Source organism: Cavia porcellus, unplaced genomic scaffold (genome assembly GCF_034190915.1).
Source record: "Cavia porcellus strain 051 isolate PalLab524CR breed Dunkin Hartley unplaced genomic scaffold, mCavPor4.1 scaffold_1, whole genome shotgun sequence".
In the NCBI taxonomy this organism is placed as follows: domain Eukaryota; kingdom Metazoa; phylum Chordata; class Mammalia; order Rodentia; family Caviidae; genus Cavia; species Cavia porcellus.
Window position 1 is genome coordinate 134,319,223 of NW_026947484.1, and position 131,259 is coordinate 134,450,481.

The 131,259-nt window shown below is 43.6% G+C and overlaps 1 protein-coding gene and 1 long non-coding RNA gene across 5 annotated transcripts; both read right to left on the bottom strand.

The window, feature by feature from the left end:
• Positions 1 to 49,731: 49,731 nt before the first annotated feature.
• Syt6 (synaptotagmin 6) lies at positions 49,732 to 105,893 on the bottom strand. Of its 4 annotated transcripts, none has more exons than XR_002788962.2 (8): positions 105,622 to 105,891; positions 94,968 to 95,316; positions 92,920 to 93,478; positions 63,901 to 64,021; positions 59,032 to 59,203; positions 57,795 to 57,924; positions 54,258 to 54,326; positions 49,732 to 52,650 (listed from the first exon to the last, which is right to left on the bottom strand). XR_002788962.2 is itself a non-coding variant. In XM_023561279.2 (7 exons), exons 1-7 carry the CDS (start codon positions 105,782 to 105,784, stop codon positions 52,579 to 52,581), a joined length of 1,566 nt encoding a protein of 521 aa, XP_023417047.1. In that variant the 5' UTR covers positions 105,785 to 105,893; the 3' UTR covers positions 49,732 to 52,578. The 4 variants fall into 4 exon arrangements, 2 of the variants coding, with proteins under 2 accessions (XP_023417047.1, XP_003479298.2); XR_001199164.3 differs by having other exon boundaries at positions 57,774 to 57,924; positions 105,622 to 105,889; XM_023561279.2 differs by lacking the exon at positions 54,258 to 54,326 and having other exon boundaries at positions 105,622 to 105,893.
• Positions 99,094 to 104,930, bottom strand: LOC134477612 (uncharacterized). The gene is made up of 2 exons (XR_010049647.1): positions 104,796 to 104,930; positions 99,094 to 101,051 (listed from the first exon to the last, which is right to left on the bottom strand). It is a non-coding gene; the product is annotated as an uncharacterized LOC134477612 (long non-coding RNA).
• Positions 105,894 to 131,259: the final 25,366 nt, after the last annotated feature.

Below are 131,259 nucleotides of genomic sequence, written 5' to 3' on the forward strand. Positions count from 1 at the left end.
CTGACAAAGGGCCTTGGTGGCAACATACTTGGGACTCATCCTGTCTTTCAGGAGCTATTCCTATTCCTCAATAAAACTTTCCTTCTCTTAACTTCCTTTGTCCTTTGGAATTCATTCTTCAATTTCAGAGGACACAAACTCAGCCCATCTGATATCTAGCAGGTTGGGAGTTATATTTCTCCTGTATCAGTGCCTTCTATCTGGATCTCCTACCCTGGGTCTACACATGGTCATCTTCCTGCTGGAACTCCAGGAAGGTTCTAGAATCAACAGATTCTCATAAAAGTGAGACCCTCCTCTTGCTTGAAAAGTCTAGTTGATCCTCATATCTACACGTCATGGGAAGCCTGTACATCTTTGATGTATTTTATTTTCTCACTATTTCAGAAGCTTGGCTTCAAAAGTATGGGTGTGCTAAGTGGTTTCTGGTTGTGTGCATGGCATGGTATGTGTGGTGTGTGCATATGCGATAGGCGGCACATACGTATGTGCATGGTGTGGCATGTATATGGTATATAGCGTGTGTGGCATATGATATGTGCGGTATTGTGTGAGGTGGGTGGTATATGTGGTGTGTATGTGACATGTGATGGAGCAAATTTTCTCCTTTCCCTCTCCTTTTTTTACTGTCTCTCCTCACAGTTCCTCAGTACTGAAAGGAAAGGCTTTCCTCACTTTAGTTGAACCCCCTTCTACTACGGAGACAGCATCCTTGCTCTAAAAGCTGGTTCTTCTTTTCTACACTGGTGATTAAATCCAGGAGCTCACATATTCTAGGCAATATTCTACCACTGAACTACATTCCCATCCCAAAAGGAGGCTCTCAACACACTAAAGGAAAGATACAGGAGATTGTAAGTTGATTTCCTGGAGGGATGGGAAAGAAGGGAAGGGAAAGAGGATGGGAAAAGGAATTAAATGCAGCCTGTTTAGCTGCCGTGCCTGGCCACAGGTCTGCAGAGGAGGAGCTGGGCAGATCTGGGGTGCCCTCACTGGCCTCTCTGCGTGTCTGGAGGACTCTGGATTTCTGCGCCCAGACTGCTGGAGTTCCCTCAGGCTTCCAGGTGCAGTGAAGGAGAGAGGTGGGTTTAAGGCTTCCACATCAGCCTCCCCATTCCAGGCTTCATTTGGAGACCTGCTGAGCTCCCGATAGGTGGACTGGCCCACACAACCAGCCTAGCCCAGCCTGTTTAGCAGCCGCGCCTGGCCACAGGTCTGCAGAGGAGGAGCTGGGCAGATCTGGGGTGCCCTCACTGGCCTCTCTGCGTGTCTGGAGGACTCTGGATTTCTGCGCCCAGACTGCTGGAGTTCCCTCAGGCTTCCAGGTGCAGTGAAGGAGAGAGGTGGGTTTAAGGCTTCCACATCAGCCTCCCCATTCCCGGCTTCATTTGGAGACCTGCTGAGCTCCCAATAGGTGGGCTGGCCCACACTACCAGCCTAGCCCAGCCTGTTTAGCTGCCGCGCCTGGCCACAGGTCTGCAGAGGAGGAGCTGGGCAGATCTGGGGTGCCCTCACTGGCCTCTCTGCGTGTCTGGAGGACTCTGGATTTCTGCGCCCAGACTGCTGGAGTTCCCTCAGGCTTCCAGGTGCAGTGAAGGAGAGAGGTGGGTTTAAGGCTTCCACATCAGCCTCCCCATTCCCGGCTTCATTTGGAGACCTGCTGAGCTCCCAATAGGTGGGCTGGCCCACACTACCAGCCTAGCCCAGCCTATTTAGCTGCCGCGCCTGGCCACAGGTCTGCAGAGGAGGAGCTGGGCAGATCTGGGGTGCCCTCACTGGCCTCTCTGCGTGTCTGGAGGACTCTGGATTTCTGCGCCCAGACTGCTGGAGTTCCCTCAGGCTTCCAGGTGCAGTGAAGGAGAGAGGTGGGTTTGAGGCTTCCACATTAGCCTCCCCATTCCAGGCTTCATTTGGAGACCTGCTGAGCTCCCAATAGGTGGACTGGCCCACACAACCAGCCTAGCCCAGCCTGTTTAGCAGCCGCGCCTGGCCATAGGTCTGCAGAGGAGGAGCTGGGCAGATCTGGGGTGCCCTCACTGGCCTCTCTGCGTGTCTGGAGGACTCTGGATTTCTGCGCCCAGACTGCTGGAGTTCCCTCAGGCTTCCAGGTGCAGTGAAGGAGAGAGGTGGGTTTAAGGCTTCCACATCAGCCTCCCCATTCCCTGCTTCATTTGGAGACCTGCTGAGCTCCCAATAGGTGGGCTGGCCCACACTACCAGCCTAGCCCAGCCTGTTTAGCAGCCGCGCCTGGCCACAGGTCTGCAGAGGAGGAGCTGGGCAGATCTGGGGTGCCCTCACTGGCCTCTCTGCGTGTCTGGAGGACTCTGGATTTCTGCGCCCAGACTGCTGGAGTTCCCTCAGGCTTCCAGGTGCAGTGAAGGCGAGAGGTGGGTTTGAGGCTTCCACATTAGCCTCCCCATTCCAGGCTTCATTTGGAGACCTGCTGAGCTCCCGATAGGTGGACTGGCCCACACAACCAGCCTAGCCCAGCCTGTTTAGCAGCCGCGCCTGGCCATAGGTCTGCAGAGGAGGAGCTGGGCAGATCTGGGGTGCCCTCACTGGCCTCTCTGCGTGTCTGGAGGACTCTGGATTTCTGCGCCCAGACTGCTGGAGTTCCCTCAGGCTTCCAGGTGCAGTGAAGGAGAGAGGTGGGTTTAAGGCTTCCACATCAGCCTCCCCATTCCCTGCTTCATTTGGAGACCTGCTGAGCTCCCAATAGGTGGGCTGGCCCACACTACCAGCCTAGCCCAGCCTGTTTAGCTGCCGCGCCTGGCCACAGGTCTGCAGAGGAGGAGCTGGGCAGATCTGGGGTGCCCTCACTGGCCTCTCTGCGTGTCTGGAGGACTCTGGATTTCTGCGCCCAGACTGCTGGAGTTCCCTCAGGCTTCCAGGTGCAGTGAAGGAGAGAGGTGGGTTTAAGGCTTCCACATCAGCCTCCCCATTCCCGGCTTCATTTGGAGACCTGCTGAGCTCCCAATAGGTGGGCTGGCACACACTACCAGCCTAGCCCAGCCTGTTTAGCTGCCGCGCCTGGCCACAGGTCTGCAGAGGAGGAGCTGGGCAGATCTGGGGTGCCCTCACTGGCCTCTCTGCGTGTCTGGAGGACTGTGGATATCTCTGCAACCAGGGAGGGTCCACAGGTTCCTGAAGCACTGCGGCCTGTGGTGAGTACCCTAACCCGGCTGCGATTGAAGAACTGTGGAGCTTCCAAGGGGCAGGTGGGCGCACAGTGTCCCTGAGGCCCAGCTTGTCTGGAAGTGCGGAGTTCTGAGCAGGCAGAGGAGGGCCACTGGTTCTGTAGGCCTAATGGCTTGGAGTAGCGTGGCGCCAGAGTCCCAGTAGCTCCAAACATAGAAGGGGATTTTCAACAGATCCTGAGGAAGCTTTCAAGTAACACTTGAAACACAGAAATATAGGAAAATGACAAAACGAAAGACCAAATTACAACCTCAAACCTCCAGCCCATCTCAAGAAACCCTAGGAGCGATGTATATAGAAGAAAGTATATCCCATCCACCTCATATATCGGACACAATAGCCACTGAAATTGACAAGCAACTCCAGGAAGCTTTAAAGAAATTCAAACTTGAAATAATCTCCCAGATAAAAGAAGAAATGATAAAAGAAATGAAAGAGATTCTAAATATATCTAAAGAAAACACAGATAAAAAATTGGAGGAACTAAACAAAAAGATAGAATCCCTAGACGAGCAATATAAGAAACAAACAGAATACATAATGCAGATGCACAGAGATATACAGGAAATAAAAAACTCCACTGAAAGTTGTAAAAACCGCCTTAATGAAAGTGAAGATAGAATTTCAGACCTTGAAGACAGGATTGCAGCTAGTGAACAGGAAAGGAAAGATCTTTTGAAAATAACAAGGAACCAGGAAACAACAATTCAACAACTGCAAGACGATGCAAAGAAGAATAACATAAGAATGATAGGGATTAATGAAAGAGAGGGAGACAACATGAAGGATGTCAGGAGGATATTTAGAGAAGTAATAGCTGAAAATTTCCCAAGCATGAGATCAGAAACTGACATCAGGATCAGTGAAGCATATAGAACTCCAAACAGTCATAACCAAAATAAAACTACACCCAGACATATAATAGTCACCATCCCAGAAATCCAACACAAGAATAGATTATTAAAAGCTGTCAGAGAGAAAAGACAAATCACTTATAAAGGAAAACCTATCAGAATCACAGCAGACTTCTCAGCACAAACGATAAAGTCAAGAAGAGCATGGAGTGAAGTATTCCAGATCCTAAAGCAAAATGATTTCCAACCAAGACTGATATATCCTGCAAAACTATCATTCAAAATAGATGGTGCAATACGATACTTCCATGACAAAGAACAGCTGAAGAACTTCATGAACACCAAACCAACCCTGCAAAAAATATTGAAAGACAGTTTAGATACACAAAGGAAAAAACCACTAAGCAAAGCAAATAATTAAACAGAACCGAAAGATAAAGATGCAACAGCAGAGAGATAACATTCCTACAATTAACCAGCATTTAACAGTAATAACCATTAATGTAAATGGTCTCAATGCACCAATCAAAAGAAACAGACTAGCAGAATGGATCAAGAAACAAAATCCAACCATATGCTGTTTACAGGAAACCCATCTAACCCAGAAAGATACTCACAGACTGAAAGTCAAAGGATGGAAAACAATTCTTCATGCAGCAGGAATCCAAAAAAAGGCAGGAGTAGCCATTCTGTTTGCAGACAACGTGAACTTTAAACCAACAATGACCATAAAGGACAAAGAAGGTCACTACATACTCGTAAGGGGAAAACTCCAAGAGGAAGAGATAACTATCTTAAATATATACGCACCAAACTCCAGAGCACCCAGTTATATAAAACAATTATTAACAGAAATGAAAACTCAAATTATCAGTAACACAATTGTAACAGGAGACCTTAATACACCACTGACACCAAGGGACAGATCAACCAGACAGAAAATGAGCAAAGAAATAACAGAACTGAATCACACCTGTGAACAAATGGGTTTGATAGACATATACAGAATGTTCCACCCAACAACATCAGAATACACATTCTTCTCAGCAGTACATGGATCATTTTCTAAAATAGACCATATATTAGCTCACAGAACATATTTAAGCAAATGCAAAAGAGTTGAAATCATCCCTTGCATATTATCGGATCATAGCGCTCTGAAATTAGAAATTAATGACAAAGGATACTGCAAAAATTCCGCAAACACATGGAAACTAAATAACACACTCTTGAGTAATCAGTGGGTCACAGAAGAAATTAAAGAAGAAATTAAACAATACCTAAAAGAAAATGAAAATGCAGATACAACTTACCGGAATCTGTGGGATGCAATGAAAGCCGTTCTGAGAGGAAAATTTATTGCACTGAGTTCCCACATCAGGAAAACAGAACGAATACAAGTAAACAACTTGATGCTACACCTCAAACAGCTAGAAAAAGAAGAGCAAGTCAAGCCCAAAGCCAAAAGAAGAGAGGAAATTATAAGAATCAGAGCAGAAATCAATGCAATAGAGACTAAGAAAACAATCCAAAGAATCAACGAATCAAAGAGTTGGTTCTTTGAAAGAATAAATAAAATCGATAAGCCCCTAGCCAACCTTATTAAAAAAAGGAAAGAAAAAGCTCAAATTCATGCAATAAGAAATGAAAAAGGAGAAATCACTACAGACCCAATAGAAATACAGAGGATCATCAACACCTATTTTGAAAACCTCTACTCTCAAAAGTTTGATAACACAGAAGAAATAGACAGATTCTTAGAAGCATATGAAGTACCAAAGCTAGATCAAGAGGATATAAAACTGTTGAATAACCCAATCTCTGCTAATGAAATTGAGAATGTAATTGGGTCCTTGCCCACCAAGAAGAGCCCAGGCCCAGATGGATTCACTGCAGAATTCTACAAGAAATATAAAGAAGACCTAATGCCGACACTCCTCAAACTATTCAATGAAATTGAAAGGGAAGCAATCCTTCCTAAGTCATTCCTGGAAGCAAATATTACTCTAGTACCAAAACCTGAGAAAGACCCAACTATAAAAGAGAACTATAGACCGATCTCCCTAATGAACACAGATGCAAAAATCCTCAATAAAATATTGGCAAATAGGATCCAGCAAATCATCAAGAAGATTATACACCATGACCAGGTGGGATTCATCCCAGGAATGCAAGGATGGTTCAACATACGCAAATCAATAAATGTAATCCACCATATCAATAAAGCCAAAAATAAGAATCACATGATCATCTCTATAGATGCAGAAAAAGCCTTCGATAAGGTCCAACACTTATTCATGATAAGAACTTTACAGAAAATTGGAATAAATGGTCTTTACCTCAATATAATAAAGGCCATTTATGACAAACCAACAGCCAGCATCATACTAAATGGCCAAAAATTGAAAGCCTTTACTTTAAAATCGGGTACAAGACAAGGATGTCCTTTATCACCACTCCTATTTAATATAGTACTGGAAGTACTAGCCAGAGCAATTAGGCAAGAAAGAGAAATAAAAGGGGTAAAGATAGGAAAAGAAGAAGTTAAATTATCATTGTTTGCAGATGACATGATACTCTACATAGAAGACCCCCTAAACTCCATTGAAATACTCTTAGATACAATAAATAAATTCAGTAATGTGGCTGGATACAAAATCAATACTCAGAAATCAATAGCATTCCTATACACGAACAACAAAATTACAGAGAGGGAAATAAGAGAAACTGGACTATTCACATTAGCAAGCAAAAAAATGAAATATTTAGGAATTACTCTTACGAAAGAAGTGAAAGACTTATACAGTGAAAATTATAATACACTGAAAAAGGAAATTGAAGATGATCTCAGAAAATGGAAAGACATCCCTTGCTCATGGATAGGAAGAACAAACATTGTGAAAATGGCCATTCTCCCAAAACTGTTATACAGATTCAATGCAATCCCAATAGAAATACCATCAACATACCTTATAGATCTAGAGAAATCACTCCTAAATTTCATCTGGAACCAGAAGAGACCTAGAATCGCAAAGGCAATTCTAAGCAGCAAAGACAAAGCAGGAGGCATCACAATCCCTGACTTGAAGTTATGCTACAAAGCAACAGTAGTAAAATCAACATGGTATTGGAATCAAAACAGAGCTGAAGATCAGTGGAATAGATTAGAAGATACAACCACAACTACGAACACACTCAACCACCTTATTTTTGATAAAGGAGCCAAGCAGGTTCACTGGAAGAACGACAGTCTCTTTAATAAATGGTGCTGGAAAAACTGGCTCTGCATTTGCCGAAAACTAAAGCTAGACCCATGTCTATCACCATGTACTAAATTAAAATGTAAATGGGTCAAAGATCTGAATATTAAAACAGAAACACTAAATCTATTGGAAGACAAAATAGGTAGAAACCTTGGAGACATAGGAGTAGGTAAAGAATTCATGAACAGGACTCAAACCGCACGGGAAATACTTCCCAGAATCAATAACTGGGACCACTTCTTATTAAAAAGTTTCTGCATGTCAAAAGAAATCTCCAGCATAGTGAAAAGAAAACCCACAAACTGGGAAAAGATTTTAGTGAACTCTCTCTCAGACAAGGGCCTCTTGTCTAAAACATATAAAGAATTAAAGAAACTCAGACCTCCGAAATTCAAAGATCCAATCCAAAAATGGGCATCTGAGATGAATATGCAATTCTCAGATGAAGAAATGCAAATGGCAAATAAATACATGAAAAAATGCTCATCATCATTGGTCATTAGAGAAATGCAAATTAAAACCACACTGAGATACCATCTCACTCCTGAAAGAATGGCCAGGATCAAGAAAACCAACAACAAATGCTGGAGAGGCTGTGGGGAAAAAGGAACTCTCCTGCACTGCTGGTGGGAGTGTAGACTGGTACAGCCTTTGTGGAGATCTGTCTGGAGATTTCTCAAAAAGTTGGGACTGGAAATCCCATTTATTCCAGCTATTCCACTTCTAGGCATATTCCCAGAAGAACTGAAAGCATCACACCACAGTGATATATGTGCACCTATGTTTATAGCAGCACAATTTGTAATCGCCAGATCTTGGAAACAACCCAAGTGCCCATCAACTGAGGAATGGATAAAAAAGTTGTGGTATTTCTATACAATAGAGTATTATTCAGCTATAAAGAAGGATCACATTGAGATATTTATCAATAAATGGGCACAGCTTGAGACCATACTCATAAGTGAAATAAATCAATCTCGCATGTGTGAATACCGAATAGTTTCCCTAATGTAAGTAATGATTCAAATATATAAAAATATGTGGTAATCATGATTCCCCATTAGGTGGCCTTGAAGCCTTATAAAGTTTTCACTCATTAATTAGAAAGGCTTTATTCTGGGCTTCTTGATATGAAAATATTTGAAGCTAGAGTATATGAAGTTTTACCCAAATATTTCAAGGAAAAAGACACTATGGTAACTACTATTAAGTCAGGTTATAAGGTGGTGAAGTACTAGGTTATTGAAACAGTCATGCTGTGACCTCTATTGTTATATTGTTATGTCCTGTTTTATCTCAATCTCCCCCTTATTGTTTCAAAAAAAAATTATTTAGTCATTTCTTATGTTTGTCTTAATTAAAGAAAAAACTCAAAAAAATTAGGATATATAAATAGTAACTCTTTTCGATTTCCTATTAACTTGTTTTGAAGTCCTGTAGTACTCCCACGATCTTGTTTTGACTGATTAGACTCTGTTCCATTCTATATGATAGTATCAAGTTTGAAGACATAGGCAACTACTTTGAAGACAATAAGATTCACTAAGATACCCATTCTGGTTTGACTATTGTCTTCTTTGGAAGTCCTGTAATGTTTACAACGCCTAAGTTTTATTGGTCTTGTTCTCTACTGTTTTGTCCAACTTTATAATATCTAATAAGATAGACAATTCTTTTTAAGGAAACAAGGGACAACGTTGATAACCATTGTTGATAAACTTGTACTCTGTTCTACACCATGTGCTACGTCTATCCTTGGTATTGACTGACAGCTTTGTTTTGCCATATTTGACTGTATTCTTCCCCCCCCCAAAGAAAGTAATAAGCACTAAGGAGTAATAAAATCCAAGATGTGTAAATTTTGTTGTAAAAAAGAGAGAGGAAAAAAAAAAAAAGAAAAGGAGCTCTAACGGATATAACAGCAAGTGTGTTTGGGGGTGTTAAATAGCTGACTTTATCAATGTTTTTGGAACATTGAACACAGCTGTTTGCAGTCTCCCTGTTTGAATGTCCACCTTGTGTTCTTTGATACTGTGATTTGAGGAACTATTTTCAAGAAAATAGTGTGTAATCTACTAGCAGGTAATTTCTTACTGTTATGGTTTTTTGTTTTGTTTTGTTTTGTTTTGTTTTGTAGTTCTGTATTGCGTGTATCCTTACGCCGCTTTGGTTTGTTTTGTGTTTTTCTCTTTTTCCTCTTAAATAAAAAAAAAAAAAAAAAAGAAAAGGAATTAAAATGAGTATGTATATATACCAACACTACATGAGGAATGTAGACATTATGTACTGCAAACATATAAAAACCAAAAAAAACAGAAAGGAGATCAAGAGATGGGGAAAGAGAAGGAAAGGAGGAAAAGGGGATAAAAAAGGAATTAATATGTATTACGCACAGGTACCAACTTTCTGCAAGAAATATAAACATTTGATTAGTTCTATAATATGCAATATGTATTCAATGTGTGTGAAGATGGAGACAACTATTTGTAAGAAACTAGAGACAGTCAGGTAGACAGTGAAGATCTGCAGTGGACTTGCTTTGAAATCTGTATTTCTTTAAATTGTTTTTTTAAGTATTTTGTTCTGTTTTGATATGTTTAATCTTACCCTCTCTGAGATGTAAAACAAGTGTGTAGAACTGATAACCATATTACTGAGTTTTTGTTTGATCATTGAGCAGAACTGTTTGTAGTGTCACTTTTTGAATATCATTTTAAATACATTAATTTTGTAACCTGAACAGCTATTTCTAAGATGACAATATGTAACTTATCAACCAGCAATTTCTTATCGTTTATTTTTCTGTAATTTTGTATTATTTCTACCCTTTTTTTATCTCCATGTATTTTTTGTTTCCTTTTCTTTAAATAAAAAAAAGAAATATAAACATTGTATACTACAAAATGCACTAATGAAAAAAGATGATGGTCTGTAGTATTAAATATTCACAATGTTGTAGACACTTCCTAACTGTTTCTAAGTGTTAATAGTGGTTGGCATTTAGAGAAACTCAATAAATGCTTGTTGAATGTATACATTATGTGGATTAACTTGTTAAATTCTCATAATAACCCCCTGAGGCAGGTACTCTTATTGCCCATATTTTACTGATAAGGAGACTAAGCCATACAGAAATTCAGTAACTTGCCCAAGGTCACACAATTGGTAAATGGCAGAACTTGGATTAGGAACAGATATTGTGCCTCTGAATCTGTCATTTTAGCCAGCTGACAATTGCATCTCTCTCAAGATAATAGCCTGGATCTAACGATTTAGTGCCTTGCTGAGAAATCTAATTTTAAATGTCAATAGCAGAATATTAACTTCTAACTTCTTTTTTTACATTATTCTGTAACAATTTAATCTCTCCCCAGGCAGCTGAATGCTCAGGACCCACCACGAGAAAAGTTCAGATTCTTTGAAAGCAAGAGAAAGACGCATTAATCATGTTCCTAAATATTACATTCTTTACAATAATAATATCAATTAAAACAATAATAATAATAACAATGTAGAAGCATAAAAATAGGAATGCAACAGAGAAAATATGCATGGTACCCATCTGAGCGCAGTATTGGAAGAGTTCTTGGCCATGCTGATTTGCCACTATAGTGTGCTTGATAAGGCTACTTCTGATGCCTTGAGAGATTCTTAAGCTGTGTAACCAAGAGGTAAATGTGTCACAGGATCTGGAGAATCCTCCAAAACTGCTAACAATCCTCTCTCCCTGAGGGACTTGCTGTCCACATGTCCTCCTAAGTTTCTCAGCTACTAGATAGAGATGATCTAGTGAGGAGCGCTCAGCTCCTACCTGTCTGACAGTTATATTTTCTGAGGTAACTGAACAAGCCGGTTTCCTCTTGTGTGGGCAACATGAGTTACCTCCCTGAGTAGGATCCTCTCTTGGTTTAGAAAAAGTGAAATTTCTGAACCAGGGAGGAAAGCTGAGGGAAGTCATGAGTTAAAAGAGCCCTTTCATGGGCTGCACCTGGGGAGCCAGGCATTCCCAGGGGCAGGTGCTCTGTGTCTGTCTGAATCTGGGTCCTGAGCAGAAGAGCCTGTGACAAAGGCTTCCACGTGAGGATCCTGTTGGAGTGAAGAACTAGAGGAGATAAGCCAGAGCCAGAGTGTGCAGCAGAGCGGAGAGGCGCCTCACCGAGTAGGCTGCCTGTTTGCTTGGTTGTGTGCAGTGGCTTGAGAAGCCGTCCGACATGCATTCCAAAACTGTGTCTGGAGGAAAGAGGTTTGTGTCTCCACAATTTTTTTTCAAGATAGGGATTTTCTGTATAGCCCAGGCCAGTCTTGAACTTCCAATATTCCTGCCTCAACTCCCCAGAGTTATACACCACATCCAGCTTATCCCTCCACAAACTAGCCAAAACCAACTTTTTAGTATTTTCAGGTTATCCTCCCTAGAGCCAGGAAACCCTGGCTAGAAGCAAGCAATGCTGAGATAAGGGTAACTGGTGTGCCAGTGAAGATGGTCTCTGGCCACGAAAGACTGCCTGCTGTTTAAAAAGAGAGGTAAAGTCATGTGTGGTGGTGTATACCAGTGATCCCATCACCCTGGGAGGCAGGAGGATCACAAGTTTAAATTTTGCCTGGGTAAATTTAGTGAGATTCTGTCTCCAAACAAAAAATAAAAAAAGAACTTGCTATATAACTCAGTGCAAGGCCCTATGTTTAGTGTTTAGCCCTAAAAAAAAAAAAAAAAAAAAAAAAAAAGACCAGCTGAAGAGATGCAAAATATTGTGTGTTTAAACATCTGCCTTCTACAAACAGCCCAATAAGCCAGCCTTGGGAACTGGCAGCTCATTTAAACTTTCAGGAATTCATGACTTCTCCCTAAAGGTGGGAGCCTGGGAAGATAGGACCAAAAACGTCCTTTTGTGTGTGTGTGCCACTGAGGAGGGAACCCAGGACTTTTGCACTGGTCTATATCCTCATTTTTTTTTTATTTTTTGAGACAGAATCTCTTAAGTTGCTTAGGTCCTCCTTGAAGGTTCCTCTGTATCCCAACAGTACCCTGCCCTGAGTATAAAGTCTTCAACACATGGACTTTTGGGAACATTCAAGATCCAAGCAACCACAAAAGACAACTGGAAGAAATCACTTCCCATTAAGAATTGTAGTTCTTGATCTTCAGGTTAAATTCCCAGTTTATTAGCTCCCAGAAATAATTGCTTTTTCCATAATAGACCATACCATGATATATTTCAACAGTAAAGCCCAGAAATACAGACTTTAAATTTACTCTTGGTTCAATCAATTATGCTAACACATATTTAGTTGTTGAAACACTATGTCAGCACTTAAGGAGCTTCATTCAGCTACAAGTACTAGACCCAGCAAAGGAATTCCTGCCTGTCTGAGATGTGCCCACAGGCAAAGCTATTTGTTGGTAGCTATTTGTTTTCATTCTTTTTCTTTCAGTACAACTTGTGAACAAATTGAAGATGTACATCTGTCACTATGGATCTGTCAATGCCTTGGGTTTCCCAGGGATAATCTTATTGAATAGAGTCAACTCTTTTTTGCCTAAGTTTTCTTTCTGTGTGTGAAACCTTTTTGTTGTTGTTGCTTGCATATTATGATCTCTGGACTCTATAATAATAATAAAAGCAACAACAATGACAACGGTGCTCTTACTGATCACCAGGAGAGAAAGCTCTGAGTAGTACTTGGGGTAGAGCTGAGAGGTACTGTGTGGGATGAGCAGATCTTACCCCCCACAGGTGGCAGCTGTATTGATTCATTTGTGTTTATTCTATCATCCTTCCTGACCCTTGATTTCTTCCTTTTGCTTGGCCTACCTTGTCATGCTGTTCTTTAGAAAATCAGGTCACCCTGTACTTAACTTTTCCCCAGTCAATGATTTTTAGTCACTCACTGAGCTTACTGTGTTGTGTCTAACCCTTGCTCAGCCCAGGGAGGTGCATTCCTATTAGAGACATCACTTAAGGATTATAATATCCACTCTGATGATTTAAACACAAAGTCATCTGCTCCCTTGTGTCCAAATAGCATCTACAAGCTCCTGGAACAGGTTCCTGATTGTCTTCCTAGTATCTTTAGAATCTCCTGAGTTAGGATCTCAAATCTCACTATTCACAGCATATTTTTGTTTAGAACATTCTCATTCTTGTGTTTTTACTGCTCGCATATATTGTTACCTGCTCTCTAGCCATGGAATTTCCCCATCAGGATCCAATCCTAGCCACTGACCATCAGGTAACTCTGGATATTTAAACCATGTTTCCTTTATAGGTAAATTTTCTTCTTTCTTGCCATTGTGTCAGGGTCAGGAAGAGTTTATGTGGCTTGCGTGGATATTCCAATGAAATATGCTTTGTGGATATCCTTCACAAAATAGAAGGCCCTTCCAGGTATGGTGGCAGACACCTATAATCCTAGCAATCAAGAGGCTGAGGCAAAAGGACTGCCATGAGTTTGAGGCCAGCCCAGGTTACATAAGTGAGTTCAAGGCAAGCCTGCACTACATGCCTCAAACAAACAAACAAAATAAAATCAACTGATCAAACAACAAACAACAAAAAACCAAATAGAAGGTCCTGTTAAAAAAAGCTAGCAATCATTGAAACAATGAAGTCCCTACCTGGGGTAGGAGGTATATAGTGATCATACCTCAAGAGTCAATAAGTCTTATTCACATTGAGTATGTGTCAAGTACAGTGATAAAAAAAGATTCTACCTTTAAAAAATTTAAAGCCCTGTACTTTAGACAGATAAGGAAAGAGGCATGTATAATACAGGTGATAAGAACTATGATAATGCTAACTCTCTTATGAGACTATTAGAGAAAGGACAAATAACAGAGGCTAAAATAGGTCAAGCAAGGTTTGTTGGAATGATGTTGGACAAAGCTATACCCAAAGGGAGACTGGTAAACATAGTTTGTAGGAACTGTAAACTGCTCAGTAAGGATCTAAGCATGAAGTTAAGCAGAAGCTATATGATGGGTGATTTTGACCACTGGAACACTACTGTCCAGTTTTAAGCAGAGAATAATATGATCAAATTTGTCCAATGCCATATAGGAAACGTTTTGGTATGAGGAAGAGCAGAATAATAAAGGACAAAATGAAGGAGAACAGTTAAAAGGGGTGATCTAGTGAAGAGATTATAATAGCTTAACCTAAGTGGGGTGAATTCAAGAGCTATTTGGAAAATAAATCAATAAAACTTGATATTTACTTAGATAGAGGGAATGGAGTAGGGAGAAAACCCTGAAGGATAGTACCCTCATTTACCCTCATTTCTATTTAGAGAACTATGTGCATGGTGGTGCCATTTGCTGAGATCAGAATCATCAAGGGAAAGAAGGAAGGGATATGAAAAGATGATAATTTCAATATAGTTGTGATTTGTTTTCAGGGGTTATGGATTTCAACATATGGTGGAGGGTTGGCTGCTTACAACTCTGGGAAGGAATAGAATTATGAACTACATGACTATTGTTGTTGACTAGACATAAGATCAATAGATGACAGAGCAAGTGTGCCCAATACATTGAGTACACTGGTTAACCAGTAGTTTTTCATGCGTGGTCAGGTTCAAACAAAAAGTTAGACCAATCAGTTTCTGTCTCTGGACTGTTTCAATCAACAATCAACAAAGCCACTGAGTAATTAGTTCTGGTCAATAGTAGATTGTGTAGGATGGTCTTACAGACTCAGGTTTTGCTAACCATTGGATTCATGTGTCAGTTTTTGACAGGATTTTGAGCAGGCCCCATACTATCTTCCTAAAAGATCTGAAAGGAAAAGATGATGAAACAGACACAGATTAATGAAAACATAGGAAGTCACATCACCATTCTAAGAGAGAAATATGTACTCACAGAGACAGAAAAAAATATTGTGTTCTGACTTTCCATGAGCCTAGATGACCTTGTGTGTGCAGTCTCTATTTTAACTTAAATTTAACAATTTTTAAATCTTAATTCTTTTGAGTGTATGATCAGAAAAGTTAGAATAGAAATTGGTACCAGGAGTGGGGTTTTAAGTGATAGACAGTGTTGGAGGATATTTTAGAGCTTTCAGTGGTACAAACAGCTTGCTGCAGCACATGTGTCATAGTTTTACTACAAGTGGGATGCAGTCTTAGCATATGTGATCAGCCATGATATCACTGGGATAAGACACAATTTAAAAAAATTGGGGCTGGGGATCTAGCTCAGCGGCATAAGCGCCTGCCTTGCAAGCAGGCAGTCCTGAGTTCGATTCCCGGTACCGATGAAAAGGAAAAAAACCAAAAAAAAAAAAAAAAAAAAAAGATATAAAAAAAAAATTATAACAGGATGGGAAATTTACAATCTGTGATTTTTAGGGGAATAACAAATAACTGTCACCTGCAATCCCTTGGGACCCAAATCACATGCATAGCAAAGGGTGAAACTTTAGGAGAATTGATGGTTAAATGCAAAGAGGAAGAAGATTATTTATGGCTTATGGTTGTAGCTAAAGGTCAGCAAGAAAGAGATAGTTTTCTACCCAGAATGTCTGTTTATCAGCAAATAAAAAAAAATCAGGGTGATTATGTAATTTTGGTGCAGGAAGCCCATTTTGCTTACAGCTGAAGCTCACTGATTACTTAGCACTAAGTTCAGAAACTAATGGTCTTTGACAAACAGTGGTCTAGTCCTAATTTTCTGTCTCATTGAGTTTCTAGTGCCCACATTTAATCTTTTATTGACAAAGACGGATATTCATGCAATTGAGAAAGGACTGTTAGGGAAAAGGAGGAGTTTCTGGGGACATGACACCCCCGTAAGCTCCTCCAGTGTGTTTTTCACTCCACTTTCCACATAAAACAAGTGATCCTTTCCCACTGAGAAGGAGGCCTCAGAGCTAGGGCTGAGACATGGGTAATGAAAGACAGATTAAAAAAGGGATACCCAGAGTTTATTGTCTATATTCCTTTTATATAATGTGGTATCAGTCATTAACAGCAGGAAAGTCATATTGAAGAAGCCTATCCTAGATTGTAAACAACAGAAAATTTATGAGCCTGGTTTCCATAACTCATTTCAACATTAAGAACAGGCAACATTAAGAACAGCATCCCAAGGACAATGACCTCATAGTGATACCAGAGTCCTTTGTACCTTCAGCGTTTGATATATACTTGGGGAGACTATACTATAGATTTTATCCTAGAGATCTCTTTCTGTCTTCTATTTTTTTTTTAAGCAAATGATCCTATTCTCTTTTGTCTCCTAGTGTTTGCTACACTGTTAGATGGTAGAGGTGTGGCCAAGGTTAAATTTAGCATGCAGTGCATAGATTATATGTAGATGAGAAGTCATCTTTGTGTCACTGGCCAGTTAGTATGGGTACCTGTTTTAAGTGATAATGGAAATGAAAACTAAAGTGACAATGTAAATTTATAAGCAAAGCTTTAATTGGAAAGTTAGAAAGGAGACAGGAAAAGTATTACAGCTTGAGTAGTAGTTGGGGGGCACACTGTGATGAAGGGGAATAGATGGACTCATTTACAAAAGAACAGAGACTCATTTATGGCATACTGTATGGGCTGGAGTTCAGAAGATCATTAATTCAGTCTTGGTTTGGTAGCTCTGGAGGAATCCTCATGGCCTAAAATGTAGTTCTGTTCCTATTAGATGACTGTTTTTGTGACTGTTTCAGTTATGTGAGGTTTTGCTTTTTCTGGAACTGGGGTGAGTTCAGAACAATGGCTGAGATTTTAAGGCATTGCTCTGAGTGTTGTAAAGACTGTTACTTGGACATTCCTCTGAATCCTGAAAATTACTTTAGTTATTCTTATCTTGATTCCTTCCTCTTGAAGGAAGATGAGATAGGCTAGTCAGTGATGGTGAACCTTTTAGGTATTTTAATGATACAAACAGGCCACTGTGGCACATATGCCATAGGTTTACCACTACTAGGTAAATTCAGGGCTTTAAACTTTGTTCCGTTGACTTTTCTTAAATGAGTAACTTTCCTTTATCCAAAACTTTAAAGTAATAAAGAACACAAAAATGAAGGCCAAATTGCACTGCTCTTGGTTACCTACTGAATATCTGTAAGCCCAAGCAAATAATCACAGATTTTAGCAAAAACCACTTATAAGTCTCTATTTGCTCAGAAGAAAACAAAAATCATGCTTTTAATGAATAATAGGCTAAGGGCCCAGGAGTTTGTCTTGTATTTCTATAATATTCCCCGACTATATCATTTGAATAGGATCTCATAGAATTAAAAGAGGAATAGACGTAATTTGAACACTGGTTTCTAGGGCAGGCAAGCAACATTTGAGGTGACCTCATGACACCTGCTGTCTTTGAAAGAGATGTGAAATATGAGTTCAGGTTTCCTGTGAGGAGATGTGTGATTTGTAGTTGCAAATGTGATCAAGTTAAATGGAAGTGTCTTTGAAAATTCTGAATAGGAAAAAGGTTACACAGTAATGCCCTGATTCACAAAGGCTCCTGTTTGCAAACAATTTGGTTCACAAACAAAAACACTTGGCAAAATTTTTCTTTTGTTTGCAGATACTCACATTGGATGGCAAACACAACTATGCCCATCCTCCCCACACAAACACAAATGTGGCCTTCTTCCCCAGAATCATAAAATGAATTAAGTTTGTAAACCGAGGTACCATGGTGAGACAGGCAAGCAGTAGAATGAAACTGACAGGCTTCCATTATTGTCCAGTTCAGTGATGTTGGAGGGATAACTTTATATATCACATTGTCCTTTCCCTCTATAGTGCCACAGCTATAGGACCTGGGATGGAGAGCTGTCAGTCATTTGGAAAGTCATTCAAGGAGTGTGTAGAAGGAAAGAGAATCATGTTCATATTCTGATCATTATAAATACATTTGAAGGTATTAAACACTTGTAAATACTATTTTATTGACCCTTCTAAGCAACTCTGGGAGATAGTCATTATTAATGTTTTTCTTTCTTTCTTTCTTTTTTCTTTTGGTACCAAGAATCAAACTTAGGACCTTATGCTTACCAGGCAGGCTCTTGTTTTTATTTTTCAAAAGAGATGAAATTCCTTTCCCAGCTCTCACAACCTGTAGCAGTGTCTATGAAACACTGGGGCTTCTGAGTGAACTCATTTTCCAGTTCATTAGGAATAAAAAAGGTCTCAGAATTCACAGTGTAGAACTAGGAGTACATGTGCTGGACCAGAATCTGAGAGAGCAGTTCTCTTGGAGTGGGTACCACTTCTAAATCATAAGGACAAGGATGTCTGATTTTTGCAAGAAGTTGGTAAGACAGTAAGGGAAAGAAAGAGTCTGTTTCTGGGGTCTTTTGCATACATGGTTTTCCTCCTCCCACCCCATGCCCTAATTAGCTCTGCCACACTTTATCCCCTCTAACCTTCCCCAACCATGGAGCCAGGGGAGGCCCGTGTTCTAGAGTTATCCCTCCCCAGACCAATTCCTGGTCACCTGGGCTATGGGGAGTGCTCCCAGATTTTATTAGTTAGAGGTGGGCAGTGGGTAGAGATAGTAGATGGTATTTTGTGGAAAGTGTTACACTGTCAATCATTTAGAAACTGCTAAGTTAAACAAAAACGTTTCTTAACCAGTTATTCTCAGATTGTTAAATGTGTTAATGTTCATCTCTTAGAGGAGCATATTATGAAAAGAATTTCCCAATTGTACTTAACCACAGAACAGCTTCCTAACATGGAAGCTTTATACAGTAAATGAAAAGAGGTGCGTTCAGGGTGGTATGGCCGTAGACTACTGCATGTATATTTAAGTGTGTAAGATAGAAAATGATATCACAGAGTTTTATTGGATCAATGAACAGAACTGTTTGCAGTATCATTGATGGAATGTCCACTTTACAAGCTTTAATTTTGTGACTTGAACAATTATTTCTAAGATGACAATATGTAATCCATTAACTAGTGATTTCCTACTGTTCATTTTTTTTCTGTAAATCTGTATAACTTGTACCCTTTCCCTGCTTTTTTTTTTCTTTTCTCCTTAAATAAAATAAAATTAAAAAAAAAAAAAGAAAAGAGGTGAAAAATGCGGTTGAGGTGGGAGGTGGAAGACTGCAGAATGTCTCAGATCCACCTAAAGTGTTAACAATTACTTGCTCTCCACTCATAAGCAACCACTTTCGCTAGACATCTCAACAGCAAAGTGGGGTGTTGTTTGTGATTGCTGAGTGTGTAGTGCAAGAAGCTATGTGTGTGGCCATGTTTTCAGGCATGTGAGCTGCTATCAGCTCAAGGGAGCCAGGTTGATTTTTATTATTTAGTACTTAAGGTTTCTCATCTCCTAATATTTTTTTGGTCTCTCTGGGCACAGCTGGACTCACAGTGGCTTGTTGTGGGTGGCGGGCGTTGTGAGCCCATTCTTTAAGGCAAGTTAACAGGATGTGTGTATCTGGTTTCTTGGGGGACTGTCTCTAGTTGCCCTACCTCTGAGGACATGTTGGAGGAGCCTTTGCAGAGAACTTCTTTCAACTTGACACTGTTTATTTTTGCACCCCTAATTACCCTTTTAACTTGCCCTGGTTTATTTTTAGAGGTTTCTCATCCACCTCATTAACAGCTCGTAAAAGCTCCTGTCTCATATTTCTACCATTTATACCCTTAATTAAACACAGTGGCCTTTGTTATCTCAGAATACGGGCCTTGTTAGAATTTAAATGGGATGACTGGAAGCTGTTGCCTAACTGATTTCCAACCCTTTTGTCTGCCTGGGTTGTCTAGAGCTCTGTCTCCCCAGGATTCTCTCTGTTCCCCTTTGGTTGTTCTTTTCACAATCAAGGGCTCGGAACACAGAAGGGTTAGACTTCTGGCTGCTGATTTGTCTTGTTTCCTTGATGTGGGTGGGAGAGCACTGCATTCTTGGCCTCCTATCAGGAGTAATAAGGAAAGAGTTTGGCTGGGATTTTTCCCAAGTTTTGGCATCGAGTGTGTGAACAGAACAGTGATACTTAATTAAGCGCACACCAGGAACAAGATCCCTGAGCTTACACCTGTTCATCCTCCCACCTCATCAGGAGAGTACTGCCTAATTACTCTTTCCTGCTGGCCCAGTTTATATTCAAACCACCCTAGTGGGACCAACCAACATATTGAAAGCATTCATGAACATCAGATATACCTGATCCCAGGGACCACTCTGCAGTGAAAGGATGCTTGGTAGGGGGCAGAAGATGCACTTTCAGTCTGTTGATGTTCAGAGGCCTGGGCCCATGTTTCTGGGGCAGAAAGGAGAATTTCAGGTCAGGGTTGCAGGCCTATGGAGGAATCTGTGCTTTGGTCAGGGCAGGGTCAGCCCGGTTGGTGGTCTGTCCTTTGTGTGTAGGCCCCCTCTGCCTTGTGGGGCTCATAGTGTCCCTGGCAAGAGATGAACTTCTCATCTGTGCTGTTGGCCCAGTAAAGACCAGTGGGGCAAAGGCTGAGGTGGTGCCCACAGCCCCCAGGCACAGTAGAATAGTTGGGGTCAGAGTCTTCCTTGGCCTTGGGCAAGTTACCCTACCTCTCTTAGTGTGTTTCTTCATTCATCTAATAAAATGATACCCACAGCACTTACCTTGTAGGGTTGGTGGCAGAACTCAATGAGATAATATATGTAAATACAACGGCTTGTATCTAGATGTCCTCTCAAAGCCTCATGCCATTATTGAGGGGCTTTACGAAGGTGGCTGGATCTAGAGTGGGTGATACTGGGACTGAAGATGTGATGTTCAGATTGATTCATGGTATAATACTAAAATTAAGGGTGCCCCACCATAGGTGTGAACGTTATCTGGCCTAAGGCAGGGAGCCTGGATAAAATATAAGGGACAGAGAAGTTTGTTGTGGTTGTTCACTACTTCACTGCTTTACTGCCCCCTTGCCTTCTGCCTATCTTGAATTGTTCCTCTTCTGTGATGCCCCTCTGCCATGCCATGCTGCTTTGGAGCCAGCCAACTATGGACCAAAACATCTACAAACTGTGAACTACATAAACCTTTACCCCTTTAACTTTGAGTGTCAGGTATTTTGTTTCAGCAACACAAAAAGTAACTAAGATGGTAAAGGACTTGGCACAATGGTGGACACATCATAATTATTTAACAGATGGTGGCTGCTATGATTAATGCTAGTATTAACTGGAACTTAGTGGTCATTTTGGTCCTGAGTGGCCACTTGAGACCACAGGGCCAGTGGGTGGTACACAATGATTTTGGGTCATTGTTATTATGTTGATTTTAGCTTGTAGAACTCATCTGCTCATTCATTCACATTTCTATTTATCCAACAAGCATTCAATAAGCACCTACTGTATACCAGGATTTATTCATAGTACCATGAGACAATCAGCTCTCAAACAGCCTCTGCTCTGATGGAAGAGACCCTACCTGGAACGTGTACTAGAAGAAGATAAAACTGCTAGACTTGCAGGACATAGGAAAAAGAGCTATGAATTTTGACGTAGGAGGTGTAGAACTCAGGGAAAATAGAAGAGAGACATGTGAGTAAGAATGTTGTCTTAGTCTCTTTTTTGTCACTGTACCAAAGTAACCAAGACTGGGTCAATTATAAGGAAAAGAAGTTTATGTAGCCCATGATTATGGGGGCTGAAGGTCAAAGATTGGGTAGCTGTCTCTACGTAGAGCCTTGTATTGTATAACATGGGGGAAAAACAGAAAGGTAAGTGAGTACTTACAGAAGAGACAAAACATAGGGGTGGGCCTTGCTTTGCAAAAAACAACTTGAAAGAATTAATCCCCTCTGTGAGAATGAACTAACTCTTTTTATTTTTTATTTTTTATTTATTTTTTATTTTTTTGTCTTTTTTTCGTTTTTATCGGTACCAGGGATCGAACTCACGACTGCCTGCTTGCAAGGCAGGCGCTTATGCCGCTGAGCTAAATCCCCAGCCCCAAGAATGAACTAACTCTTATGAAAAAGGGATTAGTCCCTTTTAATGACTTAATCTTTTCTCAAAAGTCCTATTTACCTAGCCACCATAATACCAATCCAATTTCAACCTGAGTTTTGCAGGAGACAAATGTGAAGCATGAGAAGGTTTTCAGGGGCAAAGGAGATTTGGAAAAACATTCTAAGATTTGAGGGGAACAATTTTATCACGGACATGGAAAAGTAAAAATGTACAAGTGTTTGGCAAATACAGCCTGAGTTGAGGGTGAAGTGAATATGGAGGGGCCAGTGGTCCGGCATGCAAATGCCGTAGTGAGGAGTCTGAAGGAATGGGGCCTTGAGAGAGGACCCCAGATCTCTGTTTCAGAGAGCTCACCAATCAGAACTATGCAAACCCAGATCAGCTCTGGATCCCACTCTTTCACTACTTGGACACAGTTTCATTAATTTAACTCCATAGAGCTAACAATTTAATTTCAAACATTGCTAGTATTTCTTTGCTAATTTCAAACATTGCTGTATTTCTTTGATGTAACTTAGATATTAAATATTAAAGACCCTTAGGTACCAGAGTGTCAGGCTGGGAACCAAAGGTGTAGGGAAGGAGACGAGCAGAGATCTGAAGTCTCCTCAGTAAATGCCTGCATCACCTGGAGCAGATGGGTAGAAGGCCTGAGCTAAAGCTCAGTACAGTCTCAAAAGTGGGGACAGGTAGAAAACATTGTGTAGGTCGAATGGACGGGATATGGTGAAGGCTGGCACTGAGGAGAGGGAAGAATGGGAAGAGGAAGATTCAGAGTCTGGGCATGGGAGTGAAAATGTGAACGGTACCACACCAAGAGAGAGGACACAGAAACCGGTGGCCAGGAGTGAGAAGAGTCTCAGAAGGTGGATGCACTGAGTGAGTTCTTGATGCATTTACCTGGAGTAGATGGCTTGTGAAAGAGGAGGGAAGTTTGGGGGAGAGGTCATTGCTTTGGGGCAGCTCAAAATATTTTCTGATGGGTAGAAAAATAGGCTCAGTTATGTCTCTCATTCTCAGGCTCAGTGGTTAAAACTTGTGTCCTCCTAGCCTTAAGCTTCTTTTTACTCTTTGTCCTGATCAGTCCTCTATCATCTAGAGTCTGCTTCTTAAAGTGCATCTGTATCTGTCCCTGGGAGCCTATTGCCTATGGGAAAGGAAAGACTGATGTAAGGAGAGGTCAAGTGGAGGGAATCTGGAAGAGCTGCCAGGCCAGGGCAACCCCCCCTGCCCCTGCCTCCTATCCCTGCCTGTGCGGTCAACCTGTTATAACAGATGTTCTCAGTCATGATCAGTTGTCTGCCTCTGCTTTTGTTCTGGAGACAGAAGCAGGGCTGTGGTCACAGAAAGCAGATGGCTCGCCCTGCTGTAGTCAGGGCTGTGCTGCATTAGTAGCAATGGCAGGGGGTGGGGGCCTTCAGGGCCCTGGACAGAGCTTCCAGAGTGGTGCCTTTCTGTTAAGACATTTTTTGGGGGCTGGGGATTTAGCTCAGCGGCATAAGCGCCTGCCTGGCAAGCGCGAGGTCGTGATTTCCATCCCTGGTACCAAACAAACAAACAAAAAAACAACAACAACAATCAAACAAACCAAAAAACCTTTTTCTGTCCAAATTGGCACTGTGCTGCATAGGGTGCTGACAGACAGATGCCCAGGGCAGGGGAAATAATCACACCCCAAGACTACCCCTGAATAGCTGGCGTAAACCAAGCTTCTGTGACTGCCCTGTTACCTGGGATTCAGAGCACTACCTGCAGCTGAGTCTGGGCCAGTATTTTCTCAGGAACAACTGTCCCACACCAAGCCAAATTGCTAATTCTTTTGTTTTCATTTTAAAAAGCAAAACAGAAAAAGAAAGGATAGAAATGATACAGAATTTTTTAAAAAGAGAATTAACACTAGTTAATATATTGCATATTGTTATCTTAGAAGTAGTTCAAGTTATAAAACCAGGCACAAAAGTGATCAATTAAACAATCACAGCACAAACTGTTCTTTATGATGAACTAAGAGAGATTAGTAATATAGTTATCTATCTAGTATACATACACATATGTATATTTATATATGTTTGCCAACATACATATAATCCTTCCTTTCTTCCTTTATTTTTCCTTCCCTCATCCTAGTTGTTCTGTCCTTTGGAGCACTTTCTTTTTCATTATTACAATATCTATTGTATATTTTGGATTGTATTACTTTTTCAGATTTTTATTTTTTTATACTAGGGAGACGCTACAATATTTATAAATATGAGTTTGATTTATTTTACTTATGTGTATGGTCTCAAGTTGCCTCCATTTACCTAGAAAAGCCTCAAGATTATCTTTTTTATAGCTAAGTAATATTTCATTGTATAAAACTACATCTTTTTTATCCATTCTGTGGTTGATGGCCATTGTGATTGTTTCCAAGATTTAGCTATTACAAATTGTGCTGCTATAAACATGGGTGCACCTATATCATTATGGCATTACATTTTCAATTTTTCTGGGAAAATAACATGAAGGAGAATAGCTGGATTAAATGGGACTTTTAATCCTAGTTTTTTGAGGACTCTCCACACTAATTTCCACAGTGGTTGCACCAGTGTATACTCCCACCAGTAGTGGAGAAGTGTTCCTTTTTCCCCACAACCCTGCCAACATTTGGTATCCATTGATTTCTTGATGGTAGCCATTCTTTCTGGAGTGAGATGAAATCTCAATGCTGTTTTAATTTGCATTTCTCGAATGACCAGTGATGTTAGCATGTCTTCACGTATTTATTTGCCACTTGTATTTCTTCTTCTGAGAAGTGCATGTTCATTTCAGATGCCCATTTTTGGATTGAGTCTTGAATTTGGGTGGCCTAATGTTTTAAAATTCTCTATCTGTTCTAGATATAAGTCCTTTGTCTGAGGGACAGCTGGCTAAAATTCTTTTGCATTCTGTGGGTTTTCTCTTCACTCCATTGGTGATTTCTCTTGAAGTACAGAAACTTTTAACAAGAAAACATCCCAATTGTTGATTCTTTGAAGTACTTCTCGTGTAGTTTGCATTTGGTTCATGAACTCGTTGCTTACCCTTATGTTCCAAGACTTCTACCTACCTTATCTTCCAGTAGATTTAGTGTTTCTGCTTTTATATTTAGATCGTTGGTCCATTTTGACATTAGTTTAGTGCCTGGTGATAAACGTGGGTCTAGTTTCAGTCTTTGGCATGCAGAAAGCCAATTTTTCAGCACCATTTATTAAAGAGGCTATCTTTCTTCCAGTGAACATGTTTAGCCCCTTTGTCAAAGATAAGGTGGCTAAATGGCTTTGTAATTGTGCCTGTATCTTCTAATCTGTTCCACTGATCCTCAGGTTTGTCTTTTTGGCCAGTACCATGCTGATTTTAATCACTGTAGCTTTGTAGTATAATTTCAAGTTAGGGATTGTTATATCTCCTGCCTTGCCTTTGTTGTTTAGGATTGCCTTTGCTATTCTAGGCCTCTTAGACTTCCTAGGAATGTTTTCTCTAGACCTGTAAGGTATGTTAATGGTATTTTGATCAGAATTGCATTAAATCTGTATAACAGTTTTGGGAGTGTGGGCATTTTTACAAAGTTGGTTCTTCCTAACCAATAGCAAGGGATATCTTTCCATTTTCTGATATCCTCTTCATTCTCATTTTTAAGAGTACTATAGTTTTCAACATATAGGTCTTTTACATTCTTTGTTAGGCTGATTCTTAAGTATTTCATTGTTTAAGTGCTTTTGTGAAATGTGTCATTTCCATAATTTCTCTCTCAGTGAGTTTGTTTTTGTGTACAGGAATGCTATTGATTTTTGAGTGTTGAGTTTGTATCCAGCTACTCTGCTGAATTTGCTTATTAACTCTAGTAGCCTTTTGGTAGAGTTTCTGGGATCTTCTATGTAGACCATCATGTCATCAGCAAATAGTGATAATTTAACTTCTTTCTTTTCTATCCTTACTCACTTTATTTCTCTCTCTTATCTAATTACTCAGTCTAATATTTCTAGAGCTATATTAAATAGGAGTGGTTATACTGGACATCCTTATCTTGTTCCTGATTTTAGAGTGAAAGTTTTCAGTTTTTGTTCATTCCATGTAATGTTGGCTGTTGGCTTGTCATAGATGGCTTTTATCAGATTGAAGTAGATATCATCTATTCCAAGTTTCTGTAGGGTTTTTATCAGAACAAGTATTTGACTTTATCAAAAGATTTTCCTGCATCTATTGAGATGATCATGTGATTTTTGTCTTTGGCTCTGTTGTTGTGATGTATTACATTTATTGATTTACATATGATAAACCATCCCTGCATTCCTGGAATAAATCCCACTTGGTCATGATGTATAATCTTCTTGATGATTTGCTGCATCCTATTTGCCAGTATTTTATTGAGAATTTTTGCATCTTTATTCATTAGTGAGACTGGCCTATAGTTCTCCTTTTTGGTTGGGTCTTTCTCTGGTTTTGGTATCAGAGTAATACTTGCCTCCAGGAATAGTTAGGGAGGACTGCTTCCCTTTCAATTTCATTGAAGAGTTTGAAGAGTATTGGCATTAAATCTTATCTAAATTTCTTACAGCATTCAGTCATGAATTGATCAGGACATGGGCTTTTCATTGTTAGTAAGGTTTTAATCACATTTTCACTTTTAGTAACTGATATTGGGTTATTCAAAATTGTTATATCTTCTTGATTCAGTTTTGGTTATTCATATGTTTCTAGAAATATGTCCATTTCTTCTGTGTTTTCCATTCTTAGTGAGTAAAGATTTTCAAAGCAGGTATTCATGATCTCCTGAATTTTCATGGAATCTATAGTAATTTCACCCTTTTCATTCCTTATTGCATGAGTTTGAATTTTTTCTCTTTTTTTTTTCTTGGTAAGGTTGGCTAGAAGCTTATTAGTTTTGTTTATTCTCTCAAAGAACCAGCTCTTTGATTCATTAATTTTTTGTAATGTTTTCTTTGTCCCAATTGCATTAATTTTTGCTCTGATCTTTATAATTCCCTCTCTTCTTTGAGCTTTGGGCTTGACTTACTCATCTTTTTCTAGAAGTTTGAGGTGTAGCATTAGTTTGTTTAGTTGTGCTCCCTCTGTTTTCCTGATGTGACAATTCATTGCTATATATTTCCCTCTTAGGACTGCTTTCATTCCATTCTACAGGTTTTGATATGTTGTATCTGCACTTTCATTGAATTGTAGGCATTGTTTAATTTCTTCTTTAATTTCACCTGTAACCCATTGGTTGTTCAAGAAGTTGTTACTTAATTTCCATGTGTTTATGTAGGTTTTACAGGTTTTTTGTCATTAATTTCCAATTTTAGTGCACTATGGTCAGATAATATGCATGTGATAAGTTCAATCCGTTTTCATTTACGTAAGAATGTTCTATGAGCTAATACATGGTCTATTTTAGAGAATGTACCATGCACAGCTGAGAAGAATGTGTATTCTGTTGTGGTTGGCTGGAACACTCTGTAAATGCCTACTAAGTCCATTTGTCCACAGATTTGATTCAGTTCTGTTATTTCTTTGCCAACTTTTGTCTAGTTGATCTATCTTTTTGTGACAATGGGGTATTAAGGTTCCCTGTTACAATTGTGGTATTGTATATTTGGTTTTTCATGTTCATTAGTGTCTGTCTTATATAGTTGGGTGCTCCTGTATTTGGTGCATATATATTTATAATTGCTATAGTTCTTCTTCTTGAATTTTTCCACTAACAAGTATGTAGTGACCTTCTTTAGCTCTTTTAATCATTTTAGGTTTGAAGTTCACATTGTCTGCAAAAAGAATAGCTACCCTTGCTTTTTTTGGGGGGGGGGTCCTGTTGCATGGAATATTGTTTTCCATCTTTAGACTTTTACTCTATGAGTTTCCCTTTGAGTCAGATGTATTTACTGTATACAGCATATGATTGAATCCTGCTTTTTGATCCATTCTGTCAACCTATTTCTTTTAGTTGGTGAATTGAGGTCTTTTACATTCATGAATATTACTGATATGTTCTAGCTCAACTTTGTTATATTATTTTTCCTGTTGTTGGTTTCCTGCTTTTCCCTCTTGTTTAGCTGCTTGCCCTATCTGGTGATTTCTTTCTGTTGTTCTGGAAGTTGTATTCATTTCTATCTCTATCTAGTATGTCTTTAAGTACTCTTTCTAGGGTTGGTTTGGTGGACATGAATGTCTTCTGTTGTTCTTTGTCATGGAAGGATCTTATTTCTCCATTAATTTTCAAAGAGAGTTTTTCAGGGTACATCAATCTGGGTTGAAAGTTGTTTTCTTTCAGATCTTGAAATACTTCACTCCAAGCTCATTTTAACTTGAGAGTTTGTGCTGAGAAGTCTGCCATGATTCTAATGGGTTTTCTTGATAGATGAGTTGTGTGTTTTCTCTAATAGTTTTTAATATTCTGTTTCTATGGTGGATTTCTGGGATCTTAATTATTATGTGTCTGGGTGTAGATTTATTTTAGTTATGACTGGCATTCTATCTGCCTCATTTGTCTGCACATCTGATTCTTTTCTCATGTTTGGGAAATTTTCTGCTATTACTTCTGCAAATAGTTTACTGATGTCATTTGAGTTGACGCCTGAATTTTCATTGATGCCTATTAGTCTTATATTATTTCTCTTGCATCAGCTTGAAGCTGTTGAATTGTCATTTCATGATGCCTTGTTATTTTTTAAAGTTCTTTCCTTTCATGTTTGCTAGCTGTGATCCTGTCCTCAAGGTCCAAAATTCTATCCTCAGCTTCATTGAAATGGTTTTGCCAGCTTTCAATAGAATTTTTATTTCCTGGGTATCTCTTTGAATTTGTTTCATGTATTCTACTTTTTTTCTATATTGTTCATTCAAGGTTTTCATCATTTTCCCATCCTCCATACTTTTTAAAAATCTATATCTTCTCTAGCTATGCTGAACAACTGCTTTATTAAGGTTGTCATTTCTTTCTTTACATGAGAGATTATTTCTAATCTGATTTCCTCTATAGCCTCATGGATTTGTTTCTTTATTTTGCTTCCCATCTTTTCAGAAATTTCAGGTGTATGACTTCTAATGTACTCTTATTTCAATGTCTCTTGCACTTGTTTCAGATGGGCTGGATGTTTGAGATTACATTTTGCTTTTTCATTTTGTCATTTTCACCTCTTAGGTTGATATTTTGGTCTTTTCAATCCAACTAGTCTCAACTGTCCATTGTGTGAGTCTTAGGGTCCTATTATGTAACTGATGTTTGTCTGATAGCTGGGTCCCACAATGAAGAGGAGGGGCCAGTCACCTGAATTCCTCCTGCAGGGCCTGTTGGATGAGTCCTATATTCTTCTAGGCTGACTAGCCTAGGAGTATTGATATAAGTCAATCTTTAGTTCTTATTGTTACTATGCTTTCAGGCTGTTCCAGGGAGTCAGTTCTACCTGACTATGTTCTACCATAGTTCTACCATACTATGCATCTCAGCTAGGACCCTACTGTGTTACTGGATGTCTTGTAAGCCCTTTTGATTTCCCCCAGGTTTGGGGAGGCCTCATATCACTCTTCTCAACCCATCTGGTGTTCTTTGTATGGAAGAAGGATTCATCCACACTCTTGCCAGATTCTTCGAGATCTACAGCTCAGGATAGGAGGATTCACTTCTGATCCTGTTTACCCACTGAGGCACTCTATTTGAAGGGGAAATTCACCACACTGTCACAAGCTTGTTGAGGTCCTCTGTGTGGGTGAGGGATTACTGAGGCTCCTATCAGCCTATTAAGGTTTTGCAGGCGGTGGAAGAGATTGCTATTTGTCCATGGACTACTGCAATCTATTGGGTGTGGGGGTCTATGAGGTCCTGGGGCAAGGAGGAGGGGAGACCAGCAATCCTGCTGGTCCCTAGGTCTGTAGGGCAAGGAGAAGGGTGAGACCGACAATCCAGCCTGCCCCTAGGTCTGTAGAGTGAGGAGGGGGGTGAGGCCAATGATCCAGTCTGCACTTAGGTCCTTGGATGGGGTGGGGGGGAGATCAAAGCCAATGATCCTCTATGTCAGTAGGGTGAGAGGGATGAGGCTGACAACCCCAGAGGCCTCTTCACTTTCCACACTTCTCTGGCTTTCAGCTGGGCTCCCCAGTGTCTTCTGGAAATCAAAGTAGTTCATCCAGGTGCTTCTTCTGGGCAGAGCATGAGGTAGTAGGAGAGAGAGCAGACCATTGGACCCTGGGTCCTGCAGCATCAACTTCTCCCAAATCACTAATTCTGAGGCCTAGTGTTCCTCATTGGTGTACCTGGACTAACCATGCATCAGAATCTCTGGCCAATTTGTTGAAATACAGTTTTCAAGGCTCCAGCACAGGCTTAATCTCTGTAGGTAGCAATTTGCATTTTACCAAGCTTTCCAAGTGGGAAAGATGCACAATGAAGTTTTTGGGTTACGTTAGAGCCAGCCCTCAGTTACTGTTAAGCTTGATGTTATGGTTTGTGTCTAGATGTCTCTGCAAAGCAGTCATGCAGTCATAAGGTTTTTTCAAAGGAGGCTAAATCTAGAGCGCACAATTGATTTTTTTAGTGCAATGCTGGGATTAAGTGTGCTGGGATTAAGGTTGAGTGATTGCTGGAACAGTGCACTGATTGGATTGGCACCACCCTAATCCTGGTAGACTGGATATAATATAAGAGACAGAAGGAGACTTTTCTCACTCTTCTGTTGCTTTTGCAACCTTTTTCTGCCACAAACTTTTGCCTCTCTGCCATGCACCACCCTGCTTTGGAGCCAACCAACTATGGACTGAAACCTCTACAAACTCTCAGATAAATAAACATTTTCCCCTTTAACTTTGGGTGTCAGATATTTTGTGTCAGCAAGGAGAAAAGTAACTAAGGCTGCAGAGGCCCCGTCCTTTGTCTGGAGGAGGAAGGGTCCCGGGTTCCGGGGGCACCTCGGCCCGTACCCAGCAGCGCCTGGCCGTCGGTGAGCGGAGGAGGAGCTGCGCGGACCCGGAGCCGCCTGCAGAGGCCCCGTCCTTTGTCTGGAGGAGGAGGGGTCCCGGGTTCCTGGGGCACCTCGGCCCGTACCCAGCCGCGCCTGGCCTTCGGTGAGCGGAGGAGGAGCTGCGCGGACCCGGAGCCGCCTGCAGAGGCCCCGTCCTTTGTCTGGAGGAGGAAGGGTCCCGGGTTCCGGGGGCACCTCGGCCCGTACCCAGCAGCGCCTGGCCGTCGGTGAGCGGAGGAGGAGCTGCGCGGACCCGGAGCCGCCTGCAGAGGCCCCGTCCTTTGTCTGGAGGAGGAGGGGTCCCGGGTTCCTGGGGCACCTCGGCCCGTACCCAGCCGCGCCTGGCCTTCGGTGAGCGGAGGAGGAGCTGCGCGGACCCGGAGCCGCCTGCAGAGGCCCCGTCCTTTGTCTGGAGGAGGAGGGGTCCCGGGTTCCTGGGGCACCTCGGCCCGTACCCAGCAGCGCCTGGCCGTCGGTGTGCGGAGGAGGAGCTGCGCGGACCCGGAGCCGCCTGCAGAGGCCCCGTCCTTTGTCTGGAGGAGGAGGGGTCCCGGGTTCCTGGGGCACCTCGGCCGGTACCCAGCCGCGCCTGGCCGTCGGTGTGCGGAGGAGGAGCTGCGCGGACCCGGAGCCGCCTGCAGAGGCCCCTTCCTTTGTCTGGAGGAGGAGGGGTCCCGGGTTCCTGAGGCACCTCGGCCTGAGCCCAGCCGCGCATAGCCATCTGCGTGCAGAGGAGGAGCGGGGTAGATCCGGAGTGCCCGCAGGAGGCCCTTCCTTTGTCTGGAGGTTTGTGGATATCTCTGCCAGCAGGGAGGGATCACAGGCTCCTGAGGCACTGCGGTCTGTGGTGAGTACCCTAACCCGGCTGCGATCCAAGAGCTGTGGATCTACCAAGGGGCAGGTGGGTGCACAGTGTCCCTGAGGCCCAGCTTGTCTGGAACCGCGGAGTTCTGATCAAGCAGAGAAGGGCCATTGGTTCTGCAGGCCCAATGGCCTGGGGTAGAGGGGTGCCAGAGTCTCAGTAGCTGCAAACATAGAAGGGGATTTTCAACAGATCCTGAGGAGGCTTTCAAATAACACTTGAAACACAGAAATATAGGAAAATGACAAAACAAAAGACCAAATTACAACCTCAAACCTCCAGCCCAACTCAGGAAACCCTAGGAGAAGTGTATTTAGAAGAAAATATATCCCATCCTCCTCATATATTAGACACAATAGCTACTGAAGTTGACAAGCAACTCCAGGAAGCTTTAAAGAAATTCAAACTCGAAATAATTTCTCAGATAAAAGAAGAAATGATAAAAGAAATGAAAGAGATTCTAAATATATCTAAAGAAAACACAGATAAAAAATTGGAGGAATTAAACAAAAAGATAGAATCCCTAGACGAGCAATATAAGAAACAAACAGAATACATAATGCAGATGCACAGAGATATACAGGAAATAAAAAACTCCACTGAAAGTTGTAAAAACCGCCTTAATGAAAGTGAAGACAGAATTTCAGACCTTGAAGACAGGATTACAGCAAGTGAACAGGAAAGGAAAGATCTTTTAAAAATAACAAGGAATCAGGAAATAACAATTCAACAACTGCAAGATGATGCAAAGAAGAATAACATAAGAATGATAGGGATTAATGAAAAAGAAGGAGACAACATAAAGGATATCAAGAGGATATTTAGAGAAGCAATAGCTGAAAACTTCCCAAGCATGAGATCAGAAACTGACATCAGGATCAGTGAAGCATATAGAACTCCAAATAGTCATAACCAAAATAAAACTACACCCAGACATATAATAATCACCATCCCAGAAATCCAACACAAGAATAGATTATTAAAAGCTGTCAGAGAGAAAAGACAGATCACTTATAAAGGAAAACCTATCAGAATCACAGCAGACTTCTCAGCACAAACAATAAAGTCAAGAAGAGCATGGAGTGAAGTATTCCAGATCCTAAAGCAAAATGATTTCCAACCTAGACTGATATATCCTGCAACACTATCATTTAAAATAGATGGTGAAATACGAAACTTCCATGACAAAGAACAGCTGAAGAACTTCATGAACACCAAACCAACCCTGCAAAAAATATTGAAAGACAGTTTAGATACACAAAGGAAAAAACCACTAAGCAAAGCAAATAATTAAACAGAACAGAAAGATAAAGATGCAACAACAGAGAGATAAGAATCCTACAATTAAACAACATTTAACAGTAATAACCATTAATGTAAATGGTCTCAATGCACCAATCAAAAGAAACAGACTAGCAGAATGGATCAAGAAACAAAATCCAACCATATGCTGTTTACAGGAAACCCATCTAACCCAGAAGGATACTCACAGACTGAAAGTCAAAGGATGGAAAACAATTCTTCATGCAGCAGGAATCCAAAAAAAGGCAGGAGTAGCCATTCTGTTTGCAGACAACGTGAACTTTAAACCAACAATGACCATAAAGGACAAAGAAGGTCACTACATACTCGTAAGGGGAAAACTCCAAGAGGAAGAGATAACTATCTTAAATATATACGCACCAAACTCCAGAGCGCCCAGTTATATAAAACAATTATTAACAGAAATGAAAACTCAAATTATCAGTAACACAATTGTAACGGGAGACCTTAATACGCCATTGACACCAAGGGACAGATCGACCAGACAGAAAATGAGTAAAGAAATAACAGAACTGAATCATACCTGTGAACAAATGGGTTTGATAGACATATACAGAATGTTCCACCCAACAACATCAGAATACACATTCTTCTCAGCAGTACATGGATCATTTTCTAAAATAGACCATATATTAGCTCATAAAACATATTTAAACAAGTGCAAAAGAGCTGAAATCATCCCTTGCATGTTATCGGATCACAGCGCTCTGAAATTAGAAATTAATGATAAAAGATACCGCAAAAATCCCACAAACACATGGAAACTGAATAACACACTCTTGAGTAATCAGTGGGTCACAGAAGAAATTAAAGAAGAAATCAAACAATACCTAAAAGAAAATGAAAATGCAGATACAACTTACCGGAATCTGTGGGATACAATGAAAGCCGTTCTGAGAGGAAAATTTATTGCACTGAGTTCCCACATCAGGAAAACAGAACGAATACAAATAAATAACTTGATGCTACACCTCAAACAGCTAGAAAAGGAAGAGCAAGTCAAGCCCAAAGCCAAAAGAAGAGAGGAAATTATAAAAATCAGAGCAGAAATCAATGCAATAGAGACTAAGAAAACAATCCAAAGGATCAACAAATCAAAGAGTTGGTTCTTTGAAAGAATAAATAAAATCGATAAGCCCCTAGCCAACCTTATTAAAAAAAGGAAAGAAAAAGCTCAAATTCATGCAATAAGAAATGAAAAAGGAGAAGTCACTACAGACCCAATAGAAATACAGAAGATCATCAACACCTATTTTGAAAACCTCTACTCTCAAAATTTTGATAACACAGAAGAAATAGACAGTTTCTTAGAAGCATATGAAGTGCCAAAGCTAGATCAAGAGGATGTAAAACTGTTGAATAACCCAATCTCGGTTACTGAAATTGAAAATGTAATTAAGTCCTTACCCACCAAGAAGAGCCCAGGCCCAGATGGATTCACTGCAGAATTCTACAAGAAATACAAAGAAGACCTAATGCCGACACTCCTCAAACTATTCAATGAAATTGAAAGGGAAGCAATCCTGCCTAAGTCATTCCTGGAAGCAAATATCACTCTAGTACCAAAACCTGAGAAAGACCCAACTAAAAAAGAGAACTATAGACCGATCTCCCTAATGAACACAGATGCAAAAATCCTCAATAAAATATTGGCAAATAGGATCCAGCAAATCATCAAGAAGATTATACACCATGACCAAGTGGGATTCATCCCAGGAATGCAAGGATGGTTCAACATACGCAAATCAATAAATGTAATTCACCATATCAATAAAGCCAAAAATAAGAATCACATGATCATTTCTATAGATGCAGAAAAAGCCTTCGATAAGGTCCAACATTTATTCATGATAAAAACTCTACAGAAAATTGGAATAGATGGTCTTTACCTCAATATAATAAAGGCCATTTATGACAAACCAACAGCCAGCATCATACTAAATGGCCAAAAATTGAAAGCCTTTACTTTAAAATCAGGCACAAGACAAGGATGTCCTTTATCACCACTCCTATTTAATATAGTACTGGAAGTACTAGCCAGAGCAATTAGGCAAGAAAGAGAAATAAAAGGGGTAAAGATAGGAAAAGAAGAAGTTAAGTTGTCATTGTTTGCAGATGACATGATACTCTACATAGAAGACCCCCTAAGCTCCATTGAAAGACTCTTAGATACAATAAATAAATTCAGTAATGTGGCTGGATACAAAATCAATACTCAGAAATCAATAGCATTCCTATACACAAACAACAAAACCACAGAGAGGGAAATAAGGGAAACTGGTCTATTCACATTAGCAAGCAAAAAAATGAAATATTTAGGAATTACTCTTACAAAAGAAGTGAAAGACTTATACAGTGAAAACTATATTACACTGAAAAAGGAAATTGAAGATGATCTCAGAAAATGGAAAGACATCCCTTGCTCATGGATAGGAAGAACAAACATTGTGAAGATGGCCATTCTCCCAAAACTCTTATACAGATTCAATGCAATCCCAATAGAAATACCATCAACATACCTTATAGATCTAGAGAAATCACTCCTAAATTTCATCTGGAACCAGAAGAGACCTAGAATCGCAAAAGCAATTCTAAGCAGCAAAGACAAAGCAGGAGGCATCACAATCCCTGACTTGAAATTATACTACAAAGCAACAGTAGTAAAATCAACATGGTATTGGAATCAAAACAGAGCTGAAGATCAATGGAATAGATTAGAAGATACAACCACAACTACAAACACACTCAACCACCTTATCTTCGATAAAGGAGCCAAGCAGGTTCACTGGAAGAACGACAGTCTCTTTAATAAATGGTGCTGGAAAAACTGGCTCTCCATTTGCCGAAAACTAAAGCTAGACCCATGTCTATCACCATGTACTAAATTAAAATCTAAATGGGTCAAAGATCTGAATATTAAAACAGAAACGCTAAATCTATTGGAAGACAAATTGGGTAGAAACCTTGGAGGCATAGGAGTAGGTAGAGAATTCATGAATAGGACTCAAACTGCACGGGAAATACTTCCCAGAATCAATAACTGGGACCTCTTCTTATTAAAAAGTTTTTGCATGTCAAAAGAAATCTCCAGCATAGTGAAAAGAAAACCCACAAACTGGGAAAAGATTTTAGTGAACTCTCTCTCAGACAAGGGCCTCTTGTCTAAAACATATAAAGAATTAAAAAAACTCAGACCTTCAAAATTCAAAGATCCAATCCAAAAATGGGCATCTGAGATGAATACGCAATTCTCAGATGAAGAAATGCAAATGGCAAATAAATACATGAAAAAATGCTCATCATCATTGGCCATTAGAGAAATGCAAATTAAAACCACACTGAGATACCATCTCACTCCTGAAAGAATGGCCAGGATCAAGAAAACCAACAACAACAAATGCTGGAGAGGCTGTGGGGAAAAAGGAACTCTCCTGCACTGTTGGTGGGAGTGTAGACTGGTACAGCCTTTGTGGAGATCTGTCTGGAGGTTTCTCAAAAAGTTGGGATTGGAAATCCCATTTATTCCAGCTATTCCACTTCTAGGCATATTCCCAGAAGAACTGAAAGCATCATACCACAGGGATATATGTGCACCTATGTTTATAGCAGCACAATTTGTAATCGCCAGATCTTGGAAACAACCCAAGTGTCCATCAACTGAGGAATGGATAAAAAAGTTGTGGTATTTCTATACAATGGAGTATTATTCAGCTATAAAGAAGGATTGCATTGAGATATTTATCAATAAATGGGCGCAGCTTGAGACCATACTCATAAGTGAAATAAATCAATCTCGCATGTATGAATACCGAATAGTTTCCCTAATGTAAGTAATGATTCAAATATATAAAAATATGTGATAATCATGATTCCCCATTATGTGGCCTTGAAGCCTTATAAAATTTTCACTTATTAATTAGAAAGGCTTTACTCTGGGCTTTTTGATATGGAAATATTTGAAGCTATAGTATATGAAGTTTTATCCAAATATTTTAAGGAAAAAGACAGACACTATGGTAACTACTATTCTTTAAAAAAAATTATTTAGCTATTTCTTATGTTTATTTTAATTAAGGGAAAAACTTAAAAAATTAGGATATATAGTAGTAACTCTTTTTGATCTCCTATTAACTTGTTTTGAAGTCCTGTAATACTCCCAAGATCTTGTTTTGACTGATTAGACTCTGTTCCATTCTGTGCGACAGTAGCAAGTTTGAAGGTATAGGCAACTAATTTGAAGGCAATAAGATTCACAAAGATGCCCATTCTGGTTTGACTATTGTCTCCTTTGGAAGTCCTGCAATGTTCACAATGCCTAAGTTTTATTGGTCTTGTTCTCCACTGTTTTGTCCGGCTTTATAATATCTAATGAGATGGACAATTCCTTTTAAGGAAACAAGAGACAATGTTGATAACCATTGTTGATGACCTTGTACTCTGTTCTACATCATGTGCTATGTCTATCCTTGGTTTGGACTTACAGCTTTGTTTTGCCATATTTGACTTTATTATCTCCCCCCCAAGAGAGTAATGAGAACTGAGGAGTAATAAAATCCAAAATGTGTAAATTTTGTTATAAAAAAGAGAGGGAGGGAAAAAAAAAAAGAGCTCTAACGGATATAACAACAAGTGTGTTTAGGGATGTTAAATAGCTGACTATATTAATGTTTTTGGATCATTGAACACAGCTGTTTGCAGTCTCTCCGTTTGAATGTCTACTTTGTATTCTTTGATACTGTGATTTGAGCAACTATTTCCAAGATGATATTATGTAATCTATTAACAGGTGATTTCTTACTATTATGTTTATTTTTTTTTTTTTGTAGTTCTGTATTATGTGTAACCTTACACTGCTTTGTCTTGTTTTGTGTTTTTCTCTTTTTCCTCTTAAATAAAAAAAAAAAAAAAAAAAAAAAAAAAAGAAAAGTAACTAAGGCACTTATTAGTTTCCTGTTCTGTGGATTCCAAATTTAGTATTCTGAGTCTGGGTGCTTGACCCTGGTCTCAGCTCATGTCCCCCATTTGACAGTGGACAACTCATAATGATGGGTCACCTGCCATCAGGTACAGCAGAAGAGAATTAAGTGACTTCCATGCATGGTGGAGGATAGGAATGTAGGCCTAAATATAATTCACCTAACAGTGTTTGTTAAATTAAATTTTAATTTGGATGTCTCATGCTGGAGTTTTCACCCTCTAGGGACCACAGCATGCCACTGTACCTTTGTTCTGTGGCCTCACACATCTGTGCTACCTGTTTAAACCCGGAAGATTCTAGAGTCCTCAATCCCTGTATTGAAACAGAGGAAGGTGAGCAGTGGAAATTCTGAAGAAAAATTGCAGAAGCCACCCAGAAAGTCTAGAGGCATAGCAGGACAGCAAGAGACGAGAGAGAGAGTCAGACAGACAGAGAGAGACAGATAGAGAAACAGAGTGATAGACACAGAGAGTGAAGGGAGATAGAGAACAAATAAACATAATACATGACAGATGAGAGAGAGGAGTCAAACGTTAAACCAATAGGACAATGCTGCTGTCATTCCCAGCCCTGAATGAAGGGCTTTTGGGGGTCCATTAGATCTAAGTCACAGCAGGATATCTAAAGGCCTTGTTCAAGAGGAGCTGGTAGTCTGGTGCACAGAAGGGAAGGGCATCAGCCCCCATGGAAGTGGTAGATGATGTAAAGGTGGGTCATATCCTGGGACAGGGGAGAACTAGGGAAAGGCCATGGGTGCTTGCCACTTCTAGGAATGTTGTATAAGAGTTGAAGTAAGAGCAAAACTGGACCCCGTCAAGGGACAGCAGAGTCAGAGAAGGAGCGAACTTTGGAAAAATGGATTGAGAATGTTTCCTTTAATAAACAATTGGTGCATCTGTGGCTTAGCTCCACTTCTGGAGCGAGGTATGCTAAAGCAGCAGAGCTCCTGGGTACCTGACTTTTCTGAGGGGCTGGCATGGGATCCTTGCACACCTGACTCAAAGTACACTTGTGGCCTCTTCTCTACATGGCAGTATGTACTCCCTGAGCAGCTGTGCTTGACCGGGACTGAGCTGTCAATGGCCTGGAGCACCGTGGCCCTTCTGTGCTCTTTGAACCAGAAGCTGTGTTCAGGAAAATGAACCCGAGTTACTAGAAATTTTAAGGCTGCATCTCTTTAACTCTCAGGCTGGCTGACTACCAGCCGCTTTTCTGTCTGGGATTTAGCTATTTTTCCTTCTTAAGGCACAGTAGTTTGTAAAGTTGGGGAACCTGGCCACTACCTGACTGTGTCTGAGAATGGTGAGGCTCACTTTAGGCCATAGGGATTGGAGTTTGGGATGAAAAATGTTTCATACTACGTGGCTTCATATTTTCCCCAAAAGTGAAAATCCAGCTGGTTTGTTGCTCTGGTTTGTCTCTGCAGCAGTATGTGGTATTTATAGAGGGCCAAACCAAGGGCCAGTCAGCTGGGAATGGAAATTCCTCAGACTGGAGTTCTGGAGCAACAATGGCTTGGCCTTGCATCCTCTTGGAGTTCAGCTAAGGTTTTCTCTTGGAAATTCTCAAATCTCAAGAAGTTGGTAGAGATGCACATGGCAGGGGATTGACAAGAAAACACACTTTCTTTTTGGGCAGACAGCTTGTGTGTTTTTTATAGTTGATGGCAAGAAGGTAAGTGAAGGGCCAAGAGAATAAATGGTGGGGATGGAGCATCCAAGCTCCCTGGAGTGCTGGGCATTGTCCCTTGTTCCTGCAACTGGTAGGACCTCCTGCTTTGGAAATCATAGCCCACGGCAGCCCACTGAAGAGAAGCCAAGGCTGGTTGTTGTTAGCACATGTCTTCTAGCTGCAAGGAAAAAGAACTGTGAGATATTTGACATTTAAACAGACAGCTGCAATGAGTGAGATATCAACGGACACATTCATTAAATGTCACCCCCTTTGTTTCCTTTTAGTGCTCAGTACTTAAGTTATTCTAAATTAATTACACAGCCACTTGATTTATTCCTTACATCCCCCTTGCTGCTCTGTTCCTCCCACCCTTTCTCAGCCTAGGAGCAGCACAGTGGCTTCTTCCTTTTGTTTTCCAGTTACCCCATTAGGAAAGGTGCATGAGCAGAGGCCTTCAGAGAAGTAGGTGGCTTCCCAGGCAGTGTTTCCCCAGGATGCAGGTCAGAAGCTGAGCTGGCCATTGCTATCACTGCGGCTGGTCCTTGCTTCATAGTTGTGGGAAATGAGGCTTGTAGAGGTTAAGTGATCCGTCCAGGTAAGCTTCTGTCTGGTCTGTTTTCTGCTGCTATAGGGAAATGGGTACTTTATAAAGAAAGGTTTGTTTGGTTCACAATGCTGGAGGGTCAGGAACTTCAAGAGCATGGTAGCAGCTTCTGACGAGGGCCTTTGTGCTGTGTTTCAGCACGGTGGTAGGGCACGTGAGTATGCACACTCAAGACAAAGAGAAAATTGGGTGAAGTCATCCTTTTTTAAAATCAGAATCCCACTTCCCCAGTAACTTATATATACCGTTAGTAGCAGTATTAATCCTCATGTGAGGACAGAGTTTTCATGGCATAATTATTTCTTATGGATTCTTTCTTTGTTGTCATTACAATGACAGTTGAATTTCAGTATGAGTTTTGGAAAGGATGTTTGACTGGAAAACATGACTGGAAGTCATGTAGTGTAGTAACTGGAAAAACTAAAAAATCCAGGATTTAATCCAGATTTTCTGACTGAGGGCCACTTGGATGACACTCCTTCAATAAAGAATAATTATTTTTGTTTTGGTTAAACCTCGCCCTATCTCCATTCAGATATGAGCTTCCTTTAATTCCAATAAATTTCTTTTCAAAGAATACAAATAATTTCACTTACTATGCAGAGAAGTTGACATTCCATCTGAATGTCATGGACAGAGCTGACTAGGCAATTTCTTAATACCTTCGATTGGCTTTAAGCAGTATAAACAGGGCTAATTGAAGTGTTGATGTGTAGTCTTTGAAGCTAGGCAACAGTCCCTGTTTTCCTGCCCTGTGGCTCCCCAAAAATATGGTTGAGCAGGGCAGGATGAAGAGCTACTGCTCAATGCTCCATGCTGTCCCAGGGCAGAGAAGTTTACATAACAGAACTGAAGCAGCAGCCTTAAAACATTAAATGCTATCTCAATTGTGATATGCAGATTACTCTATTTGCATCTACTTCTCTTTGCATATTGTAGAGGTGATCTCAGGCCACTTAGCTGGAACAGCTAGCTCATAGCACTCACATGCTTCCTGCTTTTCTCACAGTTACTCATCCTCAAGCCAGTCCCTTCTTCAAGGGTTAATAAAATCTGGGTTGGGCCCTTGGTCAAGGCCTTTGTTCTGGTGAATCACTATCTTGGCTGGATTTAGGACCTCCTTGGTTCCCCATAACTATAAATATGCCTTTAGTGTCTTTATTCTGACCATGGATTGCACTGGAAGTGACAGATTAGTATTAACTCACTAGAATTCCAGTAACTTTTCCATGGGATTAGAAATATAAATTTCTCAGACTGTGATGAGGACTAGAAAAATCTCTCCATAGTTTAAGGCTCTTGAATTTACCAGACACATTGGTAAATCCTCACCTAGCAATTCTGGCAGCAAATAGCACTACATGACAGGTAACTGTTGGGATCCATTAGCTGGAGAATATAGTTCCACCTTCCAGCTTCATTGGCAGGGAGACAGAGAGCTAGAAGCAGGAGAATGGCTACAGGTCAGAGTCCAGGAGGCCCCAGAGCATTTCTCTGCATAGTAAGTGAAGTTATTTGTATTCTTTGAAAATAAATTTATTGGAATTAAAGGAAGCTCATATCTGAAGCTTGTCTGGTTCTTTGATTTCACAATCTATTTTAACTGCTGTGTCATTGTCAGTAATTTTTCCAGGGAGATGAAAGACCTGGGTACAAAGAGCCATGGCCCACCTCTATCTCTCAGTCACATACGTCTAAAACTCCTAGAATTTCTAGCTACAGGTTTTTATTCCTTATTGACCCAGCCTGAAAAGTCCTCACAAACTGACTCAGGCACAGACTGTAGGATGAAGCTACTGAAAAAAGAAATGTTACATGTCTCAGAAAAGCCTAAGGCACCAGCCCACATCTGTGCTCTGTGTCTCTCTAGATAATCCCAGATGTGTCACCAAACTTTCCCAATCTGCAGAGAAAGAGCCACCTCAGAGAATACAGTCACATATCCACCCCCAGCAGTAATTTACTGAGTTAGTTGTTCTCAGCTGAAAGCCCTACAGAAGGGTCACAGCTCTGCTACTGTAGGTACAGAGATGCAACAAGGTGGGGGAACCAGCCAGTCTGGGGGAGTGTCTGGGTGTCCTCAGGAACCTCAGAATTTGATCTGTTCTCTCTCATGGCAACTCACCATCAGACTACCCTCAGGTCTGATAATTCAGGTTTGGTTTGGAGCTGCATGTTGCAGTGATGAGCCCTCCTGTCTTTACAGTGCTCACATGGCTTTCCAGTAGTTTGGCTAGGTTCCATCAAGACTTCTCCCTTCCTTGGATTGTCCATCATAGAACACATTTGTGGGGTGACTGGCTGGGATTAAGTGTGATAGGTGGGTCTTGTGACTCTTTAGTGGTCCCTAGAGGAATAATTGATGTGGAAGATCTAATTAATATGGATGGTAGATGGTTCTCCAAAAAGCCATGGCAGGGCCTATCTGGGAAAGGATGAGGCTGGGGTTTCAGAGGGTTCATTTAAAGATATAATGTGAAGAGTATCTGTGTGGCTATCTGGGTTAGGTAATCTTTCTCTGGGATGCCTTGCATCCCTGATGCATCTTTAGCACTGCCTTGGCTTATTACAGAGTAGTTTTTTTTATTATGTAGCTGTTACCACCTCTGGATTATGAGCCTCTTGACAAGCTGTGTTTCATCAGATGATGGCTTAGTATCATGTTTGAACATATGAGTTCAGATTTTTAATTATCTGGGTTCAGTTGTGTGACCTTCTGCAAGTTTCTTAACCTTTTAGAATGGGAGGGAGAATTTAATTCCATTACACATGTGAAGCAATTAGAATAGAGCTTGACATATAGTAAATACTCAAGTGTATATTAGTTGTTCTTGTTATTAACTTGCATTTCCTTAGCCCTAGTATGTTACCTGATAAATATTAGATGCTCAACACACATTTGTTGAGTGAATGAATAAGCGGATACCTCTATGTGCATGAGAAGAAAAGACAAAGTTGCTGTAATGGAAGTAAGTCCAATTATGGGCATTCTAGGGCTGAGACAGGGCAGGAGAGAAAATTTAGGGTGCAGAGTTGAGTTTTATTGACATGTTGGGGATCTGGTTAGCACATTTGAAGTTGTGTGTGATAATTTTTACAAAGAATTTGCAAGAGTTGAACTTAAATGTATAAGACCTGGTTAGCTGGTTGGCTCTGCACTAATGGCCAGGATTTGTAGGTCCCCAGTATGGCCCAGGAGGTGAGGTGACCATGTGGGCAGAATGTGAGCAATAGCACTTTGTGGGAGTGACTACAGGTGTCCTTGAGAGTTAGATTCCTGACAATACTACCCAAAATGATCCACAGATTTGATACAATCTCTATAAAAATTCCAATGACTTTTTGTTGTTTGCTTTTTGAGACAGGTCTTACTATATAGTCCAGGCTGGCTTTCAAACTTGTGATCTTGCTGCCTTATCCTTCTGAGTCCTGGGACTATAGGCATGCACCACCAGTGCAGTGCTGTTTTTGTTTTTATTTTAAGAAATAGAAAAATTCTTTCTAAAATGCATTGTAATTTCAAGATAACCTGAAAAGCCAAAACATTTGGGAAGAGTTGTGCTGGGGATTGAATCAAAGACCTTATGCAGGGTAGGCAAGCATTCTGCCAATGAACTATATCCCAGCCTTCAAAATAATTTTGAAAAAGAATAAAATTGGAGGACTTACAGTTTCTGATTTCAAAACTTAGTATAAAGCTTAGTATAAAGTTGGTAACCAAAACAGTGTGGTAGTGACATGAAGATAGATATGTGGACCAATGAAAGAACAGAGGCGCTGAAATAAATAATAGCATATATGGTCTGTCTTAATTATTTTTCACTCATCGCTGAGACAAAATACCTGATGACCAAAGTTGGGAAAGAAAAGGTTTATTTCATACAGCTTTTGGAGGTTTCAGGCCATACTCAGTTGGCTCCAAGGCAGAGTGGCATGGCGGGGCCACAGTTCATGGTGGCTGCAAACAGCAAGGCAGAAACTGGCAACAGAGCAAGACACACCTTTTTCCTGCCATTACATCACATCCTGGCTCCACCTCTATGTGGGTGTAGCACTGACACCATCAATCAAAGCACTATACAATGAAGCAATCACAGATGCATAATGTAAACACATGAGGCCTGGGGCCCACCGACATATACATGACATGGTCAAATGATTTTCAACAAGGGTACCAAGATGATTCAATGAGCGGAAGATAGTCTTCAACAAATGATGGTGGGAAAACTGAATACCCACACGAAAGGAATGAAAGTGAACCCTTCTGTTACATTATGTACAAAAATTCACTCAAAATGGATCAAAGAGCTATGTGTAATGAGCTAGAACTATACTTAGAAGAAACTATAGAAGAAAGCTTCATGATTTTGGATTTGGTATTGCTTCCTTGGATATGATATTGAAGGCACAAGCCATAAAATAAAAAAGAGACAATTAGACTTCATCAAAATTAAAAAATTTGGGGCCAGGTATATAGTTCAGTGGCACAGTGCCTTCCTGGTGAGTGTAAGGTTCTGAGTTCAATTCTAGGCACCAAAGTAAATAAATACATAAAAAAACTTTCATGCATCAAAGGACATGAACCAACAGCCTTAAAAAGTGATACATGGAGTTTTGCAAATCACTTATCTGATAAGGAATTAGTATCTAGGATATGTACAGAACTCCTACCTCTCACCAACAGCATCACCAACAGCAACAATAACCAGTCTAATAGGCAAAGGGCTTGAATAACATTTTTCTAAATAAGATAAACAGACGGTGAATTGTCACATAAAAATATGCTCAGTGATAGAAAACTAAAAATAGAAATTTTATTCAATCCAACTATTCTCCTTCAGAGATTTTCCTGAAAGTTAAAAACATCATTTCATAATGATACACTAATCCATAATATGATAGTTAAATCTTATAAGTGATTTATCTGTCTATAAGTGAGTGGATAAAGGAAGTGTTGTATTTGTCTAGCCTCCATGGAGTACTACTCTGCCACAAAGAAGGATAAACATGACTTATTGGTAAGAAAATGGATGGATGTACCTTGAGACCAAAATGTTAAGTGAAATAAATCAGACCCACATGCTCAAATATTGCATGGTTACTCTTACCTAAGAAACCCATAGAACAAAAAGCAAAATAAAGATAGATATTAGGTAATAGAGAAGTAGATCTTTTGCAAAGAGAAAAGGGCCCAAGTGACGGAAGAAGGGGAGTGGAAAGGGATTAAAAATGAGTGAAGATGTGTTATGTACATGTACCAACTCTCCACAAGGAATGTAATCATTATCTACTGCAAACATGCAGTAATAAGAAATAAAAATTGAAAAAATGCTGTTTTTTATTAGTAAAAAAAAAAATTGAAAAAAGATATTCCAAATCACAATAAGATACCATTTTACATTCACCAGCATACTACCATAAAAATGTTGGTGGAGACATAGAGATAGCAGAATTCTTTGTGCACTACTGAAAGGAATGTAAAGTAGTGTGTAGCTGCTATAGAAAACAGTAGGATGGGTCCTCGAAACATGAAGCATAGAATTATATGATACAGAAATTCCACTTGTAGGTATTGAGAAGGATTGAGAGCAGGAATTCAAGTGCCTTTTTGTATACCAGTGTTCAGATTAACAATATTGACAGTAGACAAGAGCTGGAAGTAATACAAGTGTTCACTAACAGATGAATCGATTTTTAAAACGTGGATTCATATAATGTGATATCATTCTGCATTAAGGAGGAAGGAAATGATGAGCTCTAACACGAATGAATCTTTAAGATATTGCACTGAGTGAAATAAGCCGGCTAGACAAAGGGGTTAACGCTGTGATTCTACTCAGGTAAGGCATCCAGTAATCATCAAGCTCACAGGGAGAGAGAGTAAAAGGGTGGTTGACAGGGGCTGGGGATGGAAAGGGACGAGGAGTTACTTTTTGGCTTTTTGGCTTAGCTTTATAAAATGAAAAGTCCTGGAATAGAGAATGGTAATGGTTACACACCAATGTGACTGTACATACTGCAACTACATTATACTGTAAAAATGATTAAAATAAAAAAGGAAAAAATGATTAAAATAGTCAATTCTGGTATGTAGAGGAACACAATTTTTACAAGGCAAGGGCAGAGCTGAGAGGAGAAAATCAGAGCATTGCAAATGCAGGTGAAAACAAGACTTAGTGAACAGGGTTATATTTAAACAACCTGGATGTTATGGAGAATCGTTTTATGCAGCACTTGATTGATCTGTTTTTGTTCAGCATTTTCATTTGATCAGCTTTGCTTGGATACTTCTCCATTAGTATTCACCTCACTTCCTTTTTCCCTAACCTCTAAATGTTGATGGTTCCTGGAGAACCTCTTTTTGAGGCTCTCCTTGCCTACTTAATCCACTTAGCAGTGTTAGCCTCCTGTCTTCATATGTGAGCTTTCTGTAAATTAACATCTCACACCTGACCTCTCTGCCCAGCTGTATCTTAAACTGCACCTGTCTGCACACATCCATCTTTCTAGTCTCTCAAACTTGGTTCAGCCCCAACTGAGCTCATCATTTGTCCTTGTTCCCCTTATTCCCCTGGCTTCTGTGGAAGACATAGAACACTCAGTTCCCAAGTTTAAAAACATATAACACTTAGCTGGACATAGTGACATACGCCTCCTCCTCTTCTGGAAATTCAAGTAGCATTTTATTAAAGGTACTAAAGTTCAACAACAGGAAGCCAGGCATGATGGCAAATTCCTGTTAACCCTTGTACACTTTGGGACTGAAGATTGCATGTTCAAACCCAGCATGGGAATTTAGTGACAGCAATACCTTGTCTCAAGAAACAGAAATTCTGGGAATGGAGGTTGGTGTGAAGATACTGGGTTCAATCCCTAGCAAAACACACACACACACACACACACACACACACACGCCCTAATGAGTTCCCGTCTTTCCCTGTAGTTAGGTTCAGCTCAGCTGCTGGCCTTGTGGTATTTTCCCACTGGAACCATTACATCTTGTACAAGTGCCCTTATTTCTCCATTTGTGCCTGACTCAACCTTTGTCCCTTCCTGAGTGGACTTCTGCTGCCACTCTCTGAGCCTCTAGTATCCTCTCATGGACTTGCCACCAAAAGAAAACCAGGGGAGGTGTTTCTTCTGCTAAGGAATCAGATTCATGGACAGGGCCTCACCGTGAAGAGGAGTAACACACATCGCAAATCCTAAAGTGGCAAGTGGCACACACAGCAGCTGAGGCGGGAGGGGGTTAAGTGGATGATTCTCAAGATCAGACAGGTGCTGCCATTCCCAGGGACTGGTTCATTTGGGAGCAGCCACCAAGTCACAGAAGGAGGGGGACAGCAGAATCACTTACAATGAAGGTGACTGGCAAGAATGAGACGGGTGCTAGGGCTAGAATCTGGTGGAATGGGGCTCAGGATGGGCGTCAAGACAACTGCTTGGGTGGAAATCCTGTGTTTTGCATGGGCTGACCCACAGCAGAATTTGGGGGTTCCCTGTCTTCTTTAGAGTGTTTGGCAGCCCTCTGCTCTGGGTTTTCACTTGTGTGAATGCCTAAGCCTAGGCCAGTGATGGTACCCAAACTGCAACCCCAAACCCACTTATCACAAATTGCCAACACTACAAAAATTAAATCTGAATACTGAGGCTTTAGTTTAGAAAAAATAATTTATACATTAACATCTTTTGTCTTAAAAACAAATAACATATGTGCCATAGGTTCGCCACCACTGGCCTAGACTATTCCTCCTCTTCACAGTTTTCATGAGTTTAAACCCAACTCATGCTTGAAGGCTGTGACTGGATGCCACTTACTGCCGAGGCCATCACTGTCTGCTGAACTGTGTAGTCTTTCTTTGACTTCTTTAGCCTCTACTTCAACTTTTTTCTGTATCACCCTTTTCTACCATGAGCTATCGTCACTCACTTCCATTTTACTAAACTAAGAGATTTTTGTGGGCAAGATTCATTCAACAATGAATAGAATATATTATTCCCCATTCCCTGTCACCTTCCCCAGGCCTGTTAAATTCACTGTGGTCTTCCCAAGGGCTACTTGCTAGATATTTCTACTCTTGTTCCCTTGAACCCCTTGTGCTTTCAGAGTTCATATGAATAATTTGGGCAATGGACTGTGAAAGAAATAGCACATAGGCCTGTTTGGAGAGCTTATCAGTGTTCTTTTCCTTTGGGGATGGCAATAGCAATGTTTGAGATGCTGGCTGCTTACTCATCCCGAGACCTCTAAATAAATACAAAGATCAGGTCCACATTTAGTACCCATGTGATGGGCATGTAGAGTACGAAATAAGCCTTTGCTGTTTTCAGTCACCGAGAGCTGAAGGTTGGTCTTATGGCATAACCCACCCTGACTGACACTGTTATCTGACTGGTTTTTTATCTCTAGACATGGCCAGTCCATCACCAAATCCTGCTAGCCGATGTGATGGGAAGCCTCCGATGAAGGAAAGGGTCTCTTTAGGCAGCCTGATGCCTCTTTCAGCAGTTCAGTTCCCTGTAGAGCACCAGTAATTTGGATGCAGAAGTGCATAAGCAGATATACCTTCCACTCTCCTCTCTGCAGGCTGCCTTCTAAATTAATTAAAAGCTGGGGGTGAGCAGAGAAGCAGAGAGAATATTCGATTAATTTCTAATGTTCTTTTTACATTTTTGAGTCTGCAACAGAATTTTCCCACAGCTTTACCAAGTTGTGTTTTACAAAAGTTAGCAGGATTCCTTTCTTGTTGGGTGAGATCATTGTACTTTCCAGATATTAGTGTTACCCCTTTCCCCAGAGAGGCTCCAGCATCTGGAGGGGCTGCTTGTGCAGCTAAACAGCTAGGGAACAGCCAAACCTCATGTCCCAAGTGCTCTCTGGGCCACAAGTCTGACACAACCCAGATGAATTCCAGCCTTCTGTGATGCACAGTTATTCCTCGGGCAGAATGACAACTGACAAGCCGTTTTTTCTACCTCTGACTGAGTGGAAGTGGCTATCCATGTGAAACAAAGATTCTAAACAAGAGTTTTATGATGTTCTGTGTGTGTGCCACCTGCTGAACCTCAGGAACATACAATGACAAGAGAAATGGGCAAGAGACAAAGATTTAATTGAATAAAAACTCCAGGCTGTGACAGTGTTGGGAAGACACAAAGCAGTAATTAACAACATAAGTTTTTAAATGATGATACAATTAATTAACATCCTGGGTAAGTGCAGAGAGGGAGGGGGGCATCATTCAGTCCAGAAACACTGCTAAATGAAGAAGGGAACTTTGTGTTTTAAGAAACATCTATGTGCAAATGGCCCTGGTTATCACAACTTCAGCAAAGCTCACAACAATCCCCAAAGAGGTTTCTTATGCCCAGGAAGCTGACAAAAGAATCAATTTTGAATTTCAGTTTATTCTGAAACCTGTATTTCAATTTATTCTTATATGTGAGGGAAAGATACTGGGCTAGATAATGAAATTGGCAGCCATTACGTTATCATTCTGGATTCAGGTTGAAGATTGGGCTGGGGTGTGTGTGGGGAGAATTAGGGAGCCAGGAGCTTGGGGGGTACAATGGAATAGGAGGTTAGGGGGTCCAGGAGCTAAAAGCCTTCCTAGGGTGTGTTCCCATGCCTGTAGGAATTTATCAAGGCTGTTGGAGCTGGAGTGGTAGCTGTTGGTTGAGGTGGTATGGAGGCTGGCCATAATCTGTTCAGGAAATGATCTTCTGAAACAGTTGGAGTGTTCCTTAACAGGAAAGAGCCACTTGGTATAAGAAAAATCTCTCAGATGGGAAATATTTTCCATGATTCACACTGATCACACTTTCTTCTCCAAAATGTTAGGATGGGTCATCCTCACCTGCCTAAGAGTGTGCACAGAAGACACCAAGAGATGCATTTTGAGCTCGCTTTTGGAAGCTCCCACACTAATTTCCAGGCTCCTTATGGCCCAAGAAACTAAATTGCTCCCTTCCTAGTTGCAAGGTCAATAGCATCTGTTCAATTATTGAAATGTCTATCTCCATAGGGTTAATCTAGAGTCAAGAGACAATGGAGTCTGTTGCCTCCTGGGAGTCTTGTCACGATCATGGAGTTTTTCTAACTCTCAAGAGAATATCCAAACACAGGACTGCCTGACCAGTGAAGCCTATCAAACAGAAGACATTTAGGGAGATAAGCTATCTACGTATTAGTCCCTAGCCTAAGGTTCAGTACAGAACAGAGTTTAGATTTATCTACATTTAATTTGCTTGGTGGGAAACATCTTTTGCACAGTATCCTGTTAGCTGATGCTCAATCTAGTCATTTTTAGGGCTATAAGACACTACTTACTGTTATATCAGCAGAAAAATATGATAACCTGGCTTAAAATGAACATTACTTTAGTTAAAGTTGTGGCTTTTATAGCATGTAATGTATATAAAGAGTAAGACAAGGGCCAGGGATATAGCTCAGCAGCATAAGTGCCTGCCTAGCAAGCACATAAGTTTGATCCCCGGTACAAAAAAAAAAGTAAGACATGTCCTTGATCTTCCATTGTTGAAAGAAGGGGCTCATCACCTGACTCGCTTCTTGCAAATCCTATACACAAGTGGAAATTGGCACTAAGCAGTCACAAATTGGAGTGAAAAGTCATCTCCACGTACTTACCAGGGCTGTACAGATTGAGGGTGAGCAAATTAACCTAGTGATAGGGGTCCTTGGGAAGGTTACTGTTCATTCAATAGGAATGTGTTATTATAATACAGGATAGAGAATAGCTCAAACTTTTTTCCTAAACTGAATTTGGACTAAGCTAGAAATCTGAAGGAAAAACAAAAACAAAACCCCTCACAATCACTGAAACAAATGACACTGTATGCCTAAGTGATATAGAACAAAAGTATAAAATGAATGTTAACCCCAAAGTCCATGGGGTTAAAATAGGTTCAGATTGCCTGGGTTTGAAAAGATCTTCTAAGAGAGATCAACTCAAACTGTGGCTCAGATTTCAAAACTCTTCATTCACAAAGGAAAATTTTATCCAAGTTTTTCTTTGATCTGTTTAGGCTTTTAAAACATGTGATTGACACTTTGTGGAGTGGTAAAGGCATATAAAATGCAGAAATCATTGTGGAACATATGTGCCTCTCTTTCACTACAATGAAGCTTATTTTTGAGAACAAAGACCTTGTTTTCAAACAAATGTACTCATTCATTGTGGCACATCAGAAACATATGGTGTGGTTAGTTTCAGCAGAATCATTCCTAAAGAAAGTGACTAAGTCCCCTTGAGGAATCAAGACATTTCTAGTCCATGAGGCAAGCCAACAAGGAAGGGAAGCAAGGGCCTCTGTATATCTGCGGGAGGTTCACAAACACTGCATAGGTCCTGTGACTTTGACATGGGACCAGGAGTCCACATCTTGGCTTATGCCACACCAGTGAAGAGCTTCAAAGAGTAATAGTCTTGTACCAGCTCTTGGGTTGATTTGTACCATTCCTGCAGGGCCCTGTAAATACAGCCTTAGCTCCAACCCACTACTGCCTGCAGGGCTGCGGAGCTTGGTGGAGACAAAAAATTTCAGAAACTCAATCGCTTTTCCCCCAAAGACTACTATTTTACAACACTGTTTTATACAACCAACTTCTGGGCTATCTACCTTTTATTTCTTACTCATTGTGTTCTGTTTTTGTTCCTCATGTTGCTTTTTCTTTTCTTGACAGTAGACCTATACAAAGTGAGAACCACAAAAACATCATCTTGAAAGACAGAGAAGACTAAGACAGATCTGACCACACAACAAGTGTCTTGGCCTTGACCTACACAGGAGCAGTTAAGACTCTGGAGTGGCAGACGGACAGCTGCTGCCTCGGTGACTGCACAACACTGCATTTAGATGGCTGAACAAGTGCAAAAAGAACATCACTGAGTCCTGTTTGTGTGGCACAGCCGTGCAGCTCACGGTGTTGGAGGTGGTTTCGGAGAAGGGCACGAGCTCTCACTGTCGAAGCTGGCAGCTCGTCCCTGCCACTGTAGGAAAGAGAAATAACTGGTTATTGATTACCAAGGGAATTGACATTTCAACTTCCAAAACTGAATTAGCCCATGCACTGAATTCACCTTCCCAGCTTCTTGAATTTTGCTGTTAGCCATGCAAAAAAACATAATGAAAATAGCTTAGAGCATCTAGTGTGAAATACTTGATTTTTGAAAAAGATCTATTGCAGAGATAATTTTAGCTTTCTTCACAATGTGGAGAGCGCATGTGCATGTGTGTTTTAATGAGGTGCTATGGCTGAACCATTTCTGAGTGCTTCAGCCATTTTTCACACTGAAAATCAGATTATGCGAGCAGCAAAAGAGGCATTCTGCAGAGTATGATCTTACTGCCAAGAAACCACGATCATGAATTATTAGCAATTTGTCTGGGAGCTGTTAGTACAGAAAGAAACCTGATATTGCTTTGGTTTGGGGCTCTCTTTTTCAGGCTTAATATGTCCTATGGGTATTTGCACCTGGCCTGTGAGGAGGTAAGGGTGTCAGGAGAGGAAGCCGTTTCTCAGTTTGGGCTCCTCTAAACTTTTTTCCTGCCTACCTCTCCTGTCTCATGAATTGCCTCCTCTCAGCCTGACTCTAACCCCTCCAGGAAATGGGTGATGCAATGAGGCGTCATGGGGTGAAGGAGAGGGTTGACGATCAATGGGCCTGTGCCTTGAACCATTCAACCCTTATTTAATTGAAAAAGTTGGTCAGAGACACAGCGATGTTTCCTGGCAAGTCTGACCCCATGAATAATCTGGACCTATCTAGGAGTGGTAAAACTTTAAAGTGAGTTTGTGCCCATGGCTCGCTCATCTTTTTGTGGGCCAGAAGGAAGACCCAATTTTCCCTTAGTGCCTGCAGGACAGATTTCCAGAGAAAGAGCTTAGGTCAGTAGTCAAGAAAGCCTCCTGAACTACAAGGGCAGCTCTTTCCTCTTCTGCTTCTCACGAGCAGTAGGAGTCTCCATTGTGGGTAATGGGGCTCAGTGGGATCTGCAACCATGCATGTGGGGACATCCGAGGGTGAGGGGGAGAGGACATAGTTCCCACCAGCAACACAGCCTTCTCTAGACAGAGCTGAACCACTATAGAAACAGATTACCTATCACCCAGGAAATCCTGAGGAGTAAACAGAGAGCCCCCGAAGCTGAGGATGAGCCCAAACCTGAGGACTGCCTTAAGGCTCTCAGTCCTAAGACAGCCCTTGTCGTCACTCTTGAGGCTCAGCTCTTCATGGCTCCTTAGAGCAGGCCAAACTAAAGGTCTCTACAGGTAACCAAGGTATTGAGGAGCTGACAATCAAGTATCGATGCATTGTGTGATCTAGACCTGAGCACATGTCAGAACTGGAGGCAAGCTTGTGAAATCACCCAGTTTGCAAGAACCTTCTTGTTCTTGCAAATAAGAAAACAAGGACAGGGAAGTCAAGACACAGCCAGTTAGAGGTGCAGGTGAGACCCTAAACCAGGTCTCCTGATGCCTGACTCAGAGCTCTTTCCACGCCATCCTGCCACTCTTGGCACATGGACACACCAGGGAAAGAGACACAGAATGTAGTAAGAACCCTAATCTCTTGGGATCCACACCAGTACTTACTCCTAACTCCCGGTGGCAGCTTCTCTGCGAGCAGTGTCCACGTGAATGAAATCACAATCGAGGGGTTCCCTGGTAAAATATTTTAGATAAATAAATGCCTGGTTGTTGAGTCCACTGTGACTTTTGACTCAAGTATTTCTTAACCAGAAGGTGACATAAAACAATTACTGATGCTTTCATTTGGCCAACCATCATTTTAGGAGTTGGACGTTTTCTGTTACAACCTCTAATGTCAGTGAAAGGTACATTGTAATCTCTGGCTTCTCCCAAGGTAAGCATGCCACTTAAACAGCATGATTGATAGGCTAGGTCAGAGGAGAAAAACATGAAATGGCTACACAGAGTACCTGTTTTCCTTTATATAATAGCCCAAAGAGCAGTCACACAGCGCATAATTGTTTATCTGGAACAAATGAAGAAGGAACACTGGTTCTCTTGCTAGTCCCTGATTTTTTCCTATGAAGATAAACAAAGGGAGGAGATGGGGTTCATGGACAATGGAAAGGTGAATGATTCCAGGAGGTTTATCAAGGTGGCTTTAAAATAGCAGAGACCCTGTTATCATAAGGCAGAGTGTATTATTCCAGGGTGGCTGCATTCCAGTAAGGTCTTTTGTTGTTCTGAAATAGGTCACGTTCCAGCAGAGATCTAAAATCTCTGGCAGATGATCTGAACTTGGCCCTTTGTAATAAAGCACCTTGGAGAAAGGCACTAGTCAACCAGGACCTCTATGTGGGGACAAAAGTGACATGCAGCACTGGGCAGGAGTGCTGCGCGGGAAAGGGGCTGGTGCTGAACCTGGCGAAAGCCACTTGCTGTGGCTTAAGGAATTCTTATTCATGAGAGATCCCAGCAGGGAAAAAATATTTTTTCAGTTAATTTGTTTCCTTCAACCTTATTTTAAACTCCAAATAGGCAAGCAAGTATGGTGCCCTCTGTTCTCATTAATAAAAAGGAAACGATCACAGCACTTGAAACTCAGCTAAGAAAGATGCAAGATAAATACAGAATGCTTTACAGATATGATGCCATTTATCTTCCCAGGAGCTAGAGAGGAGTTCTTTATGGATTATACAAATGGGAGATTCAAGTTTCAGGAGCAAAGCTGTTGCTCTGTGACTAGAACTGAACCAAAAAGAAGGCAGGATGTGAGCTCTAAGGACGGCTGGGATGATGTGTGTTTCAGCACAAGGGATCACATGAGCACAAGAAATTTTATTTAATATTAGTCTGGTGGGGTTTAGATGTGCTTTTATAAAGAGATTTAAACTGTGGGTGCTAAAAGTATCAGTAAAAATTCCACACAAATGCATACTGTTGAAATCCTAAGTTGCCAAGACAAATTTCATTTTCAGCTCCTTCATACAAAGAAATGATCATCTGAGCAGAAAATGGTGGAGTAGTGGATGGGGGAGGAACAGTCAGGCTCAAGAAAAAAGTAAACCTAAAGAGTATGAATCCATTTAATCTTTTTGTTTTCCACACACTGTTACTTTCCCTTTACTGTTTCATTAAATATTCATTTTCAAGGGCTTGATTCTACGTTATCTTTCTATTGTAGTCTGGACTAGTGATTCAGAATTCTCAAAGAAACAGGACTCCGAATCAATTATTTGGTTTAATGAGGTGGCATTCATCAGGATTCTGGGCCTGGATCTGGCACCCCTGGTACTGTACTCCCGCTCTGGCCAGGTCTGGCCACTGAAATGGATTATTGCAGCTCAAGTTTAGAAGGACAGTCACAGTGAAGCATGTGGCCTCCTAAGCCCAGCTGTCATTTTAGGGCCAGCGTTTCCTAGAAAAGCAGAGATGGGAAGGCTCTCTCCCCTCATTTACCAACCAGGAAACCAAAGACCAGGGTAGGGCAGTGGGCTGCCTGGGGCTCCACAGCCTTCTTGGTTCACATTCATGCCCTGCCCCAAACTGGCCTAAACAGTTTGGTATGCTTAGTCTATTCTTAAGTATCTTCACAGGATTAAAGGTGGGGGCTGTCCTGAACTCTCTCTGGGCTGAACCCACACTGTATTTATTCAGTGAGATGCTAGGTTGTCCCCAGATGACCCAGCATTCTGCCTCATAGCTCCACCTATGGCTGGCACTGGGTATCTCACTCACACCCTGCAGAGGCCCTGCTGGAAGAAATAGGATGGCAAAAGAGAACTAGAAAGCAGGGGGAACGGTCTCACTCATTAAAGCTCATCAGCTATGGTAAGATAAAGGTGACCACAAGACAGAGATGCGCGCTCTCAACTGACAAGAACTTTGGTCTATGTCTGACTCCTTAAAGCTGACTGAAAGGCTACAGGCAGGAGTGCTACTAAATCCACCCCTACTTGGGAGGTAAGTCAATTATCCTGGCTCCCTAATGGCTACTATGTCCACATGTCCCATCCTGTCATCTCCCAGTCTCTATCAGGATGCCTCACTCTGCTAGAAGCAGGTGGAAATGCCTTGTCCACCCTGAGGAGGAAAGGGAGCTGCTGGTCCTCTGGGTTTATACCTGCATTTTCTCTGCATCAGAATAGGAGGGATTGCTCTGTTTTTAAGGTGACTCCACTTTTAGGCTCAGTGGTGGTGGGGATAAAGCTTTATTTTCTGTGTTAGAAAAATTTCTAATCTTACATAGTTCTCTAGGCTTAGTAGGTGTGTAGCCTGGGAAGATGAGGTCACAATCACCCTCCTTTCTAGGATGGACCAGGGTATGAGCTGTTGAAAATACAGTTCAAAACTTTCCTGGCTGCTTCTGTGTTCCAGTTCACTTGAGAAAGAGCAAGCCCAGAGACTACCAATGTAATAAATCACAGGATCTTAAGTTGGTGAGGTTTGGTACAGATAGGAGCAGACTAAATATCACTCAAAGGGACATTTTCTTTGCAGCTGAGAGAGCTGTGGCGGGTTTCAGGTTATGCAGCAAATCAGGAAGGGCCAAGTTTACAACCTAAGTCTTGGGACTCCCAGTCCACTGCTCTCTATTAGAACCTAGCCCCTCAGCCTTAGCAGAAAGTGTGACAACTAGAGATGATGCTCTCTTCTGCAACAGTGGTGAGAATCAAGTTCCTAGGAGGAGGAATCTGTGCTTCAACCGTCTCCATCCAAGCAGTGAATACTGCCAAGTGGCTGCCTGGCTTAAGCCTTAGAGAACCTACTGTTCTGACAGGCATAGAGTTTCTTGCCAAGCACTGATCTCACCCCCTTGGGACTATCTTCTAAAGGACTAACTTGGCCCGGGGACATTGTGAAAGCTTTTCAGGCCTCGCATAGTGGCCCTCTAGGAAGACTTCTTCAAAGTTCTTATCTCCCAATAAGAACTTAATGTTGTTTGCAAAACACACACCAGGGGCTTTTTGCCAGGCAGCCTTCATCTTCCCCCATCTGCCTGTTATACACTGGTGAAAAGCGTGTGGCCCCGGAACTCCTTTCCCACGGAAGGCGGAGGAACTTGCAGCAGCCGCCTGCCATTCTCCAGCCCACGTCACCATGCAGCAAACATGCCAAGGGCCAGGCAACCTCACCCACCTCTTTGAAGGATTTCTTTACCTCCACCAAGGAGTGCCAGTGTGCAATGGGCTTCCGAGGGTATGCCAGCATCTCATTCCAGTGGTCCCTGCCCAGGCCTTCAGCATTGATGCCCACACGACAGACACCTATGATCTCATTGTGGCCCACTCTGAGGGAGAAACAAAGGATTCTGCCAGACATCCTCCCAGAAAGGGAGATTCTGGGGTGCAGTCTGAGTCAGAAGTGTGACTGGCATGGCCTCAAGGTGTCAATGGTTGTAAGGCTTTGCCTGTCCTCCTTAGGTGGACATTTGACACAGAGAGATGAGCAAAATAATAATAATAATAACAATAATAACAACAACAATAATAAATTTGTTCAGCATCTCAAGAAATGGTGGCAGATGATTTAACTCTGGGGATTGGGAAAGTTTGTCTTTTCTCTAATAAAACTTGAGAAACACATTACAACTTTCCTGGAGATATTAGCATCTGGAAATAAATCACTCTGCTCTGAGTACCATTTCTCCATACCCTCAGTGGCTGGGATGTGATTTATCCACTTAGCAAGAACATAAATCATCATTCAAGTTTGTTTGTCAAGCACCTACTATGCCTGAGAACCTGAGCTAAAAATCCAGGATTGAATTTTTAATGCATAGATTTCATCCCCTTCAAATGAAATGACAACCGGATAGAAGGAGTCAAGGGGTTGGAGTATATGAAAATGTTTTTGAGTCAGTCTTGATGGCAATGCAAGGTTAGCAAAAGAGAAGAACTATATCTGAGAAAGGGGAAATAAGGTTGGATAGATCTGCTGGGTCCAGATTATGAAACGTCTTGAGAGTTCATAGGAAGAGCTGAGAAAATAGGAGTCACTGATAGTTACTGAAAAGGGCAGTTCCAGAAGAAAGTACCCAGGAAGGTGTGTCCTTAGTCTGCTGGCTGAATCAGGGCAGCCACTATGGAATGAGTAGCAGCAGCCACAGAAATGGACAAGATAAGCATTTTAAAGGACAGATGCTAGGACTTGGTGCCAGTGGTGAATCTGGGGAAAATTATGGTGAAATTACTCCAGATAGAAATAGCTAGAAAGAGAAGATGAAGCCCTTGGCTAAAGGGGAGTCCAGGTTTTTCCTCAAACTCCTATGCCCTCCTTAGGTAGAGCCAGATTTGAGTCCAGAAACCATCTGAGCCCAAAACCACAGGTCAAGGAGTCCTACACTGAATTGGAGTGGAGTGGGATAGCAAATCACGTCCTCTGGGACCGTACCTACCGGTCATAATCCATAACTGAGATGAGCAGACTGACTTGATCCATATTCTCTGGGGGAATGTCAAAGATGATGGCCTCATTGTACACAGGATTGAGAGTGTTCTTCTTTATGGTTGTTTTCTTCTTCTTCAGCCTCCGCCCATCACAAAGCAGGGACACTTTGACATAGGGATCTGTGCCAATAGGGGCAGTGCAAAGGGAAGGGCGCATGTTAGACAGATGTCCTCGAGCATTTGCAGGAGAGGGATAGAAGCTCTAGACTCACTGCTGCTCATCAGATGGTAGCAGTGGGTTGTTAAATTAATTAAACCACCTTGTATTTATGTAGCACACCTGTCTCTGACGATGCTCCATGCTTAATGAACACAGTCTTTAGCAACCTCAGTATTCTTGGGAGAGTGCCTAATGGACTCTCACTAATAGGGCAGCTAGTTCGAATTCAGATAGGACTCTTGCTCATGGATACAGTTCCCAGTCCTAAATCTCAGCCCCACAATGACTGATTGGCTGGTTCATGAGGACTTTCACCTATATGGAGTCCTTTTCTCTTGGATATTTAATTAACAGATAAAAGGGGTAAAAATAGAACTCAGTGATGCTCAAAGAATAACCGGATGTCAGAAGAAAATGAACAGCAACAATCACATTGCTGTTCGTGTCCTCCCCACCTGACAACATGATTTTGAGTCTTATTGTCCCAATATCTCATTTCCATTCAGCATCAAGAAGGGGAGAAGAGGCCCTGCTCTTTGCCTCATTGAAGCTGTGCCTGCTCATTTCTGAATAGGAGAGGAGGAAGGAGCTGTGGGCTGAGAGAGTGAGTGGGGCGGTCTCCTGAGACTCAGGGCAGCTGGTTGACATTTCATTTCTCAGTGGGATCTTGGATGCTCTCCATCCTGCAAAGCAAAGTCTTTTTATTAAACTTCTGTTGTGCCTCCCAATCTTGTCTCTTTTTTAGATTTCTGAATACGTATTTCATGGTCATCTTTCTACCCTGAAATTTTCTACTCATCCAAATGAAGTGACACATATTGTATCACAAAGCACAGGTGTCTTGGTCACCATCATAATTAGTATTTGTGCCACACAGCTCAAGAAACAAGAGAGCAGCTCACCAATAATAGCTTTTGAGATGCTGGTATGTTGAGACACTTTCTTGCCCAGAAGCCAGGGCTCATGCGATCTGTTTTGAGGTGTGGGCCAAGGCAGCGTTCCTCGCTCTGCTGTTCCTAGGGGTACAGCTATACCTCCTGGACATCTGAGCACCCACTCAGGCCTCACATTCCTGGCATTTTACACAAATCTGGGGAGTGCACAACTATGGTAGGAACCAAGAAACCGCAGCAGCACCCGATCAGAAGCTCTAAGCCTTAAAGGCATTTCCACAGGCATCTAAATGAGCTGCTGACTAACCAATGTGACAGTGGCAGCTGTACTTTAACCATGGGGACTCTAAGGTTTATGGAGAAACTGGGGAAACCAGGAGGAATTTAATCAGCCTGCTGTCTCTGACTACCCATTTGTAAGTGCCCCCTCTCAGGAGGGTTTTCAGTAAAACAGGCAAAAGGCATTTTCAGAACTTATCTGAGACAGCTTTCCAGTTTCTATAGGCTCCATTTCCTTTGGATATACCTCAGGGCATTGTCCAGTACAAGCAGACAAGGTAGGAAGAACTGGCCCCAGGACCTCTCTTTGACATTGAACTCTAAGGGTGCACATTGCTTTGAAAAGTGTCTTCAGGCGCGAGTTTGCTGTGTGATTCTTATTTCCATACACTCTCACTCAGAGCAAATTCCCACTTCATGAGGGTTAGAAAAATATAGGCAGAGCTACTTGTCTCATGGGCCACTGGGCAAATGCCTCTTTCTGCAGCTCTTCATCCCTACCAGGCATATGCTATTTATTTATAAAATTCAGCGGGTACATTTTCCTTGTAGGAACCTGTGCTCTCACCAGCACCTAAAATAAGTAGAGATGACTATACCCTGGGGTTCTCTGGTGCAAAAGCTTGTGGTGTCTAATAGAATGATGGCCCCAGAGGACCTTTGAGGTCTCTCTATGATGCTTTATGTAGCTGACTGAGGTGGCATGAAACCCAGTAGTGTATTTCAGCCTCATTGCCATAGGAACCTTAGGAACTGAGCATTTATTATGTACTATGCACCTAATAAGAAATGTACTTACATAAGAATGTCTAAACTTCACATTGAAACTTCACTTCATATTTATCATCAATATTTCTATGTCATAAAGACAGGTGAGAAATCTAAAGCTTAGCAGGATTAGACATGTGTCTATGATTTGAACCCAGATCTGACTCTTAAGCTCATATTCTTGATTAATTAGATTAAAGGCAGTATTGGGGCAGATAGGGCAGAGATGAAAGGGTTAACTCGCCATTCTTTTGTTTATTGTTTATCATGGTTCTAGCAGGCAGGCTTGGAGAACAGATTCTGAGGTAGTGCAGATCAAAGAGAGTAAGAAGATCCTCACTTTTAGAACTCAATGCCATGTAAAGCTAAACAGGTGATTAATAAGCTCCATTCACTCCCCAGGTTCCAACTTTAAATCAGTCAGGGCTGAAAGCAACCTTAAATTCACTCCCAAAAACAAGCGCAATAGCATGAGAGAGCTCTGGCTTGTACCCATCAATTGCATCATCCTTAGGCTGAGTTCCTCATGCTATAAACTCATTCATTTACTTATTCATTCATTCATTCATTCATTAATCCATATTTAATGAATGCTTATGTGTTCCAGGCATTGAGCCATATACTTACTTACACCAGTGAGCAAAACAGACAATCATCTTTGAAACAAAGAGGACCCCTGGATTTTCAAAATGTAACTAAGATTTAAGAGCACATCCCACCCCCAGGTAGAAAAGAGGGGGCAATTGTGAACAGATTAGGATTTACATAGAGAAAAGTCTCTCACCCAAAACTTTCTGAATTTGGAAAGGGCTTTGCAATTACCTAAGGCTTTACTGTTAGCTCTCTCTCCCTAGCACATCAATTTAATTACACCAGAGAAGATAGTGTGGAGACTAGGGCAGCAAAATTCTATTTCCCTCACAGCCTGGAGAGTCCTCAATGAATTTCTGTCCCTAGCACATGCTTATTTTGGTCTTAAAATGAAATCCACATTGGCTATATTTTGGGGGAGTTTGATTTGCTGCTCTGAGAAATTTTTGCATGTCAGCAGAGATTCTTTAAGCTCTTTACTATGTCCTGATACGTGTCAGCAGCTTCCACAGAGCAAAGAGCTTAAAGGGGGGCCCTCTGAGGGGCTTGCAGCCTGGAAGGCCAGGTACTACTGAGACAGCTGGATGCTGGAGTCAAGGCTCTGATGCAGTCAAGGCTGCAGTCAGTACACATCACTGAACCTCAGTGTTTCCCAGTCACCTTTCCCTGAAATCCCAGTTTCCAAGGTCTCATGCTTTGTCTTCTTCCACCCACATGACATTATACTTGAGCTCAGATGTTTTCAGTTGCACTGTTGCCTCGTTATGGCAACTGTGATTATTCTAAGGGAGTTTTCCAGGATGTAAATAAATAATAAATACAAGGGAAATATAGGGAAAACTCTTCAATGTATTTCCAGTCAAGTTCAGAGGCGCCTCTGAGTGCCTTTCATTGGCTCAGGAATCAGCAGAAGGGTCCCTTGGGTCTGGAGAAACAAACGGAGTCTTTTCTCATATGCACTGTCCTAAGTGCAGCCCAGAATGCTCTGCCAGCCATTCTTTGTGCTCTTTGACTTTAGTCATGCCTCAGGGCAGTTTGAGTAGACTACAGGGGATGGAGCCTTGAAGGTCTCAAATTACTCTCTTATCTCCAAACTCAAATATCTTCTAAGCTGACTGCTACCCCCAAACAAACATTTCCTGCATTGCTGGAATTGCACTGGATTTCTATTTTGCTGTAGCTCAATTCTGCTAGTGCTGAGATTGAGGCTGGGGCCCCTGAAGGAAAATTCAAATGCAAAGGCACATTGCTTTTCCACGGATTTGCTCCTTTGACTTAGTTTGCAAGGTTGCTGACTTGCGTTTGTGTGGACCTGCAAACATTTATGCACTGAAACTTGATATAACTGTGCTGCAAATCCTAGGGCCCTGTACAAATTGGAAAAATTGTTCTTAGTTTTTTTTCCTCTGATATACATCCCTCTCATTCTTTTCCTTATCTAAGAGGATAATAGCTAATACTTATCAAATGCTTATATGTCAGGCACAATGCTGAACATTTATTGGATTAATACACTTATCCTCAGTGAAATCAGTATAAGAGATGATCATTCCAACTGTCAGATTAGGAAACTGGTGTAGTTTGGATCTTACTTAAATAGGACCATGTATTAAAGGCTCAGTCCCCAGTCTGTGGTGCTACTGTATTCCTGGAACCTTTGGAAGGTGTGGTCTATTGGAAGGAAGTTAGGTCTTTGGGGGTGTGCTCTTGAAGGAGAATTTAGGACCATGGCTCTTCCTCTTCTTCACTCTTCACTTCCTAACCATCATGAGGCCTCCTCTATCACACATTTCTCACATGATGTACCATGCTGCCACAGGCCCAAAGCAACAGTGATCATGAACTGAAACCTCTGAATCTATGAACCAAAATAAACTTTTCTTTCTTTCAGTTGATTATCTCAGGTATTTTGTCACAGCAATGAAAGCTGACTAACATAGAAACCGCAGCCTTTACAAAGGAAGGAAGTGGCAGAAGTTGAATATAGATGTAGGCAATTGTCTCCAGAGCGGGTGCTCCTATTTTAAGAACAATGGCAGTTCTTGTCCCTTCTTCCTAGACACTCTTCCAAATTCTAACTGAATTAGAGAGGGCCTTGTGGCAGGCCACATGGGTGACAGAGGTACCTGAATAGCCTGTGATGTCCATTGCCTTGAGGTTGCGACATTTGATCACTGTGAGGGTGAGCCTGCCTGCTGTGGGCAGGTAGCATAGAGAGAACATGATCTCCCCCAAGTCCACACTTTCCTGTAAAGAAGCAGACAAGAAAACAGGTGAGGGGCATACAGGCTAGTGTCCTGGCTCCCTGTGCAGTGGCAATAGGGGTACCATGAGGTTCAAGAAAAGGTGCTTGGAGCCTCGGTGTCATGCATCCCAAGAGACTTGCCTCTAATCATAACAGTATTACCTCTGCAGTGAAATTTGCCCCTTTCAGTGTTCTCTGTCACTTTGATCGCATTCAGGTCCTAGTCCTTGCCATGCTTATTCTGTCCTGACTTGTCCTATGTATGTCCCTTGACCACAGCCCCATAGTAGCTCAGTCCTATACTCTCCAACTTACCTGTCCTTGACTCCTCCAGACTTCCTGCCTGTCAAGCATGTTGTTATGACAGTGTCTGAGTAAGACACACACTCGAGCCGTTAGGCCCCTCTCCTAGCAGCTCCGTGACTCCTTTCTGCTACTATTCTTTACATCAGTTGTTCCTTGTCAACCCCTCTTCTGCCTTGGCAGCCTTCTTGCCTCTCCCAAGCCACCTCCAACACGCTAGCTTCCAGCCTCAGTGTGGACATGCAAGGAACTGATTCACTGCTTGGGACATGCTACCAACCAATGAGACATACATCTGCTATCCCACACTTGTTCTTGAATCTTCTTTGTCCCTTTTTCTTAAAGTGATCATCCTAAAAAATTAGCCCAGCAAGGAACACACATCCCACTGTCTCTCCTACTGCCATGGTCATCGTGGTCAGAGATCCCTGAAGTCTGAGAGAACACGAGAACTTTCAGAAAGTTTTGCGGTTGTCCTAGAAAAATGGCAAGCATGTCCATCTGTTGTATTAAATAGGTTCTTAGCAGAATGTTTCCTCTTCCCTACCCACTGGATAGGGGTACAGTTGTTTTAGGAATGCAAGTATGGGGATGTTTCCTCTCTTAGAACTCTTAGAGCAAGGTTTGAGGAGGAGACCATCAGGATTTGGGGTGGCTCTGATTTCAGATGGTATCCTCTAATCATTCATTCATTCATTTATTCAAGATACAATTATTGACCACCAGCTATGTGCTGGGTGTTGAACTGGGTGTTGGAGATATAAGAGAGAACAACAGAGACAAAAATTCCTTCCAGCACGGAGCTTATGTATTATTAGGGCCAAGGACAATAAAAAGGCAGAGAAGAGGGATAAAATGACTATGGGAAAGCTGTGATTGTTGAAATTTTAGCCAGGGAGATCTCCCTGAGGATACAACTTCTGAGAAAGAGGAGTTGGGAGTGACACTAAGAGTTTTGTCCATTTTCCTCTGCTGGAGACTCCTAGCCTCTTGGCGCAGCTTTGAGAATTAGTCAAAACCCCCTGCTCAGTCTTCCATAGCATGTGGTCCCAATGTTCTCCTCGAGGTGGCGCTGATACCTGCCCTTCCATAGCCCCACTTGTGTCTTTTCACCCACCTACCTGGTCACCCCAGTCTAATTCCAGGAGGTGTGCAGAAGGCTGCTACCCCCAGCTTCCCAGAAGGGGATCTGCCTGGGGCTAGAGCTGGACACCCATAGTCATCACCTCCTCCAGCACACACAAACCCTCACGCTTCCACAGAGGACAACCAAGGAGCTTGCACATAGACGCGTCTCTGTTACTTTTCCACAATAGTAGAAGGCTCACAGCAGTTCCATGAGGAGGGCTTGCTGCCACCATTCCCTGAATTTATTCAGATTGAAAAGCCTTGCCTGGCTATCTGGACCGTTGAGAGAGTGCTTCTCATACTCATCTTAGGCAGAGGCCTACCAGCTCACCTTGGGACTATCCCAAGGCAACCTTGACTCTTTCATACTTTAGAGCACACAGCTTTGTGTGTGAGGCATGTAGTCCCCAGCCCCTATAGACAGCTTAGGGTATAACAGGTCAGAGAAGGTATAGGAGCCCCATCCTCTTCAGGGATGTCTCCTGTCTTCCCAGGCCCCTCTTCAATAGAGGAGACACAGCAGCTGCCCCATGTCCTGGTATTGTGGAAGAGTAACTTTCCTTTCCTGTGGCAGTGATCTAATCAATAGCACATTTAGCAGAATTCTCTGTCTCTGACAGATGCACTGAGGTACAAGGAAAAACCCAACTCCCTTTATTTCCCTCCCTTTTGTCTTTGATAGGAGCATCAGCAACTCCAGGACCAACCAATCCTGGCCAAAGTTACACAAACTCTTTCAGACTCTCTCAGCATAGCAAAAGGAACTGACACTTTCTAAACACGTGCAAAGCACTTTGCTAAGTTCTTTGTTAGATCCTCTCAGTGATTTCAACACAGCCCTTCAGGGTAGGTGTCTTGCCTGTCTACACTGCACACAGCAGAAGACAAATGTTTAATGAAATTAATGACCTTGCCCCAGGCTGCACGAATAGTGAGCGCTTTAGTGCCCAAAGGTCCTATATTAGTCCCTGCTCATCTGCTCTCAGTGGCTCCCTTGTTTGACTTTTTATCTTGCATCTGGAGTTCTCAACAACTGGGTCCTATTTACTTCCTCACTTGATTTTCTCTCTCTCCCTTCCTCCTCCTCTTTATCTCTGCCTCTGCTCTACATGACTGGCATATATGTCCAAATGCCTTTCTCTTTCCTGTTGGCTAGACAATCCTATGACTGCTATAGGATCCAAGTTGTATCCTCCCAAGGACCCTGACTTGAGGCCTGTCCCACAGTTACCAAGTCCCCTGACACCCTGCAGGACTTCCTGACCCTGAGTAGCTCCCAGGAGTCACACAGTCTCATAGCTGTGCCCTGCAGGAGCTTGTAGTGATGGAGGTCTTTCTGAGCAGCATCCTTATCTTACACTGACTTGTGCTTTAGAGGTGCCCAATAGTATACAAGAAAGCTGTAGAAAGGGGTGGTTACATTTTAGCCAGAAGGACCCTGGCAGGGATGGTTCTCTAAACTGGTATGATGATTAAGTTAGAGCCCAGGAGGAATACAATCCAATGGTCCCTCTGAAAGAAGGTAAATGAATGCTGTGGTTGCCAGGCCCCCACTACTGCTACCCTATAGGCTGTCTCCTCTGGGGGAGTCTGAGTGGTTTGTTTACAGACTTTGGATATTTGCTTAGGGATCCTCAGGGGGAAGAGGATCTCTAAGGACTCTAAGAACTGCTCTCAAGGCTTGGTCCCTTCAGGGGAGTGCTGGCCCACAAGACCCTCTCTTTTTGCATGGCTGCTCTGTCTCATAGGATTATAGCAGCTAGGGGGATGTGGGTGCTGGATCTGCAGTGTAGGGTGCAGGCCTAAGCTCCTGCACCCAATAGTGACCTCCATCTTCCATCGATTTGCCCCTACAGGCAAAGGGACTGGACTCAGGATATCCCTATGTCATGGGGGCCGAGAGAAAAGGGAATCAGGAGACCTGAAGCCCACTCTGGCAGCTTCCACTGCGGGTAAATGAGCCTTATCAGGCCTTGGAAGCTGACGTCTCTTGGCTGAGGGGCTAGAGGGGAACATTTTTCCCCTCATAGGCAGACAGCAGAGGACTAAGTTATTTAACAAAGGAAAATAACTAGGTTAATTTTGATTAGAGAGATAAGAGCTAAGCAAATAGAGGCAGTTAGCATCTCCTGGTAGCCATCTTTCCTCTCTGGGAAGCCGAGGCTCAGCTCAGTCCTCAGGGACAGCCCTTTCTCAATCCTGTTCTCCACCTACCAAGTTTCAGCTTCTGTTTCTATGCACCTTACTAGCCTTTTATCCTTATTAGGAATGTAATAAAACAAGGGAGACAGTGCTGCAGAACAGCCTGTGCCGTGTTGCTTTTACCTCTACCTGCTATTGGAGAGGCTGCCCTAGGGCCCTGGCTGGTAATGAGCTCTGAGGTGCAGGAGAGATCATTGCTGTTGGAAAGTAGCGGAAACTAGCTTGGCCTTGTTGGCTTTCAACCTATGGGTTGATAAAAGAGATCTGAGCTCAACAGCAGCTCACTCAAAGCTTCAGCCTGTGCTAGGAAGGGTGGGCCTATTGCCAGGGGAGGGAGAGCCTGGAAGTTGCCTCCTGGGGAAATTTGTCCATCTGACATTGCTGCCCATAACAGTAGCATGCTCCCTGGCAGCAGTGCCCAACGTGCTTGAGCAGCGAAGTTCTGAAGGGCCCCATCCCATGGCAGCATAGCTCTCTCTGGCTTCCCAGCAGCCCACCTGCCACCGCTGGTCGGAGCATTTCTCCTGGATGCACTCACATATTCTGAGGCAGAGAAAAATCTTATCTGTGGGCTGCTCAGGAAAGAGCAGTGAACCACAAGTCAAGGGACCTGAAGCTGTAGTCCTGCCGCTAATTAGGTGTGTGAGACACTGAACTTTCATGTGTAAAATGAAGGGGTTCCATTAGACAACCTATCCTGTCAGCCATGAAAACTAAGTATTCAAACTGAAAATTTATCATCAACCATCGCCAATGGAGATGCCCAAGGATGCTTAAGTGGTATCCATTGTGTGCTCAAGGAATCTAGCAATTCCATTTTGAAGTCCAAATGCTCAGTCCTTCAACCTCCCCCACAAAATGCTCTGCTTTTCTCTGGGGTTTATCCTGCTCCCCACTTCCTAAATAGGCAATGAGTGGCATCAATGCCTCCCGGTCCACCCAGGAAATTCAGGTGGAGAAAGCAAAAACGATGCTTCTCCACCTCTTAGAGAACACTTCTAGTCTCTTAATTATTAAGTGGCTTGTCTGAATCTCTCATTAGCAGCAGAGAATCATCTGCTACACTTTCAGGAAAGTCACAGGAGACCTAAAAAGGAGCTTGGAAGCACTGGGCAGGAAGTGCTGTTGTTTCTCTGGGGCAGAAGAGTTTGGAACAGAGATGGGGTAGAAGCCAATTTGGCTCCAGTGGGTAAAGAAGCATCCAATAGGCAACCCCTCTGCGTAGACCTAAGGCTCAGTTCTGGGGGTAGGAGATGAGTCGGAGGTGGAGGCCAGACACCGAGCCAGGCCATCTCCCTCAGAATCCGCTCCCGGGGACCCCAACCTCCTCTTCATAGAAAAGGCTGAAACCAGATCTTTTGCATTAACTGGGGGAGTCCATGAGGATGTTTCTGTTCCTTACTAGGTTGTAGGCCCTTTGAAGGTGAGGAGAGGGGTCTGGATTTAGTCATCATTTTATCTCGCATGTCTAGCCTGGTGCTTGATTATAGAAAGTATAAATGTCAATATGGATCAGGGTCAGGTGTCTGGGTCCAAGTTCCAGTTTTGACTTTTATGTTTAGTATGACTTAACCTTTCATAGTCTTGTTTTTTGAACCATTAAAATGGGAATAGTACAGGACCTACTTTTGAGAGTTCTTGCAAAAATTAAATGAGGTAATTTCTGCAGTGTTTAACACAGTGTCTAGTGTAGAGGAAATGTTCAGTCTATACTAGTTGCTGTTACAATTATTATTACTATCACAAATCTTGTGGTCTTGTGGCAGAGACAGGAGAGAAAGGCATAAAAGTAAATGGTACTATTTGGTTTGATCAGTGGTGTGACAGGTGTGGACCAGACATAGGAGAGTAGAGGAAGGAACAATAAACTCTGACAGGGATTTCAGGGTGGGATTCCCAGAAGGGCGATTTGATAGGCTCTAGAAAGGTGAGTGAAAGGTGTTTGCTAACCAAGCAGGACATTTCAGGTAGTGGATCAGAGGATAAAGACACAGTTGAGTAGAGTGTGGAGAAGGCAGCCCATGTGTCTAGGGGGTGTGGTAGGGATGGGATAGGGGCAAAGAGCAGTCCAGATGAGCTGGGAACAAGTGTGTGCCTGGTGGCCACACTGAAGGTGCTTGTTCTTGATCCTACAGGTGATGGAGGCAGTCTTTTATGCCTGCTCTCCATTTCCTGCTCAGTCCACGCTGTCACTCTCCACCCAGATACCCACACTAGAGACCACGCTAGTGTGTGTTATTCATTCATTATGCACTTACTGTTTGTGAAGCTGGAGAGAGATGAGACCCCAGTCTTTCAGGAGCTCATATTCTAGGAGTGGTAGACAGAACAAAGCAGCATCTGAGGAAGTGAGGGAATCAGTAATGTGATGGAGGTAACAACATCAGATGAGCGGTCACTGGAGACAGAGTGGGTTCAAAAAATAAAGGAGAAGACAGGGGTCAGAGTGGAAGGAGGGTGTTTCCTAGAGAAGCCAGCAAGGAGGGCCATCAGCTCAGCCCCAAAGGAAAGAGATGTGGCTTGGTCTAGGGTGCAGCAGGGAAAGAGGCACAGGGTGAGCAGAATAGACAAGGGAGAAGACATTTTTGGATTTCATTCTCTGTGAAAAGCAGAGTCTTGGAGGAGGGGAAACAGTCTGACAGGCAGGCGTAGCACGGATGGCAGGAAAGAGTGGGCGTGAGAATGATCTAGAGTCCCTACCTCCTGAAGGGCCCACATTTAGTCACTTTTGGAGCTCTGCTCACTCTCCCTTCAAAGTGTCCTGGACCCTGAGGCCCTCTTCTCCCCACTCAGCTCCCTTAGCTCTGACCTACCCAGTCTCTCCCCAGACCTCTGACATTTTTCAACTCCTTTCCGCTGGTTCCCTCCAATCCATCCTGTTTGTTGTAACCAGAGGGTTGCTCTTCTGCTCAAAATTTTTGGTAGAAGGCAGTGGCTCCCTATTTCACATTTGTTTTGTGCTTGGACAACCTCTTCACCAATTGAAACATTATTCAAAAGCTCAAATATATACAACAAATGAAAAGTGACTCAGAGACAGAGCACCTGGCACGCTATCTTTTAACCTTGGGCTACCCCTAGGAGTTTCTAGGCATCAACTCAAAAATGACATTTACAGAGCCAATGGCATTGAAGTTTCTTGATGAGTTGGTCTTTGTTTTTCTTGCCAGCATCACTTGTTCTGCTCCAGATGCCCTACACTTCCCCATAATAACCACCAACATTTATTGAGTGTTCACTGTGTGCCATCCTGCCTATGTGCTTATGCATACTAAGCCACGTAACTTCACAAGTTAGGAGATGGGCACGCAGAAGTTTCTACTTACGGTTATGCAACTGACCCAAGGATACACTACTCTTATGTGGAAGAGCTGTGAACTGGGGTTTGGGAGCCCACACTTTTAGCTACTACACCATTCTGCTTCATTAACTCCCTTTCCCCAAACTCCCCAAGGTCTTTCCAATCTCTGTGCCATCACTCCATTCTTCCTGCTACCTGAAATTATCTCTGGCTATCCTGAACATCACTGGCCTCTCCAGGTCACCTGTCCTGTTGCCTCCTCTTGGGTTCACTTCCCTGGCTCCCTGGTCTGATTTAGGAGTGTGCTCCCATTGACCCAGGTTGTAAAGGCTAAGTTATAAGTGTTACAAATTCCCTGAAGCAAAAAGCAGGACACATATGAGACAAAATCAGTGGGATTCTGTGTCCTACTGGATGAGGGAGCTGTGGTAGAAGGCAGCGGAGACTGACGCCCTGCCCACCCTGTGCTTCCCCGCTGGGGAGAGGTAGAGTTGGCAATCCTTCCCTGGAGTGCAAAGAGGGGACCCCTACTGTGAGCACCAAGCCTGGGTGACATGGGTGCCTCCTCGGGCATAAATTCCAGGGCTCAGGCAGGAATGCTGTGGGTGGCTGAGCTGGAAGTGTAAATGTGTCTTTATGAAGCTTGTTCTGGGCTTCCTGCTGGGTTCATTTGTTTTGAGTTCCATGCATGCTTTTTCTCTCAAGTGCTTTTCTTCCCCAAAGGCCCTGCAGCATTATGAATAAATGATCAACAAGAACTGAGGAGCCTTAAACTCAATACGCTTCAGCTTCAGCCTGGGGTATGGACATTAAGAGTTGGGGTCCAGCTGTGGAGGACATGTCTTGCTCATGGGGTGCAGAGGTGTGAACAGGGGAGATTCTCTAGGCTGGGTTTGATCCTGAGGGACCCTCTGAGACACTCAAGCACATCAGCAGGAGGCAAATGCTTCTGTATCTGAGCAGCTTCAGGGACACAGATGGCTTTATTTAGGATATTCCCGCAGCCTCTCCTTCATGAACCTGCCCTTGAAAAGAGGTTTTGTATTTTATATGCTCCATTACTTTTGGGTGAATATCTGTGAGTCAGAGCCACATTGGGAGGTGAAGCTCTCTTCTAAATGATTTTTAAGGAGGTGGGTGGAGAGGAAGAGGGGCTACAAGGAGGTGGAAAGGAGCTGCAGGAGAATGTTCTAGAGGAGATGAAGGTAATGACTGGCCAAGCAAGAAGGTGCTCTTTGGGTGGCTTGTCAATGAGAAGGCAGGACTGAAGACCTCACCTCGGATCTGCTTCTGCCACTGGCTTTTCACTAATGACAGGCGCAGTGGTGTGGAGGAGTAAGCGGCACATTAATGACATTAATGTTGAGAATCTGTCTTCATTTCTTGCTGAAAGTTGTCCTGCAGTGAGCTTGTCAGATGGCTGTCAGTTTCCCCTGGAAGACGGCAGGCATCTCAGCAGTGAGTGGATGCTCTCTGCCCTTCACTGGGCTGTGCAGCAGGGCCACTCTACAGGAGGGAGCTGTCCTGGCCCCAGTTGGGTAGTTCTTTGGAGCTGCAGCAGGATGTTTCTGCAAAAAGGTGCCTGGGGGTTGTCAAGTAGGCAGGGTTTTGATCTCAGCCAGAGGCACACACTTGGCAATAGCTCTGGCTTCATCATCTCTTGGGGGACAGAATCCTGAAGATTTAAGTTTTTACTCATCTTTCTGTCCCCCACACTACAGAACCTCCTGGTCTTGTCAAACTCCTTTTGGGTCCTCACCTCACCTCTCTGGCTGCTCCTGCTCAGTCTCCTCTGCCAGCTCCTCCTTGAGTCCCTGCCAGCACCCAACACAGTTTGTCAGCTAGGTCTCAGGCCTGGGCCCTCTTCTCTCCTTGCTCATCCAGATGGCTCCCAAATTTAAAGGCCCTCCACAGACTTCTATTCTAGGCTTCAGACTCATATTCAATGTGTCATCGCCATGCAGCCACTCACAGAAACCAAATTCTTCTCAGAAGCTGAGTGGTGACCTTTCATCTTCCATTTACATACTGTTTTCAATTTCACCAGCTCAGGAAATTGTCCTTCCATCCATCAAGTTGCTCAGGCCAGAAATAAGACATCATTGGAGACCTCTGCCTCGCTCCTTTGTGTTGAGTTCATCACCAAGCTCTGCCAATTCTATCTCCACAGTCCATCTCAACCCTGCCTCTCTTCATAACCCAAGCCACAGGAAACCCAAGTCCTATCTCCCTGTTTGCTGGAAGCTGCCTCCTAACCGACCTCTTACTCTCCTTTGTTCTCCTGCTCCAATCACCACACAGTCACCAGAGGCTCCATCCAAGAGGTAAAAAGGATTGTATCACTCCCTCCCTGAAACTCTCCAATGACTTCCCTTTGCAGTAGGAATAAAACCTGAGGCCCTTACAGCAACCTACAGTGCCCTCCCAGCTTGATTGATGCCTCACCCCAGGCCAAGCCCTCTTCAATATGCTTAGCCTCAAACTCTTTCAGTTCCTTAAATGCCCTTTAGGGTCTTCCTGCCTCTAGGACTTTGCACGTTCTGCTCCCTTAGTGATCCTTCTTTACTGAGCTCTGCACAGGGCAGATGCCTTCAAGTCACTCCCTTTCCTGATTCCAGAGAGTGGACTCCCAAAGGACGGGAACTAGGTCTGTATTGTTAGGATAAGGATGAGGCAAGTGAAGTGCCCAAGTGCAACACAGCATGAGGCACTCATTCTTAGGGTCATCATGGTCCCAAAAGTGAATGTCCATTAAATGTCATGCACTCAGTGCCTTACTTACCTTGTCCTAGTTCTCAACTCATTATACTCACCATTGTATTCCCAGTGCTGAGCACAGTGCCTGCTATACAACGTGCTAACCAATACTTGTTAAACTGTGAGCAACTCAGCTTTGTGGGGCTCACCTGGTTACAAAGGAGGTGCAGAGGTGCAGATGACAGGAGCAGACAGTTGTTTAATCTGTTTTGGGGGTTCCCAGGAGTGTCACAACACCTTTGTCTAGTCTAAAGAGCCAAGGGAGCATGCACACTCTGACAAGGACTTTGGGATTCTTTTATTTTGGGGATCAAAGCCAAAGTCAAGAGAAAAGGGACTAACAGTTATGATACAGCTACTGGTTTTCAGAGACCTTAATCTCAATTCATTTTACCCATACAACATTCCTCAGAGGAACTTATAATGCTTGCCAAATTGTACTGAAATTCATGACACTTGAATAATTTGCCTAAGGTCTCAGAGTGAAAGCTTGGATTTGTTCAAGGTGTGTCAGCTCTGAAGGTTCTGGCTTTTCTCCACCAACCCACTCAGCCTCCTCTGGAATTATACATTCTTTATCCTGCTGCATCCTATCTTTCCCCCTAGTTATTAAGGATCAGGAGTGTCGAGGGCTGGCACAAATGATGAAGGTGAAATTTCCTGATGTTCTGGAACTGAGAAGCACTAAAGAAAAACCTCCAAGTCTTACATTCTCCTCCTGTCTGCCTGCCCTACCTGCCTCCTTTAAAAGAAACAAATACATGGTGTCACCCTGTGTTATAGATTACTAGACTATCCATCTTCTGCTCACTTGAACCTCCTGCTCACTTGGTGGCCTCAGCCTGTCATTCCTCATAAAAACACCTTGTATGTCATCATCTCACTAAGTGCCAAACTGCTCCAGTGGTCACTGGAGAAGTGGGAAGAGGAGGAAGTTTCTAGCAATGAGCAGAACCCCTAGGCTTGAGCTCTTTTGCCTATGCAGCAGCTCAGTAGAAGAATGTTGAAGCGCTGTACAAGGATCTTTCCACTTGAGCTCTCCAGAGTGCCTGCCACAAGGAGGAAACCCCTACCTGAAGATGTTCTGAGTAAGTGAAGTGTTTCCTCCAACTCCTGCAGAGTTGGACCTTATTTTTTACTTCCTTAGTTCTTGGGGATTTCTCAGAAGAGTGGAGGATGTCAAACCTAGGATTCATTCTCTTAGTGTGGGATTTTTAAGGATCCATACTTAAATCAATTTGAATCACTTGTCATGAGGCAGCAATGGGCCACTAAAGTCTGGTCAACTTATCCAGTCCCAGCTTCCAACATGATAAACAACTGCTGCCTCTTTGAAAAACTCTTACTCTACCTTGGGGCCCAGGACATGGCTCTTTGAAGTCTAACGCAATGCCTCCTAGGCATTTATTCCCTTTCCTTCTGGTTCCCACTTACTGTTCCACAATATCTTAGGCATTATGCTTATATAACTGTTTACTGTATCTTCTCCAAAAGAAACTCAGTTTCCTCAATCTTCTAAAACTTTCAGATGTTTGAATGGCCTTCATCTAAACTCACCATTAACCACCAACAATGAACTCATGACTGTGGTCTGATGGGCAGCTGGAGTCTTGACCTTCTGTCCAACCCTAGAGGGGAGGGATCATGACTCTTACAAGGGAGAACAGTAGGGCATATATGAGCCTCAGGGTTCAAATTCCTGCCCTACTGCTTTCCATCTGTGTGACTATAAAAGTTCCTGAACTTCTATGGGCAGTATAGTTATGCTTGGAGCTCTAAGTCCCCAATATGGGGCCATAATAGGGAGCCACAGAGTGGGCAGAGCCCACTGCTAGCAGATAAATCAAGATCCATACTCAGTAAGCCTATAGTCCACAGATCTTTCATTCTTCTGGATGCTGGCACAAGCATCAGCACCACACGCACTGAGTGGGCTGTCCCATCCCCTGCCTGGTGGCTGACAGGCCAGATATGGTCTATGGATGCCTGAATTAGACAGGGGAGGGGAAAGGAACAACTACCTTGGAGGTGTCCATGTGTATAAAGTAGGAATGAGGACATCTTTTGGCATGTATTTCAGAGCCCACAGATGGCTTCAGGAGCCCAGAGAAGCTGTGGTGATTTGTAGACTACCTCTTTCTTTCCTCTGTGGCCTGGGCTTCTCTACCCACCACACTGTCACCAAGTGGGATTAGGGAGAGCTTATGTAGGCCTTTTCAGGTTCCAGGTTCTAGCTCAGGTATCCCAGGAACAGATGCACTTAGGGGAAATAGTCAGTGAGGTGGCCTGAGCTCAGATCCAGCAGAATGACATAGGCAAGTCACTCTGCCTCCCTGAGTTGTGGTTTTCTTGGCTGTAAATGAAACCATTGTACCAGTTGACCTCCCCTCCCCATAGAACAGGGTCAATTGTGAAACCCCTTGCAGGATACACAAGGCCTCCAGACATTTCATCAATTTCAGGCCCTTCTGTGATGTGCCTGGCCAATGGGTTGGCTCTGGCCATCTCTGAGCTGCATTCTGATGATGTATGTCTGAAGGAGAAACAAGAGCATGAGAAAAGAGGAAAAGGAAGCAAGGATTGTGGCTCCAGAACTCCAAAGATGCATGAAAAAACACACAGCTCCTTGCTGGGAGGTTGTTCTGAACCAGGCCCCAGGCTTCCCTTCCCCCTCTGCTCACCCAGGAGGATGGTGATGAAATACCAAATTAGCTCCATTATTGTAACTTCTCCAAAAATTATAGGCTGCATGTTCTTCCAGAGCCAGCTAATGTCTCCCACTGGTAAGCAGGTGACACTAATGGTTGCTTCCTTGCTTCCAGGCATTAAATGCAGAGAGGCAGAGTGGAGAGAGGATGAGGCTCAGGCCAGGAGGCAGCCCTGAGGGTGGAGAATAGAGGAGAGGAGAGGGATCCAAGGGGAATTTTTGAGGCTCCACTTGCCCTGGTAGCAAAGGTATGGCCAGCATGGTGCCTGAGCTCCTAGGTAGTTTTGACATCCTTCTTTCTCTGCATAGAGGAGCTGCCTCTGGGCACTGAAGGAGCCTGGAGAAGCTGCTGACACAGGAGTAGTCTGCAGGGCAACAAGGCAGGTTGAACCTGCAGGCCACACCTCAGGCCCAGAGGCTGATTGTTGCCTGGCCCTCCATGAAGGTCTTTCTGCCTTTCCTGCTTGTGACATCGGGCACAGCCATTTCCTGTAGGCATGAGCTGAGGTGGTTCTTCTTGAAGGAAGGAAGACCCAAAACAAGGGTAGAAATAGCCCATTCCCAACAGAGCCAGGCCCCTTCCTGCCAGGCCCAACAACAGGGACTCACAGAGCCCCTGACCTGAGGCAGCTCCTATAGACGGTGACCACTGCCATCCACAGCACCTAATGGTTCTGTCAAGTACCCAGCAGGTCTGTTCCCACAATCCTTCCTGGGTGAGAGTGCAGGAATTGATTCTACCTGCTCAGCTCCCTGATGAACTCCCTGAGGGTCCTTGCTGCAGTTCAAAGTAAACACCTCTCTGTGACCAGCAGGCAGCATCAGGTCAGCACTCAAGGCTCCTCTGTTAAGAAGATCCCTTCCTTCCTAGTGTATAGGTTTAAAAAAATCAGGCTTTGAAGCTGTGAATTAAAAGGAGTTTTCCAACTCCTGGACCATGGTAGAATCTCCATCTGTAACTTCCCACTTCTATCCCATGTGCATATATTAAGTACCTACCAGATACAAGGCCAGAGTTCAGGGAGACAGCGCCACAAAGAAACAAGCCTGATGGGTGGCAGTGGAAAGTCAAATGGCCTGGAGTCCAAGGACTGCTCACTTCGAACACAATAAATATGACGATAAGGAAAAACTCTAAAGAGGCTTGCTGTTCACAGCCAGCACTCACCAGGCCCTGCTGGGTGTGGATACTGGGGTGAGAGCACTGTGTGGGTTCTCTCCTTCAATCCTCAAGACAACTTTACTGTGCAGGAGTTATTCTTGCCCATCTTTTCCAGAAGAGAAAAAAGTATAGCGATAAAGTTAATCAACCTACTTAGCAAAAGAGAAGAGAGATGGACCTCCATTCAGGCAGCCAGGCCCCAGCACCTCCTACCCCTTATAATCAGCAGGAGACCGGCGTGGCTTTCTAAAAGGTCACTGTCACTGAGGATCATTTTTATCATGTTTCCCCAGTGCTTCTGCAACCCTAAATCATATGTGACACAGTTAACTTGCTTTTTAAAATCTCTTTAAAAGAATCTTATTTATTTATCACAACAAATTGATAAGCTGGGTTTTATGATTACAGACGAAGACACTGAGCCCCTAGAGATGTTAGCCTGGTTCCAGAATTCAAAGAGCTCAGTGCCATGATGTCCATCAAGCCATGCTTTTTCTGTTTCTGGCCCTTGGTAGAACATTTCCCCTATCCTGGCATCAGGAATAGCTTTGTTTTGTTCCTGGTTTGTTTTTTTACCTAATGGACACTGAATCCTATAATTCCCTCTTTGCTAGACCACTGAAATGCCTAGCTGTGTAGTTAGGGTGGAGTTTCAACTGGTTCAGCTTTGAAATGAAATTGGAGTATTGGTGAAGCACATTTGTGGGTGCCTCTGGGTGGACCCCGGAGGTGTGGCCTTGGTGGGCTAGGTCTGCTCCCACCCACTTCAGCCCTGATGCTCTTCTCTGATCGGTTTGTGGCTGCCCTGAACTAAGCAGCTTTGCTCCATCAAGCCTTTCCACCATGAAGCGTTTGCCTTGGAGTCAGCAGAGCGTGGACTGAAACCCTGAGCAAGTCCAACTTCTCCTCTTTTATTTTGTGGGTGTTAGGGATTGTGTCTCAGCAATGAGAAAGCTGACTAGTAAATTAGCCTTTGCAGTGTTTGAACAGCAGGGCAGGTGTGTAGCCTGATGGCCTCAGGATTCCATTTTACATGCTTTTGTTTACCTCTTGCTATTTTTCTAGGCTGTTTTAAATTTTAAAAAAGAAATCTTGTAGTATGCCTTAGGCGCTAGCTAAAAGGTCATGACAAAATAAATGATACAACCTCAGATAACTCGATTAGTTTTTCTTGCTTTAATTTTGTCTCTGGAGAATTAGGATAATTTCTCCTACAAAAGCTTACTGAAGACTAAATGAGATGTGTATAAAGGGTTCTTTCAGTTTAGTAATGGGAAGGTGGACTTGCTGATATTGTTATTGATTGTGAGATGGGGGTCCCAGAAGTAGTCTGGCCCCAGGACTGGGCAGAAGGGGCTTAGTGGCTGGGACACAGTCCGGCATCACTGGGAAGACATCCAGAGCTGTGTGGTGTGAAGGACCTGCTGATGCTGCCCTGGTGAGGACAGAGCCAGACCTCAGCCTTCTAGTCCCCAACATAGGACTTGTTGAAGTTGTCCCTGCAGCTCTCCCCAGCAGGGAGCCAACTAGCCAAAGAGGACAGATGATGATTCTAGGGTCACTATGACCAGCAGGGAAGGTTGATAACTCCCTGTGAGGCTGCCTGGCTGTCCAGAGAGTCTATTAGGAGGCTGTACCTGCATCACCAGAGGAGAGGAGACCAATGGCACCTCCTATGTCATAGGACCCCAAGGAATCACCAATGACAGTTGAACACTGGCTGTGGCCTGTGGTAAGAGGCTACCTGAGCCTTCCAGATCTAGAGCCTCACTCTGCTGCCTGAGGCCACATGCTTATTCACCTCCTTCTCCCTCTTCTGCAGACCACATCCTTTCCTTTCTTCCTGAATCACTTAATCCTGTAAAACTCCAGGCTTGGCCTAGCCAATCCATCAGCCCCTTCGCACAGCCTAGAACACACTGTTGCCCTGATAGCATTTGACATCAATGTGACTTTCTGAGCAACAGAAGGAGTTTGGATTTTGTCAAAATGCTTATCAGGGTACTCTCCAGAGGATGGATTTAAGGTAGAGTTTTTTCTTTCTTCCTTCTCCCCCCCCCCCATTTCCTCCTTTCCTCTCTCTTTCTCTAAAGCTTTTTATATTTTCCAAAATATTTAAAACAAGGGTAAAACAATTTTCCTTGAGACAAAGAAGGGTAAAATATATTAGAGTCATGTAAGAATTAAAGACACTGATCTCAGTTTTGGCTATTCACTCTATCACTTTAAAACCAAGTGATCCTAGGAAATTTATTTAGTTTTCCTGATCTATAAAATGGAAAAACTTATTTCTTACAGTATTGAGAGGGTTAAATGAGACAATACACTTGGAAAGTTCTTCATAAACTCAGTAGGTATGATTGCTATTCGATTCAGGAGTAATAAATAGAAAGGTCTTTTATCTTATTGAAATTTTTTCAAGTCTTAATCACAACCCTGTGATAGATAGATTTTTTACATTTCCTCTACATTCCTCTACATGAGGAAACAGAGAGGTAATGTGATTTGTCTGAGGCCACATGGCAGGCACAGGATTCAAGCCTTGGTCTTCTAGTCCTGCTTACCTGCAGGTTTTTAGAGGGCTGGTATTTGAGTCTATCCTCAGATTCAAACCCTTGCCGACCTTGTGAGTCTGACTGATGACCCAGCTGATTGTGTGATCTTCAACAGTTCTACACCTTATCAGTGCTTCAGCTTTCCCATGAGTAAAACGAAGAGATAATCTTTAACCTCCTTTTCAAGCATGTGACACAGGCAGCCTAAAGTGGACACAGTCTCAGGCTTATATCCACCCTCACAAGTATTTTTAGGCACATAATCTTTAGGATTCAAGGTCTCCTTGGAATTCTCTTCCAAATGCAGTTGCTTTTGAGAACCCCTGAATGTCCCTTCCTGGGATGGCTGGCATCCCCTGGAGGCAGAGAGGAATGAAAAAAGTCAGGAAAGTAGAAGCAAGGCCTTGCTCCCTCCCCAGTATGTGGCAGATCCAGTGTGTGCCCACGTGTGCGCATGTGCGCATATGTGTTATGTACATGTGTGTGTATGTGTGCACACACACATGGGGCTGCCAGGGCTCTGGTTCTAGCTGGGCAGATTTCAGGTGGGCAGCAGGGGGTTCTCTTTTCCTATCACATGGAAGAGGAAAGAGACTTCAGCCAGTCTCTCTGGTAAATATTTCCCAAATAGAGACAGGGGAATATTCAGTATTCATTAGGAAACACTCCCTAAGGAGAGCTAGGTGTCTGCCTACCTTAGATGGGATTTCACACCCCTGCCCTGGCCTCTTTTTCCCCTGGAGTCCACTAAAAGACCCAGAAACAAGAAGTAAGTTTGATTCTCCTGATTTCCCTGTAAAAGCCACTTCAGAGCCCTCTCACCTTCAGGATACCAGCACAGGACCTACCCTCCCAGGCCACCCTGCCAGTTGTACAGTCATCCATGACCAGATCTCCCTTTCTCTAGGGCATCTAGGCCATGAAAAGGACTGTGCTGTCCCTTCCCTCCCATGTTCCCATTTCCAGCTATCTTCAGCTCTTGGTGGGATACATGGATGCTGAGCAGGCTTCTTACTTTGTCACTCTAGCAGGGTCCCTGGGGAGTAATTCAGCTGGAGAGTTTCTGACAATGTGGGGGAGGCACTTTCAAGGAGGCGCCTCAAGTCACAAAGCTAGCCCTGTCCCCAAGTTCTCAAGAAGGCAAAGACTTCTCATATCATCGTGACACACCACAAGACTATTTTCCTCCCTCTGGAAGTTGGACCGCCCCTGGCTCACAGTCCAGTGTGTCATCAAAAGAGATGATTCAACGAAAACTTGAGAGACAGCAGACAAACCACTGGTAAGGAGCCCCAGGCCAGATTGGGGTGGACAATTTCTTCCCATCCTGCCCACACAGGTGACCTCTCTTCTTCAAACAAAACATAGGGCAGCAGAGAGGCCTCACCGGGTGGGAGTTCCTTTTTTTCTCCTTTTGGATTTTCGTTAGGGTACTGGCTGCCCCTGCACTCACTTTAAATCTCTAACCTGAGCATAGACCCCAGCCCTCTTCCCCAGTATCTCTGAAACAGTTTGACAATAGTTTGAAATAGTTTGAAGAAGAACTCCAAATCCTGTGCATGTACAGAAGGAAATAAGGAGTTAGGGTAAGAGATTGCCCCTTGCATGGTAAGACCAGGCAAGATGTTCAGTCTTTACACTTCTCTGGCCAGCACTTACTGGCATTACTCAGTATTCGTGATCTAAGAATTATTGGTGACTGCCTGGGAAGACTTCATGTTTGTCATTTTTAGAGTCTGACCCTGCTGATATTCTGGATTTAACACAGCTTGGAGCTCACCAGTGCCCTTGGCTTTGGGACTGGATTCTCTAGGAGCTGTTTTATACTGTACACAAAACATGTCTGAGTGCATTTGCAGTGGTGAAAGTGGAGGTGACATTAAGAGAAAGTGAGATCCAGATAACCATGAATGAGCAGAATTATAATTGCTGGTTAAGTAAGATATTTACAGGGACTCCCAGCCTTCTGTATGCTAGGCTGTGTATCCTATAGCTTACAAAATAATCTTCTACTGCCTGGTAGGGTAGGTTACAGTGTTATCCCTGGGTTCTAGAGGAAGTGACTCAGGCAACCCACTCAAGGTCTCGTCACAGGGTTTGCGAGTGGATGAGTCAAATCACAGGCAGTTGGCTTCTGCCTCTCCAAAGTGAGTTAAGATCTCTTACCCTAACTCTCTTAGCTCTCAGCCAAGCAAACTCCATGGAAATCTCTTCATCCAAGGTTTTGAGGTAGCCCTAGAGAGACCCTCAAAGTCTTTGGGACTTTGTCCAGAAAGGAAGACATTAAATATTCATGGAGAACACATAGATGTCAATTCAGATACCTACACACAGGGAATAACTGATGAGAATGAATGAGAGCCATATGGCTATGGGGTTGCCAGGTAAATTAGGGGAGAAGGGAGCTGGCTGCTATAGAAAACACATTTTTCTAAATTGTTGCTGACACCAAAGCACCATAAAAATATGCTAACAATGGACAAGGCTGACCTAGACTCCACAACTCATATTGTTGCCTTTTTCCTAAATATTTATGTAGAGGTCTAATATTTATGTAGAATGGGGGATTTTGAGTGGGAGAATAGTTGGCTCAGCATAGAGGCATTTTGATGGATGGCTCCCTCTCTATCTTGTTTTTCCTGCTGATGCTGCTTGTTTGTTGCCTATGTCCAGGTTTAGCCGACCTTTTTGTGTGAGGCGGAGGAGATGTGGCTTTGCTCTGTGCCCTTTGACCCTTCATCTCAGTTATTACCTTGACCTCTTCATCACAGGACAAAGGTGTACAGACAGAATGGAGACAGTGAGGGGATGGAGACCTGGGGAGGAAAGGCAAGAGGAGTAAATAATAATAACAATAATAATAATAATTACAAAAGAATTTATCTAGAGACAAGGCAGGCAGGAGGAAGAACATGGCGGGGGGGGGGGGCTCATAGACCTGGGTCCAAGGTCCAGATTTGCATCACTGAGTTACCTGTAAAGTTGTATAACATCTCTAATCTTAACTTGCTCATCTATGGCAGATAAAGATTGGGCCAGATGATGGTTGAGGCCTGTTTCAGCTAAAATCTTCCCCAAATCCACGAGAACAGGAAGTCATAAAACAATGATCCATGAGAAAATGAGAAGCCCCTTGGAAATGGCCCTGGTGCTCCCCAGTCAGATGCAATTCTGATCATAGTTACACTACATGACCTCATCTCTCTTCACTGTGATCTAGGAAACACAGTGTAGTCCCTTCCCCATGAATAAATCCTGGACTTCAAACATCCGTGACACTGTCCAGAGGGTATGTTTGGTTGTTGTTTCTCTTGGGACCAAATAATCTCTCTCCAGGAGAAAATGTCACTGTGTATTATCAGGTGATGGAAGCAGAAGCCAAGTGCATATGTTCTTTGCAGCAAGTTGGGGGAGCACAAAGAATGTGGCTGTGTTGGAGGAGTGGGTTTTTTGTTGATGCATGAGCTTATAGCATGAGCTTTTTGCCCAGTGACTTCCCATTCATTCCCTTGTTGGGGAAAGATTAGTTATTCCTACCATCCAGAGGCCCAGCATACTAATAAGGGGCACTTGGGGCCAGGGGTAGGGCAGGGTGGGTTTGAGCACTCAGTTACAATGGAGTAAGCCGTGAGGGCTGTGGAAGGTAATCATGGCTGCAGTGTGGTCGCTGCTGGGCTCAACAGGAAGCAAGCTCCAGCGGGCAGTGGAGCTTCCTGAATGCGAAGAGCCTTGCCAAGGGGAGAATGGAACTGTCACCACTATTCTGAGCCTTTGGCAGTTGTGCAATCATTTCCTCTGAAGCTACAGGCAAAGATCTATTGCAAAAGCCCAAGTTTAGAAATGACTTAAGTAAGAATGCCAAAGGCCATTAAAATGGTTACTGAGAAATCATGCTTAAGGGCAGGTCAGAGCCCTGTCTGGACCAATTAATTTTGTTTTCCAGCACCACATGGAAAACTCTTAATCCCATGTACCAAGAATGCCTACTGGTTCCAGCTGGCCTGAGTGAAGGTGTGGGAGGGTAGCTGTACACCAATCAGGAGAAAGCGTCTACAGACACCAAGCGCTCACCTGTGATGAAAGGCCCCTGCTGCTACACCTGCCTGAAAGCTATTGCCCTGATAATGGTTGCTGGTAAGATGGAGCTTGGTCCTTACATTTCTCCTCTTTCTTTTTCTGATCTTTGATGGATTTTAAGGAACACTTTTATTTTTGCAGTACTAGGTACCGAGCCCAGAGCCTTGTACATGCTAGGTGACAGTGCTACCATTGGTCTACATCTTCAGTCCTTATTTATTTATTTTGGAGATAGGGTCTTACTAGGTTGCTTAGACTGCCCTTGCAATCTTCCTTTAAAAATTGGGGTTACAGGAGTGCATCATTGTCTGGCCTCAGGAATACTTTTCTAGAGGACCCTTGGTCCCTTGGGTAGTCCCAGAACAGTGAAGGTCTTGCTGGTTTTAGAACCTGGGGTTGGACATAGAGGGCCACATTCCTGGGACCTGAGCTCTGTGTTATTGGGAGTAGAAGGAATACACAGGGAAGGGAGACAGAGGGAGGGGATACAGAGGAGAACTGAACAATCCAGAGAATAATGAGGATAATGAGGCCAGACCCAAGGGAGTAGGGGGTGAATTAACATCCAGCAAAGACAATCAGGCAGCCAGCAGCTTCCGCTGTGTAGCAAGCAAAACAAGGGAGACTTGTAGCCCCTTGGTGACCTGGTGGCTTCTGACTCTGGGGGCTGAGAGTGAAGCAGAATAGGGGCTACAGCCAGCCAGGTCTCGCTCAGGCTGCTTACAGAGCAGTGCTGGACAGGGTGGCTGTCTTCATGTATTATTCAGGGTGTTCCTATCGGGGTGGGTATAGGGCTTAGTCTTGACCTCCCTCTGGGAGCAGACTTCACAGTTTTGGGCAGGAGGCCCAGGCCCAGGCAGCTTTGCTCCATTTGTATCTTCTGGGGCTTCTATGTGCCTCTGATTAACCCTGCAGGTCTCTTTTGCAAAGCTCTCCCCCTCTGCTTCAGTCCTGGTTCAGTCCTGCAGGCAAGAGGCCAGACACATGGGAATTTAATACAAAATAGGGATACTGAGGCCTTGCTGAATATTTATGATGAATTGGTTGATGCAGGTGAGTGACCCTGAGTGGACTGGGGCTGCTCATTCTACTTATCATGAACTCCTACCCCCACTGCCCAGCTTTTCCCCAAGGCACAGTTCATACATGGCACCACCCTGGAAGCACACTGCAAAACCAACCTTCCTAGGCCTCTGCCCTGCCCCAACCTTGATATCTGTGTCACACTTCCCTGTTGTACTTGCTTCATGCCATTTGCCACTCCCAGACATCCTAGTGGTCTTGCTAGTTTGCCTCTTCCTACTGGGGGTAAGCTGCACGTGAACACTTTGCTGCCACATTCACAGTGTCCAGAATGTGTGTGGTACCCGGCAAACCCTCAGACAGACAACTTCAGAGTGCCTAGTTCCCTGACTCTTCCTCCATTACTTCCTTGGCTCCTTTTCCTCTTGGACCTCATCCTACTTGGTGATCTTGGCTGGCTGCTCCCTCTGCCTCCTCCCTGGCTGTGGGTATTCCTATAAGCTCAGTTCTTCTTCCTGAATTCCCCTTCTGCCACTGGTACCCTCCCTCCCCTGGCTCACTCATTCTCCTAGCTTCATCATCTCTGCCTCTCCTTTTACCTTTTAATGTGATTTAAATAATTGTATTTGTTTGATTACATTTTTGTCTGCCCAGAAACTTGTTCAAGTACAAGCTCCTTGAAAGCAAAGGCTGTTTATCCCTTCAATAACAACTTGTTCTAGGGCTCAAGGATGTTCCAGAGCTCGAGGATGCATGGAAAATGTGCTTAGTGGACGTGGATCCACCTCACTTTCCTCTTGCTTCTCCCAGGCATCAGAGACCTGGAAGCTTAAGAGTCAATGTGGGTGTTTGGAAAGCATAGTGTCAGCTGTCGATCAGGGAAGTCTTAGGAAGTTTCATCCTAGGGTAATTTAATGAGTCACAGTGGATCAATTAGCCAGTGCTTGGGCTCTACTTGAAAACCTTTTGTGGCTGTTCTTGGATCTCACTTGAGTATGTGCACATGAGAAGATGCAACTGGAATGTTTTCTGGTAAGGAGGGCAATTTCATTGCAGGAGGCTTGCCTGCTACTGACATGGTGGCCAGCGAGGACCTGTGTGCCTCCAGAACAGAGCTGCTTTCCTGTCTCCCTTGTGAGACTGTGAGGCCCAGAAGACAAGGTAGAGCTGGAAGGTTACCCTCCCAGCCTGGTGCCTGGTACCTAAAAAGAAACTCAATCAGATGTGAAAGAGATTCTCTCTAGATCCTTTCCCAAATCTCAAGAAAATAGAGAAACATACTCCCCTAACTTGAATTTCTTATTTTTTACTCTCTGATCTTCACTAACATCAAAGCCTGCCCCAAATATTTCCTCTTCTAGAAACTTTTCCAGACAAATCTCCTTGACTCCATTTCTTTCCTTCTTTTCTTATGTACATTTCCACACGTGGTAAGTATGGGTACTTTCATAAGTGTGTTATAAGCACTCAACTGCTCTATTCCCAGGGCCTGGTTTATGTATGAGGAGCTGGAGGAGGTGGAGTTGGAGCCTCTGGGCATACTCTGCAGTCCTCATTAGCCTAGGCACTTGGACGTAGGTGCTTTCTGTGCCATCATTTCCATAAATGTCAATAAATCAAATGTCAATAAATGAAATGGCAAGTGAAAAAGGAATGAATCTCAAATTCTACAAGCACAGGAAGAATACTAGGGAAATCCAAGTGTCAGCACAAAAGCTGCCCCCTCAAATGACCAGATTTTGAGATAGGTAAGAGAACCTAACCAGCCAACAGGTAAAAATAAAACAGTCTTCTGAATCTGCTGCCAGGCTGCACAATTTTCTGTCTTGAGGAGCAATGTAAACATATAGCTCTCGGGCTATGCAAGAATCATGGGCTCTGGTAAAGACCTGAGTTCAAATCTTGGCTTTACCACTTTTTAATCTGGGTGACACTGGCTAAGTCATTTAACCTGAGCTTTCCGTTCTGTATTTACGTGTAGCACAATTAAAAGGTCTATGATGAGGATGAAATATGACAAGGAGCATGCTGTTGGCACCCAGTAGGAGGCTAGTATGTAGTAACTCATATATCCCCAGTCAATGGAGGGTCTGAAAAAGGGTGAGAGGAGCTGAGCACCAGTGCAGAACTGCGCCATGGGAAAAGAAAGAGGAAAGCCTACTGGTGGAGCCTCCTCTGTGGCAGAACATCTTAGAAGATACCTGTCAAGGGCTTGAAGATACCTCTCAAGGAATGACTATTCCCAACAAGGAAGAAGAAGGTGAGTCTGGAAGTCTGCCCAGTGGCAGTCATCCAGGGGTTTAGGCCTCTCCTTCAGAGACCACACTCCTGAGGACTGAGCAGGTCAGTTCTGGTAAAGCAAGAGAGCAAAACCTGTTCCATAAGAGAAGCTGAGAGGCTGAGAATCTCACTGCTTTGGGGATGGTTTGATACGGAGTGAACATAGAAGGAAAATCACTTTTCAAAAGTCACAACTCAGACAGGAAATCAAACAAGAATACTGTAGTTTCTTTTCCAGGGTTTCAGTTACTCACCGTCAACTATCATCCAAAAACATTAAATGGAAAATTCCAGAAATAAAGAATGAATATTTTTAAAATTTCATGGTGTTCTCAGTGTTATGAGAGCTCTTACCCCATCCAATCTGCCCTGTGTTATTCCTTTCTCTAGCATATCCACACTGTATACACTACCTGCCCATTAGTCACTCAGCATCTTTGTTAGAAGAAAGTCTGCTGCAGTATCACAGTGCTTTTGGGCAAGTGATTGTCATTTTACCAAATCACAATTTGATCAATTTTATTGTAGTATATTGTTATTTTATTATTCATTATTTTCACTAATTTCTTACTGTGCCCAATTTATAAATTTAACTTTACCACAGTTATTTATGCATAGAAACAAACGTGTCTATTTGGTACTATCTGAGGTTTTAGGCATTCACTGGGAGACTATGTAGTGCTGTCTAACAACCAGTCATGAGAGGTGGCCTGGACCCAAGTGGAAGGTGGAGCTGGGAGCGATACAGAAGTTATCCATAGGCTGAGCCAGCAGGAAAGGAATTGGTCCTAGGAAGCTGCTGGGAGCTGGTTGATAATGCTGCCCTCGGTAGATTGTGTATTGTATTTTGTTTGCAACATATAATAACACCATGGATTAGATGCCATTACTAACCCACATTTTGCTGATGGTGACACTGTTTATTTAATGTCCCAAAGTCTCAAAACTGGAAAGTATGGAAGCTGGAATGTAACAGATTTGTTTGGTACCAAAGCCTGAGCTCTTTCTGCACAGTCCTGCTCATTCCAGGGGTGGAGGCTATTCCTTGACCTCAGCCTCCCTTTCTCCCTGCAGAATTGGAGTCCAGACCCACTGGAGGTACACATAACACTCCATCACCCCCAAAACAACACACATACTCATGCACGACCCACACACCACCCACTAACTTAGTGGGCAGCTAGCAGGCAGGAAGATGCCCAAGTCCATTAACACCACCAAGCACAACATATATGTTATGGCTCCAATTATAGCCTTCACCTCCTGACACAACGAAGAAGTAGGAATTGCAGTGGGAATTGTGTGCACTCGGGTCTGAGGTCTCTTTGGCAACAGCTACAGGATTACAAAGATGTTAGCAAACCCTGGTGACGGCAGCTCCGTTACAATGATAAATCTGCAGCTTTATATAGAAATAATGAGACTGAGGGTAGGCGAGTGGGGGAGGGGGAAGAGCAGGGTGGTTTTAGGCAACTGAAGATCCGGTCAGAATGGCAGTGGCCAAGACCCTGCGGATGCCCAGGAGACCACTAGAGACCTTAGACATTCAGGCAGGAGTAAGGACAGCAATGTCAGAACAACTGTGCCTGGGGTGTGCATGGAAACCATGAACTCCCTCCATTTCCTTCTCAAACTGAGCTTCTTAATTCAGTGGAAGGCTAGATACCTCCAGCTACGCTAGCAGATCCCATTTGCTGGCTTCTCGCCCTCACCCTCTGGTTGGTGCTGTATATGAGCTTTAGGCCACCCAGGACTCCCCCCAGATCATCCTGGGAGGAGAGGGCTATAGTCCCTCGTGGCTTATGATCTGCAATCAACAAGGAACAAAACTCTGGGATGTTTCCTTCCTGTTTATTAGCTTTGAAGCTCAGTGATTACTGGCTAACACAAAACAAAAATATCAAGCTTTGCTATTTCAACTCAAGTGCTGGTAAGGGGCCCTCCTCATTCCACAAGTCAAGGCTGCCTCTGACACTCCCACATGAATCCCAAAAACCATTAGGACAGTCTTCATGGCACTCATGTGACCACAGAACAGCAGCCTGAGTGCCTCTCCTGCTCAGCTTGGGGGCCGCTAGCCCCCTGCTCTGGTCCAGACTGCTTGATTTATTTGACAATTAGAAGTTATTTTGCTACTTCTAAACAGTCCATCCCTTTGAACCATGCACAAAGCCTACAAAGAGTCTTTTCCTACAAAGCCGAGCTCTACCCATTTTCAAAAACTTTACTGGAGCTTTTTCACCAGGAAGCCTTCCCAGGTTAATCTCACCCAAGCCCAGCTGTTGCCTGATGATCCTTTCCTTGCACATCGGTATGTAATTTTAATTGAATTAAGTACCAGGCATCCGAGAGTGTACTGGGTTCTCACATCCAGCCAGAAGTAAGATACAGGAAAAAGTCAACTGTGGGACATAGCCATGCCTGAGACCTCCACTGGGAGGACTAAAGGACTTTACCAGACAGAATATGACAGGGATACACAGAGGGACACAGAGAATACATCAGAGGGGTGGGTGCAAGAATTTCTGGGAATCTTTGGAGGGTGAATCGGTTTAGATTGCTCAGAGGTGGGGGTCAGGCCTGCTTAACAGAGCCCTTGTGAGCAAAAGGAAGAGGCAGGTGCCACACATGATGAGGGAATAGGCTGGCTGTGTCAGGGGAGCTGGCATTCTGAACTCAGGCCCAACATGTAATTCTGGGAACAAAATCAGGACACAAGAGAGAAGTGAGCAGGCCGTCAGCTGCACTCATCTGTTTCCCATCATAGTGGTTGCAGGAGCTCATACACACTGAATGCTCAGACATTCGCAGTGACTGTGACTTAGGTCAACCTAGCCCAAGATAATTAAATTTTCACAGCCAGTCCTGCAAAATAGGTAGAATCACCAGCCTCTTTACATCCCTGCCCCCTCCTTAGCTTGAGTATTCACTTGCCAGGGCTTGAGCCTGAGGACTGAGCCCCTGTGGCCTGTGTTTGGCAGTGAGGCTACAGGTTGAGGGGCCCCAGGGGACTCACATGAAGGAGAACTTTCCTTAGATTAATTGCATGCAAAACAGGTGTGTGAGCATGGTCCCATCTCCACAAGTTTGGAAATACCAGGCCTGGAACCCCTCTGGGCCTAGCTGGAATGCACTCCCTTCCTCCTGGATGCTCAAGTTATTTATACTCACCCTTCTACACCTAGTTTAATTTCCCTCATCTCTGTGACTTTCCTGAATGTCCTTGCTCTCGGAGTTCTTGGAACTGCACGCAGTAGGTAGTATTTGCTGGATTGTTTTGACAGTTACTGCACAGACATGATCCCTCCCACTGGTCAAAGGAGCTTCAGTCCCCACCCTGCTCTCTGTGCCTAGCACAATCTTCTTAAGAGGTACAGAACAGCTATAGTGATACGGAGGAGGATGAAAATGGTGAAGATTTTTCTGATGCTCTTTGTAAGGCCTGCCTTTTCTGAAGCTGGGTTGGGAAAGTGGGGATGGGACGCTAATTCAAAAACCATAGAGTGCCAGGATGTGGGACAGTATACTCAGGTGCAATGTGTGCTTGGGCATGTACTGCCTTCTGAAGGGTGAAGCTCTACTTACACCTGAAGCTGAGGGCATAGGAAAAAAAGGTGGGGACACTGGTGATAGGCAGAAAAGCTTTCATTGCCTCTGTAACCACAGTCCTCACTACCCTGGGTGCTGAGCTGCCTTTCTCCACCTGTACAGTCACCATAATGAAGCTACTGCCTTAGGAGATGACAAAGGAAGAGCTGCACCAGATGTAAATTTCAGAGTGATTTATGTGGCAGAGCTCATGGGCCCGGGCTGTTGCACAGCTGCTGTGTGCCCCGCCCCGTCTGCCCGCCCCGTCTGTCTCCAGGTCCTGCCAGCTGCTCAAGCTGTTCTTGGAGACGCCACTTCAGGAAAATAAAGGTGGGAGAGGAATGGGGACTTTAGGCTGGTCAGAGTCACTGCTGGCTATGAGAACAAGACAACCCTGAGACCCTTCCCATGGCAGAAGCAGAGTCCACCAGGACTCTTCTCTTCGAGTAAATCAAGATTTGTACTCTTTGCCACTGGGAAGTCAACAGGACCGATCTAAGCATCTCTCCTTGAAAATTTAACAGAAATGTTGACTACAGACTGTCCAAAAGCAGTCTACAGAATTGAGTCACCTTTCTGGCACAGGTAGGGCTCAAGAAATACCCATAACAATTAGCACTCAAGACCCTGAATTCAAGGCCATGAGAGCTTGGTCCCTTTGGGGCTCTCACCTGCCCCAGTGAGCTCAGAGAGGCACACACTAGCTACCCCATGCGATGTGCTATATGGATATGGCCTCCTCATCCCGGGGAACTGTGCGTGCTAGCACAACTGGGGACTCCTGAGTTACACTCTTTCTATTTCTTAGTGCCAAACCTGTCCTCCCTTGCCTTAAAAGCCACCTTGAACTCCTTGAGACCTTCCTTGGCTAATCTAGGTGATGCAGAAAGCCCAGGATCTGCCCCCATGTATGGATTAGTCCCTTCTCTTTTGAGCTATCTTTGCCTACCTCCCATGCTGCACTGAAGACAACTGCTAATACTAGGGCCTCTACTTTGTGCAGTCACCAGTTCATTATTTTTTTGCAATTCTCCTTCCAGGCACATGGTAGATTGGTTTGCTCCTCCCTCCTTGATATTAAGAGTTGCCATGTGTCTGACTTTGGCTAATGAAATGTAAGTGAAAGTGCCATGTCATTTCTGCATGAAAGAGTTAAGGAACAGTGCATGATTTGCCACATCCTCTCCCTCCTGATGTTTAATTGTGGGCACCCATGTTGAGATGACTCCTTTGTTGGCTTGGATCCCTGGGTAACAAGGTAGAGTGGAATCCTTAAGCCAAGCTGCAAAACATATGTAACATGGATGACAAGTAAACCTCACTTGTCTCAAGTCACAGATTCCTGGGGTTGTTAGTAGCTTCAGCATAACCTTGTTCATCCTGATTGACACAGTGTGTTCTTGATTGCTACTCCAAGGTTCTAGTACACATCAATGCCTTTAGTAGATGATACCATCCGATTCAGTCTATGGGCCTGTTCCAGTCTTTACCCAGGATCAAAGGAACATATAACATAATTTTATAGAGGGCCAACCTGAGACATTGCAGATTGAGAACCACCGCAAAATGTATCATTGGAATAAAAAGATTAAAAATTTGCTTGCTTTTCCACTCACATAGGGTCTCTTCTATTCTCACTCCAACTTGGGTAGAATGTAAGGATTTCCCCAGGTGAACCAGATCATTGGGCAGTTTAGTTTCCCTTATTCTGAAGGGTAAAGGCTCATGTGTCTCTAAGGCTTGGAAACCAGAGATATGTCCCATCCCACCCAGCTCAGAAAGTCTTCAATCAGTCAAGGGAACAGAGGTGTACTCACACTGGTGGCATACTGGATGTCCTTCCAGATGGAAGTTTCCCTGGACAGGTCAGAGGCTTCAAAGAGGTTGTCTAGGATGACCTCCCCAATCATGTCATGGCGGGAGAAGCGGTCAAAGTCAAAGACACTGAGGTGCAGCTTGCGGTCAGCCAGCTCCTCATAGGGCACAGGAAAGTGGAAGTTTTCATCAAAGGTGGGGTTCAGGGTCTTGCGGTGCACCCGGGTCTGCAGCTTGCATTTGCGGTCCGGCAGGAGGTAGATCTTGACATAAGGGTCAGAGCTTCCACAAAAGTCCTTGGCAGGGAGGTCAAAGGCTTTCAGGATGCGCACAATCAGGGTCTCACTCTCATAATCATAGCGTAGACTAAAGTTGATCTTCCCGCAGCTCTTGGCAGCCTCAGACTTGGCATCATCCCCATCCACCGACTTCTGCTTGTAAAGCTCAGGTTTGATGCGGCCAATGCTGGTAGGCTGCTCTGCTGCTGGTGGAAGCTCATTGCCATAGTCTACGCTGGAGACATGCATCTGCCGAGGCAGGTGGCGCTTGAAGGACGTGTGCCTGGCAGAGGGCAGGAGGGGCAAAAAGAGTGTGTCAATGCTCAAGGAAGGGGACTCAGGAAGATCCAACCTTGGTTGCACTGGATCATTCTAACCCTTGTAGAGCCTCCTTTTCTGATCCCACTTTTCCTTTGCACACATTTTGTGCATAAGGTGGTTGAAAGCATTAATATATGTAAAGTAGTTGGAATGGTGCCTGGTGTATAGCAAGCTCAATAAATGTGAGCCATTGTTACAATCATTTTCCTGCTTTCTAGGTTTTTTTCCTAGTAAGTATGACTCTTGTTGCTCCATTAATCCATGAGTCCCCTGGGAGAAGGACCTCTCTCCATCATCATCATCATCATCATCACCATTGTCATCAACACCACCACCATCAGCATTTATTATTTACCATATGACAGGCAGTAGAGTGACTAAAAGGATAGAATTTGGAGTCAGACAGCATGGCTTAACTTTGGCTCTGCTACTTTCTAGATATGCAACCTTGAACAAGTAATTTAAATTCTCTGGACTAGAAAAATAAGGATAATAAAAGTAATTGCACAGAATTGTTGTGAGGGTGAAAAACATTAACACATGGATAGTATGAGCTGTATAATACTAAGAATTAAGCCAGGTATATAATAATCAATATATATACTAGCTCTTAGTATCAAATGGATACTTTAATTTGCTTCTCACAACAGTCTGTAAGAGTCATTAGCTCTATTTTATAGTGGGGAGAAGCAAGGTTCAGGAAAGATGATCAATTTGCCTGAGCTCCCTTCTTCTTGGCCCCCATTCTAAATACCAGCTCTCCCTCCCTGTGGTTGGTGCCTGGAAGCCTGGAGGAAAATTTTAGGGACCCAGGAATCCACATGAACCCTAAATTTTCAGCACAAGTTTTAGTTTTGAGTAAATGCAAGTTTGTACCCACAAGTACTCCATCTTTAAAATGTATTTCTTATTTCAAAGCAGTTTTTTTTTTGTCATTATGCGTTTGCTGTTAGTACTGTTTTGAATTAAAGGATGCCACATATACAATGGCTGTCATGCAGGGAACTCTGAGAGGTTTGAAAGGAGTCCTCAAGAGGACTCCTTCTCAAGGAGGACTCTCTTGCCTTATTTCCCATGTGCTGTGGGCTGTAGCTATGCAAGACTTTACTAACATATCTCCAAACACACCAGGAGCTTTTACGCCACTGGTTCTTTACATATTCTCTTCCAGCACCCACCCCCTGCTCCACTGTTATGTTCCAACCACAGCCATCCCAAATGCACACCACATGCATAGCACCCCACCCTAAAAGGTCCCCTTTAGTGACATCTCTCCTGCTGCCCACCTCCTCTCTGATCACCCACTAAGGACCACATCATTTGATCTATTCCTCAGCAGACATGTACTGTTATTTCTGGCCTCTGATCTTCCCAGGATGAAATTTCATTAATGCACTCAATATAGAAACACAGGCATGTGAGGCTTAGGAAGCACAGGCCACATTCTTTACCTGGTGGATGATGCTGGTTCTGTGGTCTGTCGCTGCAGCCGTGTGTGACGCATCATGTGCTCCCTTACTGACATCTGCACCTCGGCCGGGATATCTGGGGATGTGTGGCTAATCTTCACCGCTGCCTCCAGGAAGCCTAGGGTGCTGGGGTCCTTCATTTTGTCTGCCATGTTGCTTCTAGAGCTGGGGCTCTGGAGGGCCTCTAAGTGAGGGTTAGCAGAAGAGGGGCTGGAGGTCTCCTTGTTCCTCCAGGGTGTCCAGCACAGCTTCCAAAAGAGAAAGAGAAAAACTGCCACCAAGGCCACGCCACACACAATAACTACCACAGCAAGGAGGCTGACAGAGGTGCCTGCCCAGCACGTGCCAGGCAAGGTGGGACAGAAACAGACAGAAGAGGGAAGAAGCAGGTGAAGGTGTGGCAGAGAAGCACATAGAAGGGACAAAGACGGAAGAAAAGAAAAGAATGGTCATGAGAAAACTGCCAAGTCAGAAGAGAGACGACTTGTAGGGTTGACTCCTGCTGGTCCATTTTGTGAAATATCTGCAGCCTTCTGTTCACTTCAGCCTGATTTCTCCAGTGTCACCCCAACACTAGCAGTGCTTAAGGAGCACCTTGGCTGCCTCCTATACTGCCTACTGGCATGTGTGCAGGGAAGGGAAAGTAATTTAAATGGCAGCCTAAGCAAATGTGCAAATTCATAAAGCGTTCATGTTTGGATGCTGTTTTGAATTTCTGTTAGAGGCGTTACTATGGCCAAGCTCATCAAAGTGGTTTTTTGTGTACAGCTATCTTCCCCTATGGACTGTGAGGCTAACTTACTCTTTTCTCCTCATCTCACCCCCATCTGCCTGGAGCTGAATACACACTGAGGACTCCAAGGTGCTGGGGTCAGCCTCACATCCGTAAGGGCAGGGGTTAGCTTTTCAGAACAGTGCTTCAGAGTACCCAAGAGCTCAACATATACTTGTATCAGGCTGGAATCTGATCCATGTGGTATATGTCAAAGCTAAATACAAACTATGAATGATTCTGATAGCTGCTTTTTTGTGTGTCTTGGCAATTTGAGAGCCTTGGTATAAAGCTGGTCATTTGAACATTGTAGCTGATTTGGAGGTGGGGACCCAGCCTGCTCTTAACCCAGGGGGATGCCCATGATCACAGGAGTACTATGCAGAATGCTTCTCTTTGGGAGAAATTGTTAAATAGACTCCTATTCCACTTCCCTCCCAAAACCTAAGAATAAACTTTCAAGCCCAAGGCATCTTCTTTCTCTGACTATAGACATCAGAAGGCTCTGAATCAGTGGTAGCCTACCAGGATTTGCAAAAATGTGGATAAGCTAGTAGAAGAGTTCCATTTGGCTTGCACAGTGATTGAGAAGTTAAGAAATTATATAATCATCACCAGCCCAGATTCTCTGGAAGAGGCCAATGAATTGGTAACTGGACCCCATGTCTGCACAGCAGGAACTGGTGGCTCCCTTTGTATGAGTGAATCTTTACCAGCTCAATCCATCACTCCTTATTCCCTGCCAAGTCCTTTCAGGCTTGAGAGGTTGCAGCCTGCTTCAATGTCTTAAAAATCTTAGGACTTAAAAGTGAGAAACAATCCTACAAAGACTAGGGCTAGATTTTACTTCTATATATGGGAGCTATGGCCCAAAGGATCTGAGACCACAGGATGGTCAGTTGCAGAATCTACACTAGGATCTAAACATTTATATTCTAGCCTGGTACTCTTTCCACTGTGCTGGCCTGTTTGTCCCGAATTAGACTACAGGCTCTCATAGGCTCCTGTGACCCTATGTTTTCACACTGCTTGACTCGTGAACTAACTTAGAAACTGGCACATGGGAATGAGTGAGTGATTGCATGAATGGAATACAAAAGAACTATGATTATCTCTCATTAATATGTAACCAATATTTTTTGATGGTACTAGGCTCTAAATAGGCTTGGGGGCCAAAAATGGTTCGTAAGAAATCAAAATTTTAACATATAGTTTGATAGTAATAATAGCATTTTAATTAATTTATTGAACTTTACTACATCCAAGGTTTAAAGTGCTTTTTGTATGTTTCCTTGCTTAATCCTTTCCATTGAACTGGAATAATATTACCCTCATTTGCAAATGTAGAAACAGATACAGGATTGCTCAGGTCACACAGCTAGTAAGGAGTGAAAATAGGCTTTAACTCAGCTATCCCAGCTCTACAATATCACCTCTGTAGGACATGTACCTGTATATAGCTTGGGGATAAATATACATGTATTGGAGACAACAATTCAATTTTTTCTGCATTCCTAATCTAATTGGCTTACAGGCAATTTCTCCAAGCCCTTATCTTACTGGGCTCCCCAGGAAAAATTCTACAGATATATGTATCCTTATTCGAAGTATCTGGCCATCTCCAGACCCTTCACATCTGTTTTCTGTTACAGCTCTTCCGCATGCATTCTTTGCAATATGAGTCTCCTAAAACAAAAGGTATTTCTAGGCCTTGCTTTCCTTTGATCATCCATTTTACTTGCTCTGTTAATAATTAGAATTTTAATGAGAAGGGGGGAATGAGGAGAATCTAGAGAGCATAGAGTGCATTTAAATGTTCAGTCAGACAAAAAAACCCTCTGAATTTATAAATGAAAAGAGAGATGGGAAGGGTGGACCAGGGGAATGTTTTTTTGTTTATTTGTTTTATTTTTTTTCCCAGTGTGGTTGCTATTTTTATTTCTTCTCCATGTGACCCCTCTCCCCCAGCCATTGTTCCCTTGGAGATGTGATTACGGGAGTATGGACTATTGGGACTCAGCACTCAGCACTCAATATTGGTTATCTCAGGAGGTCTGTCCTATGCCTGGAAAAATCTTCACCCAGGACTCAGGAGAGCCTGGGCTTTGATTTCTGCCAGGCAGGCAAGGAGAGGACAATTAGATCCCAAACAGTGAGTGATTCATCCATACAGAGGCACAAGATGGTAACCAAGTCAGTATGAGCACAATCACGCTGGGGGAGGAGGTTATTGTACAGGTTTTAACTCCATTAAAAATCACTATTTGTGGCCTACAACCAGTCTTTATTCCCAGTGTGTTGTCAGTTTTCTGTCATTATAACAAATACCCAAGATAATCAACCTGTAAAAAGAAAAGGTTTATTTTAATTCACAGTGTTTAGAGGTTTCAGTCTATCACTGATTGGCCCTGTTGTTTTGGGTCGCACAGCACTTCATGGTGGAGGCACGTAGTAGAATAAAAGTGCTTACCTCATAGCCAGGAAGTGAAAGAAAGAAAAAGAAAGGTGGTGGAGCCCTGCTTTCCCCTTCAAGGTGATGCCCTCAATGACTTGAAGACCTCCAACTAGGCCCCACCTCTGAGAGGTTTCTTCACTGCCAACAGCATCACCCTGGGAAGCAAACTTTCAGTACATGGACATTTGGACACTCCAGATCCTGATTATAGCACCTGGGTCAGGTGTGCTGAGGCTGGGAAGGGATGTGCATGAGCCTAGATCACTAAGATGTGTGCCTTTCTACCTGGGGCTTTTAGGGCAAACCCACCAGGTTGTAATTGCCCCCTTAGAAAGTCACAGGTGCACAAATAAACTTTCTTTTCCATTCACATCTTGTTTAAACTTCAACCCCCAGAGGCAGATAGAATTCTGATGGGTAAATCTGTTACATTCTCAGTCCTAATCCAGCTCTCTTCTTATCTATATACCTCGCACTAGGCTAAATCCTAGAGGGAAGCATTCCATTAGCACTGGGAAGGAGAAAGTGCTCCCTCAGTACTTGCGTGCTTTCTCTGATTCTTCTTCCTTGTTTGTCCTTCAACATATAGAGAAAGAAGTATTATACTGGAGTGAAACAGAGTTCATTCAGTGTGCATCTTCAATGACTTTAAGTCGTGTGACTCTGCGAAACTATGTAATCCTCTCAGCCTTAATTTCCTCATCCACTGAAATGGGGTAATAAAAGAGTATCAAAAGACCTAAGAAGTGCACCTAGAAGGTAGTTAGCTATATAGAGACATTAGCTATTTTTACTAGAGTTACCGATGCCCAATCTAGTCCTAAATATCCTTCAGTTTTAAACTTTGTGATCCGAACCCCGGCACAAGCCATGAATACTAGTAGAGATAACTTTCACTTTATCACTACAAGCCAAGAACAGTCTTACTGGAGAAAAAATATAACAATTTCATATGCAGCCAAGTTCCTCTGTATCCCGAGACATAATATATACTACGTGAAAGATCACACATCACCAAACTTTTCTGTTGGTATTCATTTGCTTGCTACTGGCCCAGTTGCACTGTTACCACCATTACCCAGCTGGTTAGCAGGTACAAGTTCCAAACAGTTACGAAGAAAATCATGGAAGGAGAATCTACAGTTGAGAATATCCTATACTCTAGCAAAGTTTTCTTGGAAATAGAAGGAAATCAGTGCATGACTCATATTAGTTATGAGACCTCTTCACTTAGGTATCAGAGACACGCCAGTAGCCATAGTCTTCTGATTTGGGAAATTATAGTTGCTAATGAGAAAGAGCCTCTTCAAAAGAGAAGAGCTATGTAATTAGGCTTTGGAGACCTACATCAGAGATAAGGCATTGTACAGGGGTATACGGCTTTTACCTCCTGGTTGGGCAGTTGAATTTACAACAGGCTCAGAAAGAGGGCAGACATATCAGATGAACATCAGGCTAGAAAAACCACAAAGCCCATTCTATCACATTGTTTTCTCATTCTGTGACCTATAGCAAATTGTCTCACCACTCCAAATCTTGGTTTCTTCTTTTCTTGGTGAGGATTCTAATTATTCCTACCTTATCGGATCATTATCAGTATTAAAATAAGCTAAGACTTTGAGCACAGCCTCTGGTAAAAGATAAATGCTCCAAAATATAAGCTGCTATTGTTCCTCATGATTTTTCTTTTTGGTGGAATTTAATAGTCTACTGTAAACAGGAAAACCCAAGAGAAGAGAGATGCCAGATCAAAAGGCAAAGCATCTCAGGGACTCAGGCCTCTATTATATGCTAGGAAGCTAAGATTCCCCTGAAGGCCATTAGGGTGAGACCTGCTTGTCACCTTAAATGAGACTGGTAGGGTGATGATCCATGGCCTTCCTCCCCTTCTGGAAAATGCTAGGTTAAAAATTAGCATCCCAGGGCTTGCTTATCTGCCCCACTGACGTGTCTTTAAAGACAGAACCCACCCCCCTTCTTTCTACCCACAGTGTTAGGATTCATCAGCCATTCTTATCGCTTGCTACTGTTCCCATTTTTCTAATGGGCTCCCATGTCAGGAAAATCCATTTTGTAACAGTAACAGGCATTCTTGCTAACACATTGTAATTGAAAAGATAAACTGTGGAGAGGAATTGAAAAGACAGGACCATTTTCCCTGCTCACCCCAATGCCATCACGGTTAGAGAAGCCTGGCCGCGGGGCTTGGGGCTGCTGGTGGACCTGCAGAAATGTAAGAGTTCAGGCTGTACAGAACAGGGAGTTGCCTCAGACTAGCTTTGGTTGAGACACAGATGGAGTCATAGACAATGCACTCACTACTCAGGGCCCAGAGCCAGTGATACAGAGGCCCAAGAGCACGGCAGAAACAGCATTTAGCCTATGGAGTGAAGAGATTCTGGACAGAACCATTAACATTAACACTAATGATTGCTATTTATTTTGACATGGTAAGCACTGTGGCCTTTATGTTAATCTCATTTAAGTTTTATAGCTTCCCACAGAAATTGGTTTTCAACTTCCAAAGATAAATAAACCAAGTGTAGAGGAGAAATGTTAACTAAGTAATTTGTTAAAAAGCACAGTGAATTAAGCAGAAGAATTGGGATTTGAGTCTAACACTTTCTGATGTCAAAGTTCAGGCTCTTGACCCAGGCATCTCAGGTGACTGGAGGTGGAGCTGAAGAACCACAGTTGAGGGCTGGGCAGAGGGCCTGAGAAGTCACTGCTGAGCTGAAGCCAGGAGAAGATGGGGCAGCCTCTACTCTTTGGCCTGACTCTCAAGAATCTGGGCAGAGCCCTTCAGACTTGGGTTATGATCCGTCTTTCTTCTTTTTACCTGGAAAGAACATACTGCAAGTTACCTGCCAGCCACCAGGTGAATAAGCATTGGCCCCTGAAAAGTACCATCCAGGAAATGTACGTGAGGAATATGTGTGTGTGTCTATGTGTGTGTGTGTGTGTGTGTGTGTGTGTAGAGCAGAAACTATTCTGTAGTGAGGCTCGTAGACATAAGCCATTAATAATAAGTCCTGCTGTGGCTTATAAATTTATTAGTCAAACTGAGTATAATTAAAATTCAGGATTGGGGGAGAGGAGCAGAGAGCCATTGCTTCTTCTCCTTCTTTAGAGATCCAGGCCCAGTTACTGATGGGAATAATTAGCAGAGTCCAAACACAGAAGGAATTAATGCTCCTGAAAAAGCTGTGATGAGGAGAGACAATGCTGAGCTAATTATGGCCGCACCAAGCTTTATGACTGGGCGCCTGCTTCCACCATCATTAGAGGATTGAGAGATAAATCGGAGACTAATGTGGAGTGTTATAGCTAACAGAACATTGACACTAATTTAGCAATTATTAGTATTATTATTTTGGCAGATGGTAACTATACCTCTCTGCCTGGCTGGTCAGGGAATTCGACCTCTCTGAGTGGGGAATTAAGGCTAGAGCCATACAGGGGATGGGCAGAGAAAACACAGAAAGACCCTTTCCCCTTTGCGATCCTTTCTCTTTTTGTACTAACAACTCACGAGGGGGGAGAATTGTGTGGGTCCCTGGAGAACAAGAACAAGTTCAGAGCCCTTGAAAGAATAGGGAGGGCTGAGGTATCTTTATACCTCATTTGGATGTTGTTTGTTTCTCTGTCAAAAGTCCTTCTGATTGCAATTCCTAAAGTAACCCAGTCTTTAGAGGTGACTTTACCTAGGAAGGACTGGCAGGGATACCACCTTGCTCATTCAGGACATTCTCTTAATATGCCTTTTCCAATTCTAAAGAGACCTACAAAGACCCTAAGGAAAGTTAGCCTGATCCAGCTCCCTGCTCCAAACATATTGGGGTCACATGTTCCCTCCTACCTCCCATCTCCAAACTCCATGGACAGGGAAGACAAAATAAAGTTATAACCACTGGAAAGGAACACATCTTCCACACAGAGCTTGAAAGGATGAAGTATACTGGATCTAGAATCCTCACAGTCAGAAGAAGAGTGAGCACTAGGTCTCTAATCTGAGAGCTCTAGGAGTCCTATGTATTGAACTTTGCTTTAAGAATCCTGGAGCTAAAAACACACTAGAGTTAGAATACTATGCAGTTATGTGCTTCAAGACTCTGCATAGCCCCTTTCCTTAAAGGCAGGATTTCTTTCTTTTAGCAAAGGGTGAGAGAGTGGTTGATTATTCTGTTGTAGAACCAGAACTCTGTTTTAATAAAACATTGTACATTTTAATTCGCCTTTGCACACAGGAAAAAAAAAAAAACATTCTCTGTGTGGCAAAAGGCCAACTTCCAAGCTGAATCCCAGAACGTCTCCAGAGTCATTAGCAAAGTGAACAAACATCACATACATCTCTTGGCCACAGGTAAGATGAGAATAACCACTTCTGCCTGCCTGCTTTGGGAGGGATAGGCAGCTTGGGTCTGCTCTCAGATTTCTGCATTTCCAGTAACACCTCTGGATCTATGCTTTCTACCTTAAGCCCAGAACCCACTCTTCTCACGGCCAATCTCCTGCAATTTGTCCCATGGGAAAAGTGCATTTCCAAGAGGCAAGTGACACAAAAAAAGGTGGAGAACTGTCTATGAATGTCTAGTTCGGGGCACATTAAGGAGGAAACCAGACCCTTTGCCTTTAGAGTTTTTAAAGAAAAGGAGGAAATTTCCTTTTATTTGGGGCAGTTTGGGTACAGATGCTTCCAAGGGCCTAACTGAGATTTCTGGTGTGATTCCTAACATAGATCTTGGCACATGGGAGGGTCTCAGTAAATGATAGTGGAGTGAGTCTCAGGGTGTTACTAGAAATTCTACGAGCTTAGAAGGAAAGGAAGTAAAGGGAAAACATAAAATGGTAAAGGGAGCTAAGCATGCTCTACTCACTTGCATTTTTTCATAAAACTGCAGGTGAAAAGACTCAGAATTTTTCTGTCTAGAGAATCTGGACCCAGACACTGGCTCTGGGATGTAGGGAATAGGGCGGGAGGCAGGATTCCTAGGGCCCTAAACTTCACTGCAGCTTCCCAGCCCTGTGCTCATCTAGATCCCCGAGGTCTCACAGTCACTCTCAACTGCTTTTTTTTTTTTTTTTTTTTTTTTTTTTTTTTTTTTTGGATCCAGAGTCTCCGTGTATCTGCCTCTCCTTCTCTTTCAGCTTCCCAGCTTGGCCCTAGGTTTCCTGGGGCTTGTGACTCAGCAGTCAAATTTAAAGTTCTCCAGGGCTGACAACTCAAACTTGCTTTCTGAATCAGCTTACAGGGAAGGCATACAGATTCATCTGGCCCTGCTGGCTCTCGACCCTCAGGTTTTTGCCACCCTCACCGTGGTCACCCAGGCACCTGTCATTTCAGATTATAGGGCACCCTTCAGGAGTCACAGCACCAGGCTTTTCTGCCCTATGAGGATTTACTGCACACATACACCCCAACAATCCTCATCCCCACAGCCAGTGTTTCTGCCCTGGACAGAGAAGGAGGGGCAGCCTTCATCTTAGGTGGAACTCGACAGGTGTGTCCTCACCCTTTAGGCTCATAATGCTGGAACCAGCATTAGAGCCCCACTGGAAATGGATCACTGGAGGAAAGGATGGAAGGGAGCGAGGGTAGGGGAAAAGAGAAAGCGACTTAGGCAAAATTCTGTCTGGTGGGTGTATGCAGAGTTGGGTGGTGAAGAAAAAGAGAGGGCACTAGAGAACCAGAGTCTAATAATACTTGCCGGGCCCAATTATTTCTGATAATCTCAGAGAGGGAGAACCAACCTCTTTCTAATCTTCATTACTAAAAAAAGTTCTTCTGATTTCAACTTTCCTGTTGCAATAATCAATCCATTGATTAAATATCGCTAGGACCAGGCCAGTGCCCTCTATAGCTTACACAGGTCTGAGGTGGGCTCACTCACCCTGACATTGGATCCAGCAACCTGCCCTCCGCCCTCAGCCTCCCCTTGGCTAACTCCCTCCCGATGGGTCTGTTCTTAACCGGAATCTACCCTACCCTTACCTCTACCTCTAACTTTACCCTCTAACTCTACCTTTACCTTCCTTGACCCTTAACCCCAAGCGAAAACAAGGCTCGGGTACGTGCAGCCACTGAGATTCCCCACCTGAACCAGCTGCAGGAACCCCGCTCCTGCCCCTGGCCGCTGGTCCCTGGGGACTCACGGGGCGGGGTGGGGGGAGTGGGGGGGAATCCCCGCCCCCCTATTCGGAGCTGTCGGTGAGGAGCCGTGGGGCGACTCCCCAGTACTCCTAGGCCCAGCACTACTAGGGTCGGGGCTGGAGGACAGCGGGGTCTGAAAGTGCAGAGCCCCAGTGAGCCTCGGCGTCTGGCCCCTGCAGGTCTCCCCGCCCCACCCCGCCCTCCCGGACGGGACCCCGCGCTGCACCCTCCGGGGCTGGGACAAAGGGCTCCGCCGCAGGCGGCGAGCGCGGCCGGCCGCAGGGCACCGGCCCGGCGGGTGAACAGCCGGCGCCACCTCCCGACCCTCCCGCCGCTCCCGCCGCCAGGGCACGACACGCCACCGCCGCTGTGGCGACTCCCGGGAGACGTCGCAGCCGCGCGCCGGCCCCGCGGGGTCGGGCTCGGACTCACCGGCTGGGCGAGCTCGGTTCGGCTCGGGCTCCCGCCCGGACGCGGCGGCCGCCGGAGTGTGCGTCCGGCCCGCAGGGCTCCGCGGCGCGGGCAGCAGGAGCCCTCTCGGCAAAGTCGGCGCGAGACCCCGCTCCGTCGCGCTCCCGCCCGCCCGCCCGCCCGCCCGCCGGCCGGAGTCCGAGTGAGTCACGGAGGGACGGAGGGCGCGAGTTATAGGGGCGCGCGGTGGGGAGCTCGCGCACCCCCGCCCCCGCCGCGCCCCGCCCCGCCCCCCGCCGAGACGCAGCAGCCGCTCGCCGCGCGGGGCGCAAAGACCGCGTGCCGGCCGCAGACCCAAGTTTCTGCCAGCCGGCGCCCCGCCGGGTTCCGCGAGAGGACCCACGCGCCCGGCAGACCAACTGACGGGTGCTCCCTGGGACCGGGGCACTCGGGAAGCCAGCTGTCCTCCGCAGCCGGTCTGTCTGTCCCTCGGCGCCTGCCGGATGCGCCGACCGCTCCCCTGGCAAGGTGCCCGCGGCGCGAGCAGAGCGACACGAGGGAAACTGAGGCCTCCGGGCTGCCTCCGCCCCGGGGCCGCGCCTCGCGCGGGGGTCATGACAGGAGTCACAGGAGCGAGGCGGCGGGGGCGCTCCTCCTCCCAAGTCCCCTTCGGATCTCTCCGAGCCTGAGGGGCGATGGCCGGGGCACTGGTCAGCCCGGCTGCGAAGCTAGAAGCCCAAGCTGGAGTTGTCGCTCAGGCTCCGGGGCTCTTTGGGTCGTTGCTTTAGGAAGGGGACCCAGCCAGGGCACGGATCTAGGAAAGGAAGGGGCCCGGGGCTCCTGTTACCTGCGTTGGCAGCGCTCGGACTCCTTTCTGGGGGCTGCAGTTCGAAGCTTCGACAAGTCTCCACGTCCAGCCCGAGAGGCAGCGGCCGGGCCCGGCACAGCGAGGCCAGGACAGCGAGCGCCGCCCGGCACCGCGGCCCCTCGACCCCCCACAGCTCGCTCATGCCTGGGACACCCAGGCCTGCCGAGCAGCAGCTCGAACCCGCGCCCTGACCGGCCTGGGCGCCCCGAGAAGACCCTCCCCGCAGCGACCCCCTGCGGCTCCCTTCAGCTTTTAATCACTTTCCCGCAGGGTCCCCGCCCCTCACGTGGCATTCCGCTGCAGCTGGCAAGTCTGGCGCCTCGGGGCCGCCCCCTTACACTCGGGGTCTGGCCTGGATCCGGGCAGGTACCAGCCCCGCTGCCCTGCACCGTGAAGGGCGTGTAAGGCCAGGGAAAGAGCCAGAGATCGGCTCCGTGTTCACTGCCTGGTGTGACCTTGGTTTTTGTGAGCCTCAGTGGTTCCTCTCCCTAAAAGAGGTACAGTATAATGATACCGAGTGCTTCGTGGTCTTCCTGGGGATTTAATGATAATACTTGTAAAAACACCTAGTAAACCGCCACATGCCACCCAAGTGGCAAAAAATAGGTAACCCCACAAGAGATGTAAACGGGAGCACCTTGGCGGAGCTTCCTGATGGGAGGAGTTAGGCAGGTTTGCCTTAAGTTCCACCATTGGAGGCAGAAGACCCCAAGACTGCCGTGCGACGCAAACTGCAAAGAAGACTTTCAAAGCCCCGCAATCCTGCGGTCCGCGGTACCGCATGTTTCTACGGCAACGCGAGGCAGCGGCTGTCTCTCTCCATGGCAACGGGAGGGGAAAGTTTCTGGCGAATAGGAGAAATAGGGGGCATTTCAAGAAGGTGCTCTGTTCCTGCCAGATCCACCTCCCTGCATCAGTGAAATCCCATCACAAATAGGTCTCTTTTTTAGTTAAGCATAATAGGGACTGGAAAGGCAGAAAACTGAATGAGAGGCTTGAAGATGGACTTCAAAAGGCAGAGCTCCCCCTCAGGAACTGTGGAGTGAGGCCCAGAGGCCGGTTACTTGAGTCCAGATGTCCCACTTAGCCCTAGAGGTCTATGGGTCCTCGATAATAGCCAGGCGACCTGGGCCCTGCAAGGCCCTATTATAAGTGCCTCACATCCTCCACCTATTAGCAGTGTGGACCCTTCTTGTGTGGGAGCTTACCAGAACTGGAAAGGAAACTTAACCAGCAGCCTCCAGAAACTGCGGGGCAAGTGCGTGCCTGGTGGAGGGTAGAAGAGGTTCTTTCCTTCTAATGCTAATTGGAAGTGACTCCAGCAGTGACTCACTTTCCAAATAGAGGAGACTCAGAATCCCAGGTCCTGTTATTCTCTTTCATGCACCATCTGCACCAGTCAGACCTTGTAGTTGCGAAACTTGGGCAGCTAGAGCCCTGGGCACCAAGGGCCAGGCAGAGACCTAGTCCTGGCCTAGTCTGGCGGTTCCTGCGCTCTAGACACGCTCTGTCTCTGTCCACGGTGCTGACGGATCAGTTGATGCAATCATCACTGGAAACAAGATGGAAACAAGGCACTTGTGGCGGAATCATGCGTGGGTTTGAATTGGGGGTGGGGTGGGGCAGTGTGAAGTTCACAGAGTCCTCACCCTGGCGTCTGCCATATGATAGGTCTTGGATCTGAAATGAGAGGGACCGAGAAGCCATGATCTAGGCCACCTACCTGCTGTTGGTGCTGGGCTGGGGCTTGCAGAACAGGTAAGGTTCTGATTCCCTATTTGGCTTCTTGGTGCTTCTAAAAACCCACCTGAGGAACACAGAAGCCCCATAACTTTCCCTTCTATCACCTAATGTAGACCTCAGCACCCAGGAGAGAGAAAAGCTATGAGGCTCCTGGCTACATACTCATTAGCAGTTTCCGAAGCTGCGGGTTTGTGTTTACATAAAACACAAATGGAGATGAACTGCTCTCTGCCCGTGCTTATGGCAACTCTGTCACTCCGCGGCGATTTTCCCTCCCCCTCTCGAGTTCCTGGAGAAATTCGCAGAACAAAGCAGCTTGTTTTGCCTTTGCAGAGAATGAAAAAGCATAGGACAGTTCCAAGGGCCCAGGCCTGTGATGCAGGGAAATCAATATTTTGCTTACATCCAGTGGGGGAATTTGCATCTAAGCTGAAGGCAAAGGAGCCTGTTCCGGAGCAGAGCAGGTGGCAGGAGCCGAAAATTAACAGATAATTTCTCATTGTTCTGGGATTCAGCCCTCACACTCGGCAGGCAGTTCTGCGGCATCTCTGATACTCCAGCAGCAGCTCCAGACCTGGCATTCCTCAGCCTAACAGAGTAAAGGAGATTTTGTCCAGACAAAGATATGGGAGGAGGCTGGAGCTCCTGAGTTCCTATTATATTTGGAGTGTGGGATTGAGGGTGTGTGAGAGAGACAGAGAAAGAAACAGACAAATACAGTGACAGCAGAAAGAAAAGCAGAGGGATATGGAGAAGCAGAGATACATGGAGAGATGGTGGTAGAAATACTAAGAACAGAGATCGAGGCAGAAAGATAGATGCACATGAAAAGGCGTATTCACTCAGAGACATTTAAAATATTTTTAAGTGTTAAAGCCTCACTCCAGTTTTTCTCTTTGCGTCCCAACCTCCTACCAGTTGCTGATACCACTGTGGTCACATAACTAGTTACAAAGTAGTAAAAATTCCCCATGTAAAGATGGGGACTTTTTCTCCCCTCTTTCTCTCACAAGCCCAGTTTCAAAGCACATCTTTGCTTCTTCTCACATCCGGAGACAAAATTCACACTCCGAGGGTTCCATCCAAGCCTTGAGAGGGGAGAAGGTAAAAGGAAGTGGAATTGTTGTCCCTCAGTCCTATCTCTAGAGAAAGATCACCCTGAGAGTGAGGGTGGTGGTGGAGGAAGAGAAGGAGAAGCAAAAACAGGCAAGGGCACTAGTCAGGCACCAGGAGGCCTGGATTTCAGGATCCAAGCACCCCACCAACCAGGGGACAGTCACAGCCTCTGGCTGGGCCAGTGTCCTTATCTGAAACTGCTTTAGAAGCTCTTGGAGGCTCTTTCTAGCAGCAACACTGTTAAAAGTGATTTTTATAGCTGAACAACCCACCTGTGTCTTTCCTCCTCCTTTGCTTTCAGCTTTCGCCTACCATACAGCTATGGTAGGAGATTTTGTGTCTCTTGCCCTCAGGCCAGACTATTTAGAAGCAGGGAAGGGTACTGGAGATGGGGTGGGAGGCAGAATGAGAGAAGGCTTGAGGCAGAATCCAGACCCCCCCACTACTGTCCCTCCTTTCCTCAGCTGAAGTGCATATCCCTGCCCCCCACCGCTCCTTTTAGAGGAACCCACCCTGCTCTGAGCAGCAATGCCTTGTTGAGTTATGCTACAAACAAAATATATTAAAACCAAATAATTTTCTAAAAAATTGAACCTTGGTAGGAAATTGCTAATGCTGTAGGCGGAAAGAATGAGCTCTTTTGACATGAGCCAATGTGTCATACTGTCTTTCCATCTCAATGCAATTTCTAAATAGGGAGCCTTCTTCCCCCCCCCCCAAGTTCCCAGCAGAGATGAGAGAAGAGCTAGTAGCCGCATTGTCTGCTATGCAAGCAGAGACATACGGAAACAGACACAAGTGAATCCATTGCTTTGCCAAGTGGATCAGAGACAAATGAAGCTCTGACCCACCTAAGGTACCCTGATATCCTCTCTGCACCTGCTTCATCCCCACTTACTGAGGCAGGTCTTAGATCAGGGAGGGCAATACAAAAAGTACAACATTCAGAAGTTAACCTGTACTCTTCTATACAGCAAGTTCCTGACAATTATTAAATCCATTTAATAACCTTGAGGACAGCTTCATTGGTGGGAGCTTAAAGTCCATTTGGTAGGTGAAGAAATTGAATGACTGGCCATGCAAGCTAGAAGATGGCAGAGAATTGGGGCTCAGGCTTTCTGACCACAGATGAGTACCGCTTCTAACATGTTGGTGAAGGATGGTGGGGATATAATTCTTTAAAATTTTTTAATGTGAAGAGAATAAAACCTAACAAAGTAAAACAGAATAAAACCAATTAGAACAAAACAGTGAAAATAGTACAGAACTTCAAAACAGGATAATAGGAAATCAACAATGGTTGCCATAATGTATCTTGTTATCTTCACAATAGTTGTCCATACCATTAGACATAGTAAAATCAAACAAAACAAAACCAATCAAAACAGAACATTAAATAAAACAAACCAGAGCAAAATTAAACAACAATTTAAAAAATAAGATAGAAGGAAATTGCCATATTTGTTCTATTGCATACTGTTATACTTCTAATAGATGCTCAGACTACTGGCTTTGGGCCTGCAAACTCAAACAATACAAGCATTTCATTGTTTTTGTACCTCAGTTGCTCTCAACTCAGCCTGCCCCCCGAACACAACCAGTTGTTATGGGGGCAGTGGTGGGGTGTGGGATTCTTGATTCTCAGGCCATGCACCAGTCAGCTCGTGGGAAGGGTGAATTGGCTTCTCTCTTCCTGGACCCCACATGGTTTGTGTGGCTTATGGGAAGGGCAAACTGGCTTCTTGTTGTACTCCTCCCAAACCCAGCAAGACTTCTGTCATAAAAATGATTCTTTAAAAATGTTACAACATTTTAAAATTGGCTTTATAAGAAATAAAAGGTATTTGGGAATAAATTATCAAGCAGTGAGATTTATTCCTGTGCCTTTTCACAAAGCTTTGACTTTCTAAAGTTAGCCGTTCCACTTGCCTCTTGGACCAAGTTACTGGTCTAACTGAAAGTTTGTGTCATTGTTAAAGCACAAGGTTGGGATCAGACAAACTTCTTGTCTGGTTGCTTTACTTTTGATACTGCTAGGATTCCTCAGAAGGCAGCGGGGGGGGGGTCTATGCTATACCCGAATTGTGTCCTGTGACCAGAGCCTAGTTTCTAGGAAAGAGCCAAGCCAAGATTCTTCTTTGAACAAAATTCAGTGACTGGAATTCTCCCTCAATGACTGTGGAGAGAGAGAGAGAGAGAGAGAGAGAGAGAGAGAGAGAGAGAGAGAGAGAGTTTAAAATTTGGGGATTCTGGCTATTGCACTAATGAAAGCAAACTAGATAAAATGCCAGAGCTAATTAAAGTGACAAATTCAAAAAAGACTTGCCAAAACTAAGAGGTCTTAATCCTTGGTTTTAACACAATTGAGACAGGAAGAATCAACAGAGCATGCTTTGGGATCAGGAGCCTGAAGCCTTCTGAGAAATTGAGGGACTAATGCCTCTAGAGAGGCATCTGGAGAGAAAAAAATCTGTTTACTGAATTCTAGTTTCCATCTATTCAGTAGAATAAAAGTCTGTTCCTATCCCTGTCTCCAAGCCTTATCTCTACTGTTTGCAAGAGGCATAGTAATTGATTTAAGGGAGTCAGCCCCAGACTTTTACTAATACTCCTTTTTGTAAAATATGGTATAGTTTGCACAATACTCTCACGTATCTCACTTTGTATTCACAACAACTCTGAGAGGTGATTATTACTTTTGTTTCACTGGTGAGGCTCCAGAGAGGCTAAAAAGGGCTGGCTTGGGACTCACAGCCAGCAAGTAGCAGAACAAGAACTCAAGCCACTCTTTTCAGGTCTTTCATTCACTTGTTCATTCATTCAGCATTTACTGCGGCCCTGTTAAGACCTATCCATGCTGGTACCTTGGACAGTGCTGTGCTGTTTTCTGGACATGGTGGACCCTAAACACACAGGTGAAGAGCCCTGAGCATGTTGGGGTCTGACCTGAGAGAGTAACATAATCCTTGTGGAAAGAGGCCATGTGTGAAACTGATTTACAATGAGTTCTGTGACTTCTGCTGCATATTGTCCACACCTGCATTGACTGTGAAACTTCTGCCCCAGGATTCTGTCTTGATTTTCTCTTCTTCTCAGGTTTTCTATTCTCCCAGCATCTTTATTTCCTCCAGGGCTTAGCTTTTGTCTTTTATTTCTTGTATCTCTGTATACTTTCTGAGTGGTCCAAACTACTTCTAAGGACTCAAATAGTAATAGTATTAATATTAACACTAGTACTAAACATTCACTGGGAGGTTAGTATGCTGTGGACTCTGTGCTGCTTGCTTAATATAAGTTGTATCATTTAATCATTACAATGACCCTGTTACTTCCCAAAGTTTACAGGCATCAAGTGACAGAACTGGAGTCCAGGCAGCCTCACTCCAGAACTGCAACCTAAGGATTTCTCTTTCTGTGCCTCAGACTCATTTCTCTCTCTCCTTGCTTCTGCATGGTGGTTTCTAAATTCTTGTTCTGAACAATCTAAACCCAGGCTTTTATATGTACAAGGCAGAAAGATCTTTTCTTTTGTTAACCTGCTTTTTGTCCTTAAAGAGGGTCCCATAACAAAACCAAACTACTTTCTTAACTAGCCCACCCCAATGCTTCCCTCCTCCCCCTTCTTCACTTACACTCAGCCAATCACTGAATCTCCTTTTCTGAGTCTTGAAAGTATTTTGAACACCTTCCCCTGCCATCTTTACTTCCATTGTTGCTGCTTTAGGCCAGACACTCAATATCCCTCTTTCAGATCATGGCAGCTCCTTATATGGGATAATATGATTATATCACCAGATTTCTGAAAATCCTTTATAGACCCCCTGGAACCTTGGAATGAAGTTGGCATTCTCCAACATGGCATACTAAACTCCTCTAGCCCTCTGTCCTCCTGTGTATCTTCCTCTCCAGACACCTAGACATTGGTATCCCCTATGCATGGTGTCCCCTAGGCTACCCGTGCATGGTCACAGAGTGATAAACCCTGCTCTTCTCCTCACTGACCACTTTACCCCCTATGCTTCTGCTTGGTTTGTTCCAATAGCTCTTCTTTCTCTGCATCTACACTTGCTCTAGATTCTAGAACTTTGTTATCTCCCTGGAAACCTTAACTTTTTCTTGTTATCCATCAACCTTCTAGAGAGCATAGTGACACAGAGAGGTTAACAGTGTAGGCTTTGGGGTCAGGCTTCCCAAGTTCAAATTCTAGATCTGCAAAATAATGAATGACATAATAGGGGTGCAACCTTGGGCACATTATTCAACCTTTATGTGCCTCCATTTTCTTGTTTACATAGTGGGGAGGATAGTAGTTATACCTTTCTCAATGCTTTGCTCTCTCACTGTGGGAGAGTTGATATGTATGAAGCCCTCAGTACAGCCCCTTCCCTGCTTCTCAAGCTGACTTAGCTGTCCCTTCTTATCAGCCCACTATACTCAGTGATCTTCATTGTCATCAGATTTAGCAAATCCCTTTGTTGACTATTACTAGCCTATGAACTCATTGAGCAGGGGCTATTGTTTGTCTTTACACCTTCAGCACCCCACACCTACTCTACACCAAGAGTCTGTCACTCTGAAGAGAAATGAAGAGAGTGGGTGTTACACAGTGCAGAGCAAGTGTGTAGGTGTGGAAGGAATCCAGAGTAGTTACACAGACCAGATCAGAGAAGCCTTCTTAGAAGAGAAGGATTGTGAGTATTTTGGAGTTTGTTAGTTTTGTCACATTAGTTGAAACTTTGAACTGGAAAGAATGTGGGGTGAATATATTTACTCTAGTTTGCAGAATAGCCTGTAACACCAGCTTGAGGCAAAAACAAACACTTTGGCCCACATAGGCATAGGCAGATTTTCTTTTGCGGAGCAGAGATGAAGGACAGGGTGAGAGAAGACCACTGGCCCTTAGGCTGCTGTGTCCCACTATTCTGACACTGTCTCTTTCAGCTGGGTTTTTATCACCAGCTGGAGTCTTCCAGCAAGTGTGATAGCAAGAGATCCCCAATTCCTGGCCTTCGAGTGTTGTCCATGAACCTACAGGAAGGTGAGAGGTACCTGCTCAAGACTCCTTTCAGAATTTAAGTCCTGAAAAGTTTCTTTTTCAGAAGAAATTTCTCATGTTTCTCGCATGTCAAGCAATCATGAAGCAAGCTTGTGCCTCCTAGGGTAGCTGATTGTTTGCCAAGATAAACTTCTGATAATAACACAAAGTCATTACTGTGCAATGAGCACTGCTAATGAGGAATGCAAAGTTCCCTTTTACTCCTTCCCTCACCTTCTTATTCCTCTCTGCTCTTTTCTCTCTCCTTCACAGACATTCTTCTCAACCCCTCCTTCCCAAACACAGAGCTGGGATGGAGGGGAAAAGGCTCACGGTAGGGCTGTCAGAACCTGGATTTTGACAGCCAGCTCTCCCAAATTAACAGCTTCTCTCCTGAAGCTGGAGAGGGGCGGAGAACAAAGGGGAGTGGAGGAAGAATGAAAATTCAGCTTTGGACAAGAATAGTTGCAAGGTCTAAAAGGGAAGTAACCAGTGGCCTGTGCAGGCAACCTGCCCTTCTTTGGGGGATGTAACAGCAATCTGCCACCCAAAGGTCCTGTTTTATCCCCTGGTAAGAAGGCACTTGAGGAGATAGCTGGGGCTAAGATCAGGCAGTAGGGCTGTGGGAGGGTGGTACTGTATTTGTTTAGGCTGCTGGTAGGAAGAGTAGCTAAACTGGGAACATATTTTGTTTCATTCTGAGTAATTATTTCTCCTACACACACATGCATGCACACACATGCACATGTGCCACATTTAGACACAATGCAGAGGGATTTTTCAGCCATTCTCCCGAGAGTACCTGATGGATTCTCTGACTCATTTCTCCCTGGGTGACTGTTTTTGGGAAAACCCAGCAGCCTTTGATGGAAAAGGGCATGTTTAAAACCTGCTGAGAAAATTGTAGCGAGCAGTCCAGCAGCCATGGAGGCTTCTGCTCCTGAGTGGGCTTCTTTGGGATGGGCTGTGGGGTGATCCACTGGCACTGATGAGCAGGAATCTGCCACGGTGGATGCAGTCCATCTCTCTCTCCCTAGGAAAGGGCTGGCAGAAGAAGCAGATGAGAACAAGAAGCGAACAAGGAAGGAGGAGAAAAATGGTTAAGTCTCTGACTCCAGGAAGAGACCTCAGGGGCAGGAAAATACCCAAGTGGGGCTGGGACATCCCAATACAGATCACAGCTCCAGAAGTAGGAAGTCGCAGTTCTCAGGATGCCTCCTCCCCCCTTCAGGAGGTGGATTGGCTGGCCTGGTTCCTCTGGTATCCAGCTCTTTATGATTTTTCCATGTGAAAATTGCCAAAAACCAATTGTTTTTCTCAAAGCTGTGCTCACCTGGGGGCAGAGGTAGTAGAGAGAAAATGACAGGAGTCTTTCATTATTCATTGGACTGAACTGTTACAGTCAAACAGCATAACAGAGAAAAGCTGGCTGCGCTCTCTCTCTGAAAGCTGGTCTAATTGTCAGCTGAGCTGGTGAGTGAAATGGTATCCTACCTAGTAAGCTCCTGGTGTCTTCACCCCCCTGCCTCCATCGCTGAGTGGAACTTGAGCAATACTGCCTCAGGCCCCCCCCAAGCCAGCTATTTCCTTGGCTAATCAATCAGCCACCTCAATTCTGATACCATACCTCTCATTTCCCACAAGGGCTTGGCCTTTCCCTGTTTTGATATGTTCTTAGAAAGAGATAGCGTCTTTCTTAGCTCAGTTATTTTCCTTAGAGCCTTTTATTTCTGCTGTCTAAACTGTGCTTTATGGCCATTACTAATTTAACTGTCCTAGAGCAGACAGGATCTAGACCACAGCTGTGTAAGGGCAGCCTATGTCTCTGTCTTATTCTTTTTGGTCATCTCAGCCTTTGCCATAATATTGTTACCTGGGGGAGGTGCTGAATAAATTGTAATTGGGTGAATTAGTCAAAGTAGAAGTTTCAAAGTTGGGGGGTGGAGTTATTTTCAGTTTGATCAATCCCTCCTTGCCAGGGAGAAAAGGGAAATCTGATTGAGTATTTTTGGCACTCAATCTGAAGTGGTACAGGAGAGGTAAGAAGGAGACAAAGTATGAAGAGGCCTTTAGTGAGGGGACATGGGAGAGACTGTGGGGGAATGCAGAGACTTTTGCTAGACAAAGGGCTCAGGGTCTGCTTATATAGATTATCTCTTGGGGCGGGATTTGGTTAGTTGATAGTGATGGATTAGTGCTACATGTTAGTATGAGCAGGTTGGGGATTGGAGAATCTTTGCACACAGGAAGGAAGGACAGAAAGTCCGGCTTGGACCAAGAAGTCTGATAAGGTGTCTTTTTGTGGTTTCTTTGCCATGTTAGACCTTCACTATGATGGCTAGGCAGGACCGTGTGGGGAAAAATCTTTCAAAATCCACCAAGTTTCTAAAAGCAAAGAGAAAGCCTAATGAACACAGACTGGAAGATAGAAATGTCTTCCTCCTCAGCCTGGGATTGTAGGTGTCTGGCCACATGTGAGAATGGTTGCTTTAAGGGTTCCTCAGGTGAAACTTGTGTCTCTTTTTATATGGCTCAGTCACCTGGACTGGGGAGAGTCTCCCCATCTCCAGGGAGTCTTGATCTCCTTTCTCTGATCTCTGTGGCACTGGCATTGTGGGCCTCCAGATCCTGCCCAATTGGCTCCCTACCCTGGAAATCCTCTTCCTTGAATCGATGGCCTTGTTATTGTCCCCTTTGTTTTTCCGGAGCCTTTGCTGGTTCCTGCTGCCACCTCCATGTTCTGCTCCAAGGGCAAGTGCTCCAGCTCTTAGTGTTCAAGTGAAGACAAAAATCCTCTTTGTTGCTTTTTCTCAGCATGCCAGAGCAGACCAGAAATAGGAAAATAAATTTAAGAACTATAATATGGGAGGAATTAGAGATTATATCAATATTTTTGGATATCTGAGAGTAGTCACACTCTAGCCAGCAAGATCAGGTGCCAGGCCACAGGTGCCTTCCTTGGGCCAGGAGTGCTCAGACTGTGCTAGGGATGATAATCTTTGACATAGCATAAGCTTGTAGCAGTAGTTGAGTAGCCACCTGACAGATAAAAACTGAAGGCCACCATGAACTAAGCAGGTGTTGGATTCTGGTTAAAGACCCAGAATATCAGGTGCAGATTGAGATGAGATCAACAGAAAACAGGTCAGGTCCCAAGGCAATGGCTACAAATACTCATGGATGTCAAGGGCCTTTTTTCATGTGGTGCTGGTGTTGTGTTGTATGGTTTTGGCTTCATCAAGGGTAAGGGATTTGAGGCAGGGCAGAAAAATTACCTTTCTTTAGCCTCTGTCTTTAGTATTTAGAGGAACTGGGAAAACCAGGCTAACTTTTCTGATAAAAACTTAAAACCACAGTAAAACTGTCACCCAGAGAGTTGTGTGACCCTCATGTTCAACCCAAAATAACTTCATTTCTCAAGACGCAGATTGGTTCAAACAATGGACTTTGGAGTTGGCCGGAGATGGATCTAAATCCTGGCTGTGTGGTTTATTTAATGTATATAACCCTCCCAAACCTCTATTTCTTCAACTGTGACTACCTATTGGAATTGTGTATAGAATTAAATGTTATAAGTCCTTTAAAAGGCCACACATAAAATAAATACTTAGTAAGTGATAACTGTGTGTTTATGTGTATTATATTATGGTTTACTGAGTGACTTCCAATTCAAGAGTATGACCTTGATAAAGCTCTCATGGTAGGCCACCAACTGAATATGTTAACCACGTGCAAACAGTAATGGCCACACAATAGAAATCACCCTCCACTCCAAAGAGTGATCTGCCTGCAGAGAGGGAAACAGGGGTCTGCTAGTCTAGAGACCTTCGGGTGCCCCTTTCCTTGCATGCTGAGGTGGGCACTAGTGGCAAAGAGGCAGATGATGATTACATTGAGCCCTTTAGATATAAATTATGAATCTATGACCTTTCCTAGCTTAATTGCTCCCACTGCTGGGTGGTCTGGACTCTTGTGCTAGGCCCTGGGGGTGTAAATTCTGTTCACAGCTAGCAAAGCCCAAGACCTGGAGCATCTGCTTTCATCTGCTCTGATGCATGTGGTTATTTCTGCAGAAGGAAAATTCTCTTACTGTGATGAAGGTCATGCCCTAGTCCAGGGGCAGGCCCCCTTTGGGCTCTCCTAATCTTTTTGACCTTTGCAGAATCACCTTATCTTTCTTTTAAGTGTAATGACATCATTGCTGCCTCAATTTTGAAGAAGTTGAATCTGAGTGCTATTAATAAAGCTGACAGATCTGCAGGTTCTTATTTAACCGATACATAGGAAAAGCATAGTATAGAGAAGTAACCTTCCAGAGTCTGAAGGGGTATTGCTAGTTTATAATCCCAAGAGGGGAAAGACCAAAAGATTACTTTTTTGTTTGCAAAAGTAGAATAACAAAATAAAATTCTATATACTAATGCCTAACTTAAAAATTTATCAATATTCTGATTTGGTTTCATCTCTTCCCCCCTTAATTTCCTAGAATATTCTAAGGCAAATTCTGGACATTATACCATTTTATCTGTCAATTCTTATGCATGAACTTCTGATAGATACATATGACTTTCCTTATATATGAGTACTTCTCATTCTTAACATAACTAACAAAGTAATATTTTTGGATTACTATCCAGTATATATTCAATTACCCAGTTATGCACAATGCCTCTTTATAGTTGGCATACTTTGACCCAGAGCGATTAGATTCTAGTAGTAGCTTTTGACTTTCTCCATCCAAAGTTGGTGACCTAATGAAATGACCTGTATAGCAGCTACACATGACCAGTAGTTAGTGGAGGGATTGGGGTGGGGACATGAAAAACCAGCATTTACCCAAGACAGGGCTGAGGTGGAAGAAAATTGTGTCTTAAGCTTGGGTTTGTTGGGAGATGTATCTTGGAGCCTTGGGTACAAAAGCATCCTTTTGACAGATTATAATAACCAGCCTCTGCTTATCACTGCAGAATTGGGCTTGGGCTCTGTCAGAGTCCTCACATTGACCCGTCTCAGAGGTTGTGCCTATCTGTTTCATTCATGGATTTCAGGAATGTTTACTGCATGCTTGTTCTGACTGAAAATTGGAGAACAGACAAGGAACAGGCAGATGCCATAGGAGCTTGCTATCTTTACCATACCCTTCCAAAGTCCCTTGTCAAATGTGTGATAACAGCCACAGGCCAGAGGAGGGAGCCACAGAGTCTTCAGGAGGCCGGGAAGACCTCAAAAAAAGTGACACTTTGAACTAATTCTACAGTTGTTGAGGTCTCTCCGAGGCCCGTGAGTTACATCTCCAAATACTAAAGCAGAAACAGATACAAAAACCAAAGAGAGGCTAAATATCTACTTTATTCCAGGTAAAACTGAAAAGAAGAAAGCAGCCTAGATCCAAGGACCAAAGGGATTCCTTGTTCTTCATCATGAGAGATTTAAAACTAAAATGTGATAGAAAGAAGATACAGACAAGAGAATAAAACATTAAACAAATACCACACAGACAGTTTGTAAAATGTTACTGTAAACAGGTCAGAGCTTCACTCAATTGGATCCTGGAGAGTGAGGTTGAGCAGCTGGTCTTATACAGGGTGAGCCAGTTAGAAGAGGCTGTGGTCCAGTTCAGGGCAGCCTCACAGGTAAAGAGAGGGGAAGCTTCCTGTGGCCTTCATCTCCTTTCTTAGACTGTTTCGCTGGGCTAGGTACTGTGCCCACATCTTATCAGTCAAATAATGCCCCTGTACTCTTTCTTTTATTCCCTTCTGTCACTTCCTGTCTTTCATGTTGTCCTTTGCAGATTTGCTCAGTACAGTCAGATCCCCACCCCACCCCACTCAAACACCTGCACTGCGCTCCCAGCCCTTTACACAAGGCCTTTCACATTGCATACTTGCTCACTACCGATAGTAAGTCGCTGCTAGTGGACTTCTAACTGGCTGTCCCTGCCTCAGGTTTTGGTTGTATCTCCAAAATACTCCGCATAGATGCTTTCTCGTGGCAAGAGCCTATTTAATTAATTAATATGCTTAATGACTGAATTGCCAACTAAGAATAGGAGATGAAATAGAGAGCAAAACCAGTCCTGGCCCTCATGAAGCTCATAAACTAATGGAGAAGATAGGTGATGAGTAACTGTCGGGTGGCAACAAGTGGCAAAATGATGAATTAAGCAAGAGAAAGAAGATGGAGAGTAACAGATTACACCTTTATGGATAGGGTGTTAAGGAAAAAAATCATATGAAGAGATGGTATATGACCAGGATAAAATGACAGAGCAAGACACTTGACTATCCAGGGAAGTAAATTCCACATAGAGAGAAAAACAAATGCAACAACCACATGCTTAGAATGTTCAAGAAGCCCCAGGGAGGTCTGGGTAGCTGGGGACAAGTAAGAAAAGGGAAAAGGAATGAAGGCAGCTGCGGAAGTTATGCAAGCTGAGCTGTCTGATAGCAATAGCCACATGTGACTATTTGGATTCAAGTTAATTGGAGCAGGATAAAATTTAAGATTTAGTTTATCAGTTGCTGAAGCCATATTCCAAGTTCAAGAGCCACACATGGTATATCACATTGGACAGCCCAGATATGGGGTAATTCCATCAATGCAAAAAATCTCTATTGCACAGATTTGTTATAGAGCTTTATAGAGCTCAGTGAGGATATAGGATTTTATTCTACAAGTGAAGGGTTGGGGCAAGAATGTTCATAATCTAATTCATATCTTAAAAGGCCATTCTGGTTATGTAGCAAATGCAGTGTAGGGAGGACAAGGATAGAAGCAGTGATATCAGGAGAATGCTTCAAAAATCCAAGAGAGAAATGAGTGTGGCTTGAACCTGGATGGAGTGGTGGAAGTTGGGTGGCTTATGTGGGTTTTGGGTATATAGATGTTTCCCAGTTTACAACAGGATTATGTTCCAATAAATCATCATAAATTGAAAATATCATAAGTCACAAATTCATTTAATGTACCTAACCTACCTTTGTGGTAGAGTTATTTCCCTTCACGATGATGCGGTTGACTGGGAGCTATGGTTTGCTGTGACTGCCAAGTACTGCAAGAGAGAATCTAATAACATATCACTAACCTGGGACAAGATATAAATTCAAAATTTGAGCCACATGTGGGCAGGGCTGCCTATACTCCTACTACTCAGGAGATTGAGGAAGGAGAATTGTAAGCTCAAGACCAGTACAGACTACATAGGAGACCAATATTTCAAAAATAATATAAAACAACAGAATCAAAATTTGAAGTATACTTCCTACTGAACATATGCTGCTTTTGCACTGTTATTAAATTGAGAAATTGTAAGTAGAACCATTGTAAGTTGGAGACTGTATTTTAGAGGTAGAACTAAAGAGACTGCCAATATGGGATGCATGTGTGAGAACAAAGTCACCATGATACTCAGACTTTTTGATCTGAGAAAAAAGATGAACTGTGGTACCATTTGCTGTGTTGGAGATTCCTGGGGAAGAGAAGTTTTGGTGGGAGTGAGGGTGGCATAGAAATCATGGCACATGTCAAGTTTGAGATGCCTACAGACAGCCATGCTGAGGTTAAAATAAAGCAAACAGTTTGGAGTACTGGTGAGAGGTCAGGGATGAAGATAAAAACCTAAGAGGTGGTCTTTAAAGTTGTGAGAGCAAAAGAGCTCATCCTGGTGTCACAGTCTGAATGTTTGTGTCCTCTAAAATTTGTGTGATGAATATATGATAGTCTTAGGAGGTGGAGCCCTTGAGAGGTGATTATGTCACAAGGATTCTGCTTTCAAAAATGGAAAAGAGCCTCAAAGAACTAGTTAGGCTTTTCTACCACATGAGGATGCCACTGGAAGGCACCATCTCTGAGGAACAGGTTCGGCTCAAGTACCAAATCTGGAGGCATAATGATCACAGGATTCTGAAGTATAAGGAACATATGCTTGTTGATAATTTAATTTAATTTTTAAAAGACAGAGTCTGGCTATGTAGCTTAGGCTAGACTTGAACTCACTGTATAGTCGAGGCTTGGCCTTGAACTCATGGTGATCCTCCTGCCTCAGTTTCCTGAACGCTGAAATTATAAGCATGCACCACCATACCCAGCCACTTGTTGTTTATTAGCCATTCAGTTTCTAGAGTTTTGTTAAATCTGGTAGAAAAGACTTACCCAGGAAGAGGTTGTGGAGTGAGGCAGCCTGGGGCTGCACAGTTTGGGTGCTGGGTAGAAGAGGAAAACCCACCAAAGTAACTGGGAAGGAGCAGGTCGTGAGTGGGGAGCCAAGAGGATGGAGGGCCTCAGAAGAAGGATGAACCACGCTGGCCGTGGTTGGAATCTCAAGGTGTTGGAAGACTGGGGGAGGAGGATGGCAAGTGTGAGGCCAGCCTGGGAATATATTATCTCAAATTTTAAAAAGTAAAAAGGACTAGAGATATAGTTCTGTGGGATAGTGCTTGGCTAGCAGGAAGGAAGGAAGGAAGGAAGGAAGGAAGGAAGGAAGAAAGAAAGAAAGAAAGAAAGAAAGAAAGAAAGAAAGAAAAGAAAGAAGAGAGAAAGAAATAAATGAGAGATAGAAAAAAAGAAAGAAATGAAAGAGAGAGAAAGAAAGAAAAAAGAAACAGAGAGACATCATGACAAAAGCAGCTAAGAGGTCCAGGAACAGGTGACTTTGGAGCTATCCACTGGATTGGGCAGCTAGGGACCTTGACAGTGGCTCTACCTGTGCAGGATTTGAAAGGAAAACATGATTGGAGAGCACGCAAAGAGAACAGTAGGTAAGGTGGGGTAGATAATGAGTATGGTCAAGTTCTTCAAGGAGTCCTGCTAGAAAGAGGCACAGAGAAATGAGGCAGTTGCTGGAGAGGCTTGTGAGGTCCAGGATGACTTTATTTGTAATAGGAGAGATATTACAGAACGTGTGTATGGTGACAAGAATGAGAAAGTGATGGTGCAGGTAAAACAGGAGTTAGTGCGGGAGCAATGGGCTGGAGCAGGGAATGGGGGACCCAGTGCCTCGGTGAGGTTTGGCATTAGATGTGGGTGTGGACACTTTCCTTGTAACAGGAGGGAGCGCACTGTTTGTATGCAGGATGTGGGCAGCCTACAGGCAGAGTGGAAATTTCTATTTTCTCAGTGAGATAACACATGAGGGTCATCAGCTGGGAGTGAGGAGGGAATGGCAGTTAAGGGTAAAAGTGAGCTGCAGGGTTCCTGGACAGCTGAGGAGTGAGTTAAGTAGGTGAATGTAGGAGCACCGCCCAGCACTAAAGACTTGTTTGGGGTTTGTGGTCATGAATTCAAAATGAGATGAATCAATCTGGGTGTATATTTTCCCCAGCCGTGACTGGAGGTGAGGGATAGGCAGCAAGCTGGATTTAATCAGGACTGGAAGTTTGTCAGACAAATACCAAGAACGAGACAGGGGCAAGATAGTTGATTATAATATGAGGCAGCGATTACATTGATGGATATGAGAGTCTAAACTAGGTAAGAGGGAGGGAGGTATGAGCACAAGGAGATGGAAGTGATAAAGGGTCGTGTGGTTTAGATTGGGTGTGGAATGACATCACAGTAGGAGGAGGCCACGAAGGAGGAGGACTGTCCTGTAGCAAGGAGCAGGTGCAACCGAAAGGCCAGGGGTCCTTACACGGCTATAGAAGACACTGGATATCATGACTAATAGTGCGCAAAGTCAACCTGGTCATGAAGTAACCATGAGAGAGATTGAGAATGTACAGACCACACATAATTGCAAAAAGGGAGGAAACTAGGTGGTATGATCTGATCACCTGTGATTAAAAGCAATTGAAGAAGTCTAGGAGGGAAAAATTAGTCTAAAAATGATAAAGGAAAGACACTGACCCCAACCCCAGGTCCAGGGACTGATATATGGGTAGCGATTCCTGGGCTGGAAATAAACTATGAACCAGAAAACAAGGACCTAGATTTTATGGGGACTATGTTTCAACTGAGGAAGTAAATAAATAAACAAACACACAAGATACTACCAGACAATGAGAAGCTTTATGAGGAAAAAGGAAAAGCAATGTTATTGTTATGGGTTAAGAACTGGTGGTCAACTTAACGCCAGCTGGATTACATCAGCATGGTGCTGAGCAGAGATGTTCCACCTAAGGAAAGTTGCCAGCACAAAGAGATGTAGAAAAGGAGAAGTTATTGTGAGGTGCTGAGGCATTGTGGGTTCTCCTACAAGTTGCTGTTTGAACCACTGGTTCCCCTGGAGAAGCTCTGGTCCTCACATCAAGCATTGCTTCCTGGTCCCAGAGGGGAAAACGTGTGCCACTTGGTCTCCAGGATGAACTCATCACACTGGTTTCCTGGCAGGTACTTGACTGTGCTTGTCATAGGAAGAGCTCGAGACCTCCGTGTCACTGAGGACGGCTGTGGTGCCTTTCAGGGCAGCTCTGGTCTTTGTTGTGAGAGTGACTTCTCCGCTCCAGCGCTGAACCCTCATCCCACCAGCACAGCTCCTTCACTTCACTGACATGGGCTTTCTGACTTTCACTGCTGACATTTGGACCTTCCCAGCACGGATCCATAAAAGAGACTGGCTTGAGTCCTTCTTGTGGGCTCTGAACCTCCAGTTGGACTCATGGGAGGCATTGTAATGAGTTCTGGGTTTTCATCTGGACTCACATGGGACATTGCTGTGGGATTTAGGCCCTTCACTAAATATTTTATGTCTTTGGTGTTGCAGATAGATTTCCTGCAGTTTCTTGTGTTAACTCTGGGTGACCATCATAAAACAATATTGTAAACTGCATGTCCTGATTCTAATTGTTCTCTGTACAACCCCTGACTACAAGTTATTGATGATGTCTGGCCTTGGGAGCAGATGGGGCTGCTATAAATGAAGTGATCTGACTGAGATGGCTTTGTGGTCAGATGTTCCAGGAGGAGGGAAAGGAAATGATAAGGGAAGTTCAAAAGCATGATCTGCTTGAAGCAAGAGCAAGAAAGATCTAGATTCCTCCAAACTTAGAGGACTGGGCTCCAACACAGAGAACCTTTGCTGAGCAAAGCCTACAAGATTAAAGGATCCAAACTGTAATTATTTGTTGACAGTGCTTAAGGATGTACTTAAAGTAAAGGAAGCACTAAAAGTAAAATTCTGGATGAATCCTTTTGTGCAGTGCAGAAAAGTTAAGTATTTCCAATACCTAATTTCTATAAGTGCTACATTATTTTTCTTTTGCCCTTAACCAAATCCTTTTTCCTTTGTCTAAAATCGAAGAACATTTCAATTCTGTTTGCATTGTTGGCTGAACATTAAAATTACATCATTGGGTTTTTCTTTCTCTTGTTCTCTTTTTTTATTTTATTGTTATTCAGTGCAAAACAAAAAGCTGTGGTTAGGAAAAGACAATAGAGGAATGGCCAAAGGAAGCTTGTCAACGTAACCCAGTTTGGTGGTTTTGCTTCTACTCCTGCCTAAGACTTTCATATGCATAAAAAGGCCAAAAATGTATCACAAATGGCAGAAAATTATGTTCCATTAATTTCAGAGCCTTTGACTCTGGAAGATCAATCTTCAAGAATGGTTATTTCTAGGATATTCAAAAAAGAGAATAAAAGCTATTTTGCTTATCCATTTCATATTTTAAAAGAATATATTTCGCTGCATTACCTAGAGAGATTTTGTTCTGAATCTCATCAGCTTGTTTAGAGTCAGCTTGTCTGCATAAACCCTTGACTTCAACTTGTGACAAAAGCTTAGACATCATGGGTGAGGTTAGTGAAAGGTGATCTCTTTTGGAACAAAATTAGGGGAGATGCCTTTCAAAACGAGATGAATTACTTGAAAAGCAGGGCTGAAAAGAAAACTCAGAATCTTAGAATCATCTCTATAGCCTTGATATTTATTCATTCAGCTTTTGCTTGCATTTCTCTAGTAGCTAGGAGCTCACTATACTCTCAGGAAGATCATTCCATTTATAAGCAGTTTAACTGGAAAAAGGTTGTCCTCTCTAAGAGCAGAAATTGATTCCCTATAACATTCAGCTATTGATCTCAGCTCTACCCTCCAGAGCCTCCTCCATTTTTCCTGTATCACAAGGCCACTTTCTTGTTTGCCTTGGACTCAACAACCCTGATTGCTTTGCAGGATTGCTGCTTTCAGGTAGATATTTCTCCAGCAAATCATTGACCTGTAAAATCCAAAACAATAGGACTCCAGTGTTGTACTCAAATTCAGACATACTTTTTATTTCATTGTGCTTAGGTGACATTGAGTAGAGTGTCTCACAGCCTGCAAACCCAGAGGGACTGAAAGTGACTGCCTACTCAACTGCAGTTTCCCTATAGATGACTAGTGCTGCCCTGAAAAACCGGAGCTGACTCCCTCTTTGCTCCTGCACAAGGATCAAGGCCAAACATTACACAATGAATTTCTTTTCCTTTGGGAGGCCATGAATTATTTTGAAAAGCTGATAAAAACTATTGGTGAGCCAATGTGGGGGTGCAACACCTGTAACCCTAGAGGCTGAGGCAGGAGGGATTGAAAGTTCAAGCTCAATCTGGACAATTTTGCAACCTAATAAGGCCCAATCTCAAAACAATAAATAAAAAAGAGCTGGGAGTATAGTTCAATGCAAAGACCCTGCAAAGACTCCTCACTACCACACAAAACAAAAACAAAAAACTAGGAGTATCCTCTCCAGAAAGACAGATACAGAAATTCTGCATTCAGTTTCATTAAATTTCTATGCTCTACCCTAATCCTGTGTGTGAGTTTCACCCCTGTAATGGGGGGAAGGTAGGATTCCAGGTTAAGAATTTCTACTGTAAACAAGGCTGCACAGTCCAGCACTCAGTCCTCTGTGATATTTCAAAGGGTTTTCCATTGAGGGTTTGAAACAAGTCATCCTATCCACTCATCCTTTCAACCAGATATACCAAGCCTGTGCCATGGGTCTCAGACACCAGGAGTCTAGCTCTTGATAAGACACAGTCTCCTTTTCAGAGAGGTCAGGGTCTTGTGGGCAGACCTGGGGAGCAATTATGCTCAGGTAATTACAGTATCCTACTGACAGCTCCAGAACAGGTCTAAGGAGATGGGATACGTAGAGGTGAAACCTTTCCTTCAGCCTTGGGGGTTTCCAGGAGGACTTTTCAGAGAAGGCTGTTGAGTCCTGCAAAAGTGTCACATTCAATTAAACAAAACACTTCAAAAACAATCCCAGTTTTGATGCTACTTTAGCAGGCTAAAGTGGACACATTCTCAGCATAACACAGTGCCTAATACCAAAGACTCCCTGCACTTTCTCCCCTTGAAGCTGCCACCTCACAGTCTCATGGCAAACACCCAGAGAACCCACTTCTTGCCCATCAGCCATCGCCCTCCAAGGCTCATGGGAGTGATTTCCCACAGCTGCTCCCCCCTTCCCAACATCTTTGGCTCCAGGCAGGCAACGCTGGTATGTAACTCCAGTCACTAATGAGGAGATGATGTTCTTCTAATGAAAACAGGACGTGGTGGGGGTAGGGAACACCAAGGATGAATAATTACAGCTTAATAAATACTGCCTTTTGTTTCCCACTCATTTATTCAGTATTAAATGTGCATGAAATTTGCTTGATGTAAGACTCAGCTCTCACACATTCCTATGGAGTCACCAAGAAGATATTCCTTATATGGTGCTTTCTTCTTATAAACCATTTGGTGCTCTGCCTAAAAATGAGGATGTATAGATAACCTTTGTAAATGAAAAATATTACCTGGAAGTCGATTATCTTCAGAAAGATGATCTGCTCTGGATTTTTTCTTGCTAAATAAATCTTGCTTTCAACTCTTTAGCATAATCCTCTCCACTGATAAATGACCAACTGTGCTTACTCTTCCCAGCTACTACAGCCAGGAAGAGAAAGGAAAAACAAAAAGCAAACACAGACAAACATAGAAGGCAGCACTCCTTAGCTCAATTCTTAGTGTAAGGCTAAACAGGAATGTTACTATTTTCTCATACAAAACAGGGCTGACTTAGAAAAGTAGGCAAATTTCCAAGCATCATCTTCTATCATTTAATTTTCTTATCTGTTTCAAAACACTGACATTTTTCTGAATAGTAGAAATGTTTATATTCAAATACATGTCTAAGCCCAGACAGTTTTATTTTGGATCAAACGGGCTAATCTGAGTATCTTCTTCTGGCATGGAACACCAAGGGCTGTCTGTAGTTTGCAATGATCATGCCCCAGGTGGGCAGGAGACAGACAGACTTACAAAGAAAGAGGACCAGGTAGGAAGAGTAGTCATGGTCATCATCACTCCTGTGTGTTAGGACGGCACTTCCTTGTCTCCTAGCCTTTGGGCTCCTAGGTTAGTTTGGGTCTATAAGTGGTAAACCAAAGAAACATGAGACACTTTCAGACTGGAGCATTTACTTGTTGGTGTGAGAGCCTCCCTAGTGTTCCTGCTTATCTCAGCTCCATCCAGCCTGGGACCCCAAGTAACCCTGATGGGCAGACCTGCTCCCCCTAAGCATACACATTTCTTTGTTGGTAGATTGCATCCCTGTACCACCACAATTAACTTGTATCTCAAGGTCTTTTGGGTGACATTCAATCTTAGTAAAAATAAATGTAAACTCACATTTCAAAAAGTGTTTCTGATAATTTCTAATTTTTTTGGCCAGTGTCTTGTCAGATTTGATTAGATCATCATTGTTTCACTGCCTAATGTGGCAGATGCAGAATTTGCATCAGCAGAAAAAGCAGTTTAACCTCTTCTGATTGTGCACTCAACTTACCACTAGTGTTAACTTCAGACCATAAGGATTCTTGTAAGCCATTTATATATTTTATGAGGACTAAGTTTATATAAAGCCAGATTACATGATCTCTAACTCAAAAAATGAAAGATTGTAGAATTACAAAACTGTGCATTGGTAAGCAAATGCGCCACTTTGACTCTGCGAGCATGCACCTCCAGCTTTTGCCTCAGCCTCTGGGGCCTAAGTGGTTTGAAACCATTCAACACGCAGGCCAAGTAAGGGCCCTTGAGTCAGACGTTGTAGTAAATATGGGTGAGTATCATTTTCTCTTTATTTTTAAATTACAAAATGAAAAAATTATATTTTATTGATTCAAGCATGTATACTTTCATATATTAATATCTCTGAAATTAAGATGTCTTACCTCAGTAATATGTTATTCCTTAACTGTTCTTAAATAAACTTTTTAAAAATAAAAAAGCAGTAGTAATCAATGGTATCTTTGGTAAATAAACATAGAAAATACCAATTATTCTGTTGACCCAAATGGAGTGTTTTGGAGTCACTTTTCAGGACCACTGTTTTAGGGTCTTGTTACTCAAAGTGTAGATGCTGAGTAGTCTTGTGCTATAAGCACCTGCTGGGGTGGAGAAAGAGCAGGCTCTCGGCCCATCCTCTACATCTGAAGGAGGCTCCCAGGTGACTAATGTGCATGTGAAAGTTTGAGAAGCCCCACTTTGCAGACTTTGGAATTTGGTACTTTTCCAGTTGAAGCTTACACTGTATTGGATGAAAATGGTTACATTTCAAAGGTGAATGCTGGGCCTGCCTAGCTGATATCCAGTCTTTCAGGACAGCTCTGCAGGCACACCTTGTCAGTGGTTTGCTGGTGAAAGAAAGAAAGGAAGGAAGGACTGAACTTATGCATCACATCTGCTGCTTTCTATGGTATATTTATTCCTCCCATGGCTTAATTCAAGCTACTACTGGCTAGTCTGGCGGCATTTCTAGAAATTTCACAATGGGGCTCTATAGAGCCTGGGACAGTCACCTGAAGCACAGTACATCCTCCAGGAAGTCTCTTTTGCCCCTCCTCTTTGCTCTTTCCGAGATTGAGAACCGCTTTACCCATGTACACCTCCTTCCAAGCAATGCAAAACGACACTGTGCTACTTAATCTCTTTCAGTGTTTTTGTAGTAGCCAGGATTGTATCCTCTCCCTGATGTCCATATCCTCTTCCTCCAAATGTCTAAATATGTTTTCCTGCTTTACTAATCAGCTGATTTTCAGGTGCAAAGATTGTCCTGAATTAGCCAGGTGGACTGAATGAAATCACCAGCACCCTGACAAATGAAAAAGAAAGGCAGCAGAGTTCAGGGAGTGCAGTGTGAGAAAGACTCAATTGAAGTCAACGCAGGGACCAAAAACCAAGAATGCAGCAGCTGCTAGAAGCTGGGAAAGGCCCGGAAATGGATTCTCCCTTAGAGCCTCCGGAAGAACACAGCCTTTACCTACTTAGACCTTAATTTCAGCGAGATTGAATTATCAAGACCCATTTTGAACGCCCAACATCCAGAACTGTAAAGTAATGAACTTGTAATGCTTTGAGTAACTAAGTGGCAATTTGTTACTTCATCCCTAGAAAACAAATGCAGTTTGTAATTCAGTGATTCTCATTCTTGGCTACACATTAGAATGATTAAGAATATGTAAACAAATGAACAAAAACTATAGATCGATCTGGTCTCTGCAGAAGACATTCTGATTTCATCATGGCCTTGGCAATGGACACTTTAAAAGTATAGGCAAAGGGAAACCAGGGTGTGGGTGTCTGATTCCATTTGACAACAAATGCTATAAAACCTTCAGATACGCTGAATCTCAGGCCCAAACTCAATCTACAAACCAAAACCTGCATTTTTATCAAGATCCTCAGGTGATTTGAATGTGAGCTAAATTTGAGGAATGTGCCTAGGTTGGAAGCCTTTGGAGGTCAGAGGCTGGTTTTCCTCATCCAGGATCCCTAGTACCAGCGTATCTGGCACACAGGGGTTGCTAAGGAAATATTAAATGGGTCACTGATTTCTGAGCCATTTGGAAAGTTCAGATATAAGAGGGATACAAAATAAACTGATAGCTTTACACAGGTCCCAGATGATGGTTTTAAGCTTGTCTGTTTTTTGTTTTGTTTTTGTTTGTTTGTTCTGGACAGAGCCTCAGATTTGCTGTGTAGCTTAGGCTGACCTTGACATTGTGAGCTAAAATTGGTCTTTCCTCCCATAAGTTGATTTCCTCAGGTATTTTATCACAGCATTGGAAAGCTAACAAACACAGCTAGGTGCAGGAAGTATGGATCAGGAGGTAGGATGGGTTGGGGGAACTGCAGTGAGGATCATTCCTGGGAGTGGCTATATAGACAGCAAGTGGTGCAAATGCTGTGGGTCTAAGGTGCTAGGCCTAACCAGATGACATAGGCTCAGTACCAGTATGCTGGGTCCAAGGTCCAGATACACTAGCTAGGAAGGGGGAGGAAGACTAAGAGTCCACACGTCTTGACTAGCTCAGACAAGGCAGAAGGGCACAGGCAGGCCTGCATGCTTTTCATCTCCTGGTCATTTCCATCCATGTGTCATCCTATCTCAATTCCTAAGTCCAGGCCAAGAGACTCCAATTGGCCTAATTTAGGGTCCATACTCCCTACTTGGAAGAAAACAGGTCACCTCCATTTATAATCCTGTCATACTCAGGAGAAACAACATGATTCCTCCAAAGGAAATCAAACAGTTGATAGGAACGCACAGGCAGATATGCCCATTTCTCTGATGAAAATTGAGGTTCTTTCTAGTTAGAGAACTTGTTCTGGATCTGAGTAGATAGAAAATGCAGGCTTCAGGGCTTGGATTCAGTGTAGTGTGGTACAGGAGCTGGTACTTTGTAAGAAGCACACAAGTCTTGTGGCTGGGACTGAGATGTAATGACGTGGCAAGACCAGTGCCAGTGCCATTTTC

What these genes read in the sequence shown, in the direction of transcription:
- Syt6 (XM_003479250.5), bottom strand. Translation starts at nt 105,784, where the DNA reads ATGAGCGAGCTGTGGGGGGTCGAGGGGCCGCGGTGCCGGGCGGCGCTC. An exon ending in ACATCCAGTATGCCACCAGT is followed by an intron (nt 64,022 to 92,919) that starts GTGAGTACACCT and finishes GCTTCTTTACAG; the next exon opens with GAAAGTGTGGACTTGGGGGA. An exon ending in TAAAGAAATCCTTCAAAGAG is followed by an intron (nt 52,651 to 57,773) that starts GTGGGTGAGGTT and finishes TCTTTCCTACAG; the next exon opens with TGGCAGGGACGAGCTGCCAG.